This window comes from Vicia villosa, linkage group LG2, assembly GCF_029867415.1.
Source record: "Vicia villosa cultivar HV-30 ecotype Madison, WI linkage group LG2, Vvil1.0, whole genome shotgun sequence".
In the NCBI taxonomy this organism is placed as follows: Eukaryota; Viridiplantae; Streptophyta; class Magnoliopsida; order Fabales; family Fabaceae; genus Vicia; species Vicia villosa.
This window is the reverse complement of record NC_081181.1, coordinates 174,635,189-174,779,367: the sequence shown is the minus strand read 5'-3', so window position 1 is coordinate 174,779,367 and position 144,179 is coordinate 174,635,189. Positions and strand designations below refer to the sequence as shown.

At 35.3% G+C, this 144,179-nt stretch overlaps 8 protein-coding genes and 2 long non-coding RNA genes across 19 annotated transcripts; 3 read left to right on the top strand and 7 right to left on the bottom strand.

Moving 5' to 3' along the window:
* Positions 1–19,022: 19,022 nt before the first annotated feature.
* LOC131647487 (uncharacterized) lies at positions 19,023–22,125 on the bottom strand. The gene is made up of 2 exons (XR_009297843.1): positions 21,762–22,125; positions 19,023–19,346 (listed from the first exon to the last, which is right to left on the bottom strand). It is a non-coding gene; the product is annotated as an uncharacterized LOC131647487 (long non-coding RNA).
* A 2,448-nt stretch (positions 22,126–24,573) lies between these two features.
* Positions 24,574–26,085, bottom strand: LOC131647486 (uncharacterized). Its single transcript, XM_058917370.1, has 3 exons — positions 25,479–26,085; positions 25,097–25,167; positions 24,574–24,867 (listed from the first exon to the last, which is right to left on the bottom strand). The coding sequence occupies exons 1-3, from the start codon at positions 25,766–25,768 to the stop codon at positions 24,617–24,619; spliced, it is 612 nt and encodes a 203-aa protein (XP_058773353.1). The 5' UTR covers positions 25,769–26,085; the 3' UTR covers positions 24,574–24,616.
* Positions 26,086–27,712: 1,627 nt separating this feature from the next.
* Positions 27,713–28,306, bottom strand: LOC131650700 (uncharacterized). Its single transcript, XM_058920399.1, has one exon. The coding sequence runs from the start codon at positions 28,304–28,306 to the stop codon at positions 27,713–27,715; it is 594 nt and encodes a 197-aa protein (XP_058776382.1).
* A 515-nt stretch (positions 28,307–28,821) lies between these two features.
* Positions 28,822–45,571, bottom strand: LOC131653031 (uncharacterized). Of its 8 annotated transcripts, none has more exons than XM_058923063.1 (12): positions 45,450–45,571; positions 43,189–44,665; positions 37,755–39,214; positions 37,534–37,619; positions 37,159–37,323; positions 36,831–37,052; positions 36,008–36,132; positions 35,743–35,907; positions 31,372–31,645; positions 30,994–31,092; positions 29,469–30,674; positions 28,822–29,390 (listed from the first exon to the last, which is right to left on the bottom strand). In XM_058923063.1, the coding sequence occupies exons 1-8, from the start codon at positions 45,450–45,452 to the stop codon at positions 35,834–35,836; spliced, it is 3,612 nt and encodes a 1,203-aa protein (XP_058779046.1). In that variant the 5' UTR covers positions 45,453–45,571; the 3' UTR covers positions 28,822–29,390; positions 29,469–30,674; positions 30,994–31,092; positions 31,372–31,645; positions 35,743–35,833. The 8 variants fall into 8 exon arrangements, with proteins under 8 accessions (XP_058779046.1, XP_058779048.1, XP_058779043.1 ...); XM_058923065.1 differs by having other exon boundaries at positions 30,994–31,066; XM_058923060.1 differs by having other exon boundaries at positions 30,994–31,645.
* Positions 45,572–65,856: 20,285 nt separating this feature from the next.
* On the bottom strand, positions 65,857–67,713 carry LOC131650699 (uncharacterized). The gene has a single exon (XM_058920398.1). The coding sequence runs from the start codon at positions 67,711–67,713 to the stop codon at positions 65,857–65,859; it is 1,857 nt and encodes a 618-aa protein (XP_058776381.1).
* A 12,637-nt stretch (positions 67,714–80,350) lies between these two features.
* LOC131647485 (uncharacterized) lies at positions 80,351–82,104 on the top strand. 2 transcript variants are annotated; one of them, XR_009297841.1, is made up of 4 exons: positions 80,351–80,502; positions 80,606–80,683; positions 81,066–81,596; positions 81,685–82,104. It is a non-coding gene; the product is annotated as an uncharacterized LOC131647485 (long non-coding RNA). The 2 variants fall into 2 exon arrangements; XR_009297842.1 differs by having other exon boundaries at positions 81,031–81,596.
* A 2,322-nt stretch (positions 82,105–84,426) lies between these two features.
* On the top strand, positions 84,427–84,992 carry LOC131647484 (uncharacterized). Its single transcript, XM_058917369.1, has 2 exons — positions 84,427–84,559; positions 84,648–84,992. The coding sequence occupies exons 1-2, from the start codon at positions 84,437–84,439 to the stop codon at positions 84,939–84,941; spliced, it is 417 nt and encodes a 138-aa protein (XP_058773352.1). The 5' UTR covers positions 84,427–84,436; the 3' UTR covers positions 84,942–84,992.
* A 1,799-nt stretch (positions 84,993–86,791) lies between these two features.
* LOC131650698 (uncharacterized) lies at positions 86,792–89,781 on the bottom strand. The gene is made up of 4 exons (XM_058920397.1): positions 88,731–89,781; positions 88,408–88,643; positions 87,461–88,295; positions 86,792–87,369 (listed from the first exon to the last, which is right to left on the bottom strand). Exons 1-4 carry the CDS (start codon positions 89,779–89,781, stop codon positions 86,792–86,794), a joined length of 2,700 nt encoding a protein of 899 aa, XP_058776380.1.
* An 18,819-nt stretch (positions 89,782–108,600) lies between these two features.
* On the bottom strand, positions 108,601–116,779 carry LOC131653030 (PH, RCC1 and FYVE domains-containing protein 1-like). 2 transcript variants are annotated; one of them, XR_009298934.1, is made up of 10 exons: positions 116,300–116,779; positions 113,869–113,955; positions 113,502–113,591; positions 113,309–113,395; positions 113,081–113,200; positions 110,690–112,783; positions 110,214–110,360; positions 109,317–109,852; positions 108,953–109,214; positions 108,601–108,911 (listed from the first exon to the last, which is right to left on the bottom strand). XR_009298934.1 is itself a non-coding variant. In XM_058923058.1 (9 exons), exons 1-9 carry the CDS (start codon positions 116,345–116,347, stop codon positions 109,061–109,063), a joined length of 3,363 nt encoding a protein of 1,120 aa, XP_058779041.1. In that variant the 5' UTR covers positions 116,348–116,779; the 3' UTR covers positions 108,601–109,060. The 2 variants fall into 2 exon arrangements, 1 of the variants encoding a protein (XP_058779041.1); XM_058923058.1 differs by having other exon boundaries at positions 108,601–109,214.
* A 16,993-nt stretch (positions 116,780–133,772) lies between these two features.
* On the top strand, positions 133,773–139,117 carry LOC131653029 (uncharacterized). Its single transcript, XM_058923056.1, has 7 exons — positions 133,773–133,910; positions 135,091–137,082; positions 137,217–137,302; positions 137,528–137,692; positions 137,800–138,021; positions 138,540–138,664; positions 138,761–139,117. Exons 1-7 carry the CDS (start codon positions 133,908–133,910, stop codon positions 138,832–138,834), a joined length of 2,667 nt encoding a protein of 888 aa, XP_058779039.1. The 5' UTR covers positions 133,773–133,907; the 3' UTR covers positions 138,835–139,117.
* Positions 139,118–144,179: the final 5,062 nt, after the last annotated feature.

Sequence of the window (144,179 nt, the reverse complement as noted above, 5' to 3'; positions counted from 1 at the left end):
AAGCTAAGTGCCCATTTGCTTTATTTATTTTAAATTTCTTTATTCTTTATTTTTAGGGTTAATTTTGTTTGCCTCCGAACTGATAACGCACTCACCCTTCTGTTTATTCTTTCTTTTCCAATTTTCAGGGTTTGTCGATTGCCGAAGCCACGAGTATTGGTAACCCTAAACCTTAACCCTGATATTTTCTGCCTTTTATTATTACTTATGCCAAACCCTATTAGGGGATCCGCTGGTTTCATTTTCCCCTTCCCCATATTGCTATTGTTATTGCTTTATGATAAATTGCGTGGTTAGTAATTTAGGGAGTGTAACCTTGAATTGAATTAGCCTCACTAATTACAAGATAATTTAATCGAATTAATCACGTGATTGTTGCACCCACGCACACTTTTGGGGTAACCTCTTTGTTGCCTGTTTCCTGTTGCCTGTTGCCTTGTGTATTTTTTGCAGAATAGCCATGTCCCTCGAATATGAGGATACCTCAGCCATGTTGCCTCGATAAAAAGGTCATGCGACCCTAATGATGCTGCCTTCGATACACTAACATGACCTCGACCCTCGGAAGTTGCCTACGGAAAAAAGGCTGAGGTATCTTCTGGTTGCCTACGAATGAAGGCTATTCTGGTCTTCCCCTTAGACTACCTGCCCCTCTATGGCATGGGTCAGTCTTATGGCGAACGACATTGCGACGACCCTTTAACCTCCAAATGAAAGGCTTCCTGCCCTCTTATGGCAAGGATAGACCCTTTCACCCTGAAAGGCTAAAAGAACTCTTTTTTCAAATTATAAGGTAATTGCCCCTAATTGCCTTGCTCTGGTTAAAATGTCTTTTATCAACTTTTTCTTAAACAAACACTCTCAAGGCTACGCTCATTTACGAGCTAAAGTCCTTGTTTCTTCATCTTCTATACATTTCTAAACTTTTGGTTTCAAAACGAGCAAAGCAATTAAGAGCCCATGGAAAACCATGGATGCAAAGGGTGCCTTACACCTTCCCTTTGCATAATTACCCCCCGAACTCAAAATCTTTTTAAAAGGTATTTTCCTGTTCTTTTAGCCTTTCCGATATTTGGATAAAATAAAAGTCGGTGGCGACTCATGCTTAATCCTTTTTACATTTTCGATTATAAAAGTCAGTTCACCGTATTACAACATCACTCCTTAAATTCCTTCCTTAACTTTGAAAATCCATTTACAGCTGACTAACCTTGCCCCAACAGGTTTCTTGATCAGTTCCCAAGTATGATTATCATGAAGAGATTTCATCTCATCATCCATGGCCTTCAGCCATTCAGTCTTATTTCGACTCCTCATAACTTCCTTGTAGTCTCTAGGTTCTTCGTCTAGAACCTCACTTGCAGAGATTAAGGCATAAGCTATAAGATCTGCATACCCAAGCCTCTGAGGTGCCTTTATGACTCTTCTCGACCTATCTCTCGACAATAGGTAGTCATCGTCAGTTTCCTCAACTTTCTCAGCATCTTCTGCTTCTTCTTCGACTTCATCAGGGATATGCAATTCAGCATCAACATGCTCCACCTCAACAGGAATCTCTACCTGTTCCAGCTCTTCGTCAGATGTTTCTGTACTTCGACCAACATCATCAGTTTTCTTAAAAGCCATTTCAGCTTCATTGAAAACTACATCTCGACGGGTGATACACCTCCTGTGACCTGGCTCTAGGCACCATAGCCTATAAGCTTTGACTCCTTCTGGGTATCCCATGAACATGCATTTCAGAGCTCTAGGTTCGACCTTGTCTTGCCTAATGTGAGCATAGGCTACGCAGCCAAATACTCTCAGTTTGTGGAGATCTGGTGGATGTCCCGACCAAACTTCTTCAGGTGTCTTCATATCTAACGATGTTGAAGGACATCTGTTTATCAGATATGTTGCTGTCGAAACAGCCTCAGCCCAGAACACCTTCGTTAACCCCGCACTAGTCAACATGCATCTGACTCTCTCCAAAATAGTTCGATTAAACCTTTCAGCCAAACCATTTTGCTGTGGAGTACCTGCAGTAGTTCTATGCCTTGCAATACCAGAGGCAGCACAAAAACTGTCGAATGCTTCATTGCAAAATTCAAGGCCATTGTCGATTCTCAACCTCTTGACCTTTTTGCCAGTCTGATTTTCAACCAGAGTCTTCCAACTTTTGAAATTCTCAAAAGTTTCATCCTTAGACTTCTAGATGAATACCCATAATTTTCTGGAATAATCATCTACTATGGATAGAAAATACCTTGCTCCTGAATGTGATGGACATCTTGCAGGCCCCCAAAGATCAGCATGGATGTAATCAAGGGATCCATGTGTTCTTTGTTTGCCTTTGTTGAACTTCACTCTGCAAGATTTTCCAAGTACACAGGGTTCACAAAACTTCAGCTTTTCGACTTTGTCTCCACCAAGCAGATTTTGTTTCCCTAATTCGACCAGACCCCTTTCACTGACATGGCCCAATCTCATGTGCCAGATTTCTATTTTCGACAAAGGTTTCATGGATGCAACATTTGTCGAACCACTTACAACTTCAGCCTCAAGGGTATACAAGCCTTGTTTCTTCACGCCTCTCAAGACTTCCTTCGAACCTTTCATGACTCTTAGGATACTTTTCTCTCCTTGGAAAACATATCCTTTCTTGTCGAATTCACCAAGAGAAAGCAGATTTCTCTTCAAATCAGGAACATACCTGACTTCAGTCAACAACCTTATTGACTCATCATGGAGCTTGAATCTCACAGATCCAACACCTGCAATCTTGCAAGCCTTGTTGTTTCCCAGCAATACTAATCCACCATCTTGATCACATAATTCCTCGAACAAGTCTTTGTTTGGAGTCATGTGCCAAGTGCAACCTGAATCCATAATCCACTCCTTCTTAGAGTCACTGCTTGAAACCACAAGAACATCAGATGATTTGAAATCATCTTGAACAATGGCAGCGTTGCCATTATCCTTACCTCCATGATATTTCAGGCGTTCAGGGCACACCTTTCTTGTGTGACCCTCCTTCTTACAATGGTAGCATCGAATGCCAGATGCTTCGCCACTGTAAGACTTCGACTGGCTTTTGCCTTTCTTCTTGTCGAACTTACCATCCTTTCGTAAGAGTTTTCCTTTAACGGCCAAACCTTCGCCAACAGTCGAAGGTTTATGCTCCTTTCGTTCATTCAAGTCCTTAGAGTACAAGGCTGATTGAACTTCTTCAAATGTCAGGGACTCCCTTCCATACAAGAGAGTTTCTTTGAAGTGAGCATGTGATTGAGGCAAAGAACACAATAGTAACAGCGCTTGATCTTCATCATCGATCTTCACATCAATATTTTCAAGATCAAGAATCAGCTTGTTGAACATATCCAACTGCTCAGCCAATACTTTGTCTTCAATCATCTTGAATGAATACAAAGCTTTCTTCAGGTAGAGTCGATTTACCAGCGATTTGGTCATATACAAACTTTCAAGTTTCACCCATAACCCTGATGCCGTCGTCTGCTTTGATACCTGCCGGAGAACCTTATCACCAAGGCTCAACAAAATTGCGCTGTGTGCTTTCTCGATCATATTCGTCTTCTCCGCTGCCGTCAATTCTGCTTTCATGGCTGCCTCTCCCTTCAACGCTTCCAAACAACCCTGCTGAACCAGTAGGGCTTTCATCTTCAAGCGCCACAGACCGAAATCATTCACTCCGGTGAACTTTTCAATCTCATACTTTGTTGAAGGCATCTTCTCCACGATCACCGCACCAATTTGTTGTGAATTCAATGCCACGAACAAAGTATAAAATAAGGGATGAATAAAGGACAAGGAAGAAGAGGAGAACACAAATATTGGTTATAACTGCTATTCTTTTACTTTCTCTTAAAACAAGATTACAAGTTTACAAGAATAACAAATAACCTCTCTCACCCTAAATTAGGATTTGCAGCGTAGCAATGATGAGAGACTAGTATGCTATTTATAATAAAACCTAACATGCTAACTAATGGGCTTTTTCCACAAGGTCCATTACACAAGCCAACTTAATAAACAAGCTAACTTAACAAATTAGGGTTTAAACACTAAAACCTAATTTAACATGCTAACAACCCTAGCATCTTCGACACAAGCATGTGAACAACCTTTGACTTCATGCTTAACCCTGTCGAATCAAGAAGCTACCCTTCGGCCATACTAGAGTTCGATCCAATATCTCACACAAACAAATCATAGGATCTTTGAGATATCTATGGCACAACATGCTAGATATCCTATGTGCAGTTGGAATCATTAGTAGGTCCACGCATGAGCCTAGAACCTCACACTTGCTTGCCCGAAAAGGAATCATGAGGTACATCAAAGGAACACTCAACTATGAAGTGTTATTCCTTGCATCTTCAAGTCAAACTGATATAGATCTAGTTGGCTTCTCAACTGTAAACTAGTGTGGAGATAAACAAGACACACAAAAAAAAATCAGAATACTTGTTTAATTTCCACAATACTCTAATATCATGGTGCTGAAAAAACAACCAGTAGTAGCATTATCTACTTGTAAATCTGAGTACATATCATGCTCACTAGCTATTTGTCAAACAATATGATTAATCTCAATTTTAAAGGAGTTTGAAATAAAAGTAAGAAAGCCTATAATTTTGTTCTTAGACAACAAATCCGTAATTAATTTAGCATGAAATCATGCACTACATGACATAAGTAAGCACATATTAAAACTGTTTTATTTTTTTAGAGAACAAGTTAACAAGAAAGTGTTAAAAGTGGGCAATTGATCAAATACTTATTCAATAAAGCAACACTTTTAAAAGACTTAGGAAGAATATTGCCATGGTATCTCTAAATAACTTTAATTAAGAGAGGATGTTGACTTTCTTAGAATTCAAATAACTCTTTTAAAAGTTAATTAATGAATTATTTAAGAGAATTAGCATTGTTGATTTTGGTCATGTCTAATCTTTGAGGTGAGCTTTGTTTCCATGAACTATGAGCATTGATATATCCTTATATTGAATACAACACAAAATTGAACCACTTTTCTCATCAATCATATCCATCTCAGTGTACATCCTCACCGTGGGGTCCAAATTAACATGTCTCATATTGTTAGATATGATTTCACCAAAAAATATAAAATGTTAGATATGTGTATTTGATGGGGGACCCTATCTATCTACTATACCCAACACTTTAATTATGTCATGAAAAACCCTATGTTTTGATTTATCCACTCATGCAGTACATGCCTCACTCATCAATTCTCTGTAGACTAAGTAACAGGGATCGAATCAAAATTTCAATAGTTATATTTTAATTTTAATTTTGGAGTAAGACTTGACATTAGTTTTACTTTTGGAACTTTCTTTTCTTGGCCATTATTTTCCATGCAGCCCCACAAACTCACCTAACCAATCGACAACTTCCATTTTTTGCTCTCAAGATACTATTACACAACTAATATTTTAAATAAAGAGAACAATTTTCTCCCATTTTTAATTTTATAATTTTTAAATAATTAATTTGGCAATATCCTTTTGGTTGTTATGGGTATTCATCACCACTTTTATGACTTCAACGTGCTCTCTGAAAAGAGAAAATAATTTTTACAATAATTAGAAGCCTTTATTCAACTAATGAATAGTAACTAGTAACAAACTTGACTATACGCACGGGTTTTGGTTTGATACGCGCATTTGTTTACATAACATATTTATTTTAAGTAGAAGGTCAAAAAAAATTTAAATAAATAATAACTTTTTTCATATATAAAATATTTAAATAATAATTTTTTTCCGTATATATTTGTGAATCATAACTATCATCTTTCGTATATAAAAATATTTAGATTAATAATAGATTTTTCTCGTATACCTTTTTTTAATAATTTTTTTTAGATCATAAATACTATTTTTTATATATCAAAATATTTAGATCATTAAAAAAATGTTTTGCGTATACAAATATTATTTTTGTTTAGGTATCGTTTAAAAAAAATCTGAATCAATTGTAAATTTTCGCATATAAAAATATTTAGATCAATAATAGTTTTTTTCCTGTATACCTTTTTTGAATAAAATTTTATTGAATCATAAATACCATTTTTCGTATATCTAAATATTTAGATCAATAATAAATTTTTTTTTCGTATACAAATATTATTTTTGTTTAGGTATCATTTACAAAAATATCTGAATCAATAGAATTTGACTATAAATAATAGTATATATATATATATATATATATATATATATATATATATATATATATATATATATATATATATATATATATTTCTCTATTTTAGATTGATAACATATACTATTTGTGAAATGACATCAATAATAAATAGTTTTTTTAATATTTATTGTGCAAACATTATTTTAATTGTATAAACTTCATTAATGACATATATTAATATAATAATATTTTGAATCATATAAATTAACTTTAATGATAAGTGACACACATTTTTATATTTTATCCAATAACGCACATTTTCAAGTATATTTTTAAATTCATTTTAATTAAAATAATTTTTTTTAAACTAAAATTATTATTATTTTCTTAAAAACTATTGTATCTTAAAATAAAAATTATTTCAAATTATATTTCTTCGTTATTAATATTCAATTATTAAAATTATTTTTTAAAATTAAATACTATTTTAAATGTAAATTAACAACCATTTAAAATTTAAAATAATTATGAAATATTTATTAAAAAATAATTTATCAGAATATTTTGATTTATAATTTATTAGAAATAATAATAATAAAGTTATAAAAAAGTGAAAAGTGAAAAATGAGTTGGAAAATGAAAAGTGAAAAGTGATTCGAAAAAAACTATAAAAAAAAGACTTTTTTTCCATAAATTATTAATTTAAACTAAGGTAACAAAAGAGTATTTTTGTGATTTCCAAAACAACAACTTTTCTTATATTATAGATATTATTAAACCGTATTATATTTTAAATTCAAATATGAGATCTCAGAATTAAATATATATATAAATTTTTAATTATTATTATTACTACTTCTTCTAAAAAATTAAAAAAATAATAAATCTATTAGTTAACATTTTTATATATTTACATTTTTTTATAATCAATATTTGTTAATAAAAATACAAGAAATATAGAGTAGTGACTAATTAAATTTTCATAGTCAATAATATTGATCATGTATTGTTTTCACTAAAAATTGAATTCTGTATCTTAAATTCGTTTATCACTCGAGTACAAGTGTTTGATTAGTGTTAATTTATTTTTTACAGATATTAAAATATTTGACGATAAAAGTTACACAAATTAAAGATTAAAAATCTTGATAATTCTAAATTCAAACAATATCAAATATCATTTCAACCAACCTATATAAAATGTACTTACGGAATGTCTCTATTTAACTGTAGACCAGAATTATCAACTCATGTTGTCTCATTTAATGCCACAATCCACACAAAAACATTATACACAAATCTTGCATTTACTTCTCCCGTGTGTTCCGTACACACTCTTCCTTCATTACCTCTGCCCTTTAAATTCTTCCATTAATCATTTATAACCTCACCACAAATATTTTCTTCTATTTTTTATCATTCATTCTTCTCTCTCTTTTTCCTTCTTGTTGAATTTTCTTAGTCTAAATGGGTACAAAGCATCTTCATATACTTCTAATTCTACTTTTCTTGCTCATATATTTTGTTAGTGCTACTTATTGTTCAAGACACACTCAAGCTTTCTATGTGAAGAAAGAGTCTCAAGGTTTACATCAAAATTTCTTAGATTCTTTGCCAAAAGCAATACCAAAGCCACCTTCAGGTCCTTCAAGGGAGCATAATGGTATTGAATTACACAACATAAAGAAGAAACCATAGAGAAATTGTCTTACTACTTTCTTCCACTCATATTTTACATTAAAAAAGTGTATGTATGTAATTAGGTTTTGTCTTTGTCGTCAATTTTGATTAATTTTAGTTTAAACATTTATGTATGTATTTTTTTCAAGCCATTTTGTAATACTTTTGCAATACTTTTGTAAGAGACTCTAGGAACGTCAGAACCAACAATAGAATATGATTTTAAATTACGAAAAAATGCTAGGTTTAAATTTTGAATTTTATATATTGCAACTACAATTACAGATTCGAATAATTTATAATCATGTCGCGTCAACTCTTCTTCCCATGGATGCGGATCTATTCTCGTCACCGGAATTCAAATGGAATTATTGTTTTGGGTTTATTCATTCTTGTATAAGATTTATTTTGTGGTTACAACTCTTGTACATGAAATTAGTGACAAATTCCGGGAATTCAGTCTAGTACTATAGCAACTTGTGAGATTTTTGTTTCATTTGAAAACAAAATATAAGGCAATTGCTACTATACTTCCAAAAATTAATTCCCACATCTCTACGATTCTCTTTATTTGTCTGAATTTACTTAAATATTTCTAAAGTATTAACCAAAGACTTCAGCTCGATGGGTAAACAAGATTCTGCTAAATAACGGAGGTTCGAAAAATATATTGAATTTGATTTTTTATAGGAACAATAATTGGTCAGGATTATGACCTTTCCGTATAAACTCTGAATTACTAAAGTCAATTCTCGTAAGAACCACAGTGAAAAAACGAAAGAAAAAAGTTCTAAAATATATTGTATTATTTTCCATATAAATAATTATTTTATTCTATTTTGAATTAAAAAATATGTTTTAATAAGTAGTTGTAGCAAAGGTATAGATTGAATTTGTGACATCTTATTTATTTCCTGATAACACATAACACATAAAAATTTTGAAAATAAAATATAAAATATATGCTACACATATACCTCTACAAATTCTTTGCTTAAATATCTTTCTTCATCATCATACTTGTTTTCTTCTTGTGTTTCAATTGTGTCTGCAAGTAACTGTTCAGAAATATATGCTGATATAGAAAAAACTAATGACCTTCACCTCATTGGTTCCACATTAATATTATTGTCCCATTTGTCTAAAGATGTCATTCTCAAAACTTAAGGTTGCAAGAAAAACACATAGCAGAAGAGTGGGCTATCATGGTTGCACACAAGGTAGATTAGGAGGGGTTAATTGTCTCCCTCGTTCTTGTCCCAATGGTGAGAATAACTCGGTCTAATTAATAGAGATATACGATCTAGTCTACATATGTTCAGGTTAGGTCAATTTTTTTAAAATAGAAAAGGCTTGAAATTTTATAAATCTATTTAGTTAAAAAGACTTAATTTCAAACCATAAAAAAAATATTTTAAACCTGTCAAACCAACCTATTTAAATAAATATAGATAATTTCATTATTATTATAAATTATTTGTTTTGTTGTACTATAAATTAAATTACAAAAACAAAATTTACCTGTCTAAAATAACTTATAAAAATAGGATAAAAACACATTATAAACAAAGTTATAACTTGTTTGCATAAGTTTTCTTAAACAAATAATCTCATAAAATTTACGATATTAAATAAGTTTCGATAAGTCATTGCAAACAAGCTTTTTAATATTATTGATCTTTTATTTTGTAGTGTATATAAATATTAATTAAATTTCTTATTTACATACGTTTAAATGAAATAAACTTATAAATAGGCTGACATAGGCCTAACAAATAAGACTATAATAAGTTACAGGTCAAACTTAAACTTTGATATTTTTTAATTTTAACAGATTAGAGTTTAGACTTTGTCAAACCTAATTCGGCTTAGCCTATTCCCGTCTCTATACCTGATATATTAATTTTTATTTTATTTTAATCTTTTAAAAAAGAGATTTTAAACTTTATTTTCTCTAATGTTAATTTTTATTTCTTTTATAAAATATCAAGTTCTATATTTTTAAGTCATTTATTTTAATGTCATGTCGTTTATGAAATCTTAAAATATTATTAGTTTATTAATTTAATTTTTATTTATTAATTTATTTTATATTTTAAACTTTATAGCTATGATTTTTTTTGAAGTTCAAATAAAATTAATCAACTTTTATTTGTAGGATGGAATTGAAGAATACTATAAATTATGTGTCGGCTATGGTTATCTTATTAGCGTTGGTTTACCGGGGTTATTTGCAGTTTATGTTCCTACCTGCACATATGAAGGAGTCAATAATGTGCTATTTTTTAGGTGTATTTTTGGAGATACATTTCCAAATTAACCTCAAAAAAATTTAAAGATGTATCTTCGAACTAAATTTTGGCAAAAAATAAGATTCGGCGCATTCAAAAATGTATCTCCGAAAATATGAGACAATTTTTATATTTCGCCAACTGCCTCGGAGAAGGTATAAGGATGCATTGAAAAACTCCCAATTGTTAAGGGCTACTATGAATATTCTTACTGGAGCAACTTTCATTCCCAAAAGAAAGATTAAAAAGTCTAGTTAGCTGATAAGTGTCAAATTGTAGTTATTTTGTGTATGTAAATAGTGGCACTTATCGATACTTTTTGTATTACCGTTTAAATAATTCTCCGTTTTTGTGTATATTTGTATCGTTTGTGTTTTATTACGTTTTCGTGTAAATATATATCGTTTGATAGTTTTGTTGTCTTTTTGTAGGTATTTATGTGTGTTCGAAGCTTTGAGGAATAAAGTGTCGAAGACACGACAGCGAACGCATTTTTGAAGAAATAAAAGTTGATGTTCTGTTGAGCCCGCTTAGCGTGCTTTTTTGGCGCTAAGCGCGGTCTGGAAATTTTGAAGACCAAAGTCTGGCAGAAAGTAAGGTGCTTAGCGCGGGTATGTGGCGCTAAGCGCGCTATGGCGGTTTAAGAAAAATAAAGGACAGCGCGCTTAGCGCGGTAGACGTGCTTAGCGCGGTCTGCGATTTTCAGTTTTGTATATATGTTGTAAAATCATTTTTTTAGGTTTTTGGATCATCTCTTTCCCCCATGGAAGAGCTCTGATCCATTTTTGATAGTTTAGAGGCTTAGGAAACACCATTGGGTGCTACATCATGTGGATTGGCTATGGATTTGTCTCGATTGCCTTGACACGGTGAAAGTTTCCGGTTCATCTTCTTTCTTCCCTATGTTTCATTCCAATGGTGGGTTTTGTATGTATATTTCTACTCTTATTGTATGTACATTTGTTGATCTTGAGATCGTTTATATATTCACTTTACAAATCATCATTGTTGTTGTTCTTGATCTTTTTTCTTAAATGCTCTGGATTTGTGTTGTTGCAGAAATGGACACCATAGATATTGATTAGGAATGATAACTATTAGTTTCTGAATTGTAGAAATAGATTTGGGGCTAATAATCGTAATGGGTATCGAGTTTAATGCCTCCGTGTTGTTTGTGTCGATTGGGAAATCGCTTACGTGAATAGTACGGTTGAGCTTTCGTCGGTGTTTCAGACATGGACACTGATGTGGCATCTCAAATGATGTCTGGTGATTTTGATGTGTATTGTGAGTGTGTTGCGATAAGATCTTCAGATTTATGTATTCGACGGGTAGAACGAAATGCAATTCCATAACTATTTCTCTTAGACTATTGAGATTGTTTATTTGCTTTTATTTACTTTTCCCGCATTTACCTTTCCACACCCAATCATGAAACTTAGAATGCGAGATAGTCGAACGGCTGTTTTTCTCACCAATCTCTGTGGACTACGATACGATATAACCTATATCACCCGGTAATAAATAATACCTATTACTTTTTGCTTGCCGCTTCAACAAAATGGCGCCGTTGCTTGAGATTGGTTTTGAGATTAATCGCATTGCGATGGTTTCGTGTTTTAAGTTTCGTAAATATGTTCATATCGTATATTTTGTGCATATTCTCATGCTTGTTTATTTTTGTATATTGATACCATTTTATATTTTCATACTTGTACATGTTTGTGTGTTTGATTTTGTTCCTCTTTACTTTTTCTATTTAGTAAGGTGAAGTTGGCTAAACAAATTGAACTCGGATAGTTCGTAAATTCTAAATCTTCACTTTTCAATTTGTTTAGCGAATTAAGGATTTTGTAAATATTGCATTTTATGTATATTTGTGTTTTTACACATACTTGTATATACTTTTGCTTTTGATTCGTTTGTTAAGTGTTTGGTCAGGTCACTTTCTTTAGGTTGCGTTTGAGGCGAAAGCATTAGCGTGTCGCGAGGAAGTCACTTGCCATTCATGAAACAATAAAAGGCGTCGAGCTAACGACGTAAAATGAGCGCTTGTTGGGAGGCCCCAACGGTTTTATTTTTCTGTTTTTTCTGTAAATGAGTAGTGTAGGTGTTAAGTGGAGGCACACTGGAATTTGTGTTTTGTTGCACTGGTTTTTGTCTTTCTGGTGTAACGCGCTTAGTGTGCTAGACCGCGCTTAGCGCGGTCTATAGCTTTTGGCCAATGAATTCTTTTTAATGATTCATTTGGCTCGCCTTTTTCCCACTTACACCAAGGCTTTATAGTTTACAATTTTATACTTTTATTTTTAATACTTTCGTTTGTGTTTTGACTCAAATTTTGGCCCGATTACTTGGAGTCGCATTTGATAATTCTCCAATTTTGATAGATTCAACTTGCTCATTGCTTGAATCACAATTAGTTTTCCCTTTTTACCATAAATGTGAGGTGGCTTTCCATTGTGTACATATGCGAGAGACCGACATTTCTTGTTTTAACGGGATATTCTTATGTTTAATCTTTTGTTTGTATTGATTTTGTGAATGCACGAAAGTGATCAAGGAACTTGTTTGATTTTGAGCACAACCACCATATGTTATATTATGTTATGACCATTTGATATTTATTCTATTTATGTTATTGAAGTTAAAAAAAAATAAATTTAACTCCCAGTACCGAAAATTCCTGAAAATTTGAAATTTCCGGTAATTGAAATTATACCAGAAATTTGAAATTTCCGGGTACCAAAAATTTTAAATATCCGGTATGATTATTAACTAGTAATTCATACCGGAAATATACAATTTCCGGTACTGGAAATTTCATATTTCCGATATGGCTCATCATGCCCAATAATTTGGTAAATCTCGACAAATTTCTGGTACATTTGCGAAATTTCTGGTACGAACCAGAAATTTTAGAATATTCGGTATTTTTGCATGGGTAAAATGGTCAAAACACCAGCCTTTGGGGGGTGGCAGGTTTAAACAATGGGTTGGCAAGTTAATTTCTCGTTACCTTGCCCCCGTTAAATTTAAGACCATGTGCAATGGGTCTGTTGAGTTTGAACTCAACATGCGAAATCCCCTCCAATGGATGTTGAGAGAGGTGTTGAGTGTGTGCTGGAAGAGAGAGGTGTTGAGAAAACTCAACACAGTTGAGGCTGACGCAGGGGACACGTGGCAGCAGATGAATGACTGAGTGAAAAATAAAAATAAAATTTAAATAAGAATATGAAAATAAAAAGTGGTGGGGTAGGGTGTTGAGTGAAAAACCATTGGAGAGGGTAAAAGTTGAATGAGTGTTGAGTTATTAGGTGGAAGAAAGAGAAAATGATGTGGAGTGTTGGGAGTTGAAAAAGTGGGTGTTGAGTGTTGAAACCATTGTACATGGTCTAAGAAATCCTATTATTTAAAGTGTTCTAGTGTTAAAATTGTTTTTTTTTTAGGAAAAATCAAAAGTTTGTTTATATTTTCTTCCATTTGCAACATAAATCTATTTTAGTTTTAGTATTTTTTTATATGCAATGATTTCATTCCAAAAAAGAGAAAATATAAGGGGTACTTTAACCCTCAACTAAACAATAAAGACTATCCACTCGTCCGAAGATAATCCAAAGGAGAGGTATATCAATCAAAAAAATTACAAATGGAAGAAGATTTGCTACTCAAACCTATCCACTTTCATGATAGAAATTTAACGGTCAACAAATAATCCTCAAAAAAGAAAACTCTACCCTGAAACATAATAACATTTCTCATTAGACAAATATTTCAACTAGTAGCTAACGAGATTACACGGATTATGTTTTGTTATCCTCATTCTTCACTAGTTGACTATGCAAAAAGAAGCTTTATATGCAATCATGATGTAATCCTACTTGGTTTCCCAACCATTTTCCACTGCAGCATAAATTTTTCTTGTCACTGCACACATTTTGAACAGATGAAGATTATCTTCCTCTTTCTGAAAGTAAAAAAGCACAACACTTCTCTCTATCACCTACTAAGATTTCTCTAATGGATAATTGGTCTCTTGTTAGTAATGTATTAGAAGCATCCTCCAGCCAAACATTTGAATATTGGAAGAAACCTCTAAGTTCCACAAATTTCTCAAAGTTGCTCCCAAATATGTCCTATCTGAATCCTCTGAGTAACTTGTATCTAAAATAGCATAACACATCATAACAGAGACAACCTCATCATCATCGATTAACCATCTAAATTCATCTGAAACAAAAGACGTTGATTCTACAAATTGAGTTCTCAAGGTTTCATCTTCAATTGAATTCTCAAGGTAGAATTCCCCTACTTGTAAGCTATCATCTTCAATTGAATTCTCAATGTTGATTTGCATCTTCCATCTCCAAACCCTTCCTTCCCAAAAACCCACATCTACCACACTTCATGTAGAATTTGTAGCCAAAGAAAAAGCTTCGGGAAACGCCTCCTTCAAGGTTTGATTGCCTAACCATTTGTTGTACCAAAAAGAAATACTCCTGCCATCATTCAAAATGCATCAAATATATCAAAAAAATATGGCCTGCAATTATCTTGTTTCCAACTATTATGAGGTCCCTCCACCAAATTTAGTCTCCTTTATTGATCACACTGTTATCATTGAAAAGTATCTTCCATTCCGTATTTTGATACCTATGTCTCAATATCCCACTCCATAAAGCGTCATTTTCCTTAAAAATCATCCATTTCCACTTGAGCAAGAGAGCCTTATTAAATTATTCTATGTTTTTTATACCGATCCCCCCACATTTTTTGGCTCTACACACTGAATCTCAATTATCCCAATGATTTTTCCTCTTATTTTCATTACCTCTATATAAAAAGTAATTTCAATAATTCTAATCTCATTCAACACTTTGATTGGGGCTTTATAGAAAGACAAACTATAAATGGGAATCGAATTGAGGACATCATTAACTAACACAACCCTCCTTCCCAAAGAAATATATCTTCCTTTCTAAGATGACAATCTTTTTCTAAGGTTGCTAATAACTTCCTTCCACATATACATTCTTCTAAGAAAATTGTGGTCTCTCAAATAAGTTGGAGCCTTGGTAAGTTTTGCCTTGGAGTGGAAATATTTCACAAAACTAAATACATCTTCCTTAACTATTTCCTAACACTTCTTCAAAAAATAAAATTATAACCATCTGGTTTTGCACTCTTGTTTTCATCACAACACCAAACCGCCTCCTTAATCTCACTCTCATAAAAGGTTCTTCTAAAGAGTTACTTTTCTCTTGAGATAAGGATTTGAAATCTATCTCACCGGGCACTGGTATTCTGATGCAACTTTCTTCAAAAAAAACTTTCAAAATGACACTTCACTGCATTTTCACCTCATTCACCCGTTACAATCTTCCATTAGGTGAATCCACCATATTTATATGGTTTATCCTATTTCTATCCTTCAAAGTGTTATGGAAGAATATATTGTTTTAGTCTCCATCCCTTAACCAAACTTATCTAGATTTTTTCCTAAGAAGACTTTCCTTGTACTCCAAGTTTTTTCAAATATCTTCATACATCTTTGTTCTATCTTATACTATTTTAGATATTGATCCTCCATAGTTAGAAACTAAAGTTGTCAATATCATTCCACTATATTACTGAATCTTCCACTTTTAACACCTGCCTAAATACCACTTTATTCTACCACTTCAACCTTCCCTTAAAAAATTTAACTTCTATTTTAGCATGAAGTCACATCTCCCTTCAACCTCAATTTTCCTCCAATATTCTTTAATAAATTTATCAAATTGTGCTTAATTCAACAGTATTAAATCTAAATTGTTTAGGGCCCCAATCTTGATCACTAGATTTCAACCAAATGGGGAAGCGATCAAAAGTATCCCTTTGCCCCACCCATTTCCTTGCTACCTTCCACATATTGACTAAGTTCGCAAACAACAAGAACCTGTTTAGTCTAATAATAGCAGTACCAATACCATTGAACCAATTAAATCTACCTCATATGCTAGGCACATCAATGAGATCCATTTCTTTAATGGAAGTTCTAGAATCCTCAATTTCATATCCTCTATTCCTCACCTCTACACCAATTCTCTCCTCCTTATTGATTAATTAATTATAATATCCCCATAGACACTATTCTTCATCCATATTCTTCCTTTTCAACTGCACCAACTCACTCTAAAGATTTCTCCTTTTCACATTATTACAAGGGGCATAAATGTTAACAAAATTGTAATTTCCCCTTCCAATACGCATTCACTCCCATATATGCTTCCCCCTTAAAATATAATTTAGAGATAGAAAATCTTTCCTCCACAAAATCACCATACCCCCTTAAGCACCTACTGCCCCACTAAAAGTCCATTTGACCTCCTTGTTAAGGGGAAAATTTTCTCTGAATCAGAACTCACCTTTTTTATTTCTGAAAATTGTTTTTGTAAATTTGGTGAAAATTTTGGATCCTTGACATCCTTTTTGAAAACCACCAAGACCTTTTGACCATTAACCCATTCACATGTTACATCAATTTCTTTATATCGATACACTCCTTCCTCGACATTCACATTGATATTTATGCCTTTATCGGCTTACTAGACCTATGAACCAGTGACCTACTAGACCTTGTGTCTCTTCCATCAGCTTGATTATGAATAAATTATCATTAATCTGAATGTTGAGAGCTTCATTAATCACCATTACACATCTGGTTCTGACCATAAAATTTGCCACGTTCATTTTGGAATGATTAATCGTATTATAGTCACTTCATATATAAACTCCCAGTGTCAATGTTAAGAATTCAAAAAACCTTAGAGACCATGCATGGCATGGAATCCCAAAGCATCTTATCCACGTGACTCTTTCAGGGTCCGCGTCATATGGTTTCCATTTCCTAACTTATTTGAATCATTATCTTAACCAATCCATGGATTCCTCTACTAGAGCTTTCAACTTCCATTCTTCAAGTTCCTCTAGAAGACAAAAATTAGTACTCAATGGGGTCGCTTTGACATAAAATATCCTTTAGAGTGAAACATATCTTGTATTTTGTAAGCTAAACACGAATTTTCCACTATTCCAATATAAGCTTTCTCAAACCCGGTTAATTCATCTTCTTCCAAATTAAACTTCATATGAATAATTTGTTGATTTTTGACTTTGAACAAATGAATACGAGATCCTTGACCTCTAGTGACCTCTGTATACAATCTTCTGTTACTCCTGACATTGTTCCTTTCGTCAAATGTCAGAAACTCAAATTGTTTCCTTTTCCCAAAAACCTCCCTCTTTGATCAAAATTAACTTCACTTTCCTACCTTCACCTCTTTCTTGACTCCTTCCTCTTCACTCTGACCTCCTTCCTTTTGAATCTGGGAAGATTTTTTTATCTTTCTTCCTTAAATGAAAATGTTGTCAAGTTTTGCTGCCATCATTCTTTTATCTCTTACATTGAAAAAACGAACGAAACCATATTTCTTCCCTCTCTTATCTCTTTTAGGAGGAATGATCACTTAATCTATGTCCCCATGTTCCTTAATAACATAATAGATCGTTCGCTCTCAAGTTATCTGCCAATTCTGTGATGAAAAACGTTGTTGTTTTTGTAACTCCATGATTTATTTTTGATCTTTATGCATCCCATTTACCACTATTCCTATTTGCTACATGATTGGATGAAATCCTTGTCCACTCGTCTTCATTATTATCCTTCTCGCTAAAAGTTGGCATTTCCACTTTTTTTTTTTATCATTAGTGCTTTTATTCTTGAATCAATGCATCCTAAGCCTACTAATCCTTCTTTCGAGGAATTGGATGATGCTATTCAATCCATAACCTCACTGAAGACAAAATCAATCACACACATCATCAAATGAATGAGAGGTTTCATGAAGCAAGTAAAAACCTAAAATATCAACTGGGAATCATTCATAAAAAATTGGATAATTAATTGCAAGTTTTGGATTCTAGACATGAATCCTTAACATCATTCCTTACAAATTTGATGGTTCAGATTAAAGTGTAATAACAAGCAATCTCTTCTCACACACATCATCATATGTATCTATAACTATTCTTTATTCCCTCTAGGGGTGGCAAAATGGATGGATTGGATGGATATGGATTGGATTGTTAATGGATGGATCAAACCAATCCATTAATCCATTACAATCCACTAAAATCTCTTAATAAAAATCCAATCCAATCCATCCATTAAGAAATAAAATCCATCCAATCCATCCATTAACATATTTCAAATGGATGGATATCCATCCATCCAAGCAAATAATTATAAAAATTCTTAATTGTTTTTTAAATTTCATAAAAAAAAATAAATTTCACAAAAAAAAATATTGTTAATTATTTTTTAAATTTCATAAAAAAATTAAATTTCACAAAAAAAATATTGTTAATTATTTTTAAAATTTCATAAAAAAAATAAATTTCACAAAAAAAAAATATTGTTAATTATTTTTTAAATTTCATTAAAAAATTAAATTTCACAAAAAATATATTGTTAATTATTTTTTAAATTTCATAAAAAAATTAAATTTCACAAAAAAAATATTGTTAATTATTTTTAAAATTTCATAAAAAAATTAAATTTCACAAATAAAAATTAATATACCCATTATTTTTAAATTTCTTTCAAAAATTTAAATTTCACAAAAAATAATTTAAATATTCTTAATTGTAAAATACCACACTTTCTCTCTCTCTCTCTCTCTCTCTCTCTCTCTCTCTATATATATATATATATATATATATATATATATATATATATATATATATATATATATATATATATATATATATATATATATAAACAAATCTTTTAAGTAAATGGAAAAATCCATTATTCTAAGAAGTAAACTAGACATACACTAGTCTGAAATGACATAATTAATGTTAATAAGTTTAGAAAAAGTGATACAAAATTAGTACAAACCTTTCGATTTCAATTACATCAAGTTCTTGAATTACAAAAGAGAATTTCTAAGTGAAACAAGATTCAAATTCAAGATTACATACAGTACTAGACTACTAGCTACATATCCCAAGTTGAAACAAGTTGAATTCGAGTTGCATAAAATCAAAGTCCTTAAGCTACAAGAGAATTCCAACTGATTTGAGCCACTCAATTTCTTCACCTTTCGACCTCTTCTTTGCATGCCATTCTCATCATTGCTCATCTTCAAGTTAAAGAACCTGGTAAAGGAAGAATTTAATTACCACAAATAGACAAAAGTGTAGGAGTAGCCATCAAGAGGAAGATTAAGTGATAAAGTGAATTCATCTCTTTGATTTGTAACTATAGCCAATTTATTAAAATTAGGAAACTAACATAAAACAATTCAAGTTCATTCAACATTAAAGAGAAAATACTAGTAACATAATAGCTAATATACTAACATTTGCTTATCCTAAGAAAAAACGTGTGAGTATTTATGAAGAGATAAGACTAGTTATAAAGCTATTATTCTAATATTTATTCTCTTAAGCCAAATGATAATGCAATTCAAAAATGGAAAATTTTGAAATACTACTAGCCTAAAATCTAAATAAGAGAAGTATGGAACCATGCTGCTACAATAAGGGGGGAGTTGTTACATTGAATGGAAAGCATAATTACTTTGATTAATGAATTCAATTCTATTGCTTTGTGAAAGTGCAGTAGATATATTATTATAGATACTATAATAATAAAAATAAACAAAAGCAGGAAAATGTATGTAGAAATGTTGATTCTAACCAACAATTAAAAGCACAGTTGCAAAAGCAGCTTCAGAGTATTCTGTGATACAAGCAAACTCAAGATAAGGGAATGGACTTGAAGACTACCTAGCTGTAGAGTTAGACACTGTAGTAGTAACTTTATGTTCTGATTACCCAACCATCGTCATTGGGGTATAACTCACACTTCATTCTTAGTTCCTTTGTTTCAGCTTTTAGGGACTTAGCCATTAATTCAATAGTATTAGTATAGAAAAAGAAAGAATGTTCTGTTGACACTGGTCCGGAAGAGAGACAGGCCGAGTCAGCTAATCCGTGTGAGCAAAAGTTTAGCATTAGAACTCTGATCATGGTTTGCATATTTTGTTTTGTTTTTGAAGAGTTTACACTGATTGTTAATAATTGTCCATAACATACTCAATCCCCTATAGTTCTAGTAGCTAATCAGTTCCATGATTAATAATTACCCTAAAAAACCATTATGTATTTCTCCTTCTAAATAGGCCAAACACATACAAGCCATATAATTATAAATTATTGTTCTAAAGTACTACCTACCCCTAATGTTGCATTCTCTTCAGGACCACCATGCATTTCACTCCCCTTTGTTTATTAGATGCAACATTTATAAAGCCTATGAAACAGGTCTTTCAAGTTTCCACCTTCTACCAACTTATCCTTCTAATTAATAAAAACATGTCTTACGTTTCTTACAACCAGATAGATGCAATTGTTGTTTACATTTTCCTGAAGATGTACCAAAAGGTCACTTTGTTGTTTACGTTGGAGAAAACAGAACAAGATATATTGTTCCTATTTCATGGCTGCCTCATCCACAGTTTCAATGTTTGCTTCAAGTTATGTTAACCGGTCCTTTGGTTCCGGAGCCATCAACCGATGTGTTGGAGGAAAAATGGTTGAAATGGTTGGATAATTTTGCAGCTAAATCAGTGATATTTTGTTCATTTGGAGGCAGGGATAGAGGTGAATAGAAGGGAAAAAGATGGATATTTTTATAAAGAGGATATAGTGAAGGCAGTGAAGGTTATAATGGTGGATGATGAGAAAGAGCCTGGGAAGAGCATGAGAGAAAACTTCAAAAAATGGAGAAAGTTTATGTTAGATAAAGAGACTCAGAATAAGTTTATCATTGATTTGGTTTCCAACTTCAATGATAAACTTCAAAAAATGGCAAGGATATGAACCAATCAATAAGTTTTAGTTGGTTTCCAACTTCAGATACAATAGCCACTACAGAAGATAAAGCTATGTAACCTAACAAAACCAATCATCCTCAAACAAAACACAATTTTAAAAATAACCTTCTAGCAAACCCTCACTACAAAGCAGGGCACACACACACAATTGAAACCTCCTTCAGCTAACTGGATAAAACATTAAAACCAGCATTCACAAAGGCACAACATTACATAGCTTTTTACCACATCAATAAAGAAACAAAACAGAAAAATTGCACAATCATAACTATTGTGAAATAAAATTCCTTCAATCCAAGTATCTGCTGTGAAATTTATTCAAATTGAATCTAAAATCTAAATCACAGAACAATCACAGCAATATAAAAGATATTCTCAACAAAGACTAACCAATCGGTCCAGGCAGAGAAGCCTTGCCCCCAGAACCAACTCCACCACCATACCCATAACCATCATAAGCTTCTCTCCGCTTCTTAATCTTCCTCTACCCAGAACTCAAACAACAACAACGAAGTAACTCTCTCTCTCACTCGTCCTCCACTCTCGCTCAGAAAAAAAAACGGAATCGAAAAAGCGATGGCATATTAACAGTAAAGCGTCAACGGTATCGGAGCAAGAAATATTTGCAACAACAACAATTAGAATAACTTAAAATAGCAACGAAAGAGATTACCGTGTGATTGTAGGTCGAATTCGTCGCATGCAGTAGTGTTGTTGGAGCAATCGAAGGAAGCTGCAGAGGGCAGAAATTGTGTGGGTTGAGCGTCGAATGCGCGTTGAATCGTGTGAATGATGCGGATCCGATGTTGCTCGATCTAAATCCGAAGAGAAGGTTGTGATGCTGTGTTGTTGAACTGATTGTTGAGTTGAATTGCTAGCTAAATGGTTTCATCGAGAAATTGGGGAATACGAAATTAGGGTTCTTAGATTGGGAAAGGAAGAAGAAATTGGGAAATACGAAATTAGGGTTCTTGAGAGAAGTGAGAACGTGATTGTGAAGTTTGTGGGAAGAAGAAATTTGGATCTAAGATGTTGAGTTGAATTTGATATGTTGAGTTGAATTTTCAATTTTTTTTCTTATTGTGTTTTAACAAAAGAAATTAAATATTTAATATATATTTTTATTAAAAAGTTTTATTTAATAAATGATAAAATAATATCCATTGGATTTTTAAAATGAGATGGATGGATTGAATCCATCCATATGATTTGATGGATGGATTGGATAAATCCATTAAATTATTTTTTTGGTTAATGGATGGATTGGATGGATAAATTATAGGATGGATTGGATGGATATTGTGTTAATGGATTTTATTGCCACCCCTAATTCCCTCTTTTAGTAATCAGACTTGGATAACTTGTATATCTTATTAAATTGAATGCCCTTACATTTAATCCAAATTTATGGTTATTTTATACATTTCAAATTTGACGAGTTTGCATTATTGTCAGTGATGTCTTGTAATTTTATCACCAACTATGTTCTCTCTCCTATGCAAATTTTTCTTACTTAAGACATTTTCTGAAATACGATCCACATTGACATCTTGTTTGTTCATTGTGCTTATGAGGGATCATGACGATCGACAACGTTGTTGAATGAGTAGTGTTTTGTGTTGCATGATTCAACATATTTGTATCAGGTATAACCTTATTCTTAAAAATACTAAATTACGAGCCATCCAAATTTGATCTATAATATAGATTATGATAGTTAGAATATTGTTAATTGTCTGATTGATCATGTAGGTACATTAATCTATGAACTTAATTTCTATATTGGAGTAAGCTTGGTAATTAATAGATAAGATTGAATCAAACCAAACATTTACTATTTTGACACATTTCATAAAATGGTTATTAAAGGTCTCAAGAGTATTATTGTCGTTGGAACAATGATGGTAATATTTAATATGTCTTATAATAATATTGCTCTTGGCCAAGATGATATCCTTTAAATAGAATATGATAATAAAAATATCAAATTATTACATAAATTCACCAAATAAATGATTATAATAAAATAATCATAAAAACTTACCACAACAATGAAAAAAGACAAAAGGAATATAAATCAAAAGCTCTAGCTTCTTCCCACAAAATTAGAAAGCATGGAGACATACTAATTGTTTATCACGACATTTCACATGCGAATGATGGATTTATAAGTGAGTGAGTCTAAAATTTAAAATTTAGATATGGATAGAATTCTATTTTTCACGATGATATTTAGTGAAAGTTGTGTTTCTTTTTTCTTTTTGGATTCTCAAAGATTGGAAAATACAAGAAACTATTGGAACTCTAATTTTTTCAAAAAAATTGTTTTTGTTTATGTGGCTACGCACAACGACTGAAGTTAATTGGTTCCTGAAATTGATAACTTTGTTTGCTGGATTAACCTGTCTCATGTCATGTCTTTATTTTTAAAAGCTAGCTACCATGTGATTATGTTAGACTTTTACTATAGTGGTCATTTTCAAAGACAACCCCCAAGTCAAAGGTTGTTTATATTATTATTAGTTTTATGGATTTGATTTGATTAAACAAATTGTCCTTGTTGCTCAATTTCTATTGGTATTAGGACCTTTCATTGAAATTTAGAGGTATTGCTTCGGTTCTTGTAGCCAAGAAGAGTTATACGTGTGGCTTCATAAAGAAGGATTATAAGTTTGTAACGTTTTCAGAATGGTGTGGAACATATCTCATAATAGTTTTGGAAAATTCTTTGGCCACCTCCCAACCTTCTAGGTCACTTCTGGTGAAAAACTCAAACTACCCCTGACTTCGGAAATGCATTTTCGAAATGCAAAAAAAAAATGTGTTTTCGGAGATGCATCTCCGAAAGCGTTTTTTTTTTTTGAAAAAATTGTTTTATTTCGGAAGTTCATTTTCGAAAACAGCATTTCGGAAGTTCATTTTCGAAATACTGCGCGTTTTGCAGATTAAGCAAAACAGTCCCCTTCCCCCATTCATTTACCCTAATCTTCTTCCAAACTCAACCCCAAAGAGATTTTTCTGCAAACCACTTCCAAGACTACATTATATTCCACATCTAGTTGCTCTACTACATTCAAAAGCCCTCCAATCTATTCAATCGGTAAGCATTTTGATTCTAAGATCTATGATTAAAATTGAAAATTTCTTTAGCCACCTCCCTATGGGGGTCACCCCCAGCGAAAATCCCAAAATACCCCTGCTTCGGAAATGAACTTCCGAAGCGCTTTTTTTTAAAAAAAAATTCCACAATTCGGAAGTGCATCTCCGAAAACACCTCATGGGGGGTGTCTTCGGAGATGAACTTCCGAAAACACCTCATGGGGGTGAATTCGAAAATGAACTTCCGAATTATGCAGAAACTGTGTTTTTTTTATGTTTTTTCTTAAACTGTCTCGCATTTTAATTAAACGCAAACGCCAAATAAAAATAAGCAACAGATAAACTGAAAATACTAAGATGATAAATCCAATCCAAAAACACTGTGCGAAAGATACAATCCGAAATCAAAACAAAACAAAACAAAACACGTCAAACAAAACAAAAACACGTTATTCTGCCCGAATGAAGATAATTATACCAATCCTCATCCCACTCAGTCTCAGAACCATCAGCGTTGATCATGACTCTCACGCCTGAAGACTGAGCCTGCACGTCCGAGCCATGGACCCCCAGGGGACGAGAAGCAGAACCAGACAAAACCTTCTTCTTCTCCTTCACCTCCTTCACTCCGCGAGAGCACGAGGTTGAAGAACCCTTTCTTCCCTTAGCGCCACCCATTCCTGCGTAAAAATGAAGAAAGAAAGGTCCATGAGACCTCCTTTTATAAAAGAAGAAAGGGGACAAAAACGCTTGGGAAACAGACAAGTCATTAAAGAACAAAGACGTTGGAAACCAGCGACACGCCGTCAAAGAAGTCAGAACGCATGCACACAAACTTCAAAGAAACAGGCACAATAAACAAAGGCGTTAAAAATAAAGTACTTGCAAATTAAAACGGACACTCCCTACCCTCTCTAGCCGACGCAGTCTGGGTCTCCCTACCCTGTCTGATGCGTGCTGGTTGGTTGTCTGACATGTTCCTGTAAACAATTGAAATCGATTAATATGCGAGACAAAATAAAAAACTAAAAAATTTGAACTTCTGATACAATTCGGAAGTTTATTTTCGAAAACTGGGATGGAGGTGTTTTCGGAAATGAACTTCCGAAACATCCCTGCGATGGAGTTTTCTGCAACTTCCATGGCAGACCCCAAAATCAAACATAAAACCAATTCAAAAAGCTTCTAAACAACCTAAATACTACTAACAACCAGTCCATATATCATTTATGCAATTGAAACCCTAAATAACATGCATTTGAATAATGAATCTAACAAATTTAAAACTTACAAATTGAGTGATTTGTGGGCTTTTGAATGTTGTATAGCAATGTGATTCGAGCCTTGATGCAGCCTTGGAAGTGTGTTTGCACAAATTTTCGCCTTTGCTTGTTTTTGATTTGAGTTAGGGTAAATGAATGGGGGAGGGGGAGTGTTTTGATAAATCTGCATAACGCGCAGCATTTCGGAAATGAACTTCCGAAATACTGTTTTCGGAAATGAACTTCCGAAATAAGACAATTTTTTCAAGAAAAAAGGGGTTTTCGGAGATGCATCTCCGAAAACACCTTTTTCTTGCATTTTCGGAAATGCATTTCCGAAGTCAGGGGTAGTATGGGGTTTTCACCAGAGGTGGACTAGAAGGTAGGGAGGTTGGCAAAGAAATTTTCTTAAAATTTATATTAGGGTGTTTACAAATAGCAAAAAATGTATTAGGTTAGGTTTGTACTGACATTTAGGATGTTTAGAATGTGTAAACATAGGTTTGAAGTTTGATTTGGGGTCTGCCATGGAGGTTGCAGAGAACTTCTGCGCAGTGGTGTTTCGGAAGTTCATTTCCGAAAACACCTTCATTCCCAGTTTCGGAAATGAACTTCCGAAGTGTATCAGAATTTCAATTTTTTTTAGTTTTTTCTGTTGTCTCGCATATTAATCGATTTCAATTGTTTTCAGGAACATGTCAGACAACCAACCAGCACGCATCAAACAGGGTAGAGAGACCCAGACTGCATCGGCTAGACGCGAGCGGGCGGCGGCGCAGCTGGCGTCGACACAGGGCTGGGGGCAGGGCCGGGGACGACGTGTGCGAGTTCCCGTGGAGATGGGCGAGGGTACCTCTACATCTGGATCGAGGAGTCGGCTGGCTCGGGTATCTTCTTCCCGCCAGCGAGAGGAGGGGGAGGAGGAGGAGGAGGTGGCAGTGCCATACCACGAGGCGGAGGGGGTACCGGATGTTGACCCTCCACTCGGGGAGGAGGATGAGCAGGAGGACAGCTACCCGGGAGGGCCCATTGACACTTCCGTGCTGATTACCTACCACGATCACGTCGCTCGGCGTATCTGGGAGGGAGAGGTATTTTTTATAATTTGTTATTTTGAGATGAACAAACTGTTCGTCTTGGAAACATTCACTAACATTCAAACTATCTTCTTTACAAACCACAATTATCCCTTCCGCAAAACCTGTGTTGTTCACCGAGATAACTTTGTGAAATCCCAACTTGTTTAAAGGTTTATAAAGTTTCTGAGGATCACATCTTATTTCCATGAAAACAAATATTTCAAGTTTATAAATATCATTAAAATATTTGCTAAACCTGAAAAATTCTTTCCCAGCTGCACCCATACAGTTCTAGGTTATAATATTGTTATTTCCATTCATGATTAAACAAGGTTAATGAAATGTAAGCACTAAACCCAAAATCAACAAGCTTCTGGAGTTTCCTTGACGGCTTCCTCCTCCATCTCATTGGCATCCTCGTGATTTCTAAAGACATCCTAATCGCTGGTCTCCTTAATTATTGTACCATCTGGCGTTGAGAAATCATCCATACCATCAGTTGTATTGCTCTTATCTGGGGGGCGGGTTGTGTGTTGCATATTTGATGTGCTTGCCTCCTTATATTGCGCTCCATATTCATCCTCGCAAAAATTAGCTTCAGAACGATCATTTCGAACCAACACGTGATTCTGAGTATAAGACTCCTGCATGTGTTGCATGGATACCTGACTGTTCACGAGAAATTCCATACTTTGACTTTTCCCATAAATATCCTCTATAGTACGCCTCTTCATATCATTGTTCTTGTCTTTAAAATTATTATTTCCACGTGTAGCCAATTTTTTGATATTGTTATTTCTGCCTTTCTGATCCACCTGTTTTGATTTTTTATTCCCTTTCTTTTTTGTCACGTTTTTGTCTGCCATTATGTTAACGCTTTCTGTGAACCCTGTGCCGCTTTTCTCAATCCCAAAAATAACGTCATCATTTCCTTCCTTATCTATTAAAGTCAAAATTGGTTGGTCATTATTACCATTATTCGCCACCTTCTCTTTCTCATTTAAGTCTTCATTAATATTTTCCTTTTCTATTTCTGACACCATCAGACTTGCATTCTTCTCTCCACTTGTTTCTCCCACGTCAGCTCCCAATGATGAAAATCTGGATCCTGTCTTAGCAACCCAATTATTTACCATTTGTTGCTTCTTTTTTGTTTCCAAGATTTTCCTCCCTCGCCTTTGCTTCTAGACAACATGCCAAGGTCCCTCCTCTATAGTATTTCCATTCTGGACATGTCCCCCAACAAGAGCTCCCGAATTGTTGCCTTTTCCACTTTGGTCAGCACCAACATCCTTTTCTTTAATCTTCACAGCACATCCTTCTTTGTAGTGACCAAACTTTCCGCAAGTTAGACATAAGAGATGCAGCCCCTCATATGCGATTTTGTAGCTACTATCTTTGATTGAGAACATGGCCAGTAGCGGTTTGGAGATGTTAACTTCAACACAAATTCTCGCATATTTCCCTCTTTCTCTCTGAAGCGTATTTTTGTCCACTTTGACTGTGCGTCCTACCAAATCTCCAATAACATGCAAGACTTTAGGATCATAGTACTCTACCGGCAATCCTGAAATTCTGATCCACGCAGCAACATTAACAATGGCATCACTCTCTGGATGGAAATCAGGTGACCATTCTTTTACCGTCAGATAATGATCGTAAATAAACCACGGACCATCAGCTAGAGCGGCATTCTTGTCATCTTCATGTGTAAAAGCTACCAGATAGTAATCATGACTCAGATCTATTATGCTGATAATCCCCTTCCGCACCCACATTTGTTTGAGACGTGTCTCCAAAGCCTTATATCCTATCTTTCTTCCAAGGAGTTTCACAATAACTCCACGTCTCCAAGGCCTTTGGATTCTTTTTTCCTCATATTTTGAAAGGATAATTTAGGGGCAGTCATAGCCTCCAATCTTACATTCTTTGACCTTGATCCCTTCCAAGTCAAAAGCTTCATCTTTTTCTTGATCCATAATCTCAGAAAATTTCTTTATCCACCTCTCTATGGGGGTCACCCCCAGCGACAACCCCACTTTACCCCTGCTTCGGAAATGCATTTCCGAAGTATTTTTTTTTAAAAATTTTCTCAGACTTCGGAAGTGCATCTCCGAAAACACCTCATGGGGGGTGTTTTCGGAGATGCACTTCCGAAAATAGCTTTTTTTAGATTTTTGGGGGTTTCGAAAATACACTTCCGAATTATGCAGAAACTATGTTTTTTTTATGTTTTTCGAAACAGTCACGTATTTTTAATTAAAGGAAAACGCCAAATAAAATAAGCGACATATAAACAGAAAATACTAATATGATAAATCAAATTCAAATAATATATAAAAACCGATCCAAATAGTAATAATGTGCGTCGGGTCTCAGCAGAGGATGTGACACCCGGTAGAACCATGTGACGTACCCCTCCACACTGTGCCAGTCCTGGGTGACCCGAATGCGACGATACTCCTCTGGTACCACATGACGCTCTCAATCCTCAAATATGTCAGTGAGCTGCACTCAGGTCACTGTGTCGGGAGCAGCCTCAAAAGGTGACCTAGGTATCATCTGCACATACCCAAACTACCGCATGCACCGCTCAGGGAGATACCGAACCATGGTGCTGGTCCCACATGCCAACTAGCCAGAATATAAAGATATGCCGTCAAAGGGGACAATATGAGTGTAGTCGCTGAATGGCCTCCAAGTGACGTCATCGTCCATCGTGCGGTCCAGGTACACACGGTATGGTCCCACTGCATTGTTCCCCCTCTAGAGAACGTATCTGGCGGCCCTGGGCATGACATCATCGTACTCATGATCAATGTGGAAGCCGTGGATGCGGGAGAAGTAAGAGATGATCCAGCTCTGAAACACAAACACGATAATGTATTAAAAATAAATACAAAACATAAATAAATACGAAACAATTAAAATGAAACGTACCGTAAGTAGTGTGCAGGATCCGGTCAACTTCCTCGTCCTCCAGTTGGAGGCCTCATTCAGCTTCTGGTATAGGTATGCCAGAGTAGCTGCCCCCCAGTTCTACTGGTGAACGGTGGTCAAGTCCATGAAGTAGCGGAGGTAGGCCACGTCGACGTACCTCGCACTCTTGTCCATAAAGATCGCAGCGCCTACCACAAACATGTACCAGCACCGGAGAGCGCAGCCACGGTGATACTGTGTAAATAGTTCGTCACCCGCATCCTCGGATTCGGCCGCCGACACCAAGTGGTGCTCATATAGGCGCTCAGTGTGGTGAACCGGATATGAGGCCTAGATGTCGTGATGCACTCATAGTCAGCAACTTCGGGCTCCATACCCAAATAGAGCGCCATCCACTGACTGACTTCGACCCTCTGGATCCGGGAGTGGTGCAACAGCGTCCCCCTGATCGGCAGGTGGAGAAGATACTGCACATCATGCAAGGTGATCGTCATCTCCTCAACCAGTAAGTGGAAAGAAGACGTCTCTCTGTGCCACCGCTTCACAAAAGCCCCCTGCATGCCGTGGCTGATGGTGGTATACCCCGTCATGCAGAGTCCACTAAGCCCTGAAGCTCTCACCGCGTCGTTAAACCACTCAGCAGTTGGTTTAAACAGACTAAAAACCTTCCGAGAGTAATTCACCATTTTCAAAGGCTCTCTCTCCAGTAACAAAAAAAAAACAAAAAAAAAAAGTATGTTAAATAGACCGTTAAGAAAATATTGAATAAACGGCTAAATTATAAACGGCTAAATAATATAATCGGGCAAATTATAAAAAATACATCTTCCTTCCAGATACGCCGAGTGACGTGCTCGTGGTAGGTAAGCAGCACGGAAGTGTCACTGGGCCCTCCCGGGTAGCCCTCCTCCTACTCATCCTCCTCCCCGAGTGGAGGGTCAACATCCGGTACCTCCTCCGCCTCGTGGTGTATGGCACTGCCTCCTCCTCCTCCTCCTCTCGCTGGCGGAAAGAAGATACCCGAGCCAGACGACTCCTCGATCCAAATGTAAATGTACCCTCGTCCATCTGCACGGGAACTCGCACACGTCCCCGGCCTTGCCCCCGTCCCTGCGTCGACGCCAGCTGCGCCGTCCGCTCGCGTCTAGCCGACGCAGTATAGGTCTCTCTACCCTGTCTGATGCGTGTTTGGTTGCCTGACATGTTCTTGAAAACAATTGAAATCGATTAATGAGAGACAACAAAAAAAACTAAAAAAAGTTGAAATCCTGATACACTTCGGAAGTTCGTTTTCGAAACTGGGAATGGAGGTGTTTTCGGAAATGAACTTCCGAAACACCCCTGCGAAGAAGTTTTCTGCAACTTCCATGGCAGACCCCAAAATCCTAAATCAAAACTAATTTTATTCTTTCTAAACAACCTAAATAACAGTTTAGAGTTTGAGTAATGGATCTAAACAACCTAAACAACCCTAGTAGAGATATTAATAATGGATCTAAAAATTGAAAAAAATTGATAAACTTACCACTAATAGAGTTTGAGATGATTTAGGTTGAGATTGGAAGAAGATTTTGGCAATCTCTGATACTTCACACTTGCTTTTTGCAGAAATTTTGAAGAGAGTCTGAGTTTGGAAGAAGATTATGGTAAAATGAATGGGGGAGGGGCGCTGTTTTGCTTAATCTGCAAAACGCGCAGTATTTCGGAAATGAACTTCCGAAATGCTGTTTTCGGAAATGCATTTCCGAAATAAGACAAATTTTGAAAAAAAAAACACTTTCGGAGATGCATCTCCGAAAACACCTTTTTCTTGCATTTCGGAAATGCATTTCCGAAGTCAGGGATATATGTTGTTTTTCACCAGAGGTGACCTAGAAGGTTGGGAGGTGGGGAAAGAAATTACCTAATCTCATCATCTTCCTCCTCTTGCAACGTATCATTGTTCTCTCTGGTGACAATGTTTCTGTAAGAAACAGTGACATTTCCTTGTTTAGTTTGAATTTCCTCATCGCCTTTCTCCTTCATTCCATTTGTGAGAAGCCCTTGATTCCATGGCCGTTTGACCGGATCTGTATTCGGAGGTTCCAGCGGTGGCACCGGTGGCGGCACCAGTATGGGAGTAGTCATATTCCAGAAACCCTAGCAGAGCTATTATTTGCGACTTAGACCTAATATTTGTAAACTCGGTTTTTTGAGGCGAACTGACTCCTTGCTCTTTTTTTTTGATTTTTTTATTTTTGCAAGAGTCGCCACCGACTTTTATTTTATCCAAAAAAGGAAAGGCATAAAAGAACAGGAAAGACCTTTTGACAGATTTTGGGTTCGGGGGGTTGGTTATACAAAGGGAAGGTTTTAAGCACCCTTTGTATCCATGGTTATCCACGGGCTCTTAATTGCTTAGCTCACTTTTTTAAATGCTTTGTTGATTTGAAAATAGAAGAAGTGAAGATAGACAATAGGTCACATAGGTCTCTGAAGAGTTTCACCGGGAATAATGCCCTTCAAATACCAGATGAAAGTTTTGAAAATAGATGAGAAGTTTTGAAAATACGTTGTTTGAAAATGGAAGTGTTTGAGCAAGCAATTAGGAGTTACTTACTCTTAATTTATAAGATCTTTCCTGTACGTTAGCAAAATAGACAAATAGAAAATAGCAGAAACATAAATAATATGTCCAAATGGACAAAGAAAAAATAGCAGAAATATAAATAATATGTCCAAGTGGACAAAGAAAAAATGACAGAAACATAAATAATACGTCCAAAGAGAAAATAACAGAAGCATAAATAATATGTCCAAATGGACAAAGAAAAAATAGCATAAACATAAATAATATGTCCAAATGGACAAAGAAAAAAAATAACAGAAACATAAATAATATGTCCAAATGGACAAAGAAAAAATAGCGGAAACATAAATAATATGTCCAAATGGACAAAGAAAAAATAGCAGAAACATAAATAATATGTCCAAGTGGACAAAGAAAAAATAGCAGAAATATAAATAATATGTCCAAGTGGACAAAGAAAAAATAGCAGAAATATAAATAATATGTCCAAGTGGACAAAGAAAAAATAACAGAAACATAAATAATAAATAATAAAATAAAGCATAAAGCAAGAAATATAAAGAACAATATAATAAAATGCGGAAATTAAAGTCAATTGTTAGTATGTTAGCACGTGAATCATCTTGAAGCTAGTCAAGTATATTCACGATGTTAGTGAAGATCGATGGTGAGTGAATGATGATCTCGGATTTAAAGTTAATGAAAATTTATCAGAAGCTTGATAGAATCATAGCGACTACACGATAAATTTCCAAAAGTCTTAAATCAACTGCATACAATCTCTGCCATATTTGATCTTTTATTCTGATTCGGGACAAAAGAAAAATATAATAAATAATATTAAATAATATACAAAAATAAATATAAAACAAATTAAACTTAACTCATTCTTTTTGTGATTTTTGGAATTGATTTTAAGTTAATTAACAAGCTAATTAAACAAATAATTATACAAATAATTAAACTTTATGAGAAAAATAAATCTAATTATGTATAAAATTAGTATATAATATATAAACCTAATTTAACAAAAGAAATTATTTTTTTGGAATTTTTTGATAGGTTAGAAATAGTTAAAAAGCAAATATATACATAATTACTAATTAATTAAACAAAATAAATAAATTATAAATAAAAATAGAATATTTTTATGTCAAATATTAGATTATAATAATATAAACCTAAATTTAAAAGGAAAATATTTTTTTGGAGTTTTTTGATTGGTTAAAAATAATTAAAAAGCAATATTTATATAATTACTAATTAATTAAGCAAAATAAATAAATTATAAATAAAAATAAAATATTTTTATGCTGAAAAATAAAATAATATTTTATAAACTTAAAACTGAAACTAAAATATTTTTTGGTTTTTTAAAGTATTTTTAATTAATTTTATAAAGAAAATATATTAAATAAGAAAATTTAAAGAAAATAAAATAAACTGGATCATGTGTGGTAATTTAATGGTGGATCATGGTGGTCTGCACTTGTTAGGACGTTGGATAAGAATCTGGAATAATCCAGTGGCTAGGATTGAAAGACACATGGTAACATGATGCATAGCATGCACTGAATCCAAGGCTGGTGGAAAGTCAAGGCTGGGTCCCACATTTCTGCGTGGACCAATAGGAAGAAGAGAAGATGCCACGCAGGTGGTCAAAGTTTCAAACTTACTATTCATCTTCTTCAACCTCTTACCTGCGGATTTTGCTGCAGATTTACCTGCGGATTTTCCTGCGGATTTTTCCTTCAAATTTTCATGCTCTTGAACGACCTACAAAATGAAGATGAAAAAAAACAAGGGCCACCCAGATCACCTAATTTGACCCTTCTAAACATGATAGCGGTGTTAGTTTTTCCATTTGAGCAACGTAGCTATGAGTTTCGAGTTTGGCCATGGTTATGTTCATACATGGTGTTTTAACATGGTTCTCTTGGTTTTGGCCATTAAAGCTTCATGCTAACGTTCAAAATTACTATAAATATTCTCAGTAACATGTTAGTATCATTGTTTCACATTAAAAATCCATTATAATAATAAAACGAAAATTACACCATGGATGATGAACATGTTCATGATATATGTATTATGAACGTGTTCATGGCTTAGAGATTACATGGACCTACCCTATATTATCCCAGGAAGAGATTGAAGTGGTTATTAGAACTTGAAAGGGTGTGGAAATATGAAAACGAAAATTGTTTTATTTTGAGATTTTTCTTGAGAATTTTGAATTCTTTGAGAGGTTTCTTTGCTTGTCACTTGGTCCCCTTTGCTTCTGAGTTGCTTCTGTATTTATAGGAAAACTGATCTCAAGTGGTAGAGAGTGAGGTGAGCTTGATGAGGTCATGTTTGAATTGCTTGGCCATGAAGAAATTTCAAAATTTCCAAAAATGTAATGATGGCAATTTGATTCCTTTTGATCCAAAGCTCTAGCCAATGATCATATCAGATATTTTTGGGATGAATTGTGTCATGCCTTACATCACTTAAGCATCTTTTGATAATATCTTTAAAATTATTTCATTTTAATTAAATTTTTAAATAAATAAAAATTCAACAAAAATGAAATAAAAATGTCATGAACCATGGATAGGTCATGGATGCCCTTAGACATATGGGAATCAAGATTGAATCACAAAATAATTGGCCTTTTTGAAAAAAAATAAATTTTGGTCATTACTTGTTTCATGCATTTTTCCAAAAAAGGTCAACTTCATCAAGGCATATCTCCCTCAATTTTGATCCTATGAAAGTTTTCTTTAACTTTTTGGAAAGCCCAAGATGTCCTCTACAAGCCACTTTGGAAGCGTTTTTGCATTTGGAGAAGTTATTTTGATGATATGGGCTTTGACAAAAAACTGCTTTTTGTTGACTTTCAAAATGACCCGTAATGTTTTGGCTTATATCTCTTAGGCGGAAGCATTTCTTGACCTTGGTCCCAACATCAAAGTTGTAGAGAATTGAATTTCCTTGAGGATGAGCTTTGGTTGGAATTTTTCTGATAAATTATGAGAGAGTTATGGTCGGTCAAAGTTCAGTTGACTTTTAGGTAAAAAACCCTAATTTTGCAATTTTGAGTTTTGTTGATTTCTGAACTTTTCTTGATGAATTATGATCAATCCTCGATCAAATAGTGAATATTACTTCAAATGATTGATGTTGACCAAAAATCTTGATTTTTGACTGTAGTTGACTTTTTCTCGATGAACTGCAATTTTGCGATCTTTCAATGAATCAAGGTCTTCTCCTCAATTGAATGACATGAATGGACTATAATGTTGATTTGAAGGCCTTTGAATCATATTTTGAGTCTTGGAATCATCTCCTGATTAAAAGTCAATCCTCTGGTGAAATTAGGTCAAAACCCTAATTTGGCGCTTTTGGCGATCTTGAGAGTTGTCTGCCTTAAACTGAGCCATCCTTGGACTTGAATATTGATTGAAGGAACCTTTGAATCTTGAGAGAATTTTGAACCTCTTGTGGGCCTCAAAACCCTTAATTCTTCAGCTTTCTCTTGATCATTCTCCTGTCTTTTTAACACATAAGCAACAAACTTTTTTTCTTTTTTTTTATTTTTTTGTTAGTAAATAAAAATATGCATGATGATAAATGATAATGATAAATGATAATGATAATGATCATAATACTTTAGAAAATGATGGGATCTCAGAGGTCAAAAATTGGGGTGCAACAATATTTTTTCAGACTAATCCATTTTGACAACTATAATTATTGGTAACAAATAAGACTATTATCTAGTAAGACAACAACATCATTTCCATAACCAGGTTCAAGTATCTTTCATGGTGCTTGTGACTTGCTTTCTTTTAAAAGTACCCCATAAATAATATTTTGAATGAAATCCTGCAAAATGAATAACTCAAAAATTAAGATACAATTATTAACAGACAAAAGTTTATACGAAGGAGTAGCATGCATATATATGAAATGGAATGTAACTCACTCTTGTATTGTCTTGGGAGCAATGTAGAAGAAAAAATTAAAAGCTCGGTTTTTTCAACCATGACTCTGATGGCAAGATCATTGGAGATCATTTCATCAACTAGCTGGTCATAATAGCTCCTAACACTGTAAAAAGACATTAATGATTAATTCAATACTAGTTTCAAATATGAGCATTGAGATTAAATTCTCCTTTAATTAAATATTGTAAAAAACAATAAACACATTCAAAATAAAGTTAATTTTTATAGGATTTCGCCGGCGCAAGACCTATGATGTTAACATCATTTTTTTACCGGAGAACGGTAAAACCTGCGATGTTATACAAAACAGAATGTTGGGTGGTTAAGAATGAAGTGTAGAAGAGATGAGGAAGTTACATTAGATCTGTGGTAAGACTAGACAAAACAAGATAATAAATGGCAATATAGATAATAAATGACAATATTATAGAATGTTGAGGAAACATCTATAATAGAAAAGATGGTGGAAAATAAATTTTGATGATTCAGGCATGTAGGGAGAAAGTTCAGATGGAGAGGAGTCAAACAACTAGAAAAAAACTAGACTCAGAAAAACTATTAAGAAAGATCTTGAGATAAACGTATTGAATAGAAAATTATGATGAAATTTGATTCATATAGCCGACCCCACATGATGAGATAAGGCTAGGTAGTTGTTGTCACGGGCACAAGCATATTTTTAATACACAAAAATGTTGGTATTGATGTCTTAATACAAAATCAGAGAACAAGTAATATTTCTATAAACAAGAAATTAGAAATAAGAAGGGAAACATGTTAAGAGATTAGCAAAAATGTCACCTTTCATTCTCAGGAAAGAAATAGAGGCCAATACTCTGATTATTTGTTCCAAATTTCTTGAAACTCTCTGGCCACACAGCTGATCTTTGAAGCAAGTTTGCATAAAGCACATCAGGGAGATGACTTGCCTCCTCAAGAACTTTAGGGCAAGCTAATGTGGACAAATGTCCCATTAGTCCCCTGATTTTATCAAAGCTTTTGTTGAAAACCTGTAAACTTCCCCTATTTAACAAAAAATTCAATGTCAGACAATGTTTTTGCTCTAGCAGCTACGACAAATTCATTAATTCCAAACGACGGTAATAGAAGCTACAAACATGGTTTCTACCTCCAGATTGGATCAGCAATAGGCTGCGGATCAAAAACAACTTCATCTTTTTCTGATTCTGGAGTCTCACTGTTAGGATGATCTGCTTCTACTACCACTTCTTCACAATCCATACAAAACCAAGTAACCTTGTCGGTAAAAACCACAGGACCGACTAAACAATATCTGAAAGAAGAAGTTTATAAATATATAAGGTTAAAATATTTCAGTCAACTAGCACCATAACTCTTGATAAAAAATAAGCTCCTCTCTAACAATATGTGCATCGCACATGTATATGCACTAGTGTCCATAAGATATGTCAATAAAAGTAGATGTGTCTGCTAAAAAGTAAGTACGTGTAAACTTCACATGGAAAGAGTGAGTAACAAGTACCTATGCATTGCATAATCTCCACATTTGCTGCAATATACTATTGCCTCTTCAAAGCCTTCATCGCCACACGTAAGACAAACAGATACCTGCAACAAGCAAGCAATGTTTTAATGTATTAATTCATAAAAAGTTGTATATAACAACAAAAAAACACACATTCTAACTAAAAAAAGTACTGTATAATTTGATACTTTCTTTTGAAATCAGAATATGAGAAATACCTTAAGCAACTTAGTTTTTCCTGATTCAGGGGAAAGATCGACATCCATCTTCATTTTGGCTTGAGAATTTCCATCTTCAGTTTTGGTTTCAGCACCGACCTCTAATGGGACATCAATCTCCATTAAGACAGGTGGTAGCAGTTCAATATCTGTTTCCTCAGCAGGATGTTGGCTCTCACTATATAATATGGCTTCCGACACATTAGGTTCTGTTTCAGTATCTAGACCATGTTCAGTTACAGGCTCAAAACTTAACCCAACTGCATCTGGCAGTAGGGATGCAAGTGGTTCTTTATAAATTTCTCTCGCTGTAGAATCAGAGTTCACAACTTCGGTTTGGTTGTTTGTCATGGAACCGGCGATGCCGTGCAACTCCATTGAGATTGAACGGTGCTGATTATTTGAATCAACAATAGGATTTTGAATCTCATTATTGCTATCTGACATTCCAGTTTGAATAACTGCTACTGGTGTGGATACCTCATAAGCAATATTAGATGGTGGTGATGCTATTAAGATTGCACCCGAATCAGAACATGTACCTTCGGTCGAGGTATTAATATCAGAACCTGCAATGGCATGGAACTCCGTTGATATTGAGTGTGGTTGATCATTTGTTTCCACACTATGATTTTGAACCTCGTGGAATTCTGGGCCTTCTTCTACTTCGATCTGAGAATCGATTTGAATTGGATGTTCAAAACTTGATCCCGCTGCTGGTGATGGTGTTAGTACCTGAGAAGTCACATGTCCTTGTGGTAGTGCTATTACTATTACATCAGAGTCAGAAGAATTATCTTCAGCCACTGAGCTAATATTACAACCACCAAGGCCTTGTAGCTTCATTGAGATTGATTGCGGCTCATCATTTGTTTCCACACCACATTTCTGAACCTTGTGATGTTCTTCGGCTTCTGTTAAATCAATATGATTTTTGGGTTCAAAACTTGATTCTTTTGTTGGTGGTGGTGGTGTGAATGCATGAGAAGCCACAGGACCCTGTGGTATTAGTATTACTGTTGCAGCAAAATCACAACTTATATATTCTTTTTCGGCAATAATATTAGAGCCTGCTGAGGCCTTCAACTCAACTGGAGTTGACTGTGGCTGATCATTTTTTACAGACCTTCTTATCCCATTATTCATCTTCATGTACTTACCTCCTGTTGCTCCTTCAATGTCGTGTTTGAAACCATGATCCTTTGCATCGGTGTTATCCGTGACTTTCCTTTTAGACATTTCAGCTGGAACGTTCTTTTTCTTGAAACTAGAAGTTTCATTTTTCACATTCTCTACCTTGAAACCATGATCCTTTGCACCAGTGTGATCCGAGAGTTTCCTTTTAGAAACATCAGTTGGAACTTTCTTAGGTTGAACTACTGGATTAATTTGAGAACTTCGAATATGGCTAATCTCTTCTCCATTTGAATCTTTATGTTTCATTGATTTCTCACGTAGTGCTTGTTGATATTTGTAAATATATAGTGTTAATAATATTTGTATATAAAATAGTCCCACATCGACTATATCATATAATTAGTTGTAATCTCTCTATATATAATAAAGTCTCCGTAGTGCTTTACAAAACACACGGTTTATTCAAATGTCTCTTAGTCTCTCGTATTTCAACATGGTATCTAGAGCCTACTGAGAGACAATCTTTACCGTGCTTTACCCGGTTGACCCACTGTCGTCCGGTGAGAAATATTTTGGCAAACCGTGTCATAACTCCGGTTTGCCTTCCATACACTGTCGTGACTCATTTCGGCATCTGTTTTCAAATTTCTCCGGTCGCCGCCGCCATTCGTTGTTGCTGCTATTGTTTCCGGCAACCTTCCGGCTAACTAACCTTACCGGCAGAAACGTCTCCACCTATTCGGTCGATCCCGACGATTTTTCCATCGCCCCACTTGCCACCGTGCAACTGTTCCAGATCTGATACTCATGGCTACTCAGAACTTTACGCCAAACTACGATGATTTTCTCAAGTGGTATCAAAATTATCAGAACTCAGATTATACTGCTTCGATTGCACACACTGGTAATTCATCTGCTTGCCTTTCTCAATCATCTTCTCTTGGATCCTGGGTCCTTGATTCTGGTGCGTCTGATCATGTTACTGGTAATAAAAATCTTTTCACTTCCCTCTCTACCTCGGGTTTCTTACCTACTATAACTTCTGCCAATGGTTCTCAAACCCGATCTGAAGGGATTGGTACTGTTCAAATTCTACCTTCTCTCTCTGTTACTTCGGTTCTTTATGTACCTAATTGTCCATTTAATTTACTTTCAGTCAGTCGTTTAACTCGGTCTCTTGATTGTATTGTCACTTTCACTAATAGTAATGTTACCCTGCAGGATCGGAATTCGGGACGGACGATTGGCGTCGGATGTGAGTCTCAAGGCCTTTATTACCTCTCAGTGTCATCTCAGGCATGCTCAGCCAAAGATTCCCCACTCACTATCCATGCTCAGTTAGGTCATCCTAGTCTTCCTAAACTACAGAAGTTGGTGCCAAGTTTATCGAAGGTGTCTAATTTACATTGTGAGTCGTGTCAGTTAGGGAAACACACTCGTAGTCAATTTCCAAATCGAGTCAATAAACGAGCTTCATCCCCTTTTGCTTTAGTTCACTCTGATGTTTGGGGTCCCTCGCGTACTGTCTCTACACTTGAGTCTAGGTATTTTGTCACCTTTATTGATGATTTTTCACGTTGCACGTGGTTATTTTTAATGAAAAATAGATCTGAGTTATTCTCTATTTTTGAAAAAATTTATAAAGAAATAAAAACTCAGTTTGGTGTGCCTATTCGTACCTTAAGAAGTGATAATGCTCGTGAATACTTATCCCAACAATTTCAAACTTTTATGTCCGGCAATGGTATTCTCCACCAAACATCTTGTCCTCATACACCTCAACAAAACGGGGTAGCCGAACGCAAAAATCGACTTCTCGTAGAAACTACTCGGACCCTACTTCTCCATGGTAACGTTCCACTTCGGTTTTGGGGGGATGCTGTGCTAACGGCATGTTACCTTATAAATCGCATGCCCTCATCAGTCCTTAACAATAGAATCCCTCATTCAGTCCTTTTTCCCAATTCTCCACTTCACCCAATTCCTCCCCGAGTCTTCGGATCCACATGTTTTGTACACAATCTCTCTCCTGGTCTTGATAAACTATCAGCTCGATCACTAAAGTGTGTCTTTCTTGGTTATCATCGATCCCAAAAAGGTTATCGTTGCTACTCACATACTCTACAACGATACCTCGTATCGGCCGATGTTACTTTCTTCGAGTCTGTTCCATATTTCGAGTCCAGCCAAGTAACTCCGGAACCCCTTCAGGATAGTACTCCCACACCTCTTCCGGAAGTCCCATTTCCCATTATCCACCATCACTCTAGCCCTACGGTTGACCCCCCCACTTCTCGCCCACTTCAAACATATCAGCGTCGTCAACCCACGTCTGTCACACCTATCCCTGAGGTAGTACCTATCCCTGAGACAGTACATGTCCCTGAGGTCATTGCAGACTCTCCTCTGACGCCTTCGCCATCATTGGATCCGATCCCGCAACCTGAGTCTGATCTTCCGATTGCCCTTCGAAAAGGTATACGTCAAACACGAAATCCTTCTCCACATTATATTGATTTATGTTATCATCGTCTTTCTCCTCTGCAGTATACTTGTTTGTCTTCTTTGTCTTCTGTTTCTATTCCTAACACTCCAGGTGAAGCATTATCTCACCCTGAGTGGAGGCAAGCAATGATTGACGAAATGTGTGCTCTTCAAAGCAGTGGTACTTGGGAACTGGTCCCTCTACCCCCTGGAAAATCTTTAGTAGGTTGTCGTTGGCTTTATACAGTGAAGGTTGGTCCAGATGGTAAGATTGATCGATTTAAGGCTCGCTTGGTAGCCAAAGGATACACTCAAATTTTTGGGTTGGATTATAGTGATACCTTCTCGCCTGTAGCCAAGATGGCATCTGTTAGACTTCTTCTAGCCATTGCAGCCATTCGACATTGGCCTCTTCATCAACTTGACATCAAAAATGCTTTTTTACATGGTGATCTTGAAGAGGAAGTATATATGGAGCAACCACCTGGATTTGTTGCTCAGGGGGAGTCCTCAGATATGGTTTGTAGGCTACACAGGTCTCTTTATGGTCTTAAGCAATCTCCGAGAGCTTGGTTTGGCAGATTCAGCACTGTCGTACAACAGTTTAGTATGGTCCGTAGTGAAGCTGATCATTCTGTGTTTTATCGTCACTCTACCCAAGGGTGTGTCTATCTTATTGTATATGTGGATGATATTGTCATAACTGGCAGTGATCAGCAGGGAATACTCCAGTTAAAACAACATCTCTCGAATCAATTTCAGACAAAAGATCTTGGTAAACTCCGCTATTTCTTGGGTATTGAGGTAGCCCAATCTAAAGATGGTTTGGTGATTTCTCAGCGGAAATATGCTATGGATATTTTGGAAGAAACAGGTTTGTTGAACGCTAAACCAGCTGATACTCCTATGGATCCAAGTGTCAAACTCCTACCCAATCAGGGGGAGCCCCTATCTGACTCGGGAAGGTATAGGAGATTGGTTGGAAAGTTGAATTATCTCACAGTCACTCGTCCGGACATTTCTTTTGCAGTTAGTGTGGTAAGCCAGTTCTTAAATTCTCCTTGCCAAGAACACATGGATGCTGTTGTCCGAATTCTGAGATACATCAAACGTGCTCCGGGAAAAGGCCTCGTGTATGAAGATAAAGGACATACTCAGATAGTTGGATACTCCGATGCTGATTGGGCAGGGTCACCCATTGATAGACGATCCACCTCTGGGTATTGTGTACTTGTTGGAGGAAACCTTATATCTTGGAAAAGTAAGAAACAAAATGTAGTTGCAAGATCAAGCGCCGAGGCAGAGTATAGGGCCATGGCAATGGCAACATGTGAACTCATTTGGTTAAAACAGTTGCTCAAAGAACTTCAAATTGAAGAAGCAAGACCAATGACACTTGTTTGTGATAATCAAGCTGCATTGCATATTGCTTCAAATCCAGTCTTCCATGAGAGGACCAAACATATTGAGATAGACTGTCACTTTGTCAGAGAGAAGATTGAATCAGGCGACATTGTCACAAGCTTTGTCAACTCCAATGATCAATTAGCAGATGTGTTTACAAAATCTTTACGAAGTCCCAGAACTAATTATATATGTGGCAAGCTTGGTGCATTTGACTTATATGCTCAAGCTTGAGGGGGAGTGTTGATATTTGTAAATATATAGTGTTAATAATATTTGTATATAAAATAGTCCCACATCGACTATATCATATAATTAGTTGTAATCTCTCTATATATAATAAAGTCTCCGTAGTGCTTTACAAAACACACGGTTTATTCAAATGTCTCTTAGTCTCTCGTATTTCAACATAATAACCTTTTATGTTTACGTCTCCTATTATGAGTTTTCAAACTATTGGGGAAGCATATCTGAATATCACAAATTTCACAACGTACAACCGGTGGTAATCTCTTATTACTAGTTTGAGAACTTTGATTAGGTCTAATCTCTTTTCCACTTGAAGTTTTATGTTTCGTTGACTGTTCTTGCAGTTCAAGCAACCTTCTTCGATGTCTCCCTCCTTTCTTATGAAATTCCATACACTTGGGATTCAACTTAAGATCACAAATTTCACATTGTAAAAGCGGTGGTAAGCACTTCTTATTAGCACAGTCTTCAGGTGTTTGTTGTGGTAAGCACTTCTTATCAGCAGAGTCTTTAGGTGTTTGTTGAGATAAGTTCTTATCAGCAGAGTGTTCTGATGTTTGATGAGGTAACTGCCTCTTATCGGCATAGGCTTCTGACGTTTGTTGAGGTAACTGCCTCTTATCAGCCTTGTGATCTGGTGTTTTATGTGGTAAGCACTTCTTATCAGCAGAGTCTTTAGGTGTTTGTTGAGATAAGTTCATATCAGCAGAGTGTTCTGACGGTTGTTGAGGTAACTGCCTCTTATCGGCATAGGCTTCTGACGTTTTTTGAGGTAACGTACTCTTATCGGCATAGGCTTCTGACGTTTGCTGAGGTAACTGCCTCTTATCAGCATTGTGATCTGGTGTTTTATGTGGTAAGCACTTGTTAGCAGCATAGTCTTCTGGATTTGGATTCGGTAAGTGCATTTTATCAGCCAATTCTTTTGTCATTTGATGCGGCAAGCACATTTTATCTTCATATTGTACGGCAGTTTGATGTGGCAAGTGCTTGTTATCTGTACTGTGTACCACAGTTTGATGTGACAAGTGCTTGTTATCTGTACTGTGTACCACCGTTTGATGTGGCAAGTGCTTGCTATCTGTACAGTGCTTTGCCGTTTGATGTGGCAACTGCGTTGGACGCAGCAAGTGTCTATTATCAGCATAGTATGCCGGCGTTGGATGCAACAAGTGCCTATTATCAGCATAGTGTACCGGCATTGGATGAGGCAAGTACCTATTATCAGTGTAGTGTGCCGGCATTTGATGTTGCAAGTGCCTAATATTAGCATAGTGTGTTGGCATTGGAGTAGGTAGTAAGGGCCTATTGTCAGCATAGTGTGTGGGTGTTGGATGTTGTGATAAGTGCATGTTACCAACATGATATGTCGGTGTTTGATGCGGTAAGTTCCTGGTATCAACATAGTGTGTCGGCGCTTGATGTGGTATCTGACGGTTATCAGCATAGTATGTCGGCATTTGATGTGGTATCTGTTGGTTATCAGCATAGTATGTCGGCACTTGATGTGGTATGTGCGGGTTATCAGCAAAGGCGTGAGGACCACTACTGTGAGGAATTAGTCCAGGACTAAAAGCAGTGGATGGCATATTATTATTATTCCAGACACCTCTATAATTGTTTTGAGAATTTCCGTTCTACAAATAAACATTCAAACACAAAGCAATGAATTATATATAAAATCAATCACGTCTCTAACTGAACAACTTAACCTTTGAAACAATTGATTCAAAACACGGTGCATAGATTGATATCATGGCAACACTCAGAATCAACTACCTCGACTTTCTTGCACTAAGGTTCAAACAAACTAAATCACTAAACCATTTGATCAATTCTACCATTTATAAATACACTAAATCACTCAAACCATACATTGAACTTAATTTCCTAACCAATTTTGAAAAGCATTTACATTCCACATTCAAAGTCGGAATATTATCATTACGACACATGTCACCTCAAAACTTCTAACATGTCAGAATATAATCATTAAATTTATTCATTTTTTAAAATTATTACCGGTATCTTCATGTTGATGATGCAGTTAGATCTAAATCAATGTTTGTAATAGAATAAATTAAAATAAAATAAAAACACCAAAACCAAAACCAGAGAAGAAACTTGTATCAATTAAAATCCCCTTAACCATTCATGTTTTATTTACCCTAATTCAGAAAGAATTCAAATCGAACCTTTTCCCAAAAACCTAACTCATATATTAAATTAACCCCAATTCAGAGAAATTCATTCAGAATCAACATTTTCCAAAAACCCCAATTAAAAAAAAAAACATCTTTTTAACCAAAAAAAAAATCACTCAAAACTCAAAACCCCGATTGAAAAATACACATATATTCGACAAAACAAAATAGACAACATTGGTAGACAATTTTTTAACAAATATAAAGAAAAACTAACCATTGTTGTGTCGATTGATGGTTTCTTCAAGAAATTGAGAAAAAATTGCGCTCGAAAATAGTAGAACTCGCGAAGGCTTATTCAGAGAGTGAAAAGTGAGTGATGATAATGATGTAATAAAAATATTATTTAATTATTAATATTTATAGATTTTATAAAGCATAATTTTTTTTATATGAAATTCTTCATTGATAAAGAAAAATGGAAAAAAAAATAGGGGGACAAGAACCAAAACCCTATCAAGATCAAGCAATTCTAAAGAAAGGCATTCCAAGCCTATTCCTAACAAAATCATCCCTTACACAATTGGAGATGGAAGAATAGAAATTAGATCCATCTAGATTAAGATATATGTTAGCAAGTATGTCAGCACAACTATTACCTTCCCGAAAAATATGGGAGACAACAAAATTCCAATTTGACACTATATTTATACAATCTATCCATATATTTCTAATAGACCAAGGCACTAAGAAAGGCGGATTAAAAGCTTTGATTACCGCCGCCGAGTCGGTTTCAAGCCAAAGATTGCTCCAATTCTTCTCATAAGCGAACTCAATTGCCATCATCGCACCCGAAAGTTCGGCCATGAGAGAATTAGCGACCTCTAAAGACGAGGCAAAGGCACCCAAAAAGTTACCGACATGATTCCTAGCAATACCGCCGCAAGCAGACTTGGAGCAGGAAGTAAAGGCACCATCACAGTTGATTTTAACCCAATCTCTAAGCGGTGGCTTCCAAATAACTTCAATCAAATTGGGATCTTGGGGAGGCCGAATATTGACTCTGAACCTCTTCAGAATAGCAAAATCCTTCAAATTTAACGGATTGCCAACAAAGGAGCAACCACCAACCAAAGGCACTAATTCCATAATAGAATCAATAGTCTTGGAAACCGGAACAGTGACATTTTGAAATCTAAACATATTCCTAGCAAACCAAATAGCATTAAGAACCATAATAAAAGAAGCCTCCGCGACGGTTTTGCAATGGCCATTCCCGAGAAGCCTATAGAGATTCCAAATATCGGCCCAACCAAGGATAGGAAATGGCAGCATAAGAGTATTACGTAACCAGTTCTAAAGAGTGGAGGCAAACTTACAGGAGAAAAAAAGATGAGGGGAAGACTCTTCAGCATTCAAATATTTGATTGATTCTGTTTTAACATATTTTTTTATTTTTTATTTTATGATAGGCAAGTCTATTTTTCATGCGAAAATAAATAATTTTTTTATAATGTCTGTGAAAATAATAAAAGAATAATTTTCACACCGAGAGTTTTAGTTATTATGTAAAAATATTTTATAGTTAACTATAATAGTTAGATTTTTATAAATTGTTGTGAGTTGTTGACTCTTATTTTAATCACATATAAAATAGATTTTAATGCATTTTTTGTTCTTTTAATTTGAGTGTTTTAAATAATTGATCTCCTGTTACAAAATCTGCTATTTTGGTGTAATCAAAACAAAAAAAATCTGCTATTTTGGTCATTTAATTTTGATGAACTTTGCATTTTTTATTCCTATGGATTGATGATTAAGATTTAAAAAATTATTTTTAATTATGGAAAAATACTTACTAGAATTAATTTATTAATTATTAATAATTTTCTAGAAAATTAATTAATATTTAATTTTTTTAATTAAGTTTAGATATTTATTTATTTTATTTAAGCTGAATACATGATTAATTAATATTTAACTTTTGTAATTAAGTTTAGATATTTAATATTTTTAATAAAGTTTATTAAGAAATTGTTTAATTAAAAATTTTAAATTAAACTTTATGGGTCTTAACCCATTTTATTACATCAACCCAATATATACAATATATTTGATTAAGTGTTAATCAAATTAGGTGTTATCTGGTTTAGGTGCTGCAGTTTTTTGTTCTGTAATTTTATACTAACTGGTCATCTGGTGTAGTTAGTTTTATTACTCTGGTGTACTCATGCTTTGTAATTTGGTGTACTTATGTTATGTACTTATAACCCTAGCATTTCTTATGCTAGTTAAGTTTTGATATGAGAATCTTGTTGCCTTTTTTAAAATTTAAAAAAAGGCTTAATACCCTTTTTGGTCTCATACCCCATTTTGGTCATCTTCCTTTTAAAAGTTCTAAATTGGTCTCTTACGTTATTAAAATGGTGTCACGTTTGTCCTGACTGTTAGAAACGTTAGTTTATTACTAAAAATATGGTTGAAGTGTTAAGTTATTGGTGTGTTGTAATGAAAATCATTGTTGAGGTGTCATTTGAATTAGCATTTTATTAGTTGGTTAACATTATTACTTGACATATAATGAAATAGGAAGTCCTAGCATACAAAGTGAGAAGTCTCAAGTGAAGACGACGAAGAGAGAACGAATGATGTTTTAAGGAAAACGAAGACCCAACTTCTAAAAACGGTTAGTTTGCATGTCGTTGTCTAGTATGAATGTGTGTTTATGTTGTTGCGTTTTTTTTAAATGATTAGGTTTCTAGGTTTTTGTTGCCCCTTTTGAAATCTGCTATTATGTTACGAATACTTGCGTGTAATGTTGCGTTTTATTGTTTGTAATGTTTGTTTTCTTGTCTTGGGTAGAAATGGATGATATTATCACTTTGACAATTCATCATAGAGGTGACTTTGTTGATTATGAAAAACTAATTATGTGGGGGTAATTGTATTGAGTTAGATGTAGATGTGGATAGGTGCTCATACTTTGAATTGGTTAGTGTTCTGAAAGATTTAGGTTACACTGAGTTAGACACTATCTTTTACAAAGACCCTTTTGTTGGGATGTGTGTTCTTAAGGATGATAATGGTGCAAATGAGGTAATTGACCTCTTTAGGGTAAATTTGAAAGTTAACATTTACATAGAACACATCTTATCCCAACCAGAATATATTGAAGAACCTTTAAATGTGAAGGAAGAAGCCATAGATGTAGAACCTTTAAATATGGATGAAGAAGCCATAGAGGAAGAATCTTTAGATGTTGTTAATCCGGAGGTAGATTCCATCATTGAATATCTTTTTAAAGATGTCATAAAGGACTTAAATGTAGGTATTGATGGTGTGAACAATGATGATATTAAGGGTATGAATGTATGTCATGAAGGGAGCAATGTTGGTGTTGAGGGTCTGAATGTATGTGATGGGAATAATGTTGGTGTTGAGGGTCTGAATGGTGTGAACAATGCTAGTGTTGAGACTACAAGCTCTGATGATAGTGAGGATGCGAGTTACAAGTATGACAGTGCTTTGGAAGTTACATTTAGTGATTCTGATATGAGTGAGAATTGTTCTGATGAAAACTTAGACAATCTTGTTGAATACGATGGAAACCATGAAGGAAAAAGTGAAAGTAATAAAAAGAAATGGAAAGAAGAAGAAGAGAATGGAAGTTTATATGATAGTGGGGAGTTAGATAGTGGATGTGATAGTGAGGAGAGTGATTCACCAAGAAAGAAAAAAGATCCCATTTTTAAGTTAATGATATATCTCATTATAAATGGGAGTTAGGAACTTATTTTAACTCAAAAGATGACTTTATGGAAGCAATTCAAACATATGTTGTCCAATGTGGTAGAGCTCTTAAGTTTTTGAAAAATGACAAGCAGGGAGTGAAGGTTGTGTGTAAGGAAGGCTCTTAGTGGGAGGCATATTGTGGAAAGTTGCCTAATGAGGAGACTTGGCAACTTAGGAAATTAGTTTTTATACACAGTTGCTCTAGGGAATAATTTGAAGATGATGAGTACAAAATGGCTTAGCAATAGGTTGCAAAACTCATTGAAAAATAATCCTAAGCTGAAACTAAAGGATATAAAGGGGAAGGCTCAAAAGAAATGGAATGTGGGGGTTAATAAGACAAAGGCAATTTGGGCCAGATTTGCAGCTAGGGATATAGTTGATGGCTCATTTTTAGGAGATTATACAAGGATATATGATTATTGTCATGAAATTCTAAGGACAAATCATGGTTCAACTGTGAAGTTAAATGTGACACCAGTACAAGAAAATATTGAGGACAAAAGGCCTTCTTTCAAGAGGTTATATATTTACTATGTTGCTTGCAAAAAAAGTTTCAAGTTGTGTAGACCTATTATTGGTCTAGATAGATGCTTCTTAAAGGGACCTTGTGGAGGTCAGATTTTGGCAGCCATAGGAAGAATCCCAATGACTAGATGTTAACTATTGCTTTTGTTGTGGTGGAAGGGGGAACTAAAGATAGTTGGTCTTGGTTCTTGGAACTCCTCATTGATGATCTAGGTGGTAGGGAAGAATGTAGAATATATACATTCATTTCTGATCAGCAAAAGGTACCACTCTATTTACTTTTGCATTTTTAGTTATGGTATAATGTGAATGAATTACAATTTGTTTAAATTTCCATTTAATTTTGCAGGGTCTTCTTCCTGCAATGGATGAATTACTACTAAATGTTGAACAAAGATTTTATGTAAGACACTTATGCAATAATTTCAGGAAGAATTATCCAGGAAAATTGTTGAAGGAGATAATTTGGAAGGCTGGAAGGGCTACTTACCCACAAGCATGGGAAAGGGAGATAAGAGGAATGAAACAAATACATGAAGATCCTTATAAGCACATGATGTAGACAAATACATGAGACAAATACACCCTCTAATTCCATATTATTGCGCCTCAAAATTTCAACCTTTTTTTTTTGGCTTCTTTCATCTCTTGACTAAGCACATCAATCTTTCATTGATCCTTCATAAGGGTTTTCTTAATTACACCTCTATCTTCTTCATAGAACCATTGAAAAAACCCGCAACAAGGATTATTGCGTCCCTGTTTATATTGAGAACGAAAATTGGTATGCATTACATAAACATTTTAACAACATTCAACTTATCAGTACTAAAACTAAAGCTTACCTTAAAATATTGACAACCCTAAAATAGCTTTCCATAGTTGTTATCAGTTATTCCCTTATGAAGTATAGCATTGTCTCCACAACGACATTAAGGCTTCCATGGAAGATTAGAGCTGCTAAATACTTGTGAGTCACTTCGGTTTCTATTTGATGATGACGACCCGCGCATAGAGCTCATGATTAGATAACAATTTAGGTTTTAATTGGGGATTTCGGGAACCAATTTCGTTTAGGATTGATTTTGGGGGGAGGGTTGATTTCGGGGGAAAATTATAAAACGTGCTTCAGAAATAATGGAAGGAGAAGACTGATGACTAGACATTCCACTAAGCCACAACTCCATCCATGTCATCTATTTTAATGTCGTTAGCCATTATTTGACAGAAATGACCATTTTGTTTCTGTTAGACAACGTAAGGGACCAATTTGGAACTTTTAAAAGGAAGAGGAACAAAATAGACCCAAATGCATACATACGAGACCAAAAAGGGTATTAAGCCAAAAAAAGTGTTAATCAAATTTATAAACACTTGTATTATTTCTAATAAAAAATGTGGGATTAGAAAAAGGAGCTATTACAAAAGGGGTTTGCTCCTAACATGGTTATCATGTATGAAATGGGCAGATAAGTTAAAAGCCTTAAAAATTGAAGTTGTAAAACTAGCAGAAAAGCAATATTCAAGAACATAAGCTACAAGAGAGAATGGTAATGAAATCTCAATAATTCATGGATATGTTAATGCCTCCATCACGGTTAGAACTAAGATTGTCAAGTTTTCATTTGATCAATATATTTTCATCCACTAAGCATGTGAATTTTAATAATTCCCTTGTAACCATTGATCTCTCAGCAAACATTTTTTATTATGAATTACCTGCTTGGTTGTTTGATATCGCAGCTGTCGCACGCTCGCGAAAAATGAACAGAGTCGCCACCAATATATTTATCCCATAAGGGAAAGGAATACCGGATAACCTACAGAGGAAGGAACAGGGTCTTGCGACCAGAGAATCAAGGTACGGGAGTCGGTTACGCAAGGGGAAGGTATTAGCACCCCTCACGCCCATCGTACTCGATGGTATCCACCTACGTTTGTTTCTATCTAAAGGGTGTATAACTATGTCTATGTCTAAATGCGGAATGAATGCAAAATGTAGGGAAAATAAAGAATTGTACTCGCACGGGCCCTACCCCGCTGCCTACGTATCCTTTTCAGGAATCAGAGTTACCGTAGCTCGGCTAAAGATTTTCTGTTTGTTTTTGTGTTTTTTAGTTGGGCGGCGTTAACGCTCTCGCTCTTGCACAAGGGGACAGCCTAGGATGCAATGGAGCGGAGATAACTTGCCCTTAGAAAGAAGAAAAAGAGGTTGGTTTGTATCTTTTAAGGGTAATTCCATGATGACGAGAACCCACTACAAGGTCTCGCATCACTTCCTCACTTTGATTAGCTCTGAGCCTTTATTAGGTTTTTTTGAAGTGTTTTTGGTTGGTGTTTTTTATGGGGATTTTACTTTGTGACTTAGATCATACCAAAAGAGTTTTTTTGTTTGTTTTTGAATATTTAGAGAACGCACATCGAGGCCTACGCCACAATCGTTTCTCTAAATAACGGTTGAGAAATACATCGAGGCTTCACACCTCAATCATTTCTTCTCCGCTAAGTAAAAGAGATACAAAAAGAGTTTTTTATGAATATTTAGAGAATGCACATCGAGGCCTACGCCACAATCGTTTCTCTAAATAACGGTTAAGAAATACACCGAGGCTTCACACCTCAATCATTTCTTCTCCGTTAAGTAGGAAAGAACATACCTCGAGGCCTACGCCTCAATCATTTCTTTCCTACCATGAAATAAAGCAACGGTATGATCTTCATCGATTTTTTATTAAGTATTTTAAAAGTTGGAAAGGAAAAGAATGAAAGAAGGGAACTATCTCTAAGTTCTAGTCTAAGTTGTAATTCCTATTTATGTTCAAAAGGGGTCTAAAATAGGCCAAAAATATGGCCAAAGTCAAGTAACAAAGTCACACAAAAAGTCATATAGAAATCCACATATAAATGGTACAAAAGCAATTCAAACATAAGTGCAAAATTAAACTAAAAAATACTATCATTTTCATATGGTTTTTATGAAGGAGAATTCAAAGGATTAATGTCAAAATTAACCTAAAGTCTACTATTTTCATGAGATTTTTTTTGTCAATGATCACCCAAAAATCTAACAAAAATAATAAAGGTTCTATCATGTTTTTATTAACTAAAAGTGAAAAGCTATTATATGAAGAGAACTAAGATCTAACATTGATTTTATGCTTTTTTATTTGATTTAAAAAAATTGGAATTATGAGCTAAAAATAGAAGCAAGACAAAAATAAGAAAATGAACCTCTAATCTATACTGCAGGGAGGTGCAATAGCAATTTTCTAATGAGCTAAAACATTGTTAACAGCCGAAACGGGCCCAAAACAGGGGGTGGAAAAAGCGGGGCGCTCAGGCCCATAGTCATTAAGCTGTTGGTACACTAGTACATGAGGGGTGTATTTCAGGGACAGGGCAAGGCCCAAGTGCGCTATGGCCCAATGTTCACAACTCAACTCCACTTTATTTCATTTATTCAGCATGTGTTTCATTTGTTTTTTATTATGATTCCAATTTTTTCATCAGCAACGTACATTAAGAAGCAAACATATATATCAACTGGTCAAGTGCATTTAAGTGGAATAAGACAAAAAGCATACACTCACCAGTCATAACCAGCCAACGCATCAATTAATCATTTGAATAAGACAAAAGCCACAAAATAATTGGAGAAAAGGACCATCGGCCGCGCGACACATCAGCGAACGGAGAGAAAGTCAGAACAAAAATAGAGACGCCGGAGCTAGGGCTCCGGTCGTCTTCTTCGACCAGGTTCACGGCGGCGCTCGCCACAGTTCCTCAGAAATCAAAAACGGAACCATCGGTTCACTCGGATTTTTCCACAGATTCCAGATCTAGCATTAGATTTGTCTAACTCTAGCTATAACATGCAAACCGAAATCAATTTCACAGACCCTAACTAATCAAAAATTAACAAAGCAACATCCAAGTGTCGTGAAACGAACCTACATTCTCAGCATTCAAATGCTTGACTCACACACACAAATAAGCATCAGATTCGTATGGATCAAGAGCAAGAATGGATGAAGCTTCACATAAGCGTAACAAGCAGTGAACGCGTTTCAGATGCGCGAGATTTATGCATGTCATAATGATGCTGAGAGAGTTTTTTGTTTTATGTTTTACCTGGAGGAGTTCTTGAATCAAAAGATGAGGAAAGCGCCTCCGAACTCCACAAGCTCACGTTCGAAAGAGATGATGGATCGAGATTGTAGCTGGTGCTTGAACCGTGAGAAGTAAACTCGAGGTATTACGCAGCATCAGAGGAGTAGAGCATTGCTTCAAGTGAAGTCATAGTAGTGGTGACGAGGTTGATCCGATAGTCATGGCAGTGACAACTACAACTTCTTGGGCTAAGTGAATGATGGAGATGAAGATTATGGAGGTTTAATAGCGGTGATGAAGATGGTTGCAGTGGTGGAGGTTGAAGGAGGAAGAGTAATGGAGGTTGGTGGTTGGGTTTGTTAAAGTTTGTTACAAGGTGTAACAAACTTTTTGAAGGTGAGTAATGGAAGAGAGGGAGAGAACCGAGAGAAAAGAGGGTGAAGAGAGAATGCTTTTGAGAAAAATGAGAGTGTGTCGAGATTTGTGAAGAATATATGTTTATATATGGGGTGGAGGTGCGTTGAGTGTTATGGTGGGATTGTTGTAGAGTAACATTCCCTCTGTCAGCTTAATGAGCAAGTATTGCAGCTTGTGGTAAACCTTGTGCCAACTTTCTGAACTCAGTATCTTTGCATAGCTATATGTGGAATGATTATTCATGTTGACATATCTTAAAAATACCCATGCAAGCTCCATGTACCTTAGGCTAAGCTACCAACTTCAAGTGCATATATCTCTTGTCATGGCTCACCAATGATTCCAATCTTGGGCTCAAAACAAAGTGCACATGGAGTAGAAGAGGTTTGATGTTGGGAAAGTCATGGGATACTGCTTGGAGCTTACTCAAAACACATGGAACATGGAGGTACATCACTTGTATGGATGCTTGGGCGCGCAACCTGAGGTCTGGCCTGACTTCTTTGCTAAAACAGTCCTTTGTGAGGGCACCACTTTGGGACTCCATATCTCGCTCGTTACTTTCTCAATTATTGTGAACCGTAGACCAATATAAAGGGGACATGGAAGGGACTGGTTTAGGGCCAAGGTTATTCAAAATAGAGAATTGTGGAGAATTAAAATTGGACCTGAGGTTAACCCACCATGTGTTTGTGGAAATGTCTCGCGCGTGACCTGAAATTGTGCCCAGCCGGATGCAAGACTTTGGCTTTACGAAACAACGACTTTGGAAGCTTGTAATTGTTTCAATATTTATCACAATGGCTCAATTCTTGGCTTGTTGTATAGATGGCATGGCAAAGAATGGAAGCATATCAAGTTTGAACCCATAGCATTTTTGTAGAGCTCTAAAATTAGCAAGAGATTTGGCATGCCACGCGTTTGTTAAAATGCCAGGTCATGACCAAAAATCTGCCTAGCTGAATGACTTGAACAAATGCATTTCTTCTAACTTCAAACCAACATAACTCTTGAATCAAGCTTCAAATGGAAAAACTCCCAACTAGAGGATTGTAGAGGGCTATGATTTGAACACTTTTGGTGTTGAGCTTGTCTTAAAATTCTGTCGTTTTCAACATGATAATCGAACCTGAAGTCAGCTGCCCAGCCAATTGGAAATTCACTCAAAAATTCTTTAAGTGTAGAACTTTCCTCTTTTGGCAAGTTCCCATTTCAACTAACTTTCCAAATTTGGCAGTTTTGATTATTTCTTGATTTTTCTCATTTCCTTGACTTTATTTGACCGGTTTTCCACCAAAAGTCGATATTTGAATAATTCTTCCGATTTTGACCCAAAAGTCAACTGTTCTGATTTTTCCGGCTATTGATGAAATTCCCGATTAAATCTCTTCCAGTCAAATCCAGTCAAACAAACACATCCACATAGTCAGTATGAGAAGCTTTCCACACACAGAAACCATTCCTGATTAACTGTTGACCAGAAAGTCAACTGGTTGACTTTGGTCAAAGAAACCCTGTTTTAAGGAACCAGATAATTTGCAAGCTTACGCTCTTCAATCCATGCCCTGATTTGAAGCAGAGAGACCCCAATCCAGGAGGACTTCAATGAACATGGAGCCACATGATTATACCTCAGTTTTCTTATTCTCTGATCAAACTTCTTTGCAATGGAGTTTTTTTTTTTCTTGCTAACCTTTGAATGGTACCAATGATATGCATGCCTGGGTATGAATTATGCCCTAAGTGATGTATGTACATGAATGCAAAGCCTGAGCCAGTTAGAAGTTAAGGGGTAGGACAAATTTGGGGTATGACAGCTGCCCCTATTTAATCGTCTTATACCTGAAGGGGAGATTGGCGTTAGCCTTTCGAACATTCGAGGTAGAAGAAGATTAAATACCAAGACCTGAAATTTGTCCTGAAATGATGGTGGGGGTCGTTATTCTGTTTTTGTTTTGATATCTGCTGGGGAAAGAGAATTTGTTTTGTTGGTGGATATATTTACAGTGAGTAATTGGAAAAACGGTGATCGCTTGTAACGTAGCCAAAGTGCCAATACAGGGTTCTCAAAGGGATTGATATTTACATGGAAATGATTGGGATAGGGGTAGGTTTGACAGAAAGATAAAGTGACATAGACAGTTGTTTTTTTGAGGGAGATACATACGAGTATCGAAAGAGTGACACATACGAGCATCAAAAGAGGATACGGACGAGTATCGAAAGAATGACACATACGAGCATCAAAAGAGAATACAGACGAGTATCGAAAGAATGACACAGACGAGCATCAAAAGAGGATACAGACGAGCATCGAAGGAATGACACAGACGAGCATCAAAAGGAGGTACAGACGAGTATCGAAGGAATGACACAGACGAGCATCAAAAGAAGATACAGACGAGTATCGAAAGAATGACACAGACGAGCATCAAAAGAAGACACAGACGAGTATCGAAAGAACGACACGGACGAGCATCAAAAAGAGATACAGACGAGCATCGAAGGAATGACACAGACGAGCATCAAAAAGAGGTACAGACGAGTATCGAAGGAATGACACAGACGAGCATCAAAAGAAGATACAGACGAGTATCGAAAGAATGACACAGACGAGCATCAAAAGAAGACACAGACGAGTATCGAAAGAATGACACAGACGAGCATCAAAAGAAGACACAGACGAGTATCGAAAGAATGACACAGACGAGCATCAAAAAGAGGTACGGACGAGCATCGAAAGAACGACACGGACGAGCATCAAAAAGAGATACAGACGAGCATCGAAGGAATGACACAGACGAGCATCAAAAAGAGGTACAGACGAGTATCGAAGGAATGACACAGACGAGCATCAAAAGAAGATACAGACGAGTATCGAAAGAATGACACAGACGAGCATCAAAAGAAGACACAGACGAGTATCGAAAGAATGACACAGACGAGCATCAAAAAGAAGACACAGACGAGTATCGAAAGAATGACACAGACGAGCATCAAAAAGAGGTACAGACGAGTATCGAAGGAATGACACAGACGAGCATCAAAAGAGGTACAGACGAGCATCGGAGGAATGACACAGACGAGCATCACAAAGAGATACAGACGAGCATCGAAAGAATGACACAGACGAGTGTTTGAGGGGTTTGGTAAATTGAATTACTGGGGATTGGGATACCAGGTATCGGCACCATGGCTGGAAGAGATTTGTGATGGAGTAATAGATATCAAGTGAAGTTTATACGGATGACAACTTCTGTGAGGATGCACCATCGGCTTGATTGAGGGGTGATTTGTATTATCTGGCTTATGCTTTGTATGCATATTTGACTTTTTCTATGGCGTAATGTTCCATTTTGATGGATATGCTACGCTTTTGAGGATGCAAATGCTATATGCAATGGATTCTATATGCAAAGAGTGCCAAATAAAGGCATTAGTGAGGGAACCGGAGAGTAGGATCATTGGGGTCCGTTGCTTTGTGATCTTGACCCATCATCGTGAATTGACATTGGAACCCTACAGTACCAAAGATTATTGGTAACTGCGTTGAGGGTTGGAACATAGCCCTGCTGGGGGTGAAGTGATTTTGCTCGACTTTCCTTACATCCTAAGCCGCTTGGGGAATCACGAGTTTTGAGAGACCATTCCTCGTCTGCCATATGAAATAGGGGTATGGACCCTTTCATGTGCTCCGTGCTTGCCAGTACTGATGAATTATACTTTCGAACTTTCATGCGGGATGATGATGACCTTGGTGACATACTATGAGCCAAGATGACGGCTAGAACCTGCAACCTGCACAGAAGACAACGTTTGGACGCAAATGTTGCCCCTCAGAGCACTTTCATGTTTATGTAACATCATGTTTCGTTTGATTTTGTGATTATTATTCCCCATGCTTTCAATGCAATGTTTAATAACGAATTAAATCACACCTCGCACGCGCAAAAATGAAAAGAAAGAAATAAAGCTTTTGCATCGAAAGATCATTTTATTGATGGAATGCCTGTGAATAGGCTTCTGTACAGGGAAGCAACTCCTAAATGAGGTAGTTGCGAAAAGGAAAATACAAAATGTAAAGAGCAAAATGGCAAAGAGAAATGCTCGGATTTCCATTAAAACTGATATTGCTACAGTTCCCATATCCTTGATCCTCTCAATGCTTTGCTTCAGAAGGGTAGCGGTTGGATTGATCTGTCCGTTCTGCCAAGGGCGTATAGTGGTCTTTGTGAAGGATATTCAGACTGCAGCCTCTCGCTTTTGATCCCTAACTTTTGCCTGGATCGCCCTTTCGGGTTTTCAATCCAGCGGGATACCCCTTTTTGCCTAAGTCGCCCTTTCGGGTTTTCAACTTAGCGGGTTATTCTTTTTTGTTTTATCCCTAATTTTTGCCCAAACCCTTTTGGTTTGCCGGGATGCCCTTATTTTGCCTAGGTACGTCGACCTAGCAGGTCTTTTATGCGTAGTATTTTTTGACTGAGTCTGAATTGACTGGAAGCGGAACGTCTTCCCCATCCATCTTGGTCAGAATTAAAGCACCACCTGAAAATGCTTTCTTCACAATGTATGGTCCCTCATAGTTGGGAGTCCATTTGCCCCTTGGATCAGTGTGAATTGGCAAGATCTTCCTTACGACTAGGTCACCTGTGTGGAATTCTCGAGGCCGAATCTTCTTGTCATACGCTTTCTTGATCCTCTTTTGATACAACTGGCCATGGCAGATAGCCGATAAGCGTTTCTCTTCAATTAGATTGAGATGATCAAGCCTCGTTTGAACCCATTCTGTTTCATCGAGTTTGGCGTCCATCAAGACTCTCAACGAAGGAATTTCCACTTCAACAGGTAGTACGGCCTCCATGCCGTAGACAAGAGAGAAGGGAGTTGCCCCAGTTGAAGTACGGACAGAAGTTCTATAGCCATGCAAAGCAAATGGCAACATCTCATGCCAATCTTTATACGTTCTAACCATCTTCTGGACAATCTTCTTTATATTCTTGTTAGCAGCTTCGACTGCGCCGTTCATTTTTGGCCGATAGGGTGATGAATTGTGGTGTTCAATCTTGAACTCTTCACACAACTCTGCCATCATTTTGTTATTAAGATTGGACCCATTGTCAGTGATGATCTTGTTTGGAACCCCATATCGGCATATGATCTCTTTCTTGATGAAGCGAGTAACGACTTGCTTGGTTACGTTCTTGTAAGAAGCAGCTTCAACCCATTTGGTGAAGTAGTCGATAGCAACAAGAATAAATCTGTGTCCATTTGAAGCTTGTGGCTCTATCCGTCCAATCATGTCTATGCCCCACATAGCAAAGGGCCAAGGCGACGTCAGGACATTCAGAGGAGTTGGAGGGACATGAATTCTGTCAGCATACACCTGACATTTGTGACATTTCTTCACATACACATAACAATCACTTTCAATTGTCATCCAATAATACCCTGCTCGCAAAATCTTTTTGGCCATAGAATGTCCACTGGAATGAGTTCCAAAAGATCCTTCGTGAATTTCCCGCATGATCAATTCTGCTTCGTGTCTATCCACGCATCTGAGCAAAACTGAATCATAGTTTCTTTTGTACAGGATGTCTCCTGACAAGAAGAATTTGGATGCTAACCTTCGAAGCGTTCGCTTATCACCAATCGTAGCATCTTCGGGATACTCTTGCTTCTCAACATACCTCTTGATGTCGTAATACCATGGCTTTTCATCATACACATCTTCGGTAGTGAGGCAGTGAGCAGGGAACACATGGGCGGGCTCTTTGTAACGGAGGATCCTTATATCTGGCACTTCTTTAGGGGAGCTAACTCTGAACATAGCCGCCAAAGTAGCCAAAGCATCTGCCAATTGATTTTCCTCTCGGGGGATGTGATTGAAAGTGATTTCCTCGAAAGCGGGCAGCAACTCCAAGATATAGTCCTTATAAGGAACTAAATTGGGGTGTCGAGTTTCCCAATCACCCCTCACTTGATGTATAACCAAGGCGGAATCCCCATAAACCTCAAGGATCTTAATCCTCATATCAATGGCCGCTTCGAGACCCATTATGCAAGCTTCGTATTCCGCGACATTGTTTGTGCAATCAAAGCATATTCTAGCTGTGAAAGGAACGTGAGTTTGATGAGGAGAAGTCAAAACTGCCCCAATACCATGGCCCATAGCGTTTGATGCACCATCGAACGTGAGAGTCCATCGCTCTCCTGGCTCGGGTCCTTCATTATCATCTAGTTTCATGATATCCTCATCAGGAAAGTCAAACTTCATTGACTGATATTCTTCCAATGGTTGATGAGCAAGATGATCCGCAAGGACACTTCCTTTGATGGCCTTCTGTGTGACATACTGGATATCATATTCTGATAAAAGCATTTGCCACCGGGCTAGTCTTCCTGTAAGGGCCGGTTTTTCAAAGATGTACTTTATCGGGTCCATTTTGGAGATCAATAGGGTGGTGTGAGTCAACATATACTGCCTCAGTCGGCGAGCGGCCCATACCAAAGCACAGCAAGTTTTCTCGAGCAGTGAGTAGCGGGATTCACAATCGGTAAACTTTTTGCTCAGGTAATAAATGGCGCACTCTTTTCGACCAGACTCGTCATGTTGGCCCAACACACACCCCATAGATCCTTCAAGCACAGTCAAGTACATAAGAAGCGGCCTCCCAGGAACCGGAGGCATGAGAATTGGCGGCTCTTGGAGATACTGTTTAATCTTCTCAAAAGCTTCTTGACAATGATCATCCCAACGGATATCTTGATTCTTGCGCAGCAGTTTGAAGATGGGTTCACAGGTGTCAGTGAGATGAGAAATGAACCTGGCTATGTAGTTCAATCTCCCAAGGAACCCTCGGACCTCTTTTTCATTCTTTGGTGCTGGCATATTCTGTATTGCTCTTACTTTGTCAGGGTCGACCTCAATCCCTCGTTGGCTCACAATGAATCCAAGTAATTTTCCAGATCGCACTCCGAAAGTGCACTTGTTTGGATTAAGCCTCAACTTGAATTTACGCAAACGAGCAAACAGTTTCTCAAGATACATCAAATGTTCCTCCTCAGTTTGGGATTTTGCGATCATATCATCGACGTACACCTCAATCTCCTTATGGATCATATCATGGAAAAGGGTCACCATAGCTCGTTGATATGTTGCACCAGCATTCTTAAGACCAAAAGGCATCACCTTATAACAATACGTACCCCACGGAGTGGTAAAAGTAGTCTTGGTCATATCTTCAGGAGCCATTTTTATTTGATTATAGCCAGAAAAACCATCCATGAAGGAGAACACCGAATACTGAGCAGTGTTGTCGACTAGCACATCAATATGAGGCAGAGGGAAATCATCCTTCGGACTTGCCCTATTCAAATCTCGGTAGTCAACACACATGCGTACCTTTCCGTCCTTCTTAGGAACAGGTACTATATTTGCAATCCAAGGAGGGTACTCACACACAGATAAGAAACCAGCCTTCAACTGTTTTTCAACTTCTTCCTTGATTTTCAAAGCCATATCAGGTCGAGTTCTTCGTGGTTTCTGTTTTACCGGCGGACATTCTGGTTTGAGAGGTAGCCTGTGCATAACTATATCCGTGTCTAAACCAGGCATGTCTTCATATGACCAGGCGAAGATATCAACATACTCTCGAAGCAACTCAATCAACCTTCTTTTTACATCACTTTCCAAAGCGGCACCTATCTTGACTTCTCTCTTTGCTTCTTCTGTACCGAGGTTGACGATTTCTATGGCTTCCTGATGTGGCTGAATAGATTTCTCTTCTTGTCTCAAAAGCCTTGCCAATTCCTCGGGGACTTCACAATCTTCCCCACTATCCTCATCAGCTTGGTCAATTGGATTCTCAAGGATATTAAGACGTGGAACTGTAACATTATCATTTTTGATGGAATTCGAGCCAGATCTGCACGATGGATGATTTATGCCTTAGAATGCAACACATAAAAAGAAAAGGGAAAAGAAAAGCTTTGCCATTTTTGAAAAAAAATTTTAAAGTAAAAAAACAAAAATGAAAGAAATGGAACAGTAATTGCATGCGAAGATATGATTTTCATTCAATATTAAACAAATTGAAACAACATGGGGGCCCTTCTTTATACAAGCGGTCAAAATGCTTAGGGCGAAGCATATGACTTATCGAAACAAGAAAATTACATCTCCATAAAAGTGACTCTGGGGACGTCCAAGATAGTCCAATTGTTGAGCTCCTGTCCAGGCGCAGCATGGCAAATGAATCTGGAGAGATCTTCTTCATCATCATCATCCACGGCGAGAACCTGACTTCCAGAACTGGTGCTTGCACTGATGAACACTTGAGAGATGGGGGGAATCACCTTCTTTCCAGGAATCATGCTGAGCTGAGTAGAGGAAGATGGTTGATACCCAAGGCCATACTTGTCTCGCTTCTCATGAACATCAATCAGCTTGCCCCAGGCACTATGGGGAGTACCAGCTTTTAAGAAGGCCTTAGCATCATTCAGAGACGAGAGGGGTGCTCCGAGTTCTTTCTTATTTTCAACCACGGGGAGTTTATCAACCGACACAATCTCTAAGGCCTGAAAAGGTGTCTCTTGTATCTCTCCCTCCACTTCAACATAACGGTATGACGCCAGATTATTGACGATCAAATCCTCTTCACCAGTGATCACAACAATCTTGTCATTCACAACAAATTTCAAACACTGATGGAGGGTAGATGTCACAGCCCCAGCAGCATGGATCCAAGGACGACCCAAGAGGCAAGTGTATGAAGGACTTATATCCATGACATAGAAGGCAATATAGAACATGTGAGGGCCAATCAAAACAGGCAGATCAATTTCCCCTTCTACGGACCTTCTGGAGCCATCAAACGCTCTGACACTCATAGTGCATGGTCTCATCATAATCCCATCCATACTCAGCTTAAACAAAGTAGTCTTGGGCATCACATTAAGAGAAGAACCGGTATCAATCAGAACTCGAGACAACACAGCATCCAGACACTTGACGGAGATATGCAACGCTTTGTTGTGTGCTCTACCCTCAGATGGAAGCTCATCATCAGAAAAACCCAGACAATTACCAGCAGCAATGTTGGTCACAACCCCTTCAAACTGAGGCACGGTAATGTCTTGAGTTACATGAGCGGAAGCCAGAACCTTCATCAGAGCATCACGATGAGCTTCGGAATGCACCAAGAGAGACAAGATGGAGATCTTGGCTTGGGTCTGATCAAGTTGGTCAATCACTTTGTAATCACTTTTCTTAATGATTTTCAAGAGTTGCTCGGCATCTTGTGCATTACGTGTCACAGGAGGGTCAACAGCAACTTGCTTTCCTTTTGCTTGTGTACTAGCCTCTTTATTGGTCTCTTTAGGAAGCGGAGGAGGGGCAGCAAAGATCCGACCACTACGGGTAATGCCACTAGTGCCAGTAATATTAGTGATGCTCGAATTACCCACTGGAGGACAATCATATTTCTTCCCTCGAATATACACGGCATTATAACTCCAAGGAACAGCCTTAGAATCATTCACAGGAGAGGGAACAATAGAAGAGGTTGAAGGAGTCGAAGGAACATTTGGAACCTGAATAACCAATGGAGTCCTCGGAGCTTGAACGACCAAAGGAGTACTCGGAGCATGAATGACCAAAGAAGTGCCCTGAGTCTTTGATATCTCAGCAGGGTAGTAAGGGATCTCTAAAGTAGCCACATTTTCGACAGGAACAACCCTTTCCACTCTAAGAACACCTTCATCCATTAGTTTCTGGATTTCCTCTCTCAACCTAATGCATTCCTCAGGATTAGAAGAACATTGCAAACAGTAGTCATGTAGTTCACTCAAAACCTTTTGTTGCATAAGATACTCTCTGACAACTGCTAGCGGCATCCTTACCTCATTAACATCACTCACTAGGATCTGATCATCACATAACTCAATAGCATTGGTCGCACCGGCATGAGGAGGCATAGGATTATTCTGCACATTAGGACCAGTAGGAGTGAACGAGATGAGCTTGTCATCGAGAAGATCCTGGACTTTCCACTTGAATGCCCTGCATTTCTCAATTGTGTGGCCGGGAGCCCCAGAATGAAATTCACAATGAGCATTCGCATCATACCCAGGAGGAAGAGGGTCAGGTGGAGGACCCATTTCGCGGAGTTGCACTAATTGACCAGCAAGTAATTGGGGAAGAAGCTGAGCATACGGCATTGGAACCGGATCTATACGCCTGTCAGGGTATCTTTGCCTCTGTGGACCTCTTTGACCTTGAGGCCTAGGATTCTGTTGGCGATTCTGAGAAACAGCAGCTCGTTGTTGTGGTACGAAAGGCTGTTGGGGTGCCATCCATGGTTGTGGAAGAGCAGCAGCATATGCTTGAGGGACATACGGACCTGGAACAGCATAAGGCATCGGATAATAAGGAGGTGGAACAGCAGAATATGCAGGAGCTCGACCTTGGTCAACAGAGGCAGTGCTAGTCTCACCTTCCTTCTTCTTCACAAACCCAGAATACGGCTTCTTACCATTACCACTAGAGTTGCTAGGATTAGTAACACCTTGAATGGTACCAGCTTTGACACAGTTCTCAACCCTCTCACCAATGATGACCACATCCGAAAAGGAAGGAGAAGTATTACTAACCATGTGCTGAAGATACGGCCCTTTCAGAGTCCCCATAAACAGATCAATCAACTCGCGGTCCAAAAGAGGAGGTTGGACACGGGACGCAAGTTCACGCCACCTCTGGGCGTATTCTTTAAAAGACTCCTCAGATTTCTGTGACATATTTTGTAGCTGGGCACGGCTGGGAGCCATAGCAGTATTGTAGTGGTATTGTTTCAAGAAGGCGTCGACAAGTTGTCCCCAAGTACTGACATTAGACCTCTCAAGTTTCATGTACCATTCCAACGGGGCTCCAGTGAGACTATCCTGAAAGAAGTGCATAAGCAGAGGTTCGTTCTCAGCGTGAGCGGCCATCTTACGGCAGTAGGAACGAATGTGAGTCTCTGGGCAGGTAACTCCCTTGTACTTATCAAAATCTGGCACCTTGAACTTCGGGGGAATAACAATCCCAGGTACCAAGCACATAGCAGCAGTGTTAAAACTTGAAGTTTTGGCAACTTCAACAGCCTTAAGGCGTTCTTCGAGAGCTTGGTACATCTTAGCAGTCTCAGTCAACTCAGCAGTAAGATCATGTTCAAGATCAATAACCTCATGGTGGTCGTCCACTACTTTCAGTGTCTCATTAACAGGAGTTTCTTTAGTTTTCACCCCTCCGTCAGCAGAATTGGTAGGGGTATCTTTGACCAAACTAGCGACGCTCTTTCTGAGTTCATCCTGTCCTTGAACGACGGCATGGAGAGTCTCCATAAGTTGGGCCATTCTTTCCCCCATAACATCCATATCCCTACGAAGGGCGGCTTGATTCTGTTCAAATTGTTCCATGATTCTCTCGTTACTCCTGGTGCGGTAAGGATGTAAGAAAGTCAGCTTCGTCGTCGGGAAAGAAATCTGTTGTTGGAAAGGACCCCAATTAGTTTCTTGTGCAATAACCTGAAAAATGCAATGTGATAATGTGAATGTATGAGTGCATGTGTGCATATGATGTGTTGTGTCATTTTCAGGGTATCCAAAGTAAGATTGATAGTCAAGAACAAATAGCAACGTGACGAGAGAGATATCAAGTGGAAACGGAAAGCAATTCATTTCATTCATAATAGCCCCCTAAGGCGAGTGGGTTCAAACACAAATAACAATGTTCAAATACAAAGAGCAATAGAGACCCCATCCAACAAATCTGGTGGTGATCTACAAACAAAATTCAATTATCAATTCATCTCAATGTAGAACAAAGGCCCTCCTTGTCTGAAATGGGCATCACTCCACTTCTTTGTTTCGTCAAATAGCTTCTTAGTCGCCTCCCGATCTCTTCCTTTGACAAGGCTTTGGATCACTTCATCCTTTCGGAATAACTGTGTGTCTAGATTCTTGCAGCAATCCCTAAGTTCGTCACACCCTTTGCATTCTGGGATATAGGTCTTCTCAAGTGCATTTGCTTCACTCATCATTTGGTCTCTGAGCTTGACATTCTCTTCAGCTAGTCGGGCGGTGCGGAGATGACTTCCTTTCAGTTGGGTCTCAAGGGCTATTCTCTGAGTGGTCTCTTCTTCCAGTTTCTTCTTCATGGTCCTCAACTCATACTTGGTTTCTTTCTCCAGTCGGAGCTTGTGGGCTTTCAGGTCTTCTTGATACTCTCGTCTGAGCTTCTCTTTTTCTTCCTTTATAGCCTTTTCTATAACCTTTTGAGGGTCTTCAGTAGGAGCAACAACAGCTTTTCCGTCCTTTTCAGTTCTAACTCTCTTCCTGGCTTGAGAAGACTCCCCTTTGAGAGTTTTAAGTTCACGGGCCAGTTCATTCTTTGTCTGTTTAAGGAAGTAGCGCTTCAAATCCATATCCCTATCTTTCTCTTTCAGTCTCAAATTGGCGACGCGGACCTGGTCAAAACGTTCTCTTGATACCATAGTTTCTGATATCTTCGGAGGTTGTGCATACAAGAGAGGAACTTCCGGGAATGGTAACAAAAGTGTCTTGACTCTCTTCTTAACCCAATCGGTATAGGGTTCCATAGCAATGGCATTCTTGGCTCCCAGAGTGGATCTCTCACCTATATGAATGTTATTCCAGGCCTTCCTGATTTCCTCAAGCGCTATAGGGTCAGCTCCCCTCTCAAAGTATACGGATTGGTAAATCTCCCTATCCGAAGGCCCACTCTTCATGGTATAGCCCAACTGACGAAGAGCTAGAACTGGGTTGTAGTTAATACATCCTCTTGTCCCAATGAGCGGGACGTTACCAAAGTTTCCGCACCTGATAATGACTTCAGATATACCTGTTCGGAATTGATACCATACGATGTCGTTTGCAGTAAGTCCCATGATTCTCTGAGACCATTTCTGAGTAGAGGTAACAAACGGACCACTAGCAGGCAAGTGAGATTTGAACCATTTATATAACAGCGGCAAGCAACCTCGAATAGCCCCCCTTTTACCATGCCGAGAGTGAATAGAATAATACGTGTCAGCCAATAGGGTGGGTATTGGATTCTTGTCCATAAAAAGACATATAGCAGCCAAGTCCACGAACTTGTGAATGTTGGGAAACATCACAATTCCGTAGATTAGAGCGGCCAAAATAGCATTGAAAGCCTCCCATATCCCTTTGTCGGCAAATTCTTGAGCTTTTTCAACCAGGAAACTCATGTAGAAGCCATGTGTATCACCCTTCTCCTTCCAGTTATCATGAACATCTCCCAAGCTCAAATAAAGAGCGTTGGCAATGTAATCCAACCTAGGTTTCTCTGGGACACAAACAAAAGGCACTCTGTGTTGAATCTTGATGTTGAGGAGGCAAGAGTACTCTTCGAGAGTGGGAGCTAGCTGATAATCTGAAAATGTGAAACAACGGATATCTGGGTCGTAGAACTGAAGAAGAGTAGATAAGGCCCATTCGTCGACACGCGAGTACAGAAGAGATAATATGTTGCCATAGTTGTCACTGAACACTGTTTCATTATGACCAGTGACCAATTCACCCAATTGCCCCAATTGAACCATACCCTCACGATGGAAAGTATAAGTGTGTGTGCGCCTTGTAGCCCCTTGATTGACGGTCACGTTGTTATCCATTCTTGACAGAGATTGATATTTTCTGGATACCCTGAAAAAAATGACATGCAAATGAGAATTAACTTTTTTCTTTTCTTTCTTTTCTTTCTTTTCTTTTTCTCTCTTTTTTTTTTTCCTTTTTTTTTTTGAAATGTAAACATGCTATGATGAAAATGATGCAGATTGGGTCCCCACGGCATAGAGGGACTAAGGCAATAATTCTGAGCAAGAAGATATCATAGGATCAAAGGTCCGGCATAGATCAGAGAGCCAGAAGAACCATAATCACCAATAGAACCAAACAGTCAACAACCAGAACCAACTAGTCACCAACAGAACCAAATAGTCACCAACGGTACCTGTCATGTATATCCCTCCCCACTCACGGGTGTAGTCTAGGTCAGGGTAGGTCAAAATGGCAACCAGCGTTATCAGTCCTCCTGAGGCACCAATGTTGTTGCATCTACATGCCAACAATGATACCCCATTTGGACCTCGACTGGGCGTGGGTCTCATGATCGCACTAGACAAGACCTGACATCTCATCGGCGTCATGACTATCCACTCTATCCTAGGTATCCTATGTGTCACTCTGGCCTGGGTATTGGGCCTTTTACCGCATAGAAACAATCCCACCCAACCTGCAAAACAGAACAGAAGACCCCAAGGAACACAGAATATAATCCATATGCATGATGTGCAAACAGAAATAAACATGATATGCAAGCAGAAAAAATAAACATGCAAACATATATACAAGGTATAGACATGAAAACAAATAAACACCCAGTAAATAAACAAACAAACGCAGGCTAGGATCGACTCACTAAGGATGGACCAGCAACAGGTCTAGCAACATCCCCAGCAGAGTCGCCAGCTGTCGCACGCTCGCGAAAAATGAACAGAGTCGCCACCAATATATTTATCCCATAAGGGAAAGGAATACCGGATAACCTACAGAGGAAGGAACAGGGTCTTGCGACCAGAGAATCAAGGTACGGGAGTCGGTTACGCAAGGGGAAGGTATTAGCACCCCTCACGCCCATCGTACTCGATGGTATCCACCTACGTTTGTTTCTATCTAAAGGGTGTATAACTATGTCTATGTCTAAATGCGGAATGAATGCAAAATGTAGGGAAAATAAAGAATTGTACTCGCACGGGCCCTACCCCGCTGCCTACGTATCCTTTTCAGGAATCAGAGTTACCGTAGCTCGGCTAAAGATTTTCTGTTTGTTTTTGTGTTTTTTAGTTGGGCGGCGTTAACGCTCTCGCTCTTGCACAAGGGGACAGCCTAGGATGCAATGGAGCGGAGATAACTTGCCCTTAGAAAGAAGAAAAAGAGGTTGGTTTGTATCTTTTAAGGGTAATTCCATGATGACGAGAACCCACTACAAGGTCTCGCATCACTTCCTCACTTTGATTAGCTCTGAGCCTTTATTAGGTTTTTTTGAAGTGTTTTTGGTTGGTGTTTTTTATGGGGATTTTACTTTGTGACTTAGATCATACCAAAAGAGTTTTTTTGTTTGTTTTTGAATATTTAGAGAACGCACATCGAGGCCTACGCCACAATCGTTTCTCTAAATAACGGTTGAGAAATACATCGAGGCTTCACACCTCAATCATTTCTTCTCCGCTAAGTAAAAGAGATACAAAAAGAGTTTTTTATGAATATTTAGAGAATGCACATCGAGGCCTACGCCACAATCGTTTCTCTAAATAACGGTTAAGAAATACACCGAGGCTTCACACCTCAATCATTTCTTCTCCGTTAAGTAGGAAAGAACATACCTCGAGGCCTACGCCTCAATCATTTCTTTCCTACCATGAAATAAAGCAACGGTATGATCTTCATCGATTTTTTATTAAGTATTTTAAAAGTTGGAAAGGAAAAGAATGAAAGAAGGGAACTATCTCTAAGTTCTAGTCTAAGTTGTAATTCCTATTTATGTTCAAAAGGGGTCTAAAATAGGCCAAAAATATGGCCAAAGTCAAGTAACAAAGTCACACAAAAAGTCATATAGAAATCCACATATAAATGGTACAAAAGCAATTCAAACATAAGTGCAAAATTAAACTAAAAAATACTATCATTTTCATATGGTTTTTATGAAGGAGAATTCAAAGGATTAATGTCAAAATTAACCTAAAGTCTACTATTTTCATGAGATTTTTTTTGTCAATGATCACCCAAAAATCTAACAAAAATAATAAAGGTTCTATCATGTTTTTATTAACTAAAAGTGAAAAGCTATTATATGAAGAGAACTAAGATCTAACATTGATTTTATGCTTTTTTATTTGATTTAAAAAAATTGGAATTATGAGCTAAAAATAGAAGCAAGACAAAAATAAGAAAATGAACCTCTAATCTATACTGCAGGGAGGTGCAATAGCAATTTTCTAATGAGCTAAAACATTGTTAACAGCCGAAACGGGCCCAAAACAGGGGGTGGAAAAAGCGGGGCGCTCAGGCCCATAGTCATTAAGCTGTTGGTACACTAGTACATGAGGGGTGTATTTCAGGGACAGGGCAAGGCCCAAGTGCGCTATGGCCCAATGTTCACAACTCAACTCCACTTTATTTCATTTATTCAGCATGTGTTTCATTTGTTTTTTATTATGATTCCAATTTTTTCATCAGCAACGTACATTAAGAAGCAAACATATATATCAACTGGTCAAGTGCATTTAAGTGGAATAAGACAAAAAGCATACACTCACCAGTCATAACCAGCCAACGCATCAATTAATCATTTGAATAAGACAAAAGCCACAAAATAATTGGAGAAAAGGACCATCGGCCGCGCGACACATCAGCGAACGGAGAGAAAGTCAGAACAAAAATAGAGACGCCGGAGCTAGGGCTCCGGTCGTCTTCTTCGACCAGGTTCACGGCGGCGCTCGCCACAGTTCCTCAGAAATCAAAAACGGAACCATCGGTTCACTCGGATTTTTCCACAGATTCCAGATCTAGCATTAGATTTGTCTAACTCTAGCTATAACATGCAAACCGAAATCAATTTCACAGACCCTAACTAATCAAAAATTAACAAAGCAACATCCAAGTGTCGTGAAACGAACCTACATTCTCAGCATTCAAATGCTTGACTCACACACACAAATAAGCATCAGATTCGTATGGATCAAGAGCAAGAATGGATGAAGCTTCACATAAGCGTAACAAGCAGTGAACGCGTTTCAGATGCGCGAGATTTATGCATGTCATAATGATGCTGAGAGAGTTTTTTGTTTTATGTTTTACCTGGAGGAGTTCTTGAATCAAAAGATGAGGAAAGCGCCTCCGAACTCCACAAGCTCACGTTCGAAAGAGATGATGGATCGAGATTGTAGCTGGTGCTTGAACCGTGAGAAGTAAACTCGAGGTATTACGCAGCATCAGAGGAGTAGAGCATTGCTTCAAGTGAAGTCATAGTAGTGGTGACGAGGTTGATCCGATAGTCATGGCAGTGACAACTACAACTTCTTGGGCTAAGTGAATGATGGAGATGAAGATTATGGAGGTTTAATAGCGGTGATGAAGATGGTTGCAGTGGTGGAGGTTGAAGGAGGAAGAGTAATGGAGGTTGGTGGTTGGGTTTGTTAAAGTTTGTTACAAGGTGTAACAAACTTTTTGAAGGTGAGTAATGGAAGAGAGGGAGAGAACCGAGAGAAAAGAGGGTGAAGAGAGAATGCTTTTGAGAAAAATGAGAGTGTGTCGAGATTTGTGAAGAATATATGTTTATATATGGGGTGGAGGTGCGTTGAGTGTTATGGTGGGATTGTTGTAGAGTAACATTCCCTCTGTCAGCTTAATGAGCAAGTATTGCAGCTTGTGGTAAACCTTGTGCCAACTTTCTGAACTCAGTATCTTTGCATAGCTATATGTGGAATGATTATTCATGTTGACATATCTTAAAAATACCCATGCAAGCTCCATGTACCTTAGGCTAAGCTACCAACTTCAAGTGCATATATCTCTTGTCATGGCTCACCAATGATTCCAATCTTGGGCTCAAAACAAAGTGCACATGGAGTAGAAGAGGTTTGATGTTGGGAAAGTCATGGGATACTGCTTGGAGCTTACTCAAAACACATGGAACATGGAGGTACATCACTTGTATGGATGCTTGGGCGCGCAACCTGAGGTCTGGCCTGACTTCTTTGCTAAAACAGTCCTTTGTGAGGGCACCACTTTGGGACTCCATATCTCGCTCGTTACTTTCTCAATTATTGTGAACCGTAGACCAATATAAAGGGGACATGGAAGGGACTGGTTTAGGGCCAAGGTTATTCAAAATAGAGAATTGTGGAGAATTAAAATTGGACCTGAGGTTAACCCACCATGTGTTTGTGGAAATGTCTCGCGCGTGACCTGAAATTGTGCCCAGCCGGATGCAAGACTTTGGCTTTACGAAACAACGACTTTGGAAGCTTGTAATTGTTTCAATATTTATCACAATGGCTCAATTCTTGGCTTGTTGTATAGATGGCATGGCAAAGAATGGAAGCATATCAAGTTTGAACCCATAGCATTTTTGTAGAGCTCTAAAATTAGCAAGAGATTTGGCATGCCACGCGTTTGTTAAAATGCCAGGTCATGACCAAAAATCTGCCTAGCTGAATGACTTGAACAAATGCATTTCTTCTAACTTCAAACCAACATAACTCTTGAATCAAGCTTCAAATGGAAAAACTCCCAACTAGAGGATTGTAGAGGGCTATGATTTGAACACTTTTGGTGTTGAGCTTGTCTTAAAATTCTGTCGTTTTCAACATGATAATCGAACCTGAAGTCAGCTGCCCAGCCAATTGGAAATTCACTCAAAAATTCTTTAAGTGTAGAACTTTCCTCTTTTGGCAAGTTCCCATTTCAACTAACTTTCCAAATTTGGCAGTTTTGATTATTTCTTGATTTTTCTCATTTCCTTGACTTTATTTGACCGGTTTTCCACCAAAAGTCGATATTTGAATAATTCTTCCGATTTTGACCCAAAAGTCAACTGTTCTGATTTTTCCGGCTATTGATGAAATTCCCGATTAAATCTCTTCCAGTCAAATCCAGTCAAACAAACACATCCACATAGTCAGTATGAGAAGCTTTCCACACACAGAAACCATTCCTGATTAACTGTTGACCAGAAAGTCAACTGGTTGACTTTGGTCAAAGAAACCCTGTTTTAAGGAACCAGATAATTTGCAAGCTTACGCTCTTCAATCCATGCCCTGATTTGAAGCAGAGAGACCCCAATCCAGGAGGACTTCAATGAACATGGAGCCACATGATTATACCTCAGTTTTCTTATTCTCTGATCAAACTTCTTTGCAATGGAGTTTTTTTTTTCTTGCTAACCTTTGAATGGTACCAATGATATGCATGCCTGGGTATGAATTATGCCCTAAGTGATGTATGTACATGAATGCAAAGCCTGAGCCAGTTAGAAGTTAAGGGGTAGGACAAATTTGGGGTATGACAGCAGCAATACAAATATCTCATATATTGACCTTAATAGTAATATTCCAATCAGCATTGGAAAACTCTTTAATTTGAAGAATTTATTCATTGGAGGAAATTCCATGTCGGGTGTTATGGACTCTTCCACTTCAACGACATATGTTAATTTTAAGTCATACAATTCTAGGTCCTAAGTTTCTTACATGGATATATACACAAAGGTCACTAGAATATCTCGAGTTTGCTAACTCTAGAGTTTCGTCCATAAATGGAGACACTTTTTGGAGATTTGTAACAGCCATTATTGAACTTTAACTGTCAAATAATGACATCAATGCAAACTTATCAAAGGTCACACTAAACTCGAAATTTATTTATATGCATCAAAAGAGGTAGGAAAAACAATATTGTTTTTTTTAGACATCTCATCCAATCTTTTAACTGGAAAAAATTCTGATTGTCCCGAGTATTAGAAAAGCTTATCTCCTTTTACATGGGAAGTAATATATTGACTGGTGAACTTCCTCCATCCATGGAATCATTTATTGATCTTGTAGCAATGGATATGCATAACAACATTTTGTCTGGTGTTTTTTATTGGACATATCAAACATCCAAACTTTGGAATTCATTCATATTGGAGAAAACAATTTCTCTAGAACCGTGCCAATGAAGATACCATATGGTATGGAAGTGGTGATATTAAGATCCAACCAGTTTGAAGGTAACATTCGACCACAGTTGTGTAATATCTTTTCACAAATACAATTGGATCTTTCACACAATAGAGGTTGGTAGTGCAAGTGAATTTTATTTGTCACTTAAGTCTCACGTCATTTTGTTCACAAATACAATGAGTCTTTATAAAGCTCATCAATACTTATTTTATTGTTATCTTGTGTATTAGATTGATGCTGAAAAGATGCAAACATTACCCAAAAAATGCAAACCAATGATTTTAGTTCTATGGGTGGGAACCAACAAAACCCCCTTTCTTTCTCTCCCAACTTCATGATCTATGAAGATGACGATATCAAAGAACAAAACTATAATCAAAAGGCGAGCATTATGGGGCAAAATCATCATTGAGAAACTCATCCACGGGGGATCAATGCAAACAGACCTAGAAAATATGTGGTGCAACCCTAAATCCTCACTGTCAAGGAGTTTCATGTTAGGTTGTTTTAGTTCACAGTCGAAAACAAGTATGACCACAGGAGAATCTTAAATGGAAGCCTACAGATTTTCCTTAATTTGTGGCCTGTCCTACAAGAGTGGGATGGGTGTTCCTCTGTTTCCAACCACGACTTCACAACATCACCTATGTGGCTGCAAATTCGGGGACTACCTATCAACATCAAAACAAATCAGATGGTCAGAAAAATAGGAATGTTGATGGGGGAAGTATTAGAAATGTGAATATTTTAAATACAAGACAAAAATATGATTTTTAAAGCCATAATCATTATGAACACAATAGTCCAAACCATGTCAGGAATGTATATTGGAAGTAAGGATAATGGGGTCTGTTGGATCGACTTCAGATATGAGTGATTACCTATGTTTTTCTTCTATTGTGGCCTAATGGGCCACGGTGAAGAACACTGCTCCAGAGATATCCCCCTAACCACTGCATAACCGAAGTTGATCCTCTTGGTCCATGGATGAGGGCCACCCAAATAGGAAAAAAGCAAGTTCCCCCCAGAGGAAAAAAAGTATACCAGTAATCCTATGCAAAGGCCTAGTATCAGCAAGCATAGCCTTGTCCTAAAAGATCTGATATCCCAACTTGAAAGGATGAAAATAATGGAGGATAAAGTCTAACCAGAAAAAACAAAATATAATAGCAAGACCCATAATAAATAAATAAAAAATTCTAGCCCTGGAAGAGGAGAGCGCACACACCTCCAATAACTCAAAAAAGATAGACAACCTTGAATGGAAGGCGGTCGAGGAAAGATGAGAATCCTATCTTGGAACGTGAGGGGGTTAGGAAACCCTAAGACTATCAGAACTCTCAAACACGTGATAAGCACTCTCTCTCCTAACATAATCTTCTTGGACGAAACTAAGAAAACAGTAGGGATAACATTTTTAACATACTTAGCAAAGTTGGCAACTTAATCAACATGCATAATGTGGATTGTAATATTAATAAGAATGAGAAGGGGGGGTTATCTCTTATGTGGTATAATAATACTGATTTGCATATTATTGATTCTAATAACAACATGATAGAGTTTTATGTCTTGGATTCTCTTCCTAACAACTCTAATACAAAATGGATGGGGAAACTATTTATCGCTATCCTAACTTCAACAAGAAATATCTTACTTGTAATATAATAAATAATCTTGTCCAACGTTATGACATGCCTAAGTGGTTCATTTTTGGAGATATGAACCTAGTGACTAATAAAAAATAGGGGGAAACTCCATTGATATAAACCTCACTAATCTCATTAATAATATGTTTTCTAATTGTGGTCTTCATGACATAGGGTTTGATTGGAAAATGGACACTTGGTGTAACAATCATCATGATAGCACTTATATGGTGGCCAGACTGGACAGATTCATGGCCACTCAAAATTGGATGGATCTATATCATATACACATTAACATTCATCTCCCGAGAATAGGCTTGGATCATAACTATATTATTCTTTCTTTTAACAGGGCCAAGGTCCTCACAAAAAGCAAGAGGCGGGCTGAAAAGCCCAGACAATTTGAGAACATCTGGTTAGAATACCCAGACACTGAGGCTATCATTTACAATAATTGGTGTTTAAACAATGTGAAAGACTTTAAGTGTAGGCTGCATGAGACCATTTAGGAGGTCTGGATTTGGGGGGGGGAAATAAATATGGGCACCCCGATAAGGAAATCAAGAAACTATTGAAGCAAATCAAAGTCAGTCATGAAATCAATCACAACAACATAAATCTCCTTAAGATCAATGAAATCCAACTCATCCTAGATAACGTCCTTCACTCATAAGAGATATGGTGGGCCCAACGTGCCAAAATTCACTGGTTTAAGGAGGGAAAATGTAACACTAAGTTCTTACATCAAAGGGCAAACCAAAGGAAGATCCACAATAAAATGTATGTGATCAGACTCAATAATGGGGACATATCCAACAAAGAGGAGGACATTTATGACACTATACTCTATTTCTATAAAAACTAATTCCATTCCAGCAACATTAGTTTATCTGATGATTTTTTTAATTCCATAAACTGCAGGATACATATGGACATGGCTAATGAGCTCAATAAATCGTTCCTTAAGGATGAGGTGAAGGAAGCTATCAAGGGCATGAGAGGCAATGCTTCTCCTGGCCTAGTTGGGATTTCAGAAAACTTCTACCACCACTACTGGCACATTATATGAAAGAACACTACGAGAGTTGTCCTTAACATCCTTAACAACAAGGAAGAACCCATCAATATCAACCATACTCTCATCACCCTCATACCTAAAACTAAGAACCCTACTAATCCCAAAGACTTCTGACCCATTTCCCTTTGTAATGTCATAATGAAAATTGCTACAAAAACCTTAGTTAAATGCGTTAAACCTATCCTGCCTACCATCATTAGTGAAAACCAAAGTGCTTTCGTTCACAAGAGACTGGTAACGTATAACACTATGATTGCCTTTGAGGTTTTCAACTACGTCTATAATTCCAAGAAGAACAAGAAAGGCTATGTGGGAATCAAGTTGGACATAGAAAAGGCCTACGACATGCTTGAGTGGAACTTAATTGAGAAGGCTCTTAGGACTGTATGATTTCATGATTAGTATTTAATAAAAAATATATAGTCATAAATAGAATCAAAAAGATATGACACAAAAAGATCTATTCTATTTAATAGAAAGTAAATAAATTCTTTTTACGGTATTAATCAAAAACAAATATTTTTAGAATTTCTTTAGAAAAAATATTAACATTTTATTATAAAAAATACAAAGTTATATTACATGTATTAAAATTATATTATCTCATTCTTTATAATAAATATTAACATTTTATTATAAATAATAATAATAGTAATAATAATAAAGCTTTGTAGTTTCTTTTTTTTTGAGCTTCGACTCTCTCTTGTATCCAAAAAATAAATATATTATCTCATTCAATAAAAAATTATATATTATTGTGAAATTACATTAGCCTTTAAAATTATTTACTACCAAAAATATTTGAAGATAAAAAATTGAATGATAATAAAATATATTAAATTAATTGTTTGCTATTTCTTACGAGTAATTATCCAAATTTTACCGACATGATAATAATCACCAAATTTGCATAACCTAAAACCCATTGGCATATTGGATAATAAATTACTAATTTATTAATCATATCAATATTTTATTATTATTTATTAATAGAGAAAAAATAAAACCTTTTGAGAACTTGTGGATAAATCAGTCTCAAGAAATATCATTCTATTTAATACAAATTTAATATTTAATAAAAATTTAATAATTTATTAATTATATACTAAAACAATAAGAATTACTAATTTATTAGTCATGTAAATATTTTTTTATTTATTAACTGAAAGAAGTTGTATGCAAAAAGAACCGCTCAAAAATCTTGAAATTCAAAAAAGTTGTAGATTATTTTTTTTTCACAAATACCATCTAATTAAATATAGTTAGAGAATAAAATAATTGTGAGATATTTATCTTTTTTATTTAAATAAATTATAAGCTTTATTTTAGTTTCTTCCATATTTTTATTAATATTTTCTAAAAGTCCAAAAAATTACAAAACATCTTTTATTTCAAAATAAAAAGAATGAATTTCTAAGAAAAATACTACCATTAATTAATATGGAGTGAATAATTTGTATGAATTTATTAGTGGTAAAAAAACATGAATATATTAAAGTTTCAAAGCATTGTAGTCAAATTATTTTGTAGAATATAATTATAGTCAAATTATTTATTAGTGTTACAAAAACATTAAGAGAGACATTAATAAAAAAATATTTGATTTCAAATTTGATATGGTTATATACACAAAAATTTTAAACTCAATTATTCTTCTTTACATATAAGAAGCCGTTTCACTCCTTTATTTAGAGAATATTTTCTTTATATGGAAACCTTAAAGAGTGTACTCGAGGCACTCGTTAGCATGACCCTTTCTATTATTCCCAAAAAATTAATTTCTATTATTCCCAATAAGCTGTAATTAATGAGAAAGATTAGGAGATTAAGTCAAATTAACTCTGTCCTCTTACAACAACTGTTTCACTCCTTCCTTGTTTCTCTCTAAGATTAATTTCTATTATTCCCAATAAATTAGGCCAAATTAATTCTCTCTCCACTTGCATCATTTTACACGCTCAACACTATCCTCTCCTTCATGCTTCCTTTCTCTTTTCAAACCCGATTCATTCTTCTTTTGCTTCAGTTAATTTCTCACCCTTCATCTCAACATCTTAACATGTCTGTATCGTAAACAACAACTATTTGTTCTTCTCACAACCAAACAACAACAATTAACAACAAAGGCTTAATGATCATAAAATTGTGTTGTACTCCAGCAATTCTGCACATTTGCACACCAGACAAAAAAAAATCCAAACAAATTGAAATTTTAGATCATAATTACATTACATGTTAAGAAGTAACTACTTATGTTAAATTGAAATTTCACCATTTTAAGACTTATTTATAAATCACAAACTTACCTTCTATGAAGAATCATAAGACAAACCTCATAAAGCATAGTAATGTTGGTGAGAATCTTCTACAACATTTTATCAAACAGATGGTGTACCTATACAAAACATGAAAAATAGAAAATAAGAGCATTGAAAGAGAAGATGAATGGAAATGAATGAAAAGGCATACATCAGTCCAAATCAGAAAAAGAAAGTTGTTTCCTTTCCCAAAGAAGGGTGACTGTCTTCCATCTCTGATTTGCACCATAGATATGATTTTACAATCAACAACTGCAACAGATCAAATCGAAGACAAATGGAGCTTAAAGATTGAGCTTAAAGATTCATCCACTTTGGGAATATGTGAGATTGAAAACGGGTTCTTCCTTCTTCTTTTTATTCTTCACAACACTGTTATCATTCATTGTTGGTGAACATTTGGAATCAATGGACTTATTATTCATATTCAGTAACAATTAAAAATATCATTCACAAAAAAAAACTAACAAATTAAAGGTGAAAAGTCGACAACGCTCATCGTCGCCGTCGTTTCATCTTTCAGCCAAATCCTCCAATTGCAAAAAAATAAAAATAGGACAAAAATTAAACAAATATGAGATGAAATTAACAGAAACGAAAGTGACGAACAAAAAAGATATAATTTTTAAAGATTAACAAACCATGGTCGAGGGTTTGATGAAATAATCAAATGAGACTCAAGTATATGAAAGGAACAAATAAATCAACGATTAGAGGAACGATTAACCAAATACATGAATAGATTGAAGAAGAATAAGAAGAATTTTGTTGTTAAGGAGGAAAAGAAATTGAAGGTGAAGGAGCAAAAAAGAATACATGAATAGAACGAAAATGAAAAAGGGATTTAGAACCCAACCTTTGATGCCGATTTCTGATGAAGACATAGGAGAAAAAATGAAAATGGAGGAATTAGTGTTTGGGAGAGAATTGAGAGAAATAAGAAATAGTAGAAGACAAACCAATGATGCAGTGAGGAAGAGAGAAGATTGAAAGTTTTGAAAGCAAAAAAAATGATTACAAAGAGTGTTTGAGTGGCTAACTCTGCAAATGCATTCTTTCCAAAGAGTGTTATGTTGTCCGAATTAATGACCCTAGTAATAATAGGGTAGTTAAAAATTAATAATAACTAGTAAAGGACCCGTGCGTTCGCACGGGTCACACCGATGAACTTTTTTAACATATATATTTTACCATGTATATATTATTAGGTTTGTTTTATATATAAAAAAAAGATAGGGGGAATATAAAATAATAGTTTGAAGCTGAATTATATAAAAACTGTATATTATAGAATATTGAATTTTACAAAAGAAAATTGGTTTGTTAATTGGGCTTGAGATTAACAAAATAAAATGATATGCATTAGTCATTCAAGTTATTTTTAAGACCCATAAATTAAAGGTCCAATAATATAGAGTTTTTTTAGAATTACCATTAATCGAAGGGGAAATTAAAAAGAATAATCACCCTAATCCCTAACCCAAAATTTCACCTCTTGTCGTTGGAAAAAGAGGAAGACTTGGAAAAGGTAACGGTAAAAGTCTCGAGCAAAAGCACACCTTAATTGCTTCACCTTATTTCTGTTGTTAGATCTTCTATCCTTGGAGAGGTGTAGTCGTCGTCAACATTAGAGGTAATTGAACCGAAGAATTGCTCCCCTTTTAATGAATAATATCAAGCAAAACGATTCAGTGTTCATTCAGTTGTCTTAATGTTCTTCGTTTTCTGTCTTTCAGTTGCATTATTGAAAGAATGGTAGGAAGAGGTAAACATTGCCATGGATTGATCTCCGATGATGATGACCATGACATGAGGTACGAACCTTTTCGATTTAGTTTGTTTGTGTTATGTTTAATTTCTGAATACGTGTGGTATGCTGGATTAGGGTTTTGTGTTAGATAATCTCCTATAAAATATATTCTATTTTCCGTTTGAGAAATCATGAGATTAAATATATTTATGCTAAAAAGTTGAGAAAGATCTAAGAATTACATGGATTAGGGTTTGAGAAATCACGAGATTAGATATATTTTTGCTGATTAATAAAATGTTTCTGACCTATTATATGAAATTGGAATTATCTGTTATTCAGTGTTAAACTATGTAAATTAGCTTTCATATTGTTTATTGTTTTGTTACAATCTATATTTTTATACCTCAGGTTATTGCTTAACTTTAATCTCATTTGGTCATCAGCATCGAAAAAGCGATGGAGGTAATAGATGGCTTAGTTGCTGAAACAGGGTTTGATGCTTCAAAATCTAAGAAATCTTCAAAAAAATCTGCTTTTAAAAATAATAGGAGTTCAGCACTGATAAAAGGAAAAGAACCTGTCAGGAAGACTCAAAGCACTACAATTGCTGCAACATTGAGCAATTTGTTCAATGTTCCTTCTGATAATGACGATGTTGTTATTATACCTGTAAAGGACGAACAATTGAAAGCGCAGATGATGAAAAAAGTGGAAGAGCTGAAAACGGTGATGTCAAGAAAAAGAGGTTTGTAAAGAACAAATGTTTGGTAAGGAGGAGGGTATTTCATGAAGGGAAAGATAAAGATGTTGGGGTATCAAGGGTGAGAAAAGCTTCAAAGAAGGAAGGAAAGCGGCCAATTATTAAGAAAGGAAAGACATCGGATGAAATTACGGAAGAGATATCAAATGGGGCCAAGAAATTCACTTGGAGGACTCGTATAAACAACTGCTCAAGGACTGCAAAAAATGTTATGGTAGGTTTATATTTTGTATATAATACATTATGTTACCGTTGCAAAGTTATATATAACTTTATATTTTGTCATCTTCATATTGATGCAGCATTTTCCAAGGTATATAGCTAAGAGATGCCTTAGAGCATATCAAGATGAAATCAAAGTCGTTGATGTGGAGACCAAAAAGGTGTTTACATGTAGCGTCCATAAGGCGATCAGAAAAAAATACCAAAGACCTGCGAAAGGTACATGGCAATAGGGTGGTATGAATTTGCTCAGAGTAAAAGACTCCGTAAGGGTGATACATTGGTTTGGAGCATGTTGCGTTTTTCTCCATATGTCAATGCGAAGGTGGAAAGGCGTTGAAGAAATTTTTATCAGTTTTTGTTATGTTATAGTATGACTTTATTATGATGATTTACTTTGATGAAAAAGTTTAATGTTGTTTATGAAATTTTGGATGCTTTCAGTTAGTAGAAAAATGTTTGAAGCTTTGAAATTATAATGAATTTGAAGCTTGTCTGTATGCTTAGTGTTTTTAACTTTAAATTGTTCAAGCACTAATTTTCTTGGTAGTAAATTTATGAAGCAATCTTCTTTCAATAATGTATATTTTTTCAAGTATGGTGTAGTTTATTTTTGAACCAAATGGGAATGGGATAAATGATTGTAGATAGAAATCCTGCATAATTGATACTTGGGAGGATCCTTCAAAATGCATGAGAAAAGATTTATTTTGTACACAGGTGAAAAGAAAACATTGATGTTACCAAAAAACAAAATAAAAATGGAAGTGTCAAAAAAGCACACTAATAATTTTACTTTTAAAAAACTTTAATAGTTGACAAAATTAAAAAATTTAAAATACTTCTTCGTTGAAATCCTAAATATAATACTTTTCTTCCCTAAATATATAATTATGAATACTATATTACATTATGCTTAAAATTACAAATCTATATTTGTATACATTTAACCCAATTAATAAAACTATAGATAACTATAGATAACTATAGATAACTATAGATAACTATATATATATATATATATATATATATATATATATATATATATATATATATATATATATATATATATATATATATATATATATATATATATATATATATATATATATATATATATATATATATATATATATATATATATATATATATATTAATTTGCATTCAACTTAGACAAAAATAAAACAAAGCTTATCTACTATATTCATTTATGTTACTAGGGTTTAGTAAAAAAAATTATTTGAATGTTGTAAATAAATTGTCAAGGCTGTTTCAAAAGGTTTATCCATGCACGTCTACTTTTAAGCCTATGAAATGAAAGAACAATAGATGCATCATTTATGTCTACTTAAAAGGATAGTTCCAATAACCTAAAATGACTAAATTCGTCAGACAAAGAGATGTTGGAAACTATTGCACCGCCGGTTACACCATTTAGAGTTGGAAAACGTGTGGATTGAATGAGTATTGATTTTCGCAAGAGGGTGCATGCCTACATAACTAAAACAGTGTATTCGTTGAACTGTTTCTTTTTGTCTTGTTCACTTAGTCGGTCACTCTCACAAAAAAGCAATCAGAAACAATGAGGGGGGGAAGAAGGCCATGCTATGGGTGAATTTCAGGCGACAGCTTGTCTGGCATGAGGTTAGTAGGAGATTTTGCATGCAATTTCATCTTATTTGTACCGTATTATGTATTTGTCAATCGTTAGGGTTTTTATTATGTGTTTTTTGATTATGGAAAATGACTGTAATTTTGCAAAATGAGCTTTATAGAGGTTTTATACATCAATAATTTTTGTTTGATGATCATGGTCATGGGTTCAATCATAGCGTTTGTCGAAACGATTACTTCTTCATGCATGTTATTCGCCATGTGCTTTGAAGAAGTTGATGGCCAATTTAATTATCCTTTAGGGTTATGTTCCATAAGTTTCTTGTCGATGGTGAATGAGTGTCAGTTTTAGACAATGAGATATATGGAGGTATTTTTGCATTAATAATTTTTGTTTTGTGGTTAAGGTTATTTGATTTGTTTTTTTTTGTTGGTCGGTTTAAAAATAACTGGTACATTTTATGTGTTATTGAGTAAAGTATTATGGTGTTGTTGCTGTTTATTTATCATTGATAATGTTGAAACAAAGTTACAACTTTTTTTCAGTGAGGACGCATCCATTGACGAAGTACATAAAATAGTGGATCAGGTTGGAGACTGTTCTGGAAAAAAAAATGATGTAACTGTTGCAAAGGATAAAGCACCTGCTAAGAAATCAGTTAGGTTTGAAGAAATTTTACACACAACTCATGAAGATGTTCCATCTGTGAACAACATAAGTTTGGGTATGAAGGATGTTAAGGTTGAAGACATCGATGTCCCCAATGTCGATTCCGCAAATGTAGCTCATGAGAGAACACAAAGCAAATGTTTGGGTGAGACCTCCTGTAACACCCCGATATCCGCTGCACGCATCAACCGTGTCGGCCAACCGAGCATGTTACCGGCTTAATCAATAATCCCCCTAGGTCCGCTTATCGGCTGCCCAAGAAATATTGTTTTTGCCTCCCGCAGGAATCGAACCATGTACCTAGGGGTTAAGTACATATTCATAGCAATTCCTGCTACCAATTGAGCTATTAGCTCAATTGGTAGTGGGAATGGATTGAACATGTACTTGAACCCTAGGGTACATGGTTCGATTCCCACGAAAGGCAAAAACTCTACTAGTGAGGGGGGTAGAGAAGTTCGTGAGGTAATAGTGTCGGGAACGCCGAAGGCTCGGGCTGTTACACCTCCAACCCAAAAACAGATGCAAAAGACAATAAGAAAAAAGCAATGAAGAAAGTGAAGAAGGCAAAAAAACCGTCCAATGTTAGGATAAACTGGTTTGGTGAAAAAAAGACATATTGCTGGGATATTGCTATTCGGAATTCCAGGACCAAAAAGGACAATGTTCAGGTAAACAAATTCCAATAAATTCATTATGTTAATACCATATTCAGAGAAGCAAACACTAAATTAATGATATGTGTTTATATTATTGCAGCATTTTCCAAGGGAAGTAGCAAAAGAGTGCTTGAGGAAGAATCAGAAGGAGATAACAATTAGAGATGTTGACCTCCATGTTGAATTCAAGTGTACAATCAAGACAACAAAGCGTATGGGGGTACCAAGCCCATCGGAGAAATACATGACTCAAGGATGGTATAACTATGTGAACACGAAAAGATTCGCAAACGGCGACACGTTGTTGTGTCAAATGGATCGATTTTCTCCGTATCTCTCCGTATCTCTGTCATGGGGGGGGGGGGGTCTAACAGAACATATAATGTGGATTTAGTTTTTGTATGTGATATATTTATAAGTTATTTGTATGTTATGGATAATGGTTTGTGACATCTAAGTTTAATGTGGTTCATATGACTAAAATATGAACAATATTATTTTGTTACAATGCTGATCTTTAAATCATGAATTCCTTTTTATTGTATTTATTAAGAATGTGTAAATATTTCAAAATAGAGGAGTCCCTATCTATGGATTTTAACATAGATGTTTATGAAAATCTAAATAACTATATGAACTAATTTATGTCGTTTTTTTGAATAAAATAACATATAATTATTAAAAACATAAATAAGAAATTAAAGACAATTAAAAATCTAAAGTTTACAATATATGTAGACAACACAAAATTATTTAGTTAAATATTATTTAAAATTGTTTGGGTTTTTAGGTAATATGAAATACATGCCCATCAATATTTACGGCCCAAAATGTAAGTGTGTACATATGCCTATATATAGGAAGTTATTGAGAAATGGAAATCACTTACTCTATTATCACTATAACTTTGGAGATGGTGAAGTGGGGTGTACCATTTGTTCCTTCTCCTTCCAGCAGGTAAGTAAACTGTGCATGCTTAAATATAGAAATTCTGAAAGGCATAACAATACTTCATTTTTCTCTATTAATGCATGCACTAAAGGGCTTGTTCATGTAGGGTGATATAGTTGAAAACTAAGTAATTATTTTAAATTTTTGTTAGATCTGTTATAACATGGATGTTGTTTTTAAAAACCCAAAAAAAAAAATTGCATAGTTAACTTCGAAAAATTTGATTTTGATTTTTAAAATAATTATACTGTTGTATATAATGTTTAAGTGATCCGGAAAGAGACTCCCTTAAGTGGGCACGTAACATCCTGAAAGAGTTTGACGAAGAGCAAGATAAGATGTTTGAAACTCTCATAAACGATGGATTTCTTACTGAAGCGGAACGCATGGCTGATTATAGTGGTGAAGTAAAGTGGAGGAAGCATGTCACAGAAGCAAACATGCTTGGACAAAATGCCCTGGTAAATTTCTTAAACACTTTAATGCATTTATGTTTATATTTGTAATGATATTTTACATGATATGAATGTTATAAATACTGCAGAATATTCCAATGGAAATATCAAGGACGTGTTTTGGTAAAACGCAGAATGCAATAAGGATGGTAGATCTACTTGATGGAAAAGGATATCACTGTGTAATTCTTAGGGCTGGAAGGAATGAGTATGAAAAACATATTGGGCTTTGATGGTACTATTTTGCAAAAGAGAAAAAATTTAAATCAAGAGATGTGCTTGAATTCTCCATGATTCCCTTTTCATATCTGATGTTTGTTGAGTTAGTGAACAGGAATTGATGTTGTTTATATGTTTTAATATGAAGGTACTATGTAGGGGTTGATCGTGTTTTTAGCTTTAATGTTTGTGTTGTGTAACGTATTTGTTTAAGAATATGGATTTTAAGTTGTCTGTAATTTGTTTTACCGCTTTTAAATTCTATGTATGTTGATGCACATGTAAGATTGTTTGATAACAACGTGAATTATGACGTCGTGCTCTTATATTATTATAGGAAGGTTTTTTATGATGGAATTTTTTACAGCATGTTTATGTTTCTTCAAAGTTTTAGATTGAGGATCTATAATTGAAGAATATGTTAATGAAAAAAAAAGATATACATGAGTTGCATATATTCATATTGCAATTAAAAAAATGAAGATTAGGAATCAACAATAAGTTCATTGTGAAACAGATTCTTGCAGATTTCAAAATGCAATACCAAAACTGAAATGATTAACGTGCATAGCGTTTAAGATTTCAAAATCCTATTTGAATAAAACATGTAAATGTAACACTATAAATTTTCAAAGACTTCTTTGAAAACGACATTCGTCGTCACCGCCAATGGTTGTTTGTCTTTGTCGTGAATTAAAATCTTTAGGCCCTTTTTGCTCTTTACTCTTGAAACAACCACATATAATTGACCATGGCTGAACACGCTTCTTGGCAAATATATAGCAACAAAATCTAAAGACTGACCTTGAGATTTGTTAATTGTCGTAGCGTAGCATACCGTTATAGGAAACTGTCTTCTTGTCATTCGGAAGGGCCATGGGGATTGAGTGGGAGTTATGTCCATTCGTGCAATATATACAACAGCTCCAATATTCTTTCCAGAAATAATTTTTGCTTCGATAACATGATAAGCCAATTTGGTAACAATGAGACGTGTTCCATTGCAAATACCTTCTGCTTGATCAATATTCCTGAGAAGCATTATTGGCGTACCAATCTTCAATTTGATCTTATGATTGGGGACACCGGAAGCTTGCAAAGCATTCAAAAATTCAGGAGTTAAAACATCAAAAGATTCATTTCCGTCACCGTCGGTAGTATCAACTGAATCTGAGCTTAAATACTCCTTCTCTTGACCTGCAAGTTGATAATATTATTTGTTGTCATACAGAATATGCTGCATGCAAAAAAAATTAATAACGAAAACTGAGAAAGAAATGTTGTTTACCGGGAACAAATCCTAAAATATACTGATTAATTTGATCAACAGTCTCTATGGTTCCAGCTAATATTGCCCTTGACTGCAGAAAGTCTACATTATTGAAATTAATATCAAAATCTGGGTAAGTGTTTTGAAAAATTGCCTCAAGGGGATCATCAAAATCGGAAATCAACAGATTAGTAGGAATGTCGATCTCTGCATAACCATCATTAGGTTCTGATATCTTCCTATCTCCAACAATTAAAATCCAATCTGAGAAATGTCTTAACTCTTCAAAACAGGTGGATGTTGCCAACTGTTGTAGTCGCATGTTCTTTGTAAGTTTCAAAACCTTACAGTGATCCCATACGTATGATGAATTTATTGTAGCATGAACTATATCTGAGCGACTGCCTCTTGGAATAACCAGAAGAATTTGCCTGAAATCACCGCCGAAAACAATTACCTTACCTCCAAATATTTTATTTGATGATTTGGATCCACCCATGATGTCCTTCAAGGTTTTATCCAATGCCTCAAAACAAAATTTATGACACATAGGAGCCTCGTCCCAAATTATCAACTTTGATAGTTTTAGTAGATCGCCTCTATCGCTCCCTTTGTCTATGTTGCATGTGGAAGACTCAAGCGTGGGAATTGGAATTTTGAATTTAGAATGCGCCGTCCGGCCACCTGGAAGTAATAGTGAGGCAATTCCCGAAGAAGCAACAGTCAAACATATCTGTTTCTTTGATCTTATATAAGAAGCTAATGTTCTCCACATATAAGTTTTTTCTGTACCGCTGTAACCATAAAGAAAGAACACGCCTCCATTCTGGTTATTCACAGCCATCATGATTTGCTTGAATACATCCCTTTGTTCATCTGTTGGTAATTAGAAGATAGATATAATTTAAAATTAAGATACTACGTATTCATATATAATTTGGTTTGACATTTATAAGAAAATACACCTGGTAAATGAACAAACCTGTGAGATTCTGATACAGCATGTTAAATTCTTGACGTTGTTCAACGGGATTGTAGTTCCGCTCTTCGTAAGTAAGCTTGTTGCCAAATTCTTCGGGAACATATCCTTGTGGTTTTGGCATCCCAGGAAAGTCACTTAAACTCTTACGACTTCGTTGCAGTAGCTTTTCTATTTCAATCAAAGTCAGATTGTAGATTTCTTGTTCTGATAGCCTCAAGCCTATTTTAACATAAGTGCTTTTAGAAATTATTTCAAACAGGAAGTTAAGAAAGTTAATATTTAATATTACAATCAACAACATGTTACCTCTGTTGTTAGCAATAATCTGCTGTGAGTAAAGAATTCCATCGGATAGAAGATGTTGTGTTTTGCTCCATACATGCCTTGGTTTGTTAATGCTACTTGACAATAACATGTGAACAAAAAGTAATCTTAAGTAATGGCCAGAACCCCAATGAAATGCCTCTGAAATAGCAGCTATAAATTCGCGATCATCCCCGATAAAACCCATTGCAAAACATGCATCGCGGAACGTATCGTACTTGACGTTATTAACTATTTTCAGTTCAGAATAATTTCGAGGGCCCTTAACATGTGTTAGCATCATTTTGAGAAAGTACAATTCTCCCGTAGTTGGAGGAACCCAAATTAACCTGCCAATTGTGTAACCCTTATGCCTGGGTTTCCATTCTCTTTTCTTTTTGACATAGACAAACTTTGAAACGAAATTGCTATACGTTAATTGTTGAGCTTCAGTATATTTCTGATTAGCTTCAAACCATGACATAAACATCGACTCAGTTACACTTGGTTTCTCGAGAACACTGGAAATATTGCTGATGTCAGTATAGTATACGGAATTTTGACCTTCACAATGAAAGTGTAATCTTTCTACAACTGGTTTCCTTCTGTGAATGGGGAAACCATAAATTCTCCAAGATGCTTCACTTGGAGAAACATACCTATAGTCAATATACTGCTTGATTTCATCGACATCTTGACTCTCAACATGATTTCCATTTTCATTCATGACAATTACAGCGGTTATTCGTTCATAGCCTTTGTTGATGTATTTAAACAAATATTTTATGGATGTGCTTTGATTGCACCATTCCATATTAATATGAGTTCTAAACTTCAACAACAATTTTGCATTGTAGGGAACAACAAATCTATTGTCAACCTCTATACCATTCCTAATGACAGTGTGACCATTGTCCCTTCTTCTGTAAACCGGATAACCATCTTGATCGACGACGGTATCAGCCCGAAAGTCTTTAGGAAAGTATTTGGAATATTTACCTTCCTTCATGCATTGCGAAGACCAGTTTGCGTTTCCGCATGGTCCGTGAATCATGTGACTTTTGACCAAGTTATATTAGTCATTGTCGGTATCCTTGTTAGGAATTTCAGCGGATATGATTCGGTCAATATCAGCAGGTGTTGGATATTTGCTGGATGGATGAAGGAATATCAAAATGTGAGCATGGGGCAGACCTCTTTTATGAAACTCAATGGTGTACATATCTACAACAAAAAATAATGTATGAATAATGATGTTTCGGAATCATAATAATATATGGCAACACTTGAAATGAATCAATACTTACACGCAAGAACTTTGCCCATAATACTTTTTTTGTCAAATCTGACAGTAACTCATCGAATTTCATCTTAAATATTCTTGTAATGAGGTCTAGACGATCTGCTGGTTTCAGATTATTAGAAGCAAGTACACATTGCAATTCTGGCCAGTTTGGATTACACGCAAACGTTATGAATAGATCAGGAAATCCAACATAACTACAAATTTCCATCCCATCAAAGTAGAGTTGATCCATGTATCTGCAACTACCAACATACGAAGAAGGAAGGACAACCCTTTTCCCTGTGTTTGCACCATCGGTCTGTCCATTATTTCTGGCATCTGTTAGATAGTTATACTTTCCAACTCGAAGTTTAGATTGATTTTTTCTTAACCATCGAAGTCTCTCAGATTCCATCATTGTAAAACCATCAACCAAAAATTGTTGAAATAGCCTTCTTGATCTGATAATTGTATGGGCCTCATTCTTTCTGGCTTGAATACGAAATGCGAACCACTCTCTAATTGTAAGTCTATTTCTTTTAGTTGTTTGTTCCCACGGAACATCCTCAATGTCTGCTACTGCATTCGATGATTCTGAAATACGTCTATTGTTGGAATCTTTATTGCATATCTAATGTTAGGCCTGTAACCATCTTCGCCATAAGGGAAAAACAATGGATATTTAAATCCCAAATATGATGTATGATATTCATCTATTCTTTGAAGTTGTCCAGATTGTTTGTGCATTATTATGTCCCTCTTCTCAGCAGTATCAACATCACCAACAATTAGAGCAGCAACCTCGGAAACAGTTGGTTGATTATAAATTCTTCCATCGGTGCATCGCTCGGAAATGAGACGGAGCTTTAGGTCAGAAACACTGCCTTCGAAAAGTATATCCCTTGCCATCTTAAAACTTTGAGCATGAACGTTGTGTTGATATAACATAGAAGAGAGTTTTTTCACTATGTTAATATCTATTCCGTCTTTTGTTCTGCAAAGTATAACAACAAAAATGGAATATGATTTATTTGTTCATAAAGTAGAGCATATTATTATACATTAAATAATCAAGAAACATACTTGAATCCATTTACTCTGTGATGTATTTCATGTTCAGTATCAAATATATAGAGTTGTGCAAATCGGGGATTTTGTCCTTGTAATGGTAACATGCTACCTATACGATGACATGATTGTCCTTGAATTCGATAATTTGGAGGACCTCTACCATTGTTAAAACGGTTATCCATTTTAGCACCCGGAGACATAAATGCAAACATCATGTTGAAAAGACGTATTTGCTGTTGAAATAGTTTTGATTCAGGGCTTGTCTGGTCAAACAACAATTTCTGCAAAACTTGTGGAGGTTCTCTCAATAGAGGAATTTGAACTTTACCATCTCCGCAACACATTGTGAACTTAGGATTCAGTGATTGTCGATACTTGTTATTCCTTTCTAAATACCACATGTTTGCACCATATTTTGGACATTCAAACACTGGATCACCTATGTCATAGAAATCTCCTAAATGAATGCATAGTTAAGTTAACAAATAAAATGATGTTTAACAATATAACTTAACTCACAATAATTAAATAATTGTTACAAAACCTGAGGGTAGCGCATCGACAAATACAGGTTCAGTGTCCATAGTATCTTCATCTTCATCCATAACCATGTCGTCTGAACTCCAACCTTTGTAAATTGATACATGAAAAGTTAATTAGAAATATGTAAAGCTTTAAATTCATGAGAATGTACATTACCAAAAATAAACCATACTCTCTGACGAATCATCATGCATATTATCCTCTTCACTGTCATCTTGAAAAAGTTCATTAATTTGATAAGTTGGTACTGTAGAATTTTTTGAAGATGTAGAACCATTTTAACCAACCACGTTATCAAACCTCTTCTTTAAATCCGTCCCTAAATTATTAATGTTCCTGCAAGTAATGACTCTTGTTCGTTTTTTATTTAACGAAGTTGAAAGACTATTCATCACTGAGGAAGGATGAGTTTTCTGCAAATTTGTTAAAACTGAATTGGTGGAACTTGGAATGTTTGGAGAGATGGTAGAAAGTGGTATTATGGTATGAGGAGTATCTTGTCTGCTGATTAGGGGAGTCTTACCTACATTCTCCTTCTGCATTCCATTCATTTTCTTTGCTCTTTTGAATTGGAGTTGACGTTTACAATGAAGTCTTGCTTCTGCTGATCTTTTTTTGTTTAACACATTGCTAAACCATTTATCTTCAAGAGCTTTTTGTTTATGTTCATCCATAACTTAGATATTTTGATATGTTTAGACAGTATTTGAGACAAATACTTGGGACGATTATAAAGCCATAATATATGTATGCTTAGGTTATGCATATGTAATAATTATAGTAGGTATTGGTATTAGCAATCATGCTTGTATTTAAAATATGCTTTCATCTGCACGGTTAACAGAGTTAATAATTAATCTTTTTCCTCCATATTTTTATTTAGAAATGATAATGATTATCATTCTTGGTGATTACACGTTAACTGTTATTAAACATCCAAAGCATGATAGAAAAGCAATGATGATTGTTTTAAACGTGAAGAATTCTTCATTTGTTGAAGTATCCAAAGCATGTAATAAATGAATTGGGTGAGTGAGTAGATTGAGTGAAAAAGGGGGTTTCTTAAAAAAATTCATAAATAAAATACTTTAAATGTTGTTTAACAACAAAAATAATGGAATAGCATAAGTTATATTACTTGATGATAAATTATCTTTTTGCAAATATAAAAAAAGAACCCTAAATCTGAATAAAAATAAAAGAGTGCAAATTAAACTTGTATAATGTTGGCATGATTTTGTAAATTAAATATGTACGTTAAAATGTGAGTTGACTACATTGTATAATATAAAATTTAAATAACAATATCAGAGTTGCAGCATATATTTGAAATCATATATTAGAAATCATATTATGTAAGATTAAAATTAAGTAAGAATGCAGTTGGATTGAGCATATAGATCAACAATAAGAACAAATGTTACTTCTAAATGATTCAAAGCAAAATTCGAAATGGAAGTAAATAAAATTTAACAAAACTATAAATTTAAACTTGTCCAAAAGTGATAAACATAACTAATGAAAATAAAGAAACAATACAACCCAATTAAACTGTCATAACTAAAAATACAGCATAAGATATTGAAATAAAACAGAAGTTCCAGGAAATAATAAAGCTTATGAAGTCTTCAAGCATTTGGTTCAATCTTCACTTTTTTTGGAGGTTTGGTTCCTGAAAATTGAGTAAGTCCTAAAATCTGACAATCTGATTCTTCAACATCAAAAGCATGAGAGACACTCTTTGAAGGGGTATTAGCCAAACTCTTGTCAGGATCATTTTCTCCAAATGCAGATAACGACTCCTTCAAATGAAATAAACAAATTTAGTAAATATGGAAAAAATACATGTTTTGCAGGTGAACATTGCAAAATAACAAATAACATACCATGGAAGTGTCAACATGATCAGCAACAGCATTTTGCGTGAGAGGAAGACTATGAGCCTGTGTTTTACATTAGGGAATTAGAAAGACAGTTGGAATCCAAGTAAGATAAGTTATTCAAGCAGTTTTTTTCTAAACTGACAAACCTCATTAGCAATATAATCCTTTTCAATTTGGTTGACAAATTCTTCATTGTATGACAGCTTCCAAACAGATGCTTGCCCAAAGGTTGGTTGTACTTTAGCTCTCAAAGCCATTTTCTTTCCCAATAACATGTCAAGCTCATCAGGATAAACCATGGGATCATCTTCACCATTCTAAAATTGAAATAATATGTTAGAAAGGTATATTATTTTATAATACAAAGTAAATAAAATAATAACATACCTCCAACATTGAATTATGCATGCTATCAGCAGACTGTCCTATAATCTACTCACAGTCGGCATCCCAAAATACAAATCGGAACTTGGATTCACCGTAAAAACGTATATACTATATATCAAGTTTGTACGTATTAGATAAATACATATAATAAAAATGAGTGATCATAAATAAAAAGAGTTAAAATGTCATAAATAGAAAATATTAAAAGAAACAACTTTGGTATGGGTTTGTCAACATTTTCGCCAAAGATACACTTGTATGGATTGTTCAAATCAGTAGCCGTCACATAGCACTTTGTACAACCATAGTAGAACCACATACAATTTCATAGTAGTTCCAACAGTCACACATAACATGTCCTAAAAGAACTTCAAACATTAGAAATCCATGCATATAATTGGTAATAACTTGATTTGACATTTATCAATTATTGAGATATACTTGTTTGATTTTGCAAAGTTCACTCAAAGGAATGCACTTTGCCTTATGAACAAATTTTTCAAGTGTTGTAAACTGAGATCCACCAGACCAAACAGACATAGATTTAGCTGATTGTGAAGGCTTTTGAGTTTGCTCATTTGCAGGCAACCTGAAAATATTAAAATAAATCCATATCATAAACTGGAAACAACATATAAAACTAATTGAAATTAAAAACTACCCAATGTTAATACTTTGATAAAAACTCAGAAATCTCCGGGATGTCTTCATTGATTAGCAACTTAGAACCACTCCACGCATTGGATACTGATTGCAGGACAAAAAAATACAGTTTACAGCATTGTTGAAAAAATGTGATAAAGGAAATAACAGGAAAAAAACAAACCATGGGAATCCTTGATCATTGCATGGGTTAGTATGATAACAATAGCACCGCTATTATTTGGGTCATTATAATAATCCAAAAACTTAGATCCATAGCTCTCCCATAATGTGCAGTTAATAATGTTACCACTAAGATGTTAAACAAAAAAATTAGTTAAGAAAATTAAACATCGAAACATTAATATTGATAACAAAAAACTGAAAGTCAATTTTTTGAAGAAAATATACCTCAAATCTTTCAGACTGAGGGCAACAAATGTCTTCTTTCCTGGTGTGTTTGATTGCATATTGTTGATCTCATGTACAACACCTATAATATCTGCAAAAGAGATTACATATCAAAATTGTTATAAGTAAATAGATTCATATATAAAAATTGTGGTTAATACTTTTTTCTACCTTCAAGTCTGTTAAGATGACATTTGCCTCCAATAATTTCAGAAAAGTCTTTGAAATAATACTTCAGAGGAGGAATATTTTGAACATCCATATGTTTCATGGTCGTACCACCAAGGAAGACGAATTTTTTCGAATGGTCACACAACTTCCACTGAAAATCGTTATCAAATACAGTACCGTTGTTGATTATGCAAGTCATATTTTCTTGAATTCTTGATTTCCACTTATCTGTATGATCAGCCCGAATGAAAACTTGAATTCGATCACCCTAACAACAAAAGTAAAACATGGTTAATACCCAAGAAATCTACTTTTAATAATGAAAAAGCAGAGATTAAAGAAAAATGAAAAATATATATCGCAACATCCATGATAGCCATCTCTAGATGTTCAGCACCCTTACTGTTAACAACGCTCCATGAATCAATAATTCGAACAGCCAATCTCCATGTTTCCTTCTTGTCGCTGATGTCTTTTATGCAGTCAAATTTTCTACTCATATTTTGTAGAAAATGAAAAATAGAAAACTTAAAACAGCAATCGTTTAAAACAAAATATTGTGAATCATGGAGGTGGAATTGCAGAAGTAAATGAAAAAAAACCTAAAAATGATGGGGGTAATTGAAGAGGAAGATGAGCTAAACGTAATGGTTTGTAGATTAGGGTTTGTTGGTTGAAATCAAAACCATAATATATAGATTAATGAGATAAAATGAAGGGTTTCTCAAAAATCAAAGTGAAGAAACGTGGAGGAGGTTTTGCTGTATTCCAAGGAAGATTTCACAATTCCAAAAAAAGGGCATCACATTAGTAATAATGAAGGAAAAAATGGATAATTGAAAGGTTACCAAATGATTAAAAAATTTATTTATTAATTAAAGTATTAAAGGAGATGCAATTACATCTATGTCCCCGTTTATCACCCTCAAATTGGTGATTAGAGGGTTAATGATAGGATTTCATATGTCATCTACCTTATTATATTAAAAGTAGATTAGGAGGATGCATTTACCTTTATGTCCTCGATTATCACTCTCAATTCGTGATTAGAGGGTTAATGAAATAATCTTCTATGTCATCTACTTTATTATATTAAAAGTATATGAGTGTGATGAAATTCAAAAGAACATGACCACCTTTGAATCGCAGGTATTTTTTTTTCTTTTTATCGACTCATGATTTATTCTTTTTTAGAAATATTCTTTTGTTTTTCTAACTTCTCATTCACCTATATAACTCATAGAGTTTTCTAGTGACTAAAAAACTCAAGGGTTGAAAAACACTAAGTAAACTTGTCTTCATTATTTATAAATTAGAATGTAGTATGTAACATACTGTCAATGTGTTTTACCTCTGATTTCTCATCCACCTATACAATTTATAGAGCATTATATAATTTTTTTATGTGACTAAAAAATTTAAGGATCGGAAAGCACTAAATTATTTATTTATTTATTTATTTATAGTAAACACCATTTCATTAGATGAAAAAACAATAAACATTACAAAGATTCAGAGACGTATGATATAAGACATACCTTATCCATAGTCTTGCAGCATGCCTAAAAGTAACAATTACATAGACATAAAAGATAATAAGCATAGTTTGATAACAAGCTAAGAGGACACAAACTATCGAGAAACAATCACATATTATCCATCCATCAACTTTCTTAAGACCATCAATAGCGACAATATATGAACAAGAATCCCTTGTCTTTTTCGAAGTCCAATTAAGGATGACTTATCTTTGACTTGTGTTCGCGCATTTCGACTAACTTTGGTCTCGGGATTGTCCACTTTTATCAAATGTTTAAAAGTTAATTGATGACTAGAGATAGTGTTGTTCCAAGACGCAACATTTTTTGGAGGCTTTTATCAAACACTTGGAGTGCATACTTATATCTCAAAAGACAAAAACAAATAATATCCCACACTAAAACATAAAAAGATAGATCTGATACAGTTATAGATTACAATATGTAAAGGATCCATGTCGGCTTTGGGGGAGAGCGAAAAGTTGTCAACATTAAATATGTTGGAGCAGATCCATTGAAGAGAGGAACACCCACCATTGTTGAGTTTGGGATTCTAAAAAAACTTTAACGAGCTTTTCATTTCTTAGTGGTAGTGGCTCTGACGGCGGTCGCGTCGGTAGAGAGAGAGGCGGCTTGGTAATGGTTCGTGGTGGAGGAAGAGGGTCTCCGATGAGTGACTTACTTTTAGTAGAACCGTGAAAGTGAGGTTGAATGATAGAGATCCTACCCTTCATAGGGGAGATAACCACCATGAAGGTGGAAGGAGAAGACCACCATAGAGGTGGGAGGTAGCCCCCATCAAACCCTAGAGGTTTGGGGGGAGATTTTCTAGAGGGAAGATAAAGCATCTCTCTCTTAACAATTTTAATTTTATTATTGAGATCGTGACATTTCTCAAATTTCACATGCCATACAAAAATATAATTTTGATCAAAATTAACTTGATTGATCAAAATGAGTCTGGTGGAATTCAAAAGAGTATGACCAGCTTTGGGATTAGAATTTCTAGAGTATTTTACAATATCTTTATAGTGCGTTTGAATGAAGCATTTTAATGAGGGAAAGTAATTTTTTAAGGGAATTGAAAATGATTTGACCAAAATCTATTGTTTGGATGAAAAATATGAAAAATTATTTAAATGATGTAAATTTATGAAGTATTTTATTCAAGTTAAATTTAAAGAATTTTAAATTACACCAAAAAGTAAAGAATTTGAAATTGCTCCATAACTTGAATGTTAAATTGTTTATTATTTATTTTTTAAAATTTGCAAGATGGTCCTTATATTTTATAAAAAATTTAAATTTATCCCAAAATATCCAAAAAATTACAAATAAGTCCCTATTAATTTTCCAATTTTACAAAATGGTCCCTTAAAATTTTTAAAAAGTGAAAAATTAGACCATATTTTTCATATTTCAAATTTGGCCCAAACGTTTTAAAATTGATGAAAATGACTCAAAAATGTAACAGTGAATCATTTTAATACTCCATCCAAACAAAAGAATTTAAAATTGAATGAATTTCAATTAATTGAATGAATTTGAATTGAATAATTTGAATTGCTTAGAGCATCCACACACACCCATCATACCCATTTGGATTTTTTAAATGAGACTCACCTAATTTTTTATATTATTTTACACATTTCAACTATTTAAACAACTCATCTACATTTTTGTAAATATCCATATAATCTATTAAAAACTTTAAAATGGGTCCCACTATATAGCACAATATAGCTTATAATCTCCCTAGTACTGGTCACTTTTGGAAAAAAATAAGTTTAAAAAACCAAATAAAAGAGAAAGAATGTGCTTTAGTTTGAGGACGTTATCAAATTAAGGAACGATAATACAAGTGAAGAGAAATGCTAGGGTTAAACATTTTAACACACTCTTCTATCACACACCAATAATAATAATAATAATATTTAGACATGTCATCCACTTATTTTTATTGAGTCACCTGTTACCGGTACAATAGGTTATTTAAACATTGTAGTAAAAGTTAAAAAATAATACTATTCTTCTTCTTCTCATATTTCCAGTTTGCATAGATGACTCTGACTCCTTCTCCTTTCCATCGGTATACAACTCACTTTATTTTTGAATTTGTGGGAAACACATTTGAGCATCTGAGGATATGTATACCAGTCATAGAAAGTTTTTATCTAGCTCAAAGATTATGGGAGCTGGAAAAGCGACGCCGACAATGGTGGTTTCGGTGGAAATTTTTTTAGAAGGTTCAGGTTGCTACTGAGTGTTCTTCCATGGTGAGGTTTAGAGTGGATGTGATTTTGTTTCAAGAGAAATGATTTTGTTGCAAGAGAAATGGATTGATTTGTGATTGATTTTGTTTTTTTAACTCAGGTGTCCTAATCTCTTCTCAGCATCTCCGACTCCGACTCTCCTCCTCGCCATATTCTGTGTGCTAACATCTGCTATTTGTTGCTGCATATTGTTTAATTAAAATTTGAAATTATTATATTGTGTGGAGGTGTAATCAATTTTAAGATAATCAATTAGAGATTTCAATTTTACAAATAAGTTTTTTTCATCTTTTTCTTATTACTGTAAGTGAAAAATGTTGTTTATGAGGGTTGGTTAGATCATTATAAGCAATACAAATGTATCAATTTCCATGTGTCTTATCAACTAGTGATTTTATTGGTGTTGTCTATACTATGTAATCACAGTTAAAATTGATAGGTTGTAATCACAAGTATAATTCTTCTATAATTACAATCCTAAATATAAGATTCTGCTATAATCACAACCAAAATTCTTCTATAATCATTATCAAAATTCTACTATAATCACAATTGATCTTATATTTGTTGTAGTAATAGTACCACTGCAACAGAAATCCAAACAGCTTTATGCATCTATTTCATCTATGAATACTTTTATGTGATACTATAACAGAAATTCAATCATTGATTTCAGCAACTTAGAAGAACTTAGAATTCAATCAATAACAAAATTGGCTCTCAAATGTGTCCAACAAAATTTGTAACTTTAACATCTCAAAATCCAACATCACTAAAATTTGTAACTTTTACATCATAAAATCCAAAATCACTAAAATTTGTAACTTTTACATCACAAAATCTGTAACTCAAATTGATGTTCCTTGTGATGATAATGCCAACATCATTAAAACAACCCATCTTGCCCCATCTTGCATTTAGAATCATCATGTCTTGGAATTAACAATGTGTAAAAATGAAGAAAAAAATGACAGAAAATTATAAAAGTTCAAAATTTAACTACTAAACAATTTACAACAAATGCATTATAGAGAATGAATAAAAACAGTGTGTATAGAAATCAAGAATTTCTAACCTTATTCAATTTAATATTAGATTTACTTTTACAACCTTTTTCGATTCTGCTCTTCATTCTTTTTGGAGCCCCTTTTGTCTTTGATACTTGAGGATCAAATAGTGACTTCAAAGGTAAAACATTCTTTCTAAAAAAAAAAATTGTTGATTTTCAAAGATTTATTAATAGTTGCACATTGGGGTAAGGTCTCCTCAAAAACCTTACAAGCAAAATTGTAACTTTCGTTACTTAATGATCCTACATGAATAAATTCAATAGCCTTTTCATATAAATGATCAAATCTCTCTTTATCTGAACCAACATCTTCATTCATTTTTCTCCTATTATGGTTACTTCTAACATCTTTGGTCCATCTTCTTAATATGTACTGTGATGGAACAACAAAGACACCAACAACTAAAAGTGCCATCAATGAATGTCTACATAGAAATCTATTAAACTCAAATGAGCGACATAAGCAATAAATTTTCTCTTTTGATGCATTCCATTATACATCAAACTCCTCATTTTTCTCAATGTCTATGATTTTAAATGTAGTAATTTGATCATCTTTATTCTCTTTCAAAACAAGAGTGCCTGATAATCCCAAAACTTCAACTTGAAATCTCTTAAAAACTTCATGAGTGTAAATCACTTACATTTGCTTTTCAAAAGGTGAAGGAGATTTAAGAACAGGTTTCTTGTGCCAAGTATTAAAGTCAGCTAGTTTTTCCGCCTCTTTTTTATTCGTCAAAGCAACTTTGTATTTTTCAACAAATTCTTTTAATGTAGTTTTCTTACAGACATATTTGTCAAAAAATGAATTAATGCTTTTTGAGATCTGAGTTGTTGAGATACCACCAAAAAATATATCCTTCATGTAAACGGGAACCCAATGCTCACGCTCATCATATAAAGATTCAATCCAAGCATCCCTACATGGCTGAAATATTTCCACCATTTCTCGCCATTTATCTTGTAAATGCATGAGTTGAGATATCTTATGAAGTCGGCATTTTATCTTAATACGTGACTAAGCTTCTCAGGCACCTTTCTAAGTATATGCCAAAGACAATCCCGATGACGAGTATTTGGAAATACCTCTCTAATAGCAACTTTCATTGCCTTATCTTGATTAGTTGCAATTGCATTTAGAGGTTTTCCGCCCATTTCTCTAAGCCACGTTTTCATCAACCATATGAATGTATTTGAGGTTTCATCAACTAGAAACGCGTAACCAAGTAATCTTGACTGAAAGTGGTTATCCACACCAATAAAAGGAGCAAATGGAATTTTGTACTTATTAGTGATATATGTTGTATCAAATGAGATCAGATCTCCAAACTCTTGATAATGATCTCTTCCTTTTGCATCTACCCAAAACAAATTTTTAAGACGGTTTTCATCATCCAAATCAATTGCATAAAAAAATCTTGGATTTTCTTCTTGCATAAGCATAAAACACTCTAACATTGTTGTTGCATCTCCCAATTCTAAACTCAAACGACAATCTTTATCTAAATGATTTCTAACAGCTTTCTCCAAACAACCAATATTTTCATATCCTCCATGTTGTTTGGCCATTGTGGCGTAAATTTTTGTTGTTCTCACCCCAACATGTTGTAAAGTTTCAATACAATTCTTTTGAGCTTTATTGATTTTTCTATGGCAAGGAAAATAATGTGCACATGCTGGAAAAAGATCATGATTGTGATCTTTTATGAAACTATGAATACTCCACTTCTCATTATAGTTTCTTTTAATACGCAAGCTAGCTTCACACTCCAACTTCAAACAAGGACGTGGATTATGTGCAATGGATGGTCTCTTTTTTCCATATCTTGTGCAAGCATATGTAATATCAATAAACTCCATAGAAACCTTGGATCGACGACTAGTTTTAATTGAAATTCCAAATCCAACCGATTTAGACAATTAATATAGAATGAGTATGCATTTTCCTATGACTCAAATTCTACTCCAATGATTGGTTCTTTACTATCACTAGCTCCAATACTCTCTTCATTTTCGTCAACAACATAATCTTTATCACCTTTAAAAACTTCCATAAATTCGTAATATTTAAAAAAAAAACATAAAAAGGTTGGAGTAATTATATAACAACAAGTTTTAAGTATATTCTAAACATATATAGAGAAACATATCATGCAGTAAATATATAACAAGTTTTAAGTATACTGTAAAGATATATAGAGAGAGATTCATAACATGTAACATTCTTCGAAGCTCAAAGGTGATAAAACTCAAACTAAAAATGAAATGATAATATAAAAAATCAATACAGGATGTTTGATACAAATTGTCTCATATATATATAGAAAGAGAGTGTCAAAGTGATCGGTCACCAATTTGCCTTATACTCTGCAAATTATTTGGTAAAAACCGGTCATTTCGGTAACACTGTGAATTGTTTGTTCTTTGTTTTGAGTAGTTCTTTCATGTTTTGTTAATTTAATTGCTATTGTTAATTTTAATAGAATAGTTGCTTTTGATCACTTGGTTTGGTAGTTATTGGTGATTTCAGGTGCTAGAAAGAATCGTCGAAAAAATGGGACGAGAACAGAAGAAAACAAAGCCAAAAATGCAAGGAAAGAAGCTGATACGGGCGCCAGTGTCGTGGGACACGGCCGTGTCAGCTGAAAAAGGAAAAAAAGAGCTGTTGGGAGAAGGAAGAGGCTAACACGGGCGCCAGTGTCGTGGGACACGGCCGTGTCAGCTGATACATGGAAAAAGAGCCTTTTTGAAGAGAAAACATAGGCTGACACGGGCGCCAGTGTCGTGGGACACGGCCGTGTTAGCTGATGCGGCCAGAATTTGTTTTGTTTAGCTGTTTCATTATTTCAAGTCTCATTAAGGGCGTTCTAGAATTTTTACATGAATGGAATGTAACCTAACACTACTTAGACCTAGTTTGAGAATTTGTTGGATTATCTTGGATCATATTGGAGAATTTTACAATCAAGAAGAGGAGCTAACAAGGGTTTCGAAGAACGAATATCTTCAACGGCAATCGCAATTGAAGATAAAAGCCTTCCATAATTTTTGTAATGTCTATGATCTTTATTTTTAGTTCTTCAAATATTACTATGAGTAGCTAAACCCCCCAATGCTAGGGGTGTCCCTGAATTGCCATTATTATGAACCCTATTTCTATCAATTTATGTTATTCAAGTTTTAATGAGTTTATCTTCATTGTGAAAAGTTTCTAATGCATTTTCTATCGGACAAATAGTTTTCGAATTTACGGTTGAGGTTTAGGTCGGACAAACCACTCAACGCATTTTGTCCAATAATATTATGGTGAAATTGCTTAGGAATGAGAATTTAACCGTAGTAACCGTCTAATTCTTGGTAAATTGTAGTTTATTGCTTGATGTTATCTTTATTGGCTAAGGAATTAGGATTAAGGATAAACATCAAAGGTTTTCAGTTAAGGAATTAAGGAAAATAACTCTTGGGATTCGGTAGTAGCTCATTATAACTATATTTCATAAATTGGGGAATCAAGTTCATCGCGAGGCAATTTAAACACCTAACCTAGCATGCTTTCTCATATAGTCAAGAACTTTTATTTTATTCTCGCTTTAATTTATTATAATTTACATAATTTCTCTACAAACCAACAAAACCCCCATGATATTTTATTCAATTGAATAATTGTAAAACTTGTATTTCCTACGCAATCCGCGAGTTCGATACTGGGTATCAACCCCTATTTAAAACTACATCGGTGAAAAATAGTACACTTGCTAATTTTCCGATCACATAGCATGCGAGAGCTTTCATAGAAAAAAAATAATACATAAAATTACATTCACATGGAAAGCAAAAACTTAAATTTAGCATACCTTGAAAAAGTAGAGATGATGATAATATATGTTGACGAGAACTTAAAAAAGCAAGATATTAGAAATGAAATGCAACACAAGTTTTTTTCTTGCTAGATTTTCTTGATACAGAGAACTTGCAGGAGTCTTGTAATGAATTAGGCCCAAGTTCTATAAGCCCATTATAATTATAGTAGTGAGTCATCATCCTTTAGAAGGATCTAGATAATAGAATTAGGTTATACTTATGTTATAAATAGAGGGTTAGTGAATGTAATGATCAATCAAGGAAATGAAAGAAGAAGTTAGTTTTAGAGTTGTTAATTCTTTTTAGCATAGTTTTCTCTCTATTTTTCTTAGCCCCAAAGTTATGTTCATAACAAATGGTGCTTTCATTTCCATGAATTCTCCTCCTTTCCATTATTATCATCACTACCACCATGATTCTACAACTATCAACACCCATACATTGTTACAGCCCACAACCTCCATGGCATCACCTCAAAATCTCTCTTCTTACACTAAATCCATTCTTCAGCAAATCTTGGAATCTCAACAGATTTGCCTCCAAACAATGTCCAATTGTGTTAACACACTTTCCTCCCTTAATGCTGACCTATCATCGTTAAACCACCACCACTTCCACCATTCTGCGTCATTCTCGGATCCATTCAGGACTGAAATCGTGAAATCACAACTCAAGGATGAAGAGGATCTGAAGTTCAACCCACGACAATTGCAGCAAGGTGACAGTGTTGACGAACCGTTATCGGTGATGGAAGCAGGAATTTGTAATTTCAACCAACATTCTTCTTCACATGTTATTGGGGATCTGAATTTCCCACTACCAGATGACGATGACGAGGAGTCATCATTCCACTATGCTTCGATGGATCCGGATGATGTTATCATTCCCATGAAGCAACTAGAAGTTCCTTCCTCTGTCCTTGATGATGAACATCTAGTCGAGGAAAAAATTGATGCTGGTTTGAGTTCTCCAACTACAAATCAAACCCTTGTTCCGATCTTAATCCCATCCAACATTGATTTGGAGATTTCCGATTTATCCTCATATGTTAGAGAGAAAATGACGGACAGTGTTCCTAAGGTTTTCTTGAATCTCAACCCAGCGAGGTGGGTAGCAGATGGTTCTAACAATGTATTTTCCGCTATCGAAGTTTGTCGCATTTCTCAATCGAGTTGTTGGGCAGACACTACCACCACTATTGAAGATGCACTATTACTCAACACAATCCCTTACGACCCAGGTGGGCCTGTGTCCGTAGCTCCTGCAATGGCGACGAGTTCAAATCCTTCATTACCGTCCATTCCAAGACAGCAGATGATTCACTCTCCTACTTGCAAGTCATTTCTTCAATATTCTGAAATCATATGTGAATCTTCAATAACTCTCATGGGCGAGCCTCAAATCAACGACAACTGGTTTCATGATAATATCGATTTTGTGATTCCACCAAAACCACCGGATCAGATTGTCATTCAAACATCCTCACCGTTCATGCTTTGTTTTTCAAAACAATTCGTTCAACACTGTCTGGAGAAGGAAGAGGTAATCATTCTTGAGCTTGATAATGGAACTGTTATTTTGTTTGATAATTTTGATTTTTGTCAAAGTTGTTATCTATCAACTTGGCTTGAGCTCATTTTTCTTGCCTCAATTGGAACTGATATCTTCAATATAGTTTGTCAAATGGATCACCTCAATAGTGCAAGAAACATGTTTGATCAAATGCCTAAGAGGGAATGCAGTTTCCTTTTTCTTCCTAGCAAAGTTGTTATCACATTAAACATTAGTGTGCGGCATACTGAGAATCCTAGGGTGGCAAGTAAACTCATTTCCTTGCTTGTTTATGGTGTTGAGGATTCATGGATCCTTCTTCTTGTATTGTCCAGGGAATTCTTATTAGAACCTAAACAAAATTGTGTCTACATTTTAAGCTATTCCAATGGCTTTTATAGTGGTGCTGCTGAGAAAACTGTAGAATTTTTCATTATTACGTTCCAATTGATATCATCCAACCATGCTCCTTATCTTGGTTTGTCTACTCAAAAGGAGATGTTAGGAAATGCTTGTAACTTTGAGTTTTTTCAGTTTAAAATGATGGTGCCTACAAGGAGAAATTATACTAAGATTGACTTCTCATATGCTGTCCACCACCTATTTGTTAAAGTACCCCATCCAGCCATTCTCTCCCAAGACTTGGAAATAATTTGTACTCTCATTTCATGTTCTTCTTTATACCTAGATTGTTTCATCATGAGATCCTATTGTGTAATTTTGGAAAGCTTGCTTTGCAAAATTATTGAACTAAGAACTGCTTGGCCTTCCATGCTTGGTGATTATACACATAATGACTTGTGGCTTTTCATACTTAAATGTGGAGATGGTTCACATCAAGAAAACTTTACCATGGCAGAGGGGTTAGGTATCTTTGCAAACATGGATTCTTTGGATCATAGTTGGCTTATTCACATGTTTTTAAAATTCTTGGAAGTTGTAAAATTGGTTCACCACAGTAGGTTAGCATACAAGAATGTGCATCCAGTGTTATCTCCATCAAAGCTACTCCTTCATATTTGGCAATTCTTCCAAGTCTCAAATTGGCCCATCCATCACTATAATTATTTTATCAATTGAATTTGACTTTCAAGTTGCACCTTGAGGACAAGGTGGTTTTCAAGATCGGTGGAATGTAATGAATTAGGCCCAAGTTCTATAAGCCCATTATAATTATAGTAGTGAGTCATCATCCTTTAGAAGGATCTAGATAATAGAATTAGGTTATACTTATGTTATAAATAGAGGGTTAGTGAATGTAATGATCAATCAAGGAAATGAAAGAAGAAGTTAGTTTTAGAGTTGTTAATTCTTTTTAGCATAGTTTTCTCTCTATTTTTCTTAGCCCCAAAGTTATGTTCATAACAAGCCTCTGATGCCTGACTCCTTTCCCTATGCTCAAAAGTGTGTTGTGCAAGTCTTCCATGTCTCAGTCTAAAAGCTCTCTCATCAGCCATTACTCCTGTAAAATAACTAAACAAACGTTAATAATAAGAATCAGGCTCAAAACAAATTAAAAAATGCAGTCAGGATAAAATCGGAGATTCATTTCCGATATGACCTGCAACATTTATACTTCGTCAATCGCAAAGTTCAGCCACCAAGACATCAAGAAAATGGTCATTGATCGTAAAACGTCTATTATGACTTCTAAACTTGCAAATACTAAAAAAAAAACTTGAATTTTAGACCCTAAAACACAATTTATAGGTGAAGTTACATTAACTCTAAAAAGTTCAAAAATAACTTGCAATTGATGATTTTTCTTCCTTCAATCTACTTTAACAATGAGGTGTGTGTGTGTGAGTGTGTGATGCTTCATGATTTATGATGAACTTTTCACAAAGTTGGATGATTTTGACACAATGAGGGTTAAAAGGGTTTGAGAGTTTTTTGGATGTTTTGAAAAGTTACTGAAACTGTGGGAGGGAAGAGGCAACACACGTTTAAGTGTCAATACAAACCGGTGATGCATCTTCGGTTCTATCCCGTAAGTACATTTTCGGTTTGTTTCTGCGTGTAAATTTTCTTCAATCTTTAAAATTTATATGAATTTGGGGCGGTTCCGGAAATACATCTTCGGTTCCTATCCATAGTTGTATTTCTAGTTAGTATAAAGTTGTTACGTAGGGTATGGTCCACCAAAACCCAAATTTTCAAGGTGTTGATGCGTCCCAAAAAAGTGTCAGCAAAATTTTAGTCGTTCAATTTTGCACTCTTTTAAGACTACCGGATTTTTTTCACACATGTACTAAATATCTAGTATTTTTTGGATTTTGCAAAAAATTCAATACTATGCAAATATTCCGCATATTTTGAAATATCTCGAATATTTTATATACACTACCGAATTTTTTAAGTTTGTATCAGATTTTTGGGTTATACTACAAGATATTTTGTTCGAATTTTTTGCTTAAATTTTTCCAACATGACTACTATTGAAATATGGAAGGTGTCGTGTATAAAATGAGAGGTGGCAAAAAAAAATCTCTTACAAATTTAATGGACAAAGTCCAAAGATTCAACTATGAAAATATTTTTAAAAAAATTGATTTTATCATTCAAAAAATGTTAAAAATAGATCTTATTACCCGCTTGCTCCATTTCCATATATTCCTTTAAAATTAATTTATTGAGAAAACATTATATATTTATTAATAAAATTGTTACTATAAACATTTTTAATATTGATTCCTCATTGTCAGAGGTTTCTATTTTCACAGATTTATTCTATTTATGCCTTTTATTTATACATTTTCTTTAAGAAAATTTTTACCAAGTGTTGTCTTCATTTAAAATACATTAAGGTGTTTTTTTTTATTTGAAATTCTTAAAGAATATCTTTGGAGCAAGAGTTAGCCTAACTCTTTCTTTAATTTGTGTGCATTGGTCAAAAAAAAGTCAATTAGTTTTAGCATGACTCTTTCTTTAATTTGTGTGAATTGATCAAACTAAGTCAATTAATTTTAGACGAAGGGAGTATTATACATTAAATGGTAACAATTATTTATTTCTTTTAAAAAATGACCAATGATCAACCAAGAAGGCAGCAAGTACAATACTATTACCTCTATAGAAAGAACATAAAGTTAGAAAGAAAAAAAATTAACAATCATCACCATGCATACATTTGAATGAATGGAATATTCATAAGGTAAAGAAAAAAAGTGTGTCCTAGAAACCAAATAGAACAAAGAAAGATAATAAATAGGTGTGATTCCTGCGCCAAAGTTATCCCAACATGATTATTTATTTTATATACACTAAACTACAATAGATATATAAATAACATCTGCCAAAAATAAATAAAAATACAATTAATTTGAAGGGAAAAAAAAGAGGGAAAAGGTATAAAGATTGAGAAGAGAATAAGGAATAGACATAAGAATGGTTGTTAAACTCTTCGAGCCAACTGGTAAAATTGTCGGAGTCTGAGTCGAATCTACAGAAGCTCCACGAGTTTGTGCAAACTCCTGAGTTTGACAGCTTTAGATATAACCTCGTAAAAAGAGGAATGAGTTTGACAGCTTTAGATATAACCTCGTAAAAAGAGGAAGGATTCGAGGTTTCTTCACATTCATTTGAGCTTCCCTACAACTTCCTCATTGCGACGAAAGGGGTTAATGGAGAATTTTCCTCCTATTTTACCTATGTTTGGGAGATAGAAGAACCAGCAACCTCTGACTTATGCGTTGCTTGGCTAGAAGACTTGTCCGTGGTACGAACATTGTATTTTTCGTATACCATCTCCCGGTTCTCTGACCACCAATTTTCTGCTTGGTTCTCTCCAAATCTCCTCCGGCTGCAGTTACATTTACCATCAAACACGTTATATATAAAGTTCAACTGTCACGAGAGAATCAGAAGCAAAGTATAACTTGGTCGCGTGGAGGAATTTTCTTACCTAAAGCGTACTCGTTTCAGATCTCTTGTTCCATCGTGCATGGCCACCAGTGTTATATACACACCAGGTTCATACTGTTCAATCCATTCTGCGTCAACTTGATTATTACTATTAGTAGCAAGTGTAGCATTTGTTGATTTCAAACCACTCTCATCATCACGGAATTTCCCGGAATCCCTACCTTCAACAATATCTGACAGGCTACTACTGCTTGACTGAATCACGCCACTGCCATTTGGAGATTTAACATTTGGATAATTACCAGTCCCGTTAGAGGTAACAATACCCCGGATTTGCTGGTGGAGGTTAGTTCCGTTGGCTGCTGGAAAATCACCTGCAGTTCTAAACAGAGAGGACTCGAGTTTTATGGAGGCTAAACTAGAGCCACTGATGATTGATTCTGCATCCCCATGCTGCTCCCCATTTGAATCCGGATTGTGATTTCCATTTGACTCAAGACCATTCTGTAGGTACATTTGTCTAATGTTCATAGCATCATAAACTTCAGGAGGAAGCTTCTCAGCTAGATCTTTGATCTGAAACAATGTTAAATATGTGGAACAACTACACTATTCAGTACATCAAAGAAAAAGAAGGAAAATGCATGGTAATTTACTCTATAAAAGACAACATCAAATCGTTGTTAATGAGCTTTAGTTAAGGAAGAAACGATCGGGAGCACCCGAGTTTGAGCTCTGACCGATACAGAATGCAAACCATTTTTAAAATTCCATGCAACAAGATGATGAATGATAACTATTCCTCAAAAACTGAGTTCTAAATATCTTGTTACCAATATAAAGGATATAGATGTAAATTCCATATTTTATACAATGGTTTTGTCAGTGTGTCCTTTTTATGCCATTGAAAATGGTGAAAATTAAACAGAGAACAAACCTGTGACGTAAGTGACTTCATAACTTCTTTTGCAGCTTTTCTTTTAGTAGACTCTTCAGTAGCAAGTGCCATAGCTTCTTGAGTCTTTTTTGCTGACCTTTGAAGCTCTAATTCTTGCAGTTTACATCTTTGTTTCAGGATCTCAACCTAATGTTATCTATAATTAGATTTTTATTGATACTATAGAAAGTTTGAGAAAAAAGTCCAACGTATATAAGAGAAATGATATTTTGACATACAAATTTGATGTCAAATTTGGGTAACAATTTAGATGTTATTGCGGTTCAAATATGAGGTTAATTACATTCAGTGGATGGTTCATGAATATAAAAAGTGTTGCAACTTAGATCATCCACCGAACACAATTTACATAGATTTTAAACGCCACAGATCATGATTTTCAAATCGAGAAACACTATAATAAAGTGTTAAAGGGAACTTCTGCTACTTGATTCGAACCAAAAGCAAAAGTGTACCTGAGAACGTAACTTCTGCACTTCTTGATTTAAAAATTCGTTTGTTTTCTTCAAACTATCAGCAGAATTTTTGGAGAACGACAGTCCCGACATTGTTGGAATAGGTGTAGCTGAACGAGGAGGGCTTGATCTTCTAGAGAAAGGGGATGTGGATCTAGAACTTACTCTCGACGCTGCAATCACCGGTTTTGGTGTGGTTCGTCTCAGATCAGCAGCAGTGGAGAAGACAACGTCTCTCAGCTGTAGCAAAGGGGTTTGAGAGTTGCGAACTAACGAGAATGTATCAGCCTTCTTTCCTTGTTTGGCTGCCTTATTATCTAGCTGCTTTATCAAATCCATATTTGAAGGAACAACAACCTTAGATAATTTTAGCTCAGACTTGTCTAACCTATCCTTGTTTTCACCTGAGAGACGCGGCAAAGAGTTCCTCCGATTATGATTGTTAGCTTCTGCAACCTTGCTCAATTTGGCGTAACAAGAATCACACACACGGTAGGACTTGTCAGGATTAGGAGCCAGTGCCGCTCTTAATGCTTTCTTTGAACTACATGAATGGCAGTGCACAAGTCCACAATTATAACAATTGTGTCGCTTTCGCGTGAAGCCAAATGCTTGTCTACAAGCCGAGCACTGAGACTGCTCGGCGCCAGATACCCATTTATGAAGGCATATGGCGGCAGAGTAATTTGAACCACATGCAATATATTTCACATGTCTATCCTTCAATGCTTCAACCAAAGTTGGTGTTTTTCTATCTTCAATATCTCCATGACCTAATCTCCCATTTGAACCTTTACCCCAAGTATAAACTTCATTTTTGGATGTTAAAACAGCCACATGATATGCACCACAAGCAATTTCTTCAACGGATTCGGACGCAATCTTATCTCCAACCAAGCATGGAAGCTTTCCATCAGACTGAGGATTCCCAAGCTGACCGTAAACAGTACTTCCCATGGTAAAAACTCGTCCGGATGTCGTCAGCCCTACTGTCAAACTGTGCCCACAAGCAATTCTTTGAAAATTGTAATCGATAATAGCAGGAACGCAAGTTGGTGTAAGCCGTGCCTCCTTGTCCCCATGTCCGAGGCGATTTTTGTCTCCATCACCCCAAGTAAACAATTTACCTGACGATAAACTAGCAATAGATTGTGTTGCGATAACCTCTACAACAGCTGCAGTATGCCATACTCCACATGCAACAGCTATCGTCCTCAACCCTAATAACGATTCCACTTCTCTAGGATATGAAACATTTTCCCTATCTCCATGTCCCAAGACACCGAAAGTTCCATCGCCAAATGTAAAGAGCTTCCCGATTGAAGTAATCAAGGCTGTGTGCCATGGACCACATGCAACAGATGAAACTTGAAGGCCCTCTAATGGACCCTCGACTCTCTTTGGCATCCACTGACTAACATTAGAGCCATGACCAAGCAGCCCTGCATTATGAGTACCGTCACCCCATGTATATAGTTCCCCAGTCATAGTAACAGCGCAGGAATGGAACTCCCCACATGCAACAAAATCAACCGTTGTAGAAGTCAGAGCTTCAACTAGACGAGGTTGAACCACATTCTTCCCAACACCGTGGCCAAGGCGTCCTCCCGATTCTTCACCCCACGTGAAAACTTCACCTTGCCTAGTGACTAATGAAGCATGTCTAACACCACATGCTATATGTTGTATGTCTAAAACTACATTTGATTCCAGTGGTCTCGGGAGAAGCACATCTGCCCTTGGGCTGAAATAATGGACGCTTTTATCGGCATCGACTTTCACGTTTTCGCAGATGATTTCCCCCCATATGTATACATCTGCCAGAGCATCATAGTCATCATGTGCAGATCCATGACTAGATGAGCTGGGGGCACTTGAAACACTAACCCGAAAAGTATCATTGCTAGATCCTTTTAGTAGCATATTTGTTGAGTCAGATGGTGCATGTGACCTTTCGGTATTTAAGGTATTGTCAGGCTGAAATGAGTTCGGTAAATTATTTGGAAGACTCGCGGAAATGTCAGGAGAACTGATGTCTAGTGACGCACTAGCTGAACTGTCACTTCGACTATTGGATGTTAAGTCTTTGTTATCCTGAAATTAATTGAGAAAGAAAGAATTATAAGAAAAATGGTATCGATGGAAATACAACAATTCAGAAAACTTGCATACAACCAGTTCATTTTTTTCATTAAGAAAAATCACATCATAACCCTAGGCTATGCTTCAAATTAGGGCACCACCAACCCTGACCAGGGGGAGTGACCTAGACTTGTGTTTTCAGACGAGAACAACTAGATCTTCAATGTTCTGGGCTAAGAGATATAGTAGAAAACATTACACAAGTACACTACTAAAACGGATTTTAACTACAAGTTGGTGTGTAGTTACATCAAGATTGAGGCCCCCGTCACTCCATCCATCAATTTTGGACCGACCACCTTGACCTGAGGATATCAGTTTTTTGAGACCAGAAATCCACACGTCTGCCTCTACTTTATCTTTGCAAATCTGAAAAAAGAAACAACACAGAAATTATTCTAACGGAAAATACAGAAAACCGAAACAACAATAATTATGCAGTTAACAATGGAGTCCCATAAATAAACAGTCACTAACCAAATCAAGAGACCGCTTTCCGTTCTTATAAATAAGTGAAAAAGACACATAGTCCTTCTCAGGACGCAGGTACCGTTGGAAAACAGCCTGCACAATGATCATGGAAGTTAAAATAGAGAATAGAGGCATATAAGTTTATGGAACAATTTTTTGAGATCACTTCACTAATCAACTACAAGTACAAAAATCTTACAGTTCTTTGTCCAGGAATGATTCTTGAGACAGAAGATAGCTTTAGTTGTTTTTCGCCGTCGCTTGAAATCCAAATTAAAAATAACCCATCCTGCCATTTTAGATAGTTTGTACACAGAAATAAATTTGAATGAACTCCAAGTCAAGGAAGCACCATAATGTATACAGGGAATATAATATTAAAAACACAAATTAAAAGAACTTGCGCACTAGATTTCTCAAATAATTATAACATCAGTGAACATCAAAAGAACATATCTTTTCTAGAGTATTAATGGAACACAGTCAGTTCATTACTGTTCAACCAGGTATAAAGGAAATAAAATAGAGATTGTGAAAACTTCTAGAAAAGCTTTCTTTCAACTTACATGTGAGAGTCTAAATGGACAAAATTTTGGTTTTCCCTTACGACCATATTTAAGTAGTTGAGCCCCCTTTTTCAAAGCAATCAACGCCTGCAGGATGAAAAAGTAACTTCGTAAGCCAGAAAATAAAATCAAACAAATAAAGCAGAACTAATATAAGATATACATTAGATAAGAAGGAATGAAGAAAAGAAAGAGTTTGAGAAGCCCTTTTATATATTGTAATGCAAATTATGTGAAATTTCATAAGAAATTAGGTAAATAACAACATTGACTCAAAAGTCCCAGTTCTTTCTTTATATTGTCATCAAATCTTTAGGTTGGAAATGTTGTGCTGACTACAGATATTACATTGTTGCTTCTAAACGCAAATCGCGAGAAATAGGGGTTTGCTCAAATTATGTTATGCTATAGTGCTGCAATAGCACTGCTATACCTTCTATATGAACACATCATACTAAATCACATATTGTAGAAAAATAGTGGTTAATTAATGTTCTTCATTGCTATAGCTGCTATATGAACACATTATACTAAACCGCACATTGCAGAACAATAGTGGTTTGATAATATTCTTCTACACTAAAGCTGATATTTGACAGCATTGTACTTCATACTTCTAGGTATACAATACAATAAATAAACAAGTCACATTGCACATGCATCAAAATGAAGCCAAAATCAGAAATTATGAATAAACCCATCGTTTGCAAGTATGCAAATAAACCACAAGCCAACAAGGTGAACGGACTCAACTTATAAGAGCTGAAACCTAGCTCTACAAAGCTGAAACCAGCTCTAAAGAGGGGAAGGGGAACTCAGTCCCGACATTCTTCACTTTTTTAATAACTTTGACCCTTGAGTTGTGATTTGTCAGCTAACTCTTTACTTTTGAACCTGTTATGCTTGTTGTGTACTGAGTTGTTCTGAATCTATTTTGTGATTTATGAACTAAAGTTTAAAAGGGTTGAAAATCACAATACTTAGCACATGTTTGGATTGAGCGAGAGCTTGACTAAATCATAGTGTGCCGTCATGATTTTAGAAAAAGCTACACTTTGGAGTTTCAACTAAACCACTGAGCCGCCGTGATAATTGTCACACTCCCATGCATCCAAACATGCACCATAATCAGAACAGGATGAAACTTTTAATAAATACAACAAAAATAGCAGCCCTCTCCATAAGTGCTCCCTTGAACACTCCTACAATGTTGTCAACTGCAGAATGCAGAAAACAGCACTTTGTTCAAATTCCAATACCTGCCACAAGTGCTGTTATTTGACAATGATTTATAATGAATAGCATATCGCGGAACAATATCAATTTGTTCAAACTCTTTTTTGCTAGTCTTTTATCTCTTATAGTTCCCATATATTATTCCAAACAACAACTACTACAACAACCAAGCCTTATCCCACTAACTTTCGTCATATTGTTCTATTCAGTACTATGTTTCTATCCAAATCGTTAATGTTGAGGTCTTTCTTAATAACTTCTCTTATAATTTTTCTAGGTCTTCTTCTACCTCTAGTTGTTTGACTTTTGTCCATCTGATTTACTCTCATTACCACATAATCTCCAAGCCTTCTCTTTATATGCTCAAACCACTTAAGTCTATTTTCCACAATCTTTTCTACTATAGGTGCTACCGCAACACTCTCTCTAATATTGCCATTTCTAGTCATACCACACATCCAACGCAACATCCTCATCTTTGCTACACTTACTTTATTCTCATGTTGATACTTAACCGTCTAGCATTCTCTCCCGTACAACGTTGCAGGTATTACCGCAATCCGATAAAATTTTCCCTTCAGCTTGAGTGGTACATCTGTGTCACATAAAACCCCCTTCCTCCATTTCAGTCATCCAGCTTGATTTTGATGTTTACATCGTCTTCTATTTCTCCATCGTTTTGTATTATTGACCTAAAATATTTAAACCGCATAACTTGTGGGATGATATGGTCTGTATTACTGACCTAAAATATTTAAACCGCATAACTTGTGGGATGATATGGTCTCCAACTTTCACTTCTAGGTTATAAACACTACTCCTTTTGTTCAACTTACATTCCATATACTTTCGCTTACTTCTACTTAGGCAAAAGTCATACGTTTTTAAAACTTGTCTCCAACCTCACATTTAAATCCTCGTCTTTAGACTCTTTAAATAGGACTATATTACTCCAAACAAAAAAAACAAATACACAAACATAATATTCATAGCAAAGTAAAAACATCAACCATTTCTCACATCAGTACAAAAACCAAAACAAAACAAAATCAAAATTGAACACAAAGTTGGTAACCATACACACCTAAATGTGAGATTCTATCACTATACAATATATCAAAATTCCAAAAACATCATTTGGTATATTCTCTCCAAACCAATAACCATTCTAGAGAGAGAAAGAAAAAGAACTCACTTGCTCAATATTACGATCAACATTCCCGTAGTTAACAAGATCTGCCATTCAACGCAACAGATTCACCTAACCACCACCACCCTCTCCGATCCCTAACCGGAGCTCCGGTCATCATAAACAACTCCAACCACTTCTTCTCCCCAAAACCATTCACCTACAACACAAACTACACAACCTCGACGATTCACTCCTCTTCGCGAAAAATCAAAACCCCAAAAACTCCATTGATGATTCCAAGTCAAACCAAGTTCTTTTCGTTGTTGGTGTTTTCAACTCACGAAATTGACTTGGACCGTTAAGAAAACCTAGTCCTGAACCGGGTTCTTCAAAGAAAAGGAGAAATTCCGGTGAGGAATTTAACGCCGGCGAAGGAAACAAAAAGAGAGAAAATAGAGAAAAATGAGAATGAAAAACAGAGAGGTTTTAATAGAGAAAATCGGTAAAAAAGTGTAACTAGTCAAAGCTGAAGAAAAATAAACTAGTAAGAAACAATTTTTCTAATTACCTTAAAATTGTGGATGCTGCCGTATATATAAATTTATAAGTGGAATCAAAGAAATTAATTAATGTTATATTTGATAATCAAAATTGACATATTTTATAAAATACTAGTATTATTTTAAATAGACCAGTGGAAATTAGTGTTAGATTTGGTAGAGAGAATTACAGTTTATTTATATATATATATATATATATATATATATATATATATATATATATATATATATATATATATATATATATATATATATATATATATATATATATATATATATATATATATATATATATATATATATATATATATATATATATATATATATATATATATATATATATATATATATATATATATATATATATATATATAATGTCTTAAACTAGATTTTAATGTAATATTTTAAAAGCAAAACTCAAGCCTAAAAGTAATATATAATTAGACATGACAACGGGACGGAGACAGTTTTTACCTCCCTAAACCCAAACTCAAACTCGAATTCTCATATAATCCCCATTCGCCGTCCCAAACTCAAATGGAGATGAAAAATTAAAACTCAGACCTGTCTCAAATGGATTTGGGTTAGGTTCGGGTATCTCCGCCACGCCACCATCCATTTAGTAAAATCAATTTTTTTAATAAAAATATTTATTTATTCCAAAATCAAATTACATTATAAATGATAAAATAAAATAATCTCATACAACTTTATAAATATATTTCAAATATTTCAAATAATAAATACAAATCAAATGATCAAAACATTAACCATATATTTAATATTCTAATTTATCAAAAATAAATAATAATGTACATAATAAAATAAACATGTCGGGTTCGGGGGTGGGTTCGGGTGGATACTGGTGTCCTCATTACCCGATTGATCTCCATATTTTGTAATCGGGGAAAACTCAAACCCAATCAAAACGGATTTTCCCCGTCAACTTCGGAGTGAGTTCGGGTGAGTACTCGTGGATATGGATTTTATTGCCATGCCTACATATAATACATTATGATTTTTCGATCTTTTTGGTAAGAAACACTTAAAACACAAAAGTTGATATATTTGATTCAATATATTAATCAAATACATTAGTTTGTACTATTTATATCATCAAATATATCAACTTGTATCGATTCATTTGTCTCTTATAAGAAAGGACGAGAGCAATTTGCTCAACAATTCATAAATTTTTATTAAAAATCATAAAAACATGTTTTTCTAAATCTTCTTAAAAACTATCCCCTTCTCATTCAATAATTGTGTTTGGTAACACAATTTAACTGTATTTCAACATCGTAATCATCGTAAACTAAAAGTAATGTACATTTTTGCCGCTTATCATTTGTTAAAAATCAGATATTTTTTGTTCATTGTGAAAGATGTCAGGATAATATCATTTGGAACCTTTCAGATTGTAACTTCCAAAAATGGAATGGTTGTTTGATTATTTTTTTTAATAGTTGGGCCATATTATTGTCAATCGAGTTAATGCATTAGAGGATGGTATATCTTAAGATTTTCAACCAAGTCTTGTATACGTTGATGTGTGAAAAGAACTTAACACTAAATAGGAATTTATGTTACATGATCATATGCTTAAATGGGTGTGTACGGAAGCTGCCAAATTAAGTTCTAGGGTAAAAATCGGGAGGTGAAATTATGATTCTGATAGAAGACATGAAATTGTTACTATGAGATGTGAAAGAAGTGGTAAGTATCAAGAATATATTTGGAGGTTGAAATGTGACGATGCCAATTAAGGAAATTTTGGTGTTCTTTTAAATTACGCTAGTACCACAAGGCGACTAATGTTTTGACATTTGGTATGATTTGAGGTGTGCATAATCATAGGTCTCCAACTGTCAGTCGTTTAGATTATGGAGAGAATAAAATCGTGGAACTATGTTCTTGTAGGTCCAATTGAGAAGTAATCAAAGTTAAAGTAAGTTATGACTATCATGGTTTGATGATTACAACTATGCAACTTAACCTTAATGAGACTTTAATGACAACTTATGGAGATTCAATCTGATCCTAAAGCATAAAGTCTAGAAAGTGTGTCAAGCGGTCAAAGATGCACAAGATAGTTTGTTCAAAGCGCCTCCTTCAAATAAAGTCAAAGATTGGGGTTTAATGACCACTGATTATGGCATTCAACTTGAAGACATCTCAAGCCTCATCTCCAAAAAGACTGAAGCAAGTTCTTATGTGATTGGTATATTCGAGAAAGTCTTGAAACTTTAAAGTATGAAAGAGATTAAGTGTGAAAGTTAGCATGATCATGTCTGAATGATTAGTGTTTTGTAAAAACACAAGGGTGTTTTTTAAAAATATTTTGCCTAAATCACACACTCACTGAATCTATTTTAAAGCCTCTATTTCTCAAAGAATTCAACCTAAAAATGTATTGGAGTTTAGTTAGATGGATTGGGAAGAGTCATAATGAAAGGGGACCATTTTTAAATTGTCTAATCGACTGGATCATATTCTTAATCGATTGAATAAGATAAAATTGCACCCATAATCGATTGTGACAGTATATTAATGAATGGAAATGACTCTCTATGAAAAATTTCCAAAATGGACATTTGTAATCGATTATTTAAAGTATCCAATCGATTAGCATAAAGTCCCAACCAATTGGACTATTACTTTGGCACATGGATCCTTTCCTTTTTGTGTTAACCTCTATACTATAAATAGATATCTCTCCCATCACTTTTCACATCCATAATCGTGAGCTATCTCACTCTCTTCATTATCTTTCTCTCTAAAATATTTTTCTACTTTTCTCACTTGAATTTAATCCCTTTAAGGGATACTTGGAAAGGGAAGGTAAATGTTATGGAGTAGAGGTGAGTTACTATGCATAAGGAACTTATTGTGTTGCGGGAGGAGGTTAAAGATACCATCTTTTTGCAAGAGGCGACAAAAACATATGGCTTTCTTTATTGTCTGGCTGCTTGTGTTACTAAGCTAGAGGATTCCCTTAAGGATGCGGTGAAGCAAAATAAGGTTGCTTATGATTTTGTTGAGGAGGATATTTTCCAGTTGGAGGAGCATGGGAAATCCTTTCTTCAAGAAATCAAGGCCCATGAAGAGGCCTTGAAAACTCTCCCTGACAAGGTGGCAGGCTTGAAGTGGACGCTTCGTGACTCTCTTCAGCATACTATGCAAGACGTGCTTGGAGTATATGAGCGAGTTGCTGAATAGGCAGGGAGTTTATGCCTCGGTGCCATAATTTTTTCCAAGACACTGGACCCATTCAAGTCTGTTCCTCAGTGACTTAGAGAGGTGGTCTTGGTACCTCGGTTTCGGATGCTTTAGCTTGTTTTTCTTTTTCTTTGTACGATTTTATTTCCTATAATTCTTCGCAGGCTTTTGTGCCTTGGTTGTAACAATATTTAATCTTAAATGGAAATATTTTACCTTAATGTTATTCATTTTTTAGCTTTGCACTTGTCTTCGTTTTCTCATTATCATTGTTTACGACTCGTTGTAACTCTGGGGATTGCTTTTTACGCTTCAAAGTTTATTTGTTTAGGTTTGACCACCAATGTTCATCGACTATAGTGGGATACCTATTTTAGGCGTGAAAGCCCTAACTACTTGCTTTATGAAGGAAGCGTTGCATTTGATTGTAATGAAGTGGTAAATGTGCCTCTAGGATTTCCCTATCTTGTGATTCGACTTAGCGCGTCGTATGATATTAGTTATCATTTTTTGTAGCTATATTTTCTTGGTGTATCTAGCGTTGTTGTAGTAGATTATTGATTTGTATATTGTGTTTGGAGATTTGTTTGTATTCCCTGGGGAAAGGCCTGGGATTAATACAATTAGGGTATACGGTCGTACTTTTTTGTTGAGCTCTGTGTCACAAAGGATCATTCACCGGACAAGGATAGGATCCTCGTCCCTGCCCTTGAGTCTTGGCTCGGATCGAGGTGGACGTCTCTAGACTCCACCACATATACCCTTGCATTGGCTAGATCCAAATGAGGGGTGCTCCAGCTACGTAAAAATGTGTTTAACATGCCTTGGATGAGAAGCCATGTGAGTTGCGCATTTGAGCTATATTAGAATTGCAAATGCATTTAGTATGTATCAGATACACAATCGGGCATGGAATGTGTTTAAGTCGTGTCAGAATCGCAGAGATGCATCAAGTCTATATCGGATGCACATTCATGCAAGCAAAGTGCTTAAGCAGTATCAGAATCACAAAAATGTGTTTAGTCTATATCATATATGCAATCGTGCATTTCATCTTTATTGCCCATGTCTTGGGCACTTTAAGAGAATGAGAGACAATGAAGTATACATATACATACCTTTAACGACGACTCTGAAGTGATTGAACAGTATATGGGGTATTTTGTCATTGTCCTTCCCCGGGGCACCGGGTTGAGTTCACTATGTGCTTCAAAGCATCTTCTTTGACTGGATGGGACATCAAGGTACCCTATTTTGTATTTTCTTGTCGGTATATAATTGGATGGTTGGATTCTCTAGGAATGTAATTTGAGGGTGATCGTTGAAACTTTAGGCTCGTTGAATTGCTCTATACAATGCTTTGACGAAGCACTTTTGATCACCGAGGCTGTGACACCTCAACTTATTTCCTATTCCTTAGTGGGTATTTACATCAAGTAATCCACAGGAGGCTGGGGATCGTCATGTGGTCGATCTGACCTGCTGATCGGCTTCTCTCATACCTGGTATGTTGGTTAGGTGGTAGCGGCATTCCTTGATAGGCCTCTCTTATCGTCTAGTATTTCCTTCAGAATGGGGATGCTAAGCGGTGGTCGAAGGCTTCTACCGACCAATAGCATTGCAACTAGGGTTCGTGATACCTTTCTTCGAGCATGCTTGACGAACCTCTACTTTTTGATCTGGCCAGAGGACACCTCAGTGCATCAGGTGGAAATCTTGTGGTGCCTATAGGAGGGACCCCGATATTGAATTGGCGCCTGATGTTAACTATGAACTTTTGGTATCGGGGTGTCATTAACTATGAATTTATGGTATTAGTGGGAAGTATGAGTGATGTTAGATGGATTGTGAATCTACGGCCTATCCTTCATGGAAATTACCTTCATACCCCGACATAAACCTATATATGGATTTGAGACTCTTCCTTTTGCTATTCTGCGGAGTTTTTGAGGAAATCGAAGATCTTGATTATGAAGAATTAGAGTGGAAATGGTGGTTTACCGAATCGACTGTGACAGATCTCCGTGTTCGCTTTTGAGCATTTATCATTATGAGATATGAGGAAATTGTGAATGGTGACGATGGAAAATGACTATAAATTCGCAGAAAATATGAAAATCCGAAGTCGATTTTCTTTTGATTCGGTGACCTGAGGAGGTTACAAACTGGTAAATCAAAGATTAGATTTGAAATCATGGAAATCATAGGAATCATGAGTCAATTCCCACACACAACAACGCTATTTCGTTTGGAAACCAGAAATAGATGTAGTTGAAAAATTGATGATCTTGAATTGTGGCTTCAATCTCCTTTATGGTATAGTAGGGTGGACCTGCATTTTTAGCACTCCAACGCCCAAGCCAGTTCAAGATTCAAGATGAATATCTTGAAAATGGAGTTTTGAGATTTCACCTTGCCCTTAGCGTGTGAACATATTTTATACTTTACATCAAGTGGAGTGAATTTGAGATGGATTAGGCCTTGGCCACTCGGGCCTTTGGCCAGTCTAAAACAAATATATTTTTAACTTTTGAAGTGTGGTAAAAGTATTGGCAACAGTATTGAGTAGTTTGTAAAACTTTTTAACAAAATTTATAAACTATATGGGAATTAAACTTACGAATCATATTATAAATTTAAGAGAAAAAGTGATTAAACATAGACTAAAAAAAGAGTCTTAAGTTGTTGATAATTACTTTAGTTTTATGTTTGGGAGGTCGACCATGGAAGCGATACATTTAATATGACATGTGTTGGAATGATATTGGATGGATAAACAAGATTTGTTCTTAGTTTTCATTGATTTGAAGAATGTGTATGATAAGGTTCCTATAAAAGTTTTGTGGAAAGTCCGAGAGAAGAAAGAGGTTATGATTGTCTATATTTGAGTCGATATATGGTTGTTCTAGAGAATAAAGAGGTTATGATTGTCTAAAAGTTTTGGGAAACACTTCTAAACATATTGGGCTTGCGTGTTTCATATATAGAGAGAATTTGAGAGATTGAGAAAGACTTGAGTAGAATATAGGATTTGTTATTGAAAATTTGAGTGATTATGTTCTTGGAACTCATTTGTAATCTTTTGTTACAACTCTTGAAAGTATAGTGAATTAGAGAGTTACTATCTACCTATAGTAGATTGTTTGATCGAATTGCGTAAACAAGTTATTCGTGTTTTTTTTATCTTATCTTCGTCTGCCAAGTTAAATTGATGTTTTATTACATTTAAAATCATTATTGATGAAACCCATTTATTTTGTCCCTGCACATCAAATTTCTTGCTTTGATTAAAACTTTCAACTTCACAACATATCATACCAGAAGTTATATATGCGGTTAAAATATCTTTGGTTCATCATGTATCAATAAAGAAATAAATTGAGACGTAAATTATCGCATTCAATTTGGATGGTCGAAATGGAGGATAATCTCAGGTGTTTTATGTGATAAGAAAATATCACTAAGACTGAAAAAAAAATTATAGAACAATTGTAAGACTGACGATGTTATACGAGACAAAAAATTGAATTGTAAAAAACCAACACAGAAACAAATTAAGAATATCATAAATGAATATACTACTATTGCATTTGATGTATCGTAAAGATAGACATGATAGAATTGTAAATAATAATATTAAAAAAAATTAAAACTAAATTTAGATAATTTGATATGTAGAGAAGAAATTATAAACTATGTCGTAAGAAGAATAAATAAATAGTTGTAAAAAATGATTTAGCTATAATAAATTTTTATTAGTATTTTAAAAAAAAAATCTCTGCAATCAGAATGATTTCTATTAGGGTGGTAAAACGAGTCCGACCTGTTGGACATGTCTATTTTTGTGCAGGGCTGGTCAAGATTTTAGGCCATTGCCCTTTAGTATGACCGTCGCGCTCCGTTTTTTATGCAGGCAAACACATTAACATAAATTTTATATTTTTAGGCTTAAAAAGTGCAGTGTCCGCGGATTTAACCCGTCCCGTCCTCATTTTTTTGTGGAGAAGATTAAAGTTTTAGACCGCACACTCAATTATGGTCACCTTACCCTTATTTTCTTGTGAATAACAGGAAAAAAACAGACATGTCCGTTTGCCACTTCTAATTTCTCCCTGTTTACAAATATAGTACACTTAAGACACATATTGTTACTTTAACAACTAATAAAATTACTATTCAGTAGGAAGAATTCCTTGTCTTTATTCTATTCACGTGGAACCTAAAGTTTGTTGTCCCAACCCAAGCCTTCATTGCCATTGCAAATGGGTTTTCTTTTAATTACATAATGAAAAAGATTTGATTTTGTTTAATTTATTAAGTACCATATGCTATTTTTTAAATGTCAAATTTTTCCTATATTGTTGTTGTTTCATTTTTCTCTTAAAGTTAAAATAGTATTAACTATATAAAATAAAATAGTAAATGATAATGAATATTAAAAATAACCAAATTAAATAATACTTTTATTTATTAATTTTTTTAAACATATATTTGAATATATTAAAGCAATAATTAAGGGGTGGGTCAGATAACACCTCGAGTAGTTTAGGTTTGAAAGAAATAAAAGACAACCCAAAGTACATTCTTTATTTGCTTTTCAATAATTTGAAAGAATTTGTACTTGGGAGGGAAGCACGTAGGGTAGACAAAGATATTTTGGTAGTCCCATGGGAAGGTGGAAGAGCATTTAACTCGAGATGTCATGCTATGATGCAACAAAGTTCATGTTTTGGTTAAGGTTGAAATAAATTAGAAAATGACAAAACTTTAAGTAATATATATATATATATATATATATATATATATATATATATATATATATATATATATATATATATATATATATATATATATATATATATATATATATATATATATATATATATATATATATATATATATATATATATATATATATATATATATTAAAGATAGTGCACCGTCAATGTAAAACAGTTTTACACATAAAATTAATTAAAATGCTTTAATTTGGAAAATTTCTTTATCGACCCCATGTCTTCTTGGTCGCCTCTAACGAAAAATCCAAAATACCCCTAACTTCGGATATGCATTTCCGAAATGCAAAAAAATGTTGTTTTCGGAGATGCATATCCGAAAACGCCTTTTTTTTTAAAAAAATTGTCTTATTTCGGAAATGCATTTCCGAAAACAGCATTTCGGAAGTGCATTTCCGAAATGCTGCCCGTTTTGCAGATTAAACAAAACAGCCCCTCCCCTATTCATTTTTGCCCTAAATCACCATCAAACTTCCTCTCTTAAGTTTTTTTGCAAAACCAAGTTTCAAGTCTACATCAAAGCTACTCAATCACTTCAATTGGTAAGTTTCTAAATCTTTAGATATATGATTCAAATGCATTTCAGGGTGGTTAGAAATTGCAAAAATGATATAGGGGTAAGTTGGTAGTAGTATTTAGGTTGTTTAGAAGCATTATAACATGTTATAAGTTTGCATTTGGGGTTCTGCCATGGAAGTTGCAGGATTTGGCTTCGCAGGGGTGTTTCGGAAGTTCATTTCCGAAAACACCTCCATTCCTAGTTTCGGAAATGAACTTCCAAAGTGGTCCAGAATTGATTTTTTTCAATTGTTTCACATTCTTATTGATTTCAATTGTTTTCAGGAATATGGCAGGCAACCTAGCACGCATCAGACAGGGGAGAGAGACCCAGACAGCGTCGGCTAGACGCGAGCGGGCGGCGCAGCTGGCGTCAACGCAGGGTCGAGGTTGTGTGCGAGTACCCGTGCAGATGGACGAGATTACTTCCTCATCTGGATCGAGGATTCGTTTGGCTCGGGTCTCTTCTTCCCGCCAGCAGGAGGTACGGGAGGAGAAGGAGGAGGAGGAGGAGGCAGTTAGATACTAGGAGGCGGAAGAGGTACCGGATGTTGACCCTCCGCACGGGGAGGAGGAGGAGGGCTACCCGGGAGGGCCCATTGACACGTCCTTGCTGATTTCCTACCACGAGCACGTCGCTCGACGTGTCTGGGGGGAAGAGGTATTTTTTATAATTTGTCCGACTTTATTATTTAACCGTTTTTTATTTAGCTGTTTATTCCACATTTTCTTAACGGTCTAATTAACAGTGTTTTTTTGTTTTTGTTGTAACAGGAGAGACAGACTTTAAAACAGGTGAAACACGCCCGGAAGATTTTCAGTCTCTTTAAACCAGAGGCGCAGTGGTTTAACGATGCGGTGACAGCTTCATGGCTAGGTGGGTTGTGCATGACGGGGTATACCACCATCAGCCACGGCATGCAGGGGGCCTTTGTGGAGCAGTGGCACAGGGAGACGTCTTCTTTCCACTTATTGGTTGGGGAGATGACGATCACCTTGCACGATGTGCAGTGTCTTCTCTACTTGTCGATTATGGGGATGCTGTTGCACCATTCCCGGATCCAGAGGGTCGATGCCATCGAGTGGATGACGATCTATCTGGGTGTGAAGCCAAATATGGTTGACTTTGAGTGCCAGACGACAAATGGGCCTCATATCCGGTTCTCCACATTGAGCGCTTATTTCGAGCACCACCTGGTGGCGGCGGCCGAATCCGAGGATGCGGAGAACGCCCTATTTATGGAGTATCACCGTGCCTGCGCTCTCTGGTGCTGGTTCATGTTTGTGGTAGGCGTTGCACTCTTTGTGGACAAGAGTGCAAGATACGTCGACGTGACCTACCTCCGCTACTTCATGGACTTGACTACCGTTCACCAGTGGAATTGGGGGTCAGCTATTCTGGTATACCTATATCAGAAGCTGAATGAGGCCTCCAATTGAAGGACCAGGCAGTTGACCGGATCCTGCACACTCCTGACGGTACGTTTCATTTTAATTGTTTCACATTTATTTATGGTTCATATTTATTTTTAATACATTATCGTGTTTGTGTTTCAGAGCTGGATCATTTCCTACTTCCCCCGCATCCACGGCTTCCACATTGATTCTGCGTACGAGGACGTCATGTCCAGGGCCGCCTGATAGGTTTTCCAGAGGGGGAACAATGCAGTGGGATCATACCATGGGTACCTCGACCGCACGATGCACGATGCACGATGACATCAGTTGGAGGCCATTCAACGCTACACTGTTGTTGTCGCCTTTGACAACATCTCGTTATATTCTGGCTGGTTGGCATGCGGGACCAACATAATGGTGAGGTATCTCCCTGAGCGGTGCATGCAGCAATTTGGATTTGTGCAGATGATACCCATGTCACCTTTTGAGGCTGCTCCCGACACAGTTACCTCAGTGCAGCTCACTGACATATTTGCGGATTGGGAGCGTCATGTGGTCCCGGAGGAGTATCGTCGCATGCAGGTCACCCAGGACTGGCACAGTGTGGAGGGGTATGTCACATGGTTCTATCGGGTGTCACATTCTCTAATGACGTCCGACGCTCCCGACGCTCCTAGGCCAGCATACGAGGAGATCCTGGAGAACCAGCAGGCCGAGGATGACCATGCCATTGATCTCCTGCCGATCTGCCAGCAGATAGAGCTGCTTGGGAGGGACGCGTTGGATCGAGGTATCATTAATCATGGCGGTCCAAAGGCAGTCGCCGTGGTGGAGAGGATCGTCGGTGATGCGGGTCGTGCGGCGGCATACAGGAGGCAGAGGAGGTACCAGGGAGAGAGGGTTAGGCATACCCAGTAGGGGTTCAGGTTTATTTTTCTTGTATTTGGATTGTATTTCGCACACTATTACTCGTTTTGTATATATATTATTCGGATTTTATTTATCATATTAGTATTTTATGTTGATATGTCATTTAGTTTGTTCGGAGTTTTCGTTTAATTAAATACGAGACTGTTAAGAAAAACATAAAAAAAAAACACAATTTCTGCATAATTCGGAAATGCATTTCCGAAACCCCCAAAATGTGAAAAAAGGTGTTTTCGGAAGTGCATCTCCGAAAACACCCCCCATTTGGTGTTTTTGGAAGTGCACTTCCGAAGTCTGAGAAAATTTAGAAAAAAAAATACTTCGGAGATGCATCTCCGAAGCAGGGGTAAGTTAGGGTTTTCGCTGGGGGTGACCCCCGTAGGGAGGTGGATAAAGAAATTTTCTTAATTTGTCATGTAATTTCAACTTTTTAAAATTAAAAATGAGATTTATTCTGATGCATGTCTCTCATTGGTTGATAATAATGTAAAAATACTTTACAGTGTCAATGCATTTCCTTTATATATATATATATATATATATATATATATATATATATATATATATATATATATATATATATATATATATATATATATATATATATATATATATATATATATATATATATATATATATATATATATATATATATATATATATATATATATATATATATATATATATATATATATATATATATATATATATATGTGTGTGGGTGTGTGTGGGTGTGACGTATCAAATGAGAACTTTAACTATAATGAAAACTGAAAACTTTTAATAATAACCATTGAATTTGAATTAATGAGTCAGATTTACCTCATATTTCAAATGAGAACAATTACTCTTAACCATTAAATCTCAACTTATTGAAATTAATGTACTAATTAATTTCTCTTTCTATATTCCTCTTTATTTGTAATTTATGTAATTTTGATCAAAATTAATTCACATTATATTTTAAGAAATAAAATATTTTATTTATTGCATTTTAAAATAATAAAAATCAGTTTAAATAATTGTATAAGATTTTAAAATAATTGTATACTAATCCAAAAAATATTTACGAATAATATAGTTATAAATATAAAAATTTGTTATACTTTAAATAGATAATAATTAATAAAATTGTATATTAGTCCACACAATATTAATAGAGTTTAAAAGTAGTGCACTTTCAGTGTAAAATATTTTACACGTGCATTACAGTCCTTAGAAAGAAATATTTTATATGTGATTTAAAAAAAAAGTCAAATTTCTACAAAAATTAACGGTTATGATTTCACCGACAGTGTAAAACTGTTTTACACCGTCAGTGTATTCCATTAAATCTATATTAATATTATTGAATAAAAATACTATTATGGCACTCCTTTTTTAATTATCGTTATTATCAAAAGGCCATAGTTAATATAATTAAAACTACATGAATTGTTTTTTAAAAGACAACAAATCCAATATTTTATTTCTTAAAATATAATATAAATTGAATTTTGGTAAAAAAATTATATAAATTAAAATTATATAATACTTTAGAAAAAGAAATTAATCTATATATTGTTTATATAAAAATTACTAATATAATTATATGATAATTAAAATTGTGTATGTTAAGTTTTATATAAAAAATATATTTATATAAATATATATATTAATTAATAACGTTAATATTCAATTATATTAATTTTTTCCTTTTGAAAATAATGATAACTTGAAGAAAAGAATTTTATAAATAGTATTTTATATTTAATAATTAACATAATAGTATATGGATTAATATATACTAGAACTAGAGTTATGGTTTATGGGTGGTGATGAAATTCTCATGCGGTGGTATAAATCTCTGTTACGGTAGTGCGGGTGCGAACCTATAAGGTTAGCGGTTAAACGCCCGATTCAGTTATAAAAGTCTAAAATATATGAAGTGAATGTATTAAACTTTTGGTCGACCCGAATAATTGCATTCGAGTGTTTTATCAGCCGAAAAGTCTTTCGAAGTTGTGATCGACATCTCGTTACTGAAGTCGACCATAAGGAGAAGTGGGAAGGCCATGAAGCAGTTGTAAAAGTGGTGGGGAACAAGCACATTAAATGCATTTCTCATCATTGAGATGTTTCATCAATTTTCAGCCATGTGGCATTAGGCTCATGAACCATGGTATGGTGTTATTCTCTAGGGCATTCCAGTGCACTCGAATTCACTTGTATTTCCAAGGTTAAATATGACAATTGATTTTTAACTTTAAATCTCCTTTTAATTTGACTCGTTATTCTCTTTCACTATATTGTTTCTTTGGCTGGCTGCTTTAGGTAAAACAACATGGATAAAAAAGATGCTTTTGTAAAAAGAAAACATGTGGGACAAGATGTTCAAGTATTTGTGCTCCATCTGTCCTCAGTCTGGAATAAACATTAAGTGAATGAATCTGAGCGCGTGTTTGGTTGATCCCAAAAATATTTGTCATTTATGTTTTGTATCTTTTAGCAATATAAATTTAAGGAAGGTTAACTAAAAGATTGTCTGTGACCATATCAAATCTAAAAAGATTTAAATTGATTTTAAAATCATATCTTTTTAGACAAGCAAATCAAATCTTCATCAAAAATAAATTTGCATCAAATCAAATATTTTAAATACCTTGAGATGGAGTTTTATATAGAGACTCATTCCCAACAAAGAAATTATGCAAGTATTTAAGATCTATTGTGCAAGGATTTTGTTTTTTTAGCCTTTGTAATTTGTTTGTTTATTGTAAATATCTAAAGAAGCAATAACCTGAATATTCAAGGCATGGAGGTTGATTGTTAGTTGAGTTATAATTCAACATCTTTAATTTGTTGAAAGCTTAGATCACTAGGGTAGTGATTGAGAGAAAGTGAGAAGGGTTCTCATATGTAGGGGGGATCCTAAATAGAAATACAAAGGTAGTATTAGGAAGTAGGCATTGAATAAGAGTTGTTCATCTAAGACTATTTGTACAAACACTATTGAGAGTGAATCTCCTTTTTTTGAGTTGGAAGCCCTTCAGACGTAGGCGACCTGTGTTACATTGTTGTACACATTGTCTCAGACATTGTGTCCATCACATGTCATGCTAAGAACAAAATTTCAATTGGCATAAGAGCGAACACCCTATTCTGTTTGGGTGAGCTCCATGGAAAGTATATTTTAATCAAATGGACAATACTAAATATGAAGGATCAGTAAGTAGACCAACTTTCTTGGATGACACCAATTATGATTATTGGAAAGCTAAAATGGCCGCTTTTCTCAAACCTATGGACAACAAAACATGGAAGGTTGTTAGAAAAGGTTGGAAACACCTTGTAACTACCTCTCAAGATGGAACACCTATCATAAAAGCATGAAGCTGACATGAGAAATGTTGAAGATGATGAAGCTCTTGGAAACTCCAAAGCCTTGAATGCTATTTTCAATGGTGTGGACAAGAACATGATTAGATTGATCAACACATGTATTGAAGCCAAATAAGTATGGAAGATTCTCAAAACTACACATGAAGGAACATTCAATGTTTGTATGTCAAGGGTGCAGATCCTCATAACAAAGTTTGAGAATTTGAGAATGAAGAAAGATTAATCCATCTCTAACTTCAACATTAGACTCAATGACATTGCCAATACTTATTTTGCATTAGGAGAGAAGATGTTGTTGGAACAAAATTGGTTTGTACTACATCCCTAATGTTTTGATGATAACAAAGTATTTAAAGAAGAATTGAGTTGAGTAACTTATGTTCAAGTGTGCAGGACCATATACTATAAATTTGTGATATAATTTAAGTTCTAACACATAAGTTGAACATTTAAAGGGAATCTTTAAGATCTGATTATAAATTATCTTCACTTGAGCATTAGACTTTGAAGAAGATTAATTTCTAAAGACCAGACTCTGAAAAAAAATCAATCTCTAAAGAGCCAGACTCTGAAGACTCACACTTTGAAGAAGGTCAGCCTTTGAAGATGCAGAGTTTAAAATCTGAAGTTGGTCAAACACAAGGATAAAGAAGCCTCTGATAGGTCACAAATAGAGTTTTCTTCCAAAGTTGGTTAATTATTTTAGACAATAAAAACACTCCATCTTCATAATCAGAATCTTCTTTTTCTTTTTCTTCTTCTTCTTCTTCTTCTTCTTCTTCTTGAACAACTTTAGTCTTTTTAGACTTGCTTTTGGATTTCAAAGCAACAAATTTGCTTTTTTTAAAGGCCCATCTTACTCAAGCTCTATTTCATGACTTCTTAAAGAACTTATAAATTCTTCCAGACTTGTATTGTTTAGATTATTTGACACTTTTAGTGCAATTACCATTAGCCTCCATTTCTCGGTAAAACCTCTGATGATCTTTTTCACATGGTTTGCAATAGTGTAGCAGTTGTCTAGAACTTTCAACCCAACTACAAGAGTTTGAAACTGTGAGAACATACTCTTAATAGTTTCATCATTTTCCATCTTGAAGGATTTATATTTTTAAATCAAGGCAAAAGCCTTGGTTTATTTGACTTGCTCATTTCTTTCATGAGTCATTCTAAGAGAATCAAATATAGACTTTACAGAGTCTCTATTTGTTATCTTTTCATACTCAGTGCATGAGATAACATTCAACAGAATGATTCTTGATCTATGATGATTTTTGTTTTCCTTTTTCTGTTGATCACTCATAACACTTCTTTTAAGTTTTACACTATTTGCATTTAGAGGACATGTGTAACCATTTGTTACCATATCACATATATCAACATCAAATCCAAGGAAGAAACTTTCGATTCTATCATTCCAATAGTCAAACTTATCACCATCAAAAAATGGTGGTTTAGTAGAAAAATGAATTTTATCATTGTTGATATTTGCATGTTGAACATTCGCCATTGTGTTTCAGGGATTGGATCTTTATCTGAAACAGTAAAATGTTTGATAATAATCAATACCACAACTGGAACTCTGATGCCAATTGAAGGTTTAATGAAAGACAAGAAAAGAAGAGTTGAATTGAGTTTCATGATAAAAACTTTTTCGATCACCCAAGTACGAACAACACAAAAGAAAAAATATCTTATATAACAAAAGAGATTTTATCCTGGTTCACCGTTAACTATGTTACTTCCAGTCCACCCACTAAGGGATTTTGCTTTATCAAACAAGACTTAATCCAATAATGAATTTTATGATTACAACCACAAAGACTACTCGTCAATGTCTTCTTAAGGATCATGACAAAACCTTAGCCCCTCAAGAAAATCAACTCAAAAATAAATTATTGATGACATCTCAAGTATTTTGACTAAACTTAGTCATTCAAGAAACTTTAACTAACTGATTAAATTTAACTAACTGGTTAAATGCAAAGTTTGTGTATGTACACAATTGCTTCTACAAAAGCAAATTACACATATTTAAGCTTTAAAAGACAACATTTTAAATGATTTGAAATATAACACCTATTCATCTTCTTAACACCTGTTCTTCTTCTTATTGCACAATTTTTTTTGTGGCCAGTTGCATAATATATATATTTTTTTTTTCATTTGCATCATGTACAAGATAAATTTGTCTTTTAAAGATATAAAAAATAATTTGGTGCATGTATCCAAAACAAAATACAATTACCATAATATTATCATTTCATTCACTTAGTATACTTATGATATTAATTTTTTTAGTTTAATTAACTAGCAATAGTTTATGACAAACTATGTCTATTTGTTTTTGCTAAAAATATTTAATTTCCCAAAAATAATTTACTTTCTTGTAATAATATCTTAATTATTTCCATCTTTATTAATAATATCAAAACAAACTCTTATCTAAAATTTAAATGATACTATATTTTAGGATAAACAAAAAATCAAATCATATCGTATCATATCTTAGATATTCAACAAACTTTCTTTCACCTCACGGTCAAATTTATACAATTTTTCATAAAAGACATCATTAAAAAAATCATTTATTTTCGCCTAAAAAATAGACTAGCCTATAATAAAATCAAATCTAAAATATTAAATTAAAAATTTGAAAAGATTCACTTTTATCTTTTTCTGTTAAATATTAGATTACATTATTGTTATTATTATCATTCCTCACTTTTCACTTTTCAAGTCTTCACTCAACGAATAAATCTTCGCGGTTTCTACTATTTTCTAGCGCAATTTTCTCTCAATTTCTTCGAGAAATCCTCAATCCACACAACAATGGTTAGTTTTTCTTTATTTTCATTGAAAATTTGTTTACCAATGTTGTTTATTTGATTGAATAATAGTTTTTTTTTTTTTGAAATTGGGGTTTTGGGAAAAGGTTTGAGTATGAATGAATTGTGAATTATGAATTTGGATAAACAATGCATTAATCATTAAGGCGTGGAATTTTCTTGTTTGGTTTTGAGTTTTTAGTGATTTTTTTGACTTTTTTTTTTTAATTGGAGTTTTGGGGAAATGTTGATTATGAATGAATTCCTCTGAATTAGGGTAAATAACATATGGATTAGGGTTTTGGAAAAGGTTGGATTTGAATGGGGGGTTTTTGCGTTCGCCGCAATGGTAAATATCGGAAGAAATTGTGGGTTTTTCCGCCATAATCCGATATAACAGTGCCACAAAGCGTTTATGAACTATGGTAAATAATGCATGAATGAGTTAAGGGGGTTTTGAGTGATGAAAGTTTTTTCTTTGGTTTTGGTGTTTTTTATTTATTTATTCTGTTGTTGTTCAAGATTAAGAACATTGATTTAGATCTAACAGTAAAGTTTAGCGATGTAGTACTTGATAACATTAACCGTAACCGTAACCATTCTTATTATTTATGGTATTTTGGGGGTTATAGACTTATAGTTGAACTCATCCAAGATTTTATGTTGACCGAATTTGCTCTGTTTGAAATAGCTTGACTTTGTCTCTCTGTACTTTGAAGTTTGTTTGAAATTTCTTGAATTCTGAATGAACAGTCTAAAGTTAGATGTGTGTGTGTGTGTGTAAATGTTGGGTCACTATATAAATAATGATGATATCTTAATAGGTAAATGATGATAATTGTAGTAAATGTCAACATGTTGGAATTTTGTGTTGATTTGTGTTGTAATGATAATATTCCGACTTTGAATATGGAATGTGAATGTTTTTTAAAATTGGAGTTTGGAAATTAAGTTCAATGTATAGTTTGAGTGATTTAGTTTGTTTCTGAATGGTAGAATTATTCAAATGGTTTAGTTTTTGAACCTTAATGCAAGAAAGTCGAGGTAGTTGATTCTGAATGTTGCCTTGATATTAATCTATGCACTCTGTCGTGAATCAGTTGTTTCAAACACTGAACTTGTTCGGTGAAAGAATCGATTGGTTTTATATCTAATTCATTTCTTTATGTTTGAATGTTTATTTGCAGAATGGATATTCTCAAAACAGTTTTAGAGGTGGCTGGAATAATATGCCACCCACTGATTTTAGTGAGGGACAAATTCCTCATGGTATTGGTGGTCGCGCCTTTGCTGATGACTGGCACATACCACATCAAATGCCGGGATACTATGCTCATAACTGGCACATACCACGTCAAGCGCCGGTACACTATGGTCATAACCGGTACATACCACATCAAGCGCCAGCACACTATGTTTATAATAGGAACTTACGACATCAAACACCGACGCATCATGCTGATAACAGGCACTTATCACATAAAAAGCACTTGCCACATCCAACTTCAATACACTATGCTGATAATAGGAACTTATCACAGCAAACACCTAAAGACGGTGCTGATAAGAAGTGCTTACCACAACAAACACCTAAAGACTGCGCTGATAAGAAGTGCTTACCACAACAAACACCTGAAGACTGTGCTAATAAGAAGTGCTTACCACAACAAACACCTGAAGACTGTGCTGATAAGAAGTGCTTACCACAACAAACACCTAAAGACTGTGCTGATAAGAAGTGCTTACCACAACAAACACCTGAAGACTGTGCTAATAAGAAGTGCTTGCAAGATGAGATTCGTGATCTTAAGAAGTTTATGAAAAATCATAAAAAAAGAAAGAGACATGAAAAAAAGTTATTAAAACAGCAGTCAACGAAACATAAAACTTCAAGTGGAGAAGAGATTAGACATAATCAAAGTTCTCAAATTAGTAAAGAAGCCAATGCATCTAAGAAGAACTCAACAGAACAAACACCTGAAGTCCATGCTGATAAACAGTGCTTACCACAACAAACATCAAAAGACTTGGCTAATAAAAAGCCCTTACCACATCAGAAGCCGGAAGCATTTGTTGATAACAAGTGCTTACCTCATCAAATGTCAGAGCACTATGCTGATAAGACGAACTCATTACAACAAGCACCCAAAGACTATGCTAAAAAGAAGAGCTTACCACCGATTATACATTGTGAAATTTGTTATGTTCAGTTTCATCCCAGCTGTTTGAAAGATCATAATAATGGCAAGAAACATCAAAGAAGTTTATTAGAACTACGTAAGAAATCAATGAAACCTAAAGATTCAAATGGGAAAGAGATTAGCCATATTCAAAGTTCTCAAATTAGTCCAGTAGTTCAACCTAAGAATGTTCCAGCTGAAATGTCTAAAAGGAAAGTCAGAGATAACACTGATGCAAAGGATCATGGTTTTAAACACGAGATTGAAGGAGCTACAGGAGGTAAGTACATGAAGATGAATAATGGGATTAGAGGGTCTGTAAAAAATGATCAGCCACAGTCAACGCCAGTTGAATTGAAGGCCTCAGCAGGCGCTAACATTATTGTCAAAAAAGAATATATAAGTTGTGATTTAGCTGCAACAGTAATACCACAAGGTCATGTGGCTTCTCATGTATCCACACCACCACCAGCAGTAGAATCAAGTTTTGAACCCAAAAATCATATTGATTTACCGAGAGAAGTAACAGTAGCCAAAGAACATCACAAGGTTCAGAAATATGGTGTGGAAACAAATGATGAGCCGCAATTAATCTCAAGGGAGTTACAATCCTTTGGGTGTTGTAAAATTAGCTCCGTGGCTGAAGATATAAGAAACAACCAAACAGAAGTTGTGAATTCTGATTCTACAGGAATGGAAACATATATAGAAACACTTGCATCCCTAATGCCAGATGCGGTGGGGTCAAGTTTTGAGCCTGTAACTGAGTATGGTCTAGATACTGAAACAGAACCGCATATGTCGGAAGCCATATTATATACTGAGAGCCAACATGCCGCGGAGGAAACGGATATTGAACTGCTACCACCTGTCTTAATGGAGATTGATGTCGCTTTAGGGGTCAGTGCTGAAACCAAAACTGCAGATGGAAATTCTCAAGCAAAAACGAAGATGGATGTCGAACTCTCCCCTGAATCAGGGAAGACTAAATTGCGTAAGGTATTTCCCATTATCTGATTTCCAAAGAAAGTATCAAATTATACTGCACTTTTTTTTTTGTTAAAATGTGTGCTTTTTTGTTATATATAACTTTTTATGAATTGTTACATTAAAACTTTGCTTGCTTGTTGCAGGTGTCTGTTTGTCTTATGTGTGGCAATAAAGGTTTTGAAAAGGCAATAGTATATTGCAGCAAATGTGGAGATTATGCAATGCATAGGTACTTTTTACTTACTCTTTCCATGTGAAGATTACATGTACTTACTCTTTAGCAAACACATCTACTTTTATTTATTGCCATATCATATGGACACTAGTGCTTATACCCTGTGCGATGCATGTATGCTCAGAGAGGAGCTTATTTTTTTATCAAGAGATATTGTTCTAGTAGACTGAAATCTTTTAGCCACATATATATTTATTTATCTAAACTTCTTCTTTTCAGATATTGTTTAGCCCGTCCTGTGGCTTTAACCGACAAGGTTACTTGGTTTTGTATCGATTGCGAAGAAGTGGTAGTAAAAGCAGATCATCCTAACAGTGAGACTCCAAAATCAGAAAAAGATGATGTTGTTTTTGATCCGCAGCCTATTGCTGATCCAATCTGGAGGTAAAAACCATGTTTTGTAGATTCTGTTACCGTCGTTTGGAATTAATGAAATTGTCGTAGCTGCTAAAGCAAAAACATTGTCTGACATTGATTTTTCTGTTAAATAGGGGAAGTTTGCAGGTTTTCAACAAAAGCTTTGATAGAATCAGTGGACTAATGGGCCATTTGTCCACATTAGCTAGCCCTAAAGTTCTTGAGGAGGCAAGTCATCTCCCTGATGTGCTTTATGCAAACTTGCTTCAAAGATCAGCTGTGTGGCCAGAGAGCTTCAAGAAATTTGGAACAAATAATCAGAGCATTGGCCTCTATTTCTTTCCTGAGAATGAAAGGTGACATTTTTGCTAATCTCTTAACAACATGTTTCCCTTATTATTTCTTGTTTATAGAAATATTACTTGATTTTTATTTGTTTAAAGATCTGTTGGGGTTTGCTACATGGATTGAATTTTGCCATAATGTTCTATTTAATACTATCATATTTCCATTCTATTAGTTTATCTCGAGATATTTCCTAATATTTTTAGGTGTTTCTCCACCTCTAGTTGTTTAACTCATCTCCATCTAATCTACTCTCCTTACAATAGATCTTCTCTCTGATATAGTTGTTACCTCAACACTCCCTCTAATTTGTCATTTATCATCTTATCATGTCTAGTCTTACCCCACATCTTTAATGCAACATCTTCATCTCTTCTACACTTACTTTATTCTCGTGTTTATTCTATAAAAATTAACTTTATTTTGAATATGTTTATTGTTTTTTGATTATATTTAATTAAACAAGAATATAATCTCCATGCTCATATTTGAAACTAGTATTGAATTAATTGTTAATGTATTTTTACAGAGTTGAGAGATATTATGACCAGCTAGTTGATGAAATGATTTCCAAAGATCTTGCCATTAGAGTCATGGTTGAGAAAACAGAGCTTATAATTTTTCCTTCTACATTACTCCCAAGACAATACAAGAGTGAGTTACATTCCATTATATATAAACTACTTCTTCATATAAACTTTATTGTTTGTTAATAATTGGATCTTAATTTTTGAGTTGCCCATTTTGCAGGATTTCATTCAAAGTATTATTTATGGGGAATTTTTAAAAGAAAGCAAGTCTCAAGAACCATCAAAGATACATAGTTTATTGAAATGATGTTGATGACTCTTAACGAGATAATAGTCTTTTTTGTTACCAAAAATGTAATACCACAGTGTAATTGTATATTTAATAATATAAGATAGGGTAATGCAATAACACACCCACTTAAAAATTAGAAGGTGTGTATTAGCATGATACACCTCTTTAAATTGATCAATAGAATTTTTTCTCTTTCTTCACAACTAATTACATTTAGCACTATTAATATAGAACTTTTCCTTTCTCTTTCCTCATAACTAATTATTATTGTATTGTTCAACATTTTAATGATCAATTTCTTTAAACAAAAAAAGAATTTAAAGTCATGTTAATACATTCAGAGATCACGTTTTAGTGAAATACAACATAAACGATTTATTTCTAATAATCTTTTAGAAGTAAAAGAATTATTAAAAGCTAAAATTTAAAAAGAAAATAACTTTTTTAACTACAAGGCACAAATCCTTAGTTTCTTTCTTTAACGAAACAACATTGCTGAAAAAATAATTCAACACAAATAAAATAGATAAAAGAAATTAATTATTATTATTATTATTTTCTTTAGTGATCAATTTTTTTAATCAACCGAATTTCATTGAATTTTGATACATGATCATTTAAATAAAGTTTTTTAATTTTCTTTTTTAAATGATTTTCTAAATTTTGTTCAAAGAGGTGTATTCGATTTTTTTTTTCCGGAAAATTTGTTTTTTAAACATATCTATCAAAAATTCTATTTTTATAAATATTTTATTTAGAAAATTGTTTTTAAAAAATATTTAGATGCAATAGCATGATATTATAAAATTCTTTTCTTAAAAAATTAATCATTAAAATGCCAAACAATCACATGGAGACAAATTTTTTTCTTTCTTTTTTGCTACAGTAATAATTTATATATACAAAGAAGGAGAAAGTAATTTAAAAAAAGAGAAATACTATATTAATAGTGTTAAATGTAATTGTGAAGCAAAAGAAAAGATTCTATTGGTCAATTTAAAGAGGTGTATCATGCTAATACCTAATTTTTAAGTGGGTGTATTATAGCATTATCCTATAAAATATGATGTATTATTGCTCATAAAATATTAATATTAATTTTATATAATAAAAATAAATAATTCTAATGAACAATTATGTGATTTAAAAAATAAAAAATGAAAATAAATTTTAAACAACAATGCATTTTTATAGGTTTAAACCAATTTAGACTTACAAAAATAATTAGAGAAGATTGTGAGGCCAAACCCGGAATAGAATCCATCTGTCATACCATATATTCCCTTCTTTTTGTTGCCAATGCACCAACAACTACCTCGGTGGATGATATTAATACCAAGCTTAGCCTTGAGAATGTCTTCTTTAGGATGATATTTAGCTTTAATGACCCTAGCCGCCAGAGACTCAGGGTTTGTGTGGAGCCTCCAAACTTGTTTAGCAAATAACGCCTTATTAAAGTCCACCATAATATTGAACTTGAGACCTCCCCGATTTTTGGGAGTGCAAAGATTTTGCCATTTGATCCAATGTGTTATTTTCTCTCCCCACCATTAGATTTTTGGGAGTGCAAAGATTTTGCCATTTGATCCAATGTATTATTTTGTCTCCCCCACCATTAGTTAGCTATTAAGTTTTCCATGTTTTTACACAATCCCGTAGGCAGGAGAAAAGAGCTCATAAGGTAAGTAGGCATAGATAGAAGGACATTTTTTATAAGTATGGCCCTCCCAGCATATGAGAGCTTGTTATTCTTCCCGTTGTTGAGTTTTTCTCTATGTCTCTCAAGGATATAACTAAAGATGGTGTTCTTGGATTTCCCAATTAGCGTAGGCATCCCCAAGTAGGTATTAATTATGTCCACCTCAAGAATACCCAACACCTTGTGAAGCCTCTCCTTATTGCTTTGAGAGGTGTTGCGACTGAACATTATCTTTGATTTGTTTATGTTGATCCTTTGCCCCGAGCTATTATGATATGTGTTGATGATATTGAGAAAGGTAATAGTTTCCTTCTCTTCGTCTTTACAAAAAATTAGGTTGTCATCTGCAAAGAAAAGATGGGTGATATGTTAGGTGCATTTTTTACAATTTTAATTATGTGGAAATTGTAATTTCTTTGAGCATTTTTAATAACATTATAAAGAAAGTTAACACAAATAATAAAGAGATGGAGAGAGGAGCTCCCTGTCTATTTCCCTATGAAGGTTTGAATGTCTCCGTAGGTTAGCCATTGATGAGGATAGAGAATGTCACAGTTATGATCCATTGCATAATGGTTTCAGTGATAGCATCAGGAAATCATACAGTCCTAAGAGCCTTCTCAATGAAGTTCCACTCAAGAATGTCGTAGGCCTTTTCTATGTCCAACTTGATTCCCACACAACCTTTCTTGTTCTTCTTGGAATTATGGATGTAGTTGAAAACCTCATAGGCAATCATAGTGTTATACGTTATCAGTCTCTTGTGAACGAAAGCACTTTGGTTTTCACTAATGATGGTAGGCAGGATAGGTTTAACGCGATTAACTAAGGTTTTTGTAGAAATTTTCATTATGACATTACAAAGGGCAATGGGTCAGAAGTCTTTGGGATTAGTAGGGCTCTTAGTTTTAGGTAAGAGGGTGATGAAAGTGTGGTTGATATTGACGGGGTCTTCCTTGTTGTTAAGGAGGTTAAGGATAACTCTCGTAGTGTTCTTTCCTATAATGTGCAAGTAGTGGTGGTAGAAGTTGTCTGAAATCCCATCTAGGCCAAGAGAAACATTGCCTCTCATGCCCTTGATAGCTTCCTTCACCTCATCCTCAAGGAACAGTTTATTGAGCTCATTAGCCATGTCCATCTGTATCATGCAGTTTATGGAATTAAAACAATCATCAGATAAACTAATGTTGTTGGGATGGAATTGGTTTTTATGAAATGGATTATAGTGTCATAAATGTCCTCCTCTTTGTTGGATATGTCCCCATTATTGAGTCTGATCACATAAATTTTATTGTGGCTCTTCCTTTGGTTTGCCCTTTGATGTAAGAACTTAGTGTTACAGTCTCCCTCCTTAAACCAATGAATTTTGGCACATTGGGCCCACCATATCTCTTACGAGTGAAGGACATTTTCTAGGATGAGTTGGAGTTCATTGATCTTAAGGAGATTTCTGTTGTTGTGGTTGTTGTCCTGACTGACTTTGATTTACTTCAAGAGTTTCTTGATTTCCTTATCCGAGTGGCCATATTTATTTCCCCCCCAAGTTCAGACCTCCTCAATGGTCTCATGCAGCCTACACTTAAAGTCTTTGTCATTGTTTAAACCCTAATTATTGTAAATGATAGCCTCAGTGTCCGGGTCTTCTAACCAGATGTTCTCAAATTGTTTGGACTTTTCAGCCCACCTCTTGCTTTTAGTGAGGACCTTGGCCCTATTAAAATAAAGAACAATATGGTTATGATCCAAGCCTATTCTCGGGTGATGAATGTTAATGTGTATAGGATATAGATCCATCCAGTTCTTAGTGGCCATGAATCTGTCCAGTATGTCCACCATATAAGTGTTATCATGATGATTGTTACACCAAGTGTGCATTTTCCAATCAAACCCTATGTCATGAAGGCCACAAATAGAAAACATATTATTAATGAGATTAGTGAGGTTTATATCAATGGAGTTTCCCCCAATTTTTTTATTAGTCACTAGGTTCATATCTCCAAAAATTAACCACTTAGGCATGTCATGACATTGGACAAGATTATTTATTATATTACAAGTAAGATATTTCTTGTTGGAGTTAGGATAGCGATAAATAGTTTCCCCATCCATTTAGTATTAGAGTTGTTAGGAAGAGAATCCAAGACATAAAAATCTATCATGTTGTTATTAGAATCAATAATATGCAAATCAGTATTATTATACCACATGAGAGATAAACCCCCTTTCTCATTCTTATTAATATTGCAATCCACATTGTGCATGTTGATTAAGTTGCCAACTTTGCTAAGTATGTTAAAAATGTTATCCCTAATGTTTTCTTAGTTTCAGCCAAGAAGATTATGTTAGGAGAGAGAGTGCTTATCACGTGTTTGAGAGTTCTGATAGTCTTGGGGTTTCCCAACCCCCTCATGTTCTAGGATAGGATTCTCATATTTCCTCGGTTGCCTTCCATTCAAGGTTGGCTATCTTTTTTGAGTTGTTGGAGGTGTGTGCGCTCTCCTCTTCCAGGGCTAGAATCCTTTTTTTATTATGGGTGTTGCTATTATATTTTGTGTTTTTCTGTTGAGACTTTATCCTCCATTAATTTCAACCTTTCAAGTTGGGACATCAAATCTTTTAGGACAAGGCTATACTTGCTGATACTAGGCCTTTGCATATGATTACTGGTATACTTCTTTTCCTTTGGGGGAACTTGCTTTCTGCTTGTCTGGGTGGCCCTCATCCATGGACCAAGAGGATTAACTTCGGTTATGCAGTGGTTATGGGGATATCTCTGGAGCAGTGTTCTTCACTGTGGCCCATTAGGCCACAGTAGAAGAAAAACATAGGTAATCACTCATATCTGAAGTTGATCCAACTGACCCCATTATCCTTACTTCCAATATACATTCCTGGCATGGTTTGGACTATTGTGTTCATACTGATTATGGCTTTAACGATGATAGTTTTGTCTTGTATTTCAAATATTCATGTTTCTAATACTTCCCCCATCAACATTCTTATTTTTGTGACAATCTAATTTGTTTTGATGTTGATGGGTAGTCCCCGAATTTGCAGCCACATAGTGGATGTTGTGAAGTAGAGGTTGGGAACAGAGGAACACCCATCCCACTCTTGTAGGACAAGCCACAAATTAAGGAAAATCCGTAGGCTCCTATTTAAGATTCTCCTGTGGTCATACTAGTTTTCGACTGTGAACTAAAACAACCCCAACATCAAACTCCTTGACAGTGATGCTTTTAGGGTTGCACCAGATATTCTCTAGGTCTGTTTGCACTGATCCCCCGTGGATGAGTTTCTCAATGATGATTTTGCCCAGAATGCCCGTCTACTAATTATAGTTTTGTTCTTTGATATTGTCATCTTCATAGATCATGAAGTTGGGAGAGAAAGAAAGGGGGTTTTGTTGGTGCCCACCCATAGAACTAAAATTATTGGTTTGCATTTTTTTGGGTAATGTTTGCATCTTTTCAGCATCAATCCAATACACAAGATAACAATAAAATAAGTATTGATGAGCTTTATAAAGACTCATTGTGTTTGTGAACAAAATGACGTGAGACTTAAGTGACAAATAAAATCCACTTACACTACCAACCTCTATTGTGTGAAAGATCCAATTGTATCAGTGAAAAGATATTGCACAAC

Coding starts and splice junctions, on each gene's coding strand:
- LOC131653031 (XM_058923059.1), bottom strand. Junction 39,215..43,188: donor TAAACATAAAAGGTTATTAT/GTTGAAATACGA, acceptor AATATCAACAAG/CACTACGTGAGAAATCAATG. Junction 37,324..37,533: donor GGAGATTATGCAATGCATAG/GTACTTGTTACT, acceptor TTCTTCTTTCAG/ATATTGTTTAGTCGGTCCTG.
- LOC131653029 (XM_058923056.1), top strand. Junction 137,303..137,527: donor GGAGATTATGCAATGCATAG/GTACTTTTTACT, acceptor TCTTCTTTTCAG/ATATTGTTTAGCCCGTCCTG. Junction 137,693..137,799: donor ATTGCTGATCCAATCTGGAG/GTAAAAACCATG, acceptor TCTGTTAAATAG/GGGAAGTTTGCAGGTTTTCA.
- LOC131650700 (XM_058920399.1), bottom strand. CDS start 28,306: ATGTGGGTGCGGAAGGGGATTATCAGCATAATAGATCTGAGTCATGAT.
- LOC131653030 (XM_058923058.1), bottom strand. CDS start 116,347: ATGGCAGATCTTGTTAACTACGGGAATGTTGATCGTAATATTGAGCAA. Junction 110,361..110,689: donor TGCAGAAGTTACGTTCTCAG/GTACACTTTTGC, acceptor AGATAACATTAG/GTTGAGATCCTGAAACAAAG. Junction 109,215..109,316: donor CTGAAACGAGTACGCTTTAG/GTAAGAAAATTC, acceptor ATGTAACTGCAG/CCGGAGGAGATTTGGAGAGA.
- LOC131647486 (XM_058917370.1), bottom strand. CDS start 25,768: ATGCAAGAAAAAGGTGTTTTCGGAGATGCATCTCCGAAAACCCCTTTT. Junction 25,168..25,478: donor GCCCACAAATCACTCAATTT/GTAAGTTTTAAA, acceptor AATTGTTTACAG/GAACATGTCAGACAACCAAC. Junction 24,868..25,096: donor GACTGCGTCGGCTAGAGAGG/GTAGGGAGTGTC, acceptor ATTTTTACGCAG/GAATGGGTGGCGCTAAGGGA.
- LOC131650699 (XM_058920398.1), bottom strand. CDS start 67,713: ATGGATAACAACGTGACCGTCAATCAAGGGGCTACAAGGCGCACACAC.
- LOC131647484 (XM_058917369.1), top strand. CDS start 84,437: ATGAAGAAAGTGAAGAAGGCAAAAAAACCGTCCAATGTTAGGATAAAC. Junction 84,560..84,647: donor CCAAAAAGGACAATGTTCAG/GTAAACAAATTC, acceptor ATATTATTGCAG/CATTTTCCAAGGGAAGTAGC.
- LOC131650698 (XM_058920397.1), bottom strand. CDS start 89,781: ATGATTCACGGACCATGCGGAAACGCAAACTGGTCTTCGCAATGCATG. Junction 88,296..88,407: donor CAGGTTTGTTCATTTACCAG/GTGTATTTTCTT, acceptor GATGTATTCAAG/CAAATCATGATGGCTGTGAA. Junction 87,370..87,460: donor TATTTTAGGATTTGTTCCCG/GTAAACAACATT, acceptor ATCAACTTGCAG/GTCAAGAGAAGGAGTATTTA.